Source organism: Setaria viridis, chromosome 5 (assembly GCF_005286985.2).
Source record: "Setaria viridis chromosome 5, Setaria_viridis_v4.0, whole genome shotgun sequence".
NCBI classification, from domain to species: domain Eukaryota; kingdom Viridiplantae; phylum Streptophyta; class Magnoliopsida; order Poales; family Poaceae; genus Setaria; species Setaria viridis.
The window spans coordinates 33,775,277-33,883,384 of NC_048267.2; the positions used below are offsets into that span (position 1 = coordinate 33,775,277).

The 108,108-nt window shown below is 46.3% G+C and overlaps 12 protein-coding genes, 1 long non-coding RNA gene and 2 pseudogenes across 17 annotated transcripts in view; 8 read left to right on the forward strand and 7 right to left on the reverse strand.

Annotated features, from left to right (window-relative positions):
* Positions 1–4,849, forward strand: part of LOC117858736 (PH, RCC1 and FYVE domains-containing protein 1) — a 5,041-nt gene extending 192 nt beyond the window's left edge. Inside the window, exons 2-9 of the mRNA XM_034741862.2 lie at positions 1–14; positions 457–546; positions 761–847; positions 980–1,096; positions 1,548–3,608; positions 3,688–3,834; positions 4,061–4,491; positions 4,585–4,849. The exon at positions 1–14 is cut by the window's left edge and continues 73 nt beyond it. Coding sequence (XP_034597753.1) covers positions 1–14; positions 457–546; positions 761–847; positions 980–1,096; positions 1,548–3,608; positions 3,688–3,834; positions 4,061–4,491; positions 4,585–4,708 — 3,071 coding nt within the window. The 3' untranslated portion in view covers positions 4,709–4,849. The remainder of the gene's footprint in view (positions 15–456; positions 547–760; positions 848–979; positions 1,097–1,547; positions 3,609–3,687; positions 3,835–4,060; positions 4,492–4,584) is intronic.
* Positions 4,850–17,263: 12,414 nt separating this feature from the next.
* On the forward strand, positions 17,264–19,518 carry LOC117854968 (cytochrome P450 711A1). Its single transcript, XM_034737236.2, has 3 exons — positions 17,264–17,727; positions 17,915–18,860; positions 18,945–19,518. The coding sequence occupies exons 1-3, from the start codon at positions 17,507–17,509 to the stop codon at positions 19,377–19,379; spliced, it is 1,602 nt and encodes a 533-aa protein (XP_034593127.1). The 5' UTR covers positions 17,264–17,506; the 3' UTR covers positions 19,380–19,518.
* A 1,734-nt stretch (positions 19,519–21,252) lies between these two features.
* On the forward strand, positions 21,253–22,614 carry LOC117854580 (uncharacterized). The gene is made up of 2 exons (XR_004640331.2): positions 21,253–21,926; positions 22,024–22,614. It is a non-coding gene; the product is annotated as an uncharacterized lncRNA (long non-coding RNA).
* Positions 22,615–24,569: 1,955 nt separating this feature from the next.
* LOC117854579 (cytochrome P450 711A1) lies at positions 24,570–26,729 on the reverse strand. Of its 2 annotated transcripts, none has more exons than XM_034736805.2 (4): positions 26,464–26,729; positions 26,107–26,259; positions 25,167–25,974; positions 24,570–25,077 (listed from the first exon to the last, which is right to left on the reverse strand). In XM_034736805.2, exons 1-4 carry the CDS (start codon positions 26,679–26,681, stop codon positions 24,646–24,648), a joined length of 1,611 nt encoding a protein of 536 aa, XP_034592696.1. In that variant the 5' UTR covers positions 26,682–26,729; the 3' UTR covers positions 24,570–24,645. The 2 variants fall into 2 exon arrangements, with proteins under 2 accessions (XP_034592696.1, XP_072149774.1); XM_072293673.1 differs by having other exon boundaries at positions 26,369–26,506.
* Positions 26,730–35,725: 8,996 nt separating this feature from the next.
* Positions 35,726–38,725, reverse strand: LOC117855402 (probable methyltransferase TCM_000336). Its single transcript, XM_034737743.2, has 4 exons — positions 38,478–38,725; positions 37,303–37,481; positions 36,512–37,201; positions 35,726–36,373 (listed from the first exon to the last, which is right to left on the reverse strand). The coding sequence occupies exons 2-4, from the start codon at positions 37,417–37,419 to the stop codon at positions 36,038–36,040; spliced, it is 1,143 nt and encodes a 380-aa protein (XP_034593634.1). The 5' UTR covers positions 37,420–37,481; positions 38,478–38,725; the 3' UTR covers positions 35,726–36,037.
* Positions 38,726–45,478: 6,753 nt separating this feature from the next.
* Positions 45,479–50,020, reverse strand: LOC117857636 (phosphatidylinositol/phosphatidylcholine transfer protein SFH6). The gene is made up of 14 exons (XM_034740411.2): positions 49,734–50,020; positions 48,904–49,198; positions 48,661–48,757; positions 48,308–48,574; positions 48,141–48,218; positions 47,895–47,996; positions 47,752–47,801; positions 47,578–47,677; positions 47,403–47,501; positions 47,207–47,317; positions 46,881–47,007; positions 46,304–46,662; positions 45,833–45,907; positions 45,479–45,720 (listed from the first exon to the last, which is right to left on the reverse strand). Exons 1-14 carry the CDS (start codon positions 49,765–49,767, stop codon positions 45,700–45,702), a joined length of 1,815 nt encoding a protein of 604 aa, XP_034596302.1. The 5' UTR covers positions 49,768–50,020; the 3' UTR covers positions 45,479–45,699.
* A 558-nt stretch (positions 50,021–50,578) lies between these two features.
* LOC117857637 (bifunctional nuclease) lies at positions 50,579–53,834 on the reverse strand. 2 transcript variants are annotated; one of them, XM_034740413.1, is made up of 10 exons: positions 53,679–53,834; positions 53,151–53,482; positions 52,789–52,959; positions 52,653–52,702; positions 52,482–52,538; positions 52,035–52,100; positions 51,886–51,960; positions 51,385–51,500; positions 51,217–51,308; positions 50,579–51,110 (listed from the first exon to the last, which is right to left on the reverse strand). In XM_034740413.1, the coding sequence occupies exons 2-10, from the start codon at positions 53,473–53,475 to the stop codon at positions 51,055–51,057; spliced, it is 1,008 nt and encodes a 335-aa protein (XP_034596304.1). In that variant the 5' UTR covers positions 53,476–53,482; positions 53,679–53,834; the 3' UTR covers positions 50,579–51,054. The 2 variants fall into 2 exon arrangements, with proteins under 2 accessions (XP_034596304.1, XP_034596305.1); XM_034740414.2 differs by having other exon boundaries at positions 53,151–53,554; positions 53,679–53,830.
* A 2,251-nt stretch (positions 53,835–56,085) lies between these two features.
* On the forward strand, positions 56,086–60,598 carry LOC117855702 (subtilisin-like protease SBT5.3). The gene is made up of 11 exons (XM_034738083.2): positions 56,086–56,261; positions 56,386–56,453; positions 56,548–56,627; positions 56,888–57,052; positions 57,681–57,786; positions 57,889–58,438; positions 58,531–58,628; positions 58,722–58,967; positions 59,071–59,185; positions 59,279–59,492; positions 59,573–60,598. Exons 1-11 carry the CDS (start codon positions 56,166–56,168, stop codon positions 60,256–60,258), a joined length of 2,424 nt encoding a protein of 807 aa, XP_034593974.1. The 5' UTR covers positions 56,086–56,165; the 3' UTR covers positions 60,259–60,598.
* A 1,240-nt stretch (positions 60,599–61,838) lies between these two features.
* Positions 61,839–70,109, forward strand: LOC117856983 (uncharacterized). Of its 3 annotated transcripts, none has more exons than XM_034739445.2 (17): positions 61,839–62,260; positions 63,469–63,631; positions 63,761–63,845; positions 64,302–64,404; positions 64,540–64,624; positions 65,120–65,203; positions 65,303–65,403; positions 65,671–65,776; positions 65,969–66,405; positions 66,876–66,957; positions 67,139–67,315; positions 67,386–67,439; positions 67,852–67,944; positions 68,029–68,094; positions 68,202–68,248; positions 68,373–69,053; positions 69,483–70,109. In XM_034739445.2, exons 2-17 carry the CDS (start codon positions 63,506–63,508, stop codon positions 69,838–69,840), a joined length of 2,685 nt encoding a protein of 894 aa, XP_034595336.1. In that variant the 5' UTR covers positions 61,839–62,260; positions 63,469–63,505; the 3' UTR covers positions 69,841–70,109. The 3 variants fall into 3 exon arrangements, with proteins under 3 accessions (XP_034595336.1, XP_034595334.1, XP_034595335.1); XM_034739443.2 differs by having other exon boundaries at positions 61,840–62,260; positions 65,300–65,403; XM_034739444.2 differs by having other exon boundaries at positions 61,840–62,260; positions 63,494–63,631; positions 65,300–65,403.
* Positions 70,110–70,113: 4 nt separating this feature from the next.
* On the forward strand, positions 70,114–73,945 carry LOC117856984 (chaperone protein dnaJ 10). Its single transcript, XM_034739447.2, has 10 exons — positions 70,114–70,392; positions 70,526–70,649; positions 70,757–70,816; positions 71,186–71,268; positions 71,440–71,602; positions 71,694–71,823; positions 72,137–72,295; positions 72,379–72,551; positions 72,679–72,759; positions 73,635–73,945. Exons 1-10 carry the CDS (start codon positions 70,124–70,126, stop codon positions 73,710–73,712), a joined length of 1,320 nt encoding a protein of 439 aa, XP_034595338.1. The 5' UTR covers positions 70,114–70,123; the 3' UTR covers positions 73,713–73,945.
* Positions 73,705–75,339, forward strand: LOC117856985 (dehydrin Rab25). The gene is made up of 3 exons (XM_034739448.1): positions 73,705–73,846; positions 73,983–74,738; positions 74,844–75,339. Exons 2-3 carry the CDS (start codon positions 74,283–74,285, stop codon positions 75,057–75,059), a joined length of 672 nt encoding a protein of 223 aa, XP_034595339.1. The 5' UTR covers positions 73,705–73,846; positions 73,983–74,282; the 3' UTR covers positions 75,060–75,339.
* Positions 75,340–78,027: 2,688 nt separating this feature from the next.
* LOC140222728 (uncharacterized) lies at positions 78,028–79,618 on the reverse strand (annotated as a pseudogene).
* A 140-nt stretch (positions 79,619–79,758) lies between these two features.
* LOC140222887 (uncharacterized) lies at positions 79,759–82,265 on the reverse strand (annotated as a pseudogene).
* Positions 82,208–83,535, forward strand: LOC117854610 (protein RETICULATA-RELATED 3, chloroplastic). The gene has a single exon (XM_034736839.2). The coding sequence runs from the start codon at positions 82,354–82,356 to the stop codon at positions 83,374–83,376; it is 1,023 nt and encodes a 340-aa protein (XP_034592730.1). The 5' UTR covers positions 82,208–82,353; the 3' UTR covers positions 83,377–83,535.
* A 9,786-nt stretch (positions 83,536–93,321) lies between these two features.
* On the reverse strand, positions 93,322–95,129 carry LOC117854998 (myb-related protein Hv33). Its single transcript, XM_034737267.2, has 2 exons — positions 94,385–95,129; positions 93,322–94,259 (listed from the first exon to the last, which is right to left on the reverse strand). Exons 1-2 carry the CDS (start codon positions 94,657–94,659, stop codon positions 93,605–93,607), a joined length of 930 nt encoding a protein of 309 aa, XP_034593158.1. The 5' UTR covers positions 94,660–95,129; the 3' UTR covers positions 93,322–93,604.
* Positions 95,130–108,108: the final 12,979 nt, after the last annotated feature.

Here is a 108,108-nt window from a genome sequence, read left to right on the forward strand (position 1 = left end):
TCAGACTTGCTAGTGTAAGTTCATAAGCACATTCTTTTGATCTTGAATTCCTTTTGTTGTTCTTGTAAGGCACATAGAACTTATTCTTAGATTGAATTACCTGAGAATTTCCAAAGAGAAACAAGGTCAAGGGAAAATAACAAAAGTAGGAAGTAGCTGAATAAAAGCATCAATGTGCTATATACAAATATGGTTTCTATAAGATTATTTAGGCTGTTTACGGATGAGTAAAGGGCTTATTCTATGATTTTTTATTTAATGTATACATCTCTTGCAACGTGGATATGAATAACCTTCACAAGCAGACCTAGCGTTCACATGTGTGAGTTTTGTACCTGTAAAATCTGATTACCAATATGTTCAAGGGAATATATATACCGAGTCATATGCATATGCTAATTGCCTGAAATAGGGTTGGTTTGTATGATACTCCTTATTTCACATTTCTTATTACAGGACGAAACAACATTAATTTGGTTTTCTCACAAAAGGGAGAAGTTCCTCCGACTGTCTTCTATCTCTAAAGTTATTCCTGGGCAGAGAACTGTATGTTTACTATTATCTGAGTTAAAATCAAGATTTTACTTTTTTTTTTACCGAATCAAGATTGTACTTGCTAGCGTAGCCTTAAAAACTACATATATTGTTAGAGAAGTGTTTATAAATGCAATAGACATTATATCAAAATTTGGCTAACATTTTCGTTAAAACAGGGGCATGAACATTTAAATCTCAGCTAATATGTTTAACTCTTGATCAGGCTGTTTTTAGGAGGTTTTTATGCCCTGAGAAGGACTATCTATCATTTTCACTCATATACAAGAACGGGCAACGTTCCCTTGATCTGGTAAAGATAAGTTTCTAAGATTCTAACCATTGCTTGATGGAAATGCTTTGCATTTGGATTTATTGATAGATTAATGCTATATATACTGATATAAAGATGACAGATGTAGCATGGATTTCTTCTATTATGTAGGTTTGCAAGGATCAAGCTGAAGTTGAAGTGTGGTTTTCAACACTCGAGGGGTTAATAAGTTCATGCCGTAAAAATTCTACGATTGATGAGCACAAGGATAGAGTATCATTATCTGATGTGAGTTTGTATAAAAAATTTGTGTTTCCTTGTAAGCAATTTGACACATAGTTTAATTTTGCAATGCCAATTTTGGATATTCATACGCTAACTGATAATATGTTAAGAAAGCATGATTGAATTTATGCATCACAGATGCACTGTGTCCCCCCTTGTTACACTTGGAGATGATTTTTTTCTGAAAAAAATACTTGCTTGTTTGGAGCACAAAGTTTCAAGATTGATAGCCACCTCTGTTTTTCCCATGCATTTTCCTATGAAGAATGAGCATCCCCTCTATTGATAGTCACCTCCGTTTTTTCCATGCATTTTCCTATGAAGAATGAGCACCCCCTCTCACGTTTCAACCTGTAGCTATCAATCTAACCTTATTCTTGTTACCTAGCAATGTGCAACTCTCTTTGATTATGAAATGTAATACATTGTGGTCTAATATGTTTTCTCTTTGCAGGAAATATCATATTATCAAGATAGTCATTCATATGATACAACACTAGATATCGCTTCAAGTATTTCACGTAGTTTCCAAACTGCTGGTAACAACAGAGCTAATTCTTTTAGCTTTAGAAGATCAGATGCTGGATCTGATCGTGCAAATATGATAAGAACAAGTGGTGCAGATAGTACTCGACTTAGTATTTCCAGTGCTGCCCCTAGTTCTTGCAGTCAAGGTTCTGGAACAGATGACATAGAGTCCCTTGGTGATGTTTATGTATGGGGTGAAGTATGGACTAATGTGGCCCCATCAGATGGACACATAAGCTCATCATGCTCAAAAGTAGATGTTTTGATTCCCAAACCTTTAGAATCAGATGTTGTCTTAGATGTTAATCAGATAGTATGTGGTTCAAGGCATGTTGCTCTTACTACCAGACAAGGAGAGGTGTTCACATGGGGTGAGGAATTTGGTGGGCGCCTAGGTCATGGAACTGATGCAGATATAAGTCGTCCCAAGCTTGTTGAGTCAATATCCGTGACCATAGTTGATTTTATTTCATGCGGAGAGTTCCATACATGTGCTATATCTGCTTCTGGTGATCTGTTCAATTGGGGGGATGGTTCTTACCATGCTGGATTGCTTGGATATGACACTGGAGCTTGCCATTGGCTTCCAAAACATGTCTCAGGGCCCTTAGAGGGGCTTCAAGTACTATCTGTTGCATGTGGCTCATGGCATTCAGCATTGATCACATCAAGTGGAAAAATTTACACATTTGGTGATGGAACATTCGGAGTTCTTGGGCATGGGAACCGTGAAAGTGTTGCATACCCAAAAGAAGTAGAAGCCTTGAATGGATTTAGAACGGTCAAAGTTGCATGTGGAGTCTGGCATTCTGCAGCAATCGTGGAGGCTACTGTTCAGACAGGCATTAATGTGGTGTCTAAGAAGCTGTATACCTGGGGTGATGGAGATAAGAATCGTCTAGGACATGGGAACAAAGAAGCTAGGTTGATTCCTACCTGTGTTCAAGCTCTTCTTGAGCACAATTTTCATCAGTTGGCATGTGGACAAAACATTACTGTTGCCCTTGCTACATCTGGTCATGTGTATACTATGGGTAGTGCTGAAAATGGTCAGCTTGGAAATGCAAAATCTGATGGTAAACAACCTTGTTTAGTCAAAGATAAACTGGCTAATGAGTTGGTTGAGGAGATCTCATGTGGAGCTTCCCATGTTGCAGTTCTAACATCAAGAAGCGAAGTATACACATGGGGAATGGGGGCCAATGGAAGACTTGGTCATGGTGACGTCAATGACAAAAAGGCACCTACTATCGTTGAAGCACTTAAAGATCGGCATGTCAAAAGTATATCATGTGGTTCAAATTTCACAACATGTATTTGCATACATAAGTGGGTATCAGGTGCAGACCAGTCCGTTTGCACAGGTTGTAGGCAAGCATTTGGTTTCACAAGAAAGCGACATAATTGCTACAACTGTGGGCTAGTACATTGTCATGCTTGTAGTTCAAGAAAAGTTCTCAAGGCTGCTCTGGCACCAACTCCTGGCAAGCCGCACCGTGTATGTGATTCATGTTTCCTTAAACTGAAGAATGCAGATACCAATATTAACAATGTCAGCAAAAGAAACGCTCCTACTCGTCGCTCTATTGATGGTAGAGAAAAGCCAGAGAGGCCAGAAATAAGACCATCCAAGCTTGTAGCAACACCATTAGCGGAGCCAGTCAAGTATATGGAGGTAAAAGCAGCTAAGAGTGATATGAAAGCTGCAGACTCATTCATGAAGGCATCTCAGGCTTCAGCTCTATTACAGTTCAAAGACCTTGGCTTTGCTGCTCAATTTGGTGCGCTTCAACCAATGGGAATGTCACCAGCGCTGGCTATCTCGCCTGCAATACCTGCATTCTCTTTAGCACCACCATCTCCATACACAAAGAAAACAAAATCACCTCCTACTGCTGCTATTCCGCAGAGCTCTAAAGTTGATTTTGATAACTTGCAAAAGTCAAATGAGTTGCTGAATCAAGAACTTCTAAAGTTGCAATCTCAGGTAAGTATGGTGCTGCATTTTACTTTCTACTTTGTCATGTTAAGATGCTTTCTTTATGTAAGTATTGTGTGTTCAACAGGTTGATGATTTGAAGCATAAGTGTGAAGCCCAACATGAGCAGCTTCAGAAATCAGATAAAAGAGCTAAATCAGTTGCCTCTATGGCTGCTGAAGAATCCACCAAACGTAATGCTGCCATGGAATTTGTTAAATTTCTAGACAATGAGGTATTGCTAAGACTTCCATTTATTTTTATAAGCTTGTATTTCATATCCTTCATATTATGGGTCTACATTATATGATCTAACCTGAAAGATAGTGTTTCCATTCATGGAATCACCTTTTTTTTTAGTAAGTGGATGTAAAGGTAAATAATCACCAACGTTTGACAAATTAATCTGTCGACAGTTTTATGTTACCATACATACATATTAATCTAATACTCTTCTACAGCTCAAGGGGATTGTGGATAAACTGCCTAGTGATGCTGTCGATAGCATAAAAGCTTTGCAGGTTCAGACTCATTCACTCCTGAAGGAGCAATCAAGTCATCCATCAGAGCTCATGAATACCATGGAACGTGATCATCTTCATCTGTCTAGTGGCGGAAGTGGAAGATATGATTTGGTCGGTCATAAATCAGGTGTAGGTTACTTGACAATGTCTCAGGATGGTAGACCTGCTAGTGGCTCAGCTATTTCCATCACTAGTGAATCCCCATCCCATTGCTTCATGGAAAACAGTGCAAAGGCCCAAGGTGATTTTGCCCCGAAGCATGGTACCCATGGAGAAGTGCAACTAATTGAGCAGTTTGAACCTGGCGTCTACGTGACACTTATCCAGCTGAAAGATGGCACCAAAGTATTCAAGCGGGTCCGATTCAGGTACCCCCCTTTCCTAAGTGGAATAAAAACATTCTAAAATTTTGAATTTACACCTAAAGTTTACTTTGTATTTAAACTTGGCTATTCGCACAGCAAGAGGAGATTTATAGAGAATCAGGCTGAAGAGTGGTGGAGGGAAAACCAAGAACGGGTCTTCAAGAAATACAACCATCCAACTCAAACACATGGAAACACGACATATTCTCATGAGGATTAACATCATTCATGATCTTCAAACTAGGTCCATACGGGTTGTTGAAGATGCACCACATGATTAGACACGGCAAAAGAGTTTTGATAGGAAACATCTGCTCTGGAGATTTGTTTGGAGGGCCTCTTCTAGCCTTCTAGGAGCTTTATTATGTGGAGCAGGATAAAGACAGGACACACTGTTGTTTTGTTCTTTATTCTTTTGTACCTTGTAGATTGGTAATTTTCTCCGTTGTCCTTTTTTTCACCCTGTTAAACTCCCTTCTGACCTAGATATATTCATGTTCAAAATCACCGACATAGTTTGCTCAGCTCTAGTCTACGAGTCCATGGCATATTGGTCCAATTGGTCAAACAGTTTCCAAACTAGAGCTGAAGGTCTCAGTTAAACAACGTCCAGACCAAACCTCTCAGTCAAATTTTGTGTGAAGGTTTCCATATGAACACCGCTAGTGCTCGTTTTTTTTGGTCAAATAAAGAGCTAGCTCTCCTGGCCAACTGTCATACCAACACTGGTAGCACCTTTTGTCTATTTGATGATCTTTGTGAAGTCACTCGCAGAGAGTGATGATATATTGTCGGCAGTGAAACTGAATGGCCCATCCGCCCATATAATGATGCGCGGATTCAGCTTTTTTTTATAGGGGTATTAGATATCCTTGAGAAGTTTTCGTACGAACGACAAGATACCCAACAGGAAACATCTTTCAAGTGCCAGCATCCGCATCTCATGGAACCCAGCGGTAATGCCAAAGGAGCGTGGCTTGGAACACCAGACGTTTGCTCGCTCAAGATTCTTCCTGCTGGGCCGAAAGCCAAACTAATTGGCAGCTATCACGCGCCGTTACATCCAATGCGCCGCCGCCCGTATATTAAGCCGCAGGAGCGAGCACTGCTCGTGCGCCCTGAACTGAACAAGCTAGCAGCCACCACCAGTGCGCGCAGCAACAGCTAATCACGAGCCGATCGATCAATCAGGGGAAATGCTGATCCCGAGGGGTGCCGGAGTGTTCATCGCGACGAGCCGACAGCTGCTGGCAGAGTCTTTTTTCCCGGTGCTGCCGGCAGTCCTCTTCACCGCCGCGGCCTTTGGGCACCGGCGCCGCCTTCGCGGTCTACTTCTATGTGCCATCATGGCGCGTGCGCAGGGTCCCCGGGCCGGTCGCGCTCCCGATTGTCGGGCACCTGCCGTTGTTCGCCAAGCACGGCCTGGGGCTGTTCCGTGTGCTGGCCAAGAGATACGGGCCTATCTACAGGTGAGCCCCTGCGCCGTAGATGCTGTCTCAAGTTCGTACTCCCAATGTGTGTTTCCGCTAATTTGGTTTGGCCCTGTTTGGATACAGTAGCCTAAAGATTAGGACTCCACTTTTAGGACATTTTTAGGACATATGTATCCAAACATGAGTCCTAAAAGTGACAACTAAAGTTTAGGAGGGCCATTTTCATTAGGAGGGTTAAGGGGTACTAATGGATCCTTTTTCTCTTAAAAGTGGTCCCCAAACCCCCCTTTACCCCTGTTGCCCTCCCCTTCTCTCTCTCCACGACCGCACCCTCCCTATCTCTCTCCTTCCTCCCGCGGCTCTTCTCCCGCACGCGTCTCTCTCTTTCCACCTCCCGCGGCTCTTCTACCGCATCTCCACCCTCCGCCGCCACCTCCTCTCTCCACCGCTTACTCCTCTCCCTGCCGCCACCTCCTCCCTCCGCCGTCTCCTACTCCTTTCACCGCTGCCATCTCCTCCGTTGACCGCAGCCATCTCGTCCCTTCGCAGCCTCCTCCTACTCTCACCACCTCCTCCACCTATCGCCGCCGCCATCTCTTCCTGCCGCCGCCACTTCCTTCTGCCGCCTCCTCCTCCATCTATCGCCCATCCGCCCGCAGATCCACGAGGTCAGGTGCTCCCCATGCCGTCCACAAGATCCACAAATTCCTTAGCCCCTCCAGTCCTCCGCCGTGCCCCCAAAGATTCGTCGATTCCTCATGGAGGGCAACGACGATGATGGATTGGAGGATTTGTTCCCCTAAGCGGTCCACAAAATCCTCCCTGCGGAATCAATTTTTTCTCTCAGTCCTAGTCTTCATTTGCTCCCCGTCACGGCTTAAAGAACTTGGACCTCAACTCCCAGGCTGAGGAGTTCCCCGATCTGAGCACGTACTCAGACTTCCTTCCGGGAGATGGTGTTCCCCGGGGCCGCGCTAGCCGTACTCTTGGCATACGCGCAGCTCGCAATGTAGGTCCAAATGCTTGAGGATTCAAAGGAGCCGGTGGCAGCACAGGACCTGGCGGCAGCAGACTGGCCGGTGGCAGCAGAGGGGCCGGCGGCAGTAGAGGGCCTGGCAGTAGCAGAGGGGCTGGCTCCAATCAAGGTGCAGGCGGCAGCAAAGAGCCTGCCAGCAGAGGTGGAGTAGGTAGGGCGTGCAAGGTTATTGTTTGGCGTTGGTGGTTCTGGCAGTGCAGGTCATGGAGGAGGTCGTCCAGGTGGTGCTCGTGGTGGAGGAAATCTAGGCCGTCCAAAGGATGTTTTTGATGTCGATGAACAAAATATCGTTGAGGATGCAGCTGTGGAAGTTGTGTTTCCTGGCTCAAAGGTATAATCTTGATACTTGCTATCGATAATATTCATACTTGCATCAGTGCCTAGATACTGAATTGGTGCCTTGATAGTACTTGAATTGCTGCCTAAAAGCTAGATAGTATGAATATAGAGTGAATTAGTGCCTAGATCATGTATTCTAGTATGAATTTAGGGTGAATTAGTGCCTACATACTAGATGAATTAGTGACTTCTAGTTGCTGAATTTGTGGCTTGATGTATTCTGCAATGGATTTTGATGCTGAGTTTGTGGCTTGATGTATTCTGACTTGAATTAAGTGACTTAATTGTAGGATTAGAGACAACATTTTAGGAACAATATTAGCTAGTTTAATACAATACAGTAATTTTTTTTATTGGTATGCAATAGATTAAAAGTGACAAAGCACAGTGGACAGAAACAAATACAGGGATCTTCTGTGATTTTTCAGTTGAGCAAATTAGATAAGGAAACTGTCACAAAGGCAACATGTCTACTAGAGGGTTCAACATAATAGCTGAAAAGTACTACATGGCTATTGGTTGAAGCATGGCACCACTCAGTTAAGGAATAGAATAGATTAATTGAAAAAGAAATATACATTTTGGAAAAGCCTACAAAAGGAATCAGGGCTAGGTAGAAATGCAGATGGGACAGCGTTTGCTCCTCACTGGTGGTGGGATGTGCACACAAAGGTGAGAGACATATTTATAACTAACCATTTTATTTCCAGGATGTAGTATGTAACTTGGAACAACATTTCACTTGCAGAACAAACCAGATTTGAGGAAGTTGCAGAATGGTACTCCAGAATACTTAGATCTATTAGAAAAAATATTTCATGAAACTGCAGTTGATGGCAGCACATCATACATTCCAGGAGTTGAGGAGGAGGAAGAACAAGATGGTGAAGATGCTGAAATTGGAGACCTTGGATTTGATGGAGAGGATTTTGATGCTGAAGATGACTCTTTCTATGACAGCCCAGAGAGCTTAAACAGCAAGAAGAGGTCCAATGGAAGCACAAGGTCAACTGCTACTAGTCCAGGAAAGAAATCAAGAAGCCCAATGGTCAATGCGGTGACCAATTACTTCAATAGGCAATCTCAGAAGGATGATGTCACCCATAACATTTTTAGGAATGTTGGTGAATCGATTTTTAAATTCACAGAAGAGAAAAGGCAGAAGATGAACAACAATGAAGTGGTAAACGATGTTAAGAAATGCCAGCAGTTAGCACTAGAATGTGGTGCAACCAAGATAGTGCTGAAATGTTTGCATGTTTGGAGATATGCAAGGATCAATATAATAGGAAATTCTTCTTCCAACTGCCTGATGAAGAGGCTAGGATGGCTTTTTTTTGAAAAGATGGTGCAAGACCAAGAATTTAGACTAGAATTTAGACTAGAATTTAGTTCCATAATATGTGGCTGTTTGAACCTTGTATTGTTGGTTTGTAAACATTTCCTTGTGGTTGTTTGAACATTTCCTTGTGGTTGTTTGAACCTGTTATTGTGGCTGTTTGAATAATATTGAACCTGTTATATGTGGCCGTTTGAATAATATTGTGGCTATTATTTGGCTGTTTGAATAATATGTGACTGATTTATTTTGTAATGGTCAATTAGGATGATGGTAAAGAAGGAGATTCTGATGAGGAATTTTTAAATTTGGCGTGCCAGTTTATGGAGATGGAAATGATTTCATCGAAAGAGGGATCGAGAGATTATGGAGTTGTCAGTAATGCTTGGTACGTACTACGATACTTACTTCAACAAAGGGCCATATTGGGTACCCACTGTACCGGGCATACAATGGGTGCAAGAGACACTATCAAATGCAACTTCATGCTACAACATGTTTAGGATGTCTTGCACTTTATTTCATCAACTTCATGACCTGTTGGTTGAGTCTTATGGTTTGAGTGGAACTAGAAGAATGTCAACGATGGAGGCTTTAGCTATGTTCCTATGGATAAATGGTTCATCCCAATCACTAAGACAAGTTGAGGATCAGTTTGTAAGGTCATTGGAAACAATAAGTCGCACATTCGATGTTGTTTTGTCAAGTGTTCTTAAGCTAGCAGTAGGTATAATTAGGCCAAAGGACCCTCAATTTAAGACCATTCACCAGAGGTTGAAAAACCCTAGGTATGCTCCATACTTCAACAATTGCATAGGAGCTATAGATGGTACTCATGTACCAGTTGTGGTGCCAAATGATAAGTTGGTTCAGCATACGGGCAGACATGGATATCCTATGCAGAACGTGCTGGCCATTTGTGACTTCAACATGAGATTCACATTTGTTGTTAGTGGATGGCCTAGATTAGTTCACAATATGCGAGTATTCACTGATGCCATAAATAAATATGCTGACAAGTATCCACACCCTCCTCCAGGTACAACTTTGCTCACAATATGTTGTCAAATTCATTTATATGGCAATATTGCTCACAATATTCTCTGTACATTTGTAGGAAAGTTTTATCTAGTAGACTCTGGATATCCTAACCGTCCGAGGTACCTTGCACCATACAAGGGTACGAAGTACCATCTTCCTGAGTTCCGTAGTGGCCCAATTCCAAAAGGTATGAAAGAGACGTTTAATTACGCGCATTCATCACTTAGGAATGTTTTTGAGAGGTCGTTTAGAGTTTTGAAGATGAAATGGAGGATTTTATTGGTAATTCCAAGTTTTCCAATGGAAAAGCAAAGCAAAATAAGAGTAGCATGTATGGCACTTCACAATTTCATTAGAGAGAATGATAATGCGGATAGGGCCTTTCCTATGTATGATCGTGATGAAAATTTTGTTCCTTTGGCCGAAGAATCAAGCTCTAAAAGATATGAGGGAAATACCGAAGAATCATACGGAGACCAAAATATGAATGATTTCCATGATAATATAGCTAATGCTTTGTTCAATAGATCGTAGAGGTTTTGTATTCTTGAGTTGTAATGACATTGATGATGGACCGTGCTTATTCTGTTATTTAATGTTTATTGGACATTGCAAAAATATTTTATTCAAAAAAGGAAAGAAAAAAGGCGGGCAAAATAAAAAAAATAGCGGGAGCCAGCACTTGCACCACAAAGCAAGCCGTGCGCGCCAGAAGCAGCATAACGTGCGCGCCACAAACAACAACGGTAAGCATTTAATGATGTGAATAGTGCAGGGGCATTTGAGGAGTAATTGGGGGTAAAAAAAGTCATTTTCCCTCTAACATCCTAAAGATTAGAATTCCATCCAAACAGCCCTCTCCTAAATTTTAGGACCACCAATTTATGGATCCTAAACTTTAGGACAATCCTAAACTTTAGGAATTTGTATCCAAACAGGGCCTAACAAGTGGTTGTGTCTCTTAATTAGGTTTCACATGGGTAGGCAGCCGCTGGTGATGGTGGCAAACGCTGAGCTATGCAGGGAGGTGGGCATCAAGAAGTTCAAGAGTATCCCCAACAGAAGCGTGCCTACTCCAATCCGTGGCTCGCCTATTCATAATAAAGTCCTCGTCTGTTGACACCGGATTTTGACCAATCCCATAAGTTCGGAGTACGAGGCGGTCGGAGTCACATGCGACGATGCTAAGTGTGGCGTACAAGACTGCATGGACGCATGTGGAGACCAGTGCAGGTGTTGCGTACAACGTGAAGATTCTTTGCGTGCGTGCATACGTTGGAAAGTAATCAGCATGCAAGGAGATTAAGGAAAGGTCTAGCACGTGTATGCAAAGGTCGCAAAGGTTGGAAGAAGCTTCATCTGTAACACTTATATAATTAGAGTTCATGTATCTTAATATTTCCTTTTCTTAGATATTCATTGTTAGACAAGTCTTGTATGTTTCATTGTTGTAACCAGATAGGAGTCATTAGTCTAGGGTATAAATATGTACCCTTGGTCATTAAATCAATCAATCAACCAATCAATACAACTTTTTGGCGCCACGCCGTCAAAACCCTAGAAGTAGGAGTAGAGTAGATTCGACGAGTTCCTTCTAGCACGCAAGGTTGCATCGGCTTCGATCTCGGGCGAGCTTGTAAGTACCATCATCCGGTCATTACGACCTCTATTAGAACTTTCTAAGTTAAGTCTTATATTCTGATATTATCATGTGGCTAGTTATTGAGTTATTTTAGATTGCAAGTAGAACTTTTTAGGCTTTGTTTAATATTCTACTTGTTTTTGACGTTGCTCAAGTTATCAAACGGCTTGTCGGTGTTTTAGACCGGCAACCCGCCTAGGGAGTATCCAAGGTGGTCTTTTGTGCGATGGGTGTCGTCAAGAATCAAGGAGTCGATGGTGATGCAAGGAACACGATTTAGACAGGTTCGGGCCGCTAGTTCGCATAATACCCTACGTCCTGTGTGTTGATTTATTGAACTTATGTCAAGTTGTCCTTGTTGTTGTTTGGAGGGGTCCCTACCTGCCCTTATATAGTCGGGGGAGTAGGGTTACAGGGCGGATTGTGTATGAGTCCTAGTCGAGTACGTTACAGAGTCCTACTCTAACTTGGTAGAGTAGTTTCCTTTTGACCCGACTAGTCTTCGGGAGTCCATGAAGCCTACGCGCCTTGTAGAGTAGTCTTCATGTTCAAGTAGGTTTTGGGTGCGTTCCCTTGAGTGGGTCCATACAAGTCTTCTGGTCGACCCAGGGGTGCCTAGCCGACAAGCCCCCGAGTACTTTATAGTCAAGAGGAATAGTTCCGAGTACTTGAAGATATCGCTCGAGTTCCTCCTGGTGCTCCTTGAGTACTTCTCGTTGCGGCCAACCTTCGAGTATCAAAGCTGTCGCGTGACTAGAAGGTACTCTTAGCAGCCCCTGATGTTTGCTTTGAGTAGTCTTTTGTCTTGAAACTTTTTTTTATATGGTAGTGCGATGACAATCACACTCCATATGGAGTAGCCCCCGAGCCTTAGGTTGAATCGAAGAATCAAGCTGAGTGTCAAACTTGTAATTTCACTTTGACTTATCTTAGTCTTCAAAAAAAGAAAACTTTATCTAACGGGTATGGTATACGCAGCCCCCAGCACTTGGACGACTACTTGTAGTCGGTGAAGGATCAATCTCTTGATCAGAGTAGCTGCTGGAAATTATGGTGGTAAATCTGAGTCGTATCTGACCGTTGCTTGATTTACGGGTGGAATCCGGATATGTTGCTGATATAATAGGGGGGCCCAGTGCTAATTATTGGCACGCCCATTTCAGCAGATCTGCAATTTGCGCCCTTTTTGCAACCCTAGCGCCGCTGCTCCTGCTTGCACCGCCGCTGCTGTTGTTGCCCTTGCCCAAGAGAAATCGCCGCGTCCTTCTTTATCCTCTTTTTCCCTCAAGATCAATTGATGCGTACCAAGAAGCTGGGCAAGAAACCTAAGAAGATCTAGGGGGAGGCCACGACTACCAGCAAGTTGAGATCTAGATCCAAGAAGGGAAAGAAGCCTGAGTTGCTGGCGCTTAAGTGTGGCCTGACGAGCCAGACTGTGCCGCCACCGTCTGGGGTCACCTGGCAACATTCTATGATGAAGGAACCGACGGTTCAGGCGTTGGTTGATGCGAAGCTGCTCCAACCAAGGGTGGAGCTTGAGTGGAGGCCCGCATATGGGAAAAGAATGCGTGGCAATTCGAGGAACACCCCAAGGAGACGGTGGTGCTGGCTCACTTTGTTGAAAGAGGCCTGGCAGTGCCTACCTCTGACTTCTTTAGATGTATTCTTGAGTACTATAATCTTCAGCTAGTCCATTTGAATCTGAATGGTGTGCTGCATATGGCTATATTTGTACACTTATGTAAAGTGTACTTGGGTGTTTTGCCTAGTCTTGACTTGTTTAGGAAATTGTTTCGGTGTAAACCACAACCCAGCGCGATTAGGACAGAAGTCTTTGGAGGAGTTGGGTTTCAGTTCAGGAACTCGAGTGCATATCTCGAGTATGATCTGCCTGATTCCCACAGCGACTGGAAGAAGAGGTGGTTTTATATTGGCAACCTTGATCCTGTTAGTCACCGGCCATGCTCCAAAACATGCGGACAACTGGGTGACTGAGCCTAGGATACCCTTGAGATCACCAATTTGTAAATGGCGCAGATTACCGAGTTAAGATCTTTAGGGTTAACTGGGATCAATGTGGCCGCCAGTTTCCTCAAGCACAGAGTTAGCCCCTGCGGCAACGTGCTCACTCAGGCTTCAAGTATACGGGTTTTGATGACCCGTCACGTATGTCCTCTGAAAATATATCCGATGATGACGTGGAGGCATTGTTGGGTAAGTTATTCAGGAACTATCAAGGAGTGCCAATACTCCCAGGAGTCCTTTGATAGTTCGACGGTTGGTATGGACTAACAGAGGTATTTTTGCTCCTCTTTGCTCATTTTGTTGCTTGGTTTCTTGCCCACGCCTTCCGAGGGTAAGGAGGTAGCTGAGAGTAATGCTGAAGATGCGCCTTCTGCTCCTCCAGCTAACAGACGCCGAGTAGTGCAGAAAAAACCTGCTACTCAGCATGCTGCAACTTCTTCGGGTTTGAGCCCCGAGGGTCGCAGGGTACCAAGGTGCGTAGTCGCGCGTTGCATTTGTTTGAGTACTTTTGAGTTTCTTGTTGACTTAGTTGTATTACTCGCAGAATATTGATGATATTAGTCCGTTTGTTGAAAAGGCCGCCGACTTGACTTTTGACAATGACGAGGCTACTTCTGCTGAAGTAGTCGCGATTGCCAGAGACGCAGCTACAAGTGTCGTCGTTGAAGAGTCGCCTGTGGAGGAGACGCCGTTAAACTGTAGCCCTCGAGTTGGTAGCCCCTAAGCTGGGAGCCCCCAAGCTGGGAGCCCCCGGGCAGGCTACTGAGCCATTAGGTGATGAGGCCACGACTTCTGAGCTGGCAGATGTTGTGAAGACACCAGGAGCGGCTGCTGATGCCTTGTTGCCTGAGGATTTTACTGGTGGTGAGTATGCGATCTGTTCTGGTAGTCGTGCTTATGAAGTCTCAACCTTGGTTCTTTCAGAACTTCATGAAAGAGTGGAGGACCTTCCTCCCGTGACCCTGTGGTGCCGAGTATCTAGCCGGTGGTAGTCGAGAATAGGCGTGTTCGTCTGCCACCACAATCAGCCCGGTAAGGGTTTGTGTAATCTTACTTTTTGATGATTACAAAGATTTTGTACTCAGATGATAATCTCGTGTCTTGATCAATCCAGGGATGCTAAAGATATTATTCGTGTCGAGATGGGGTTGGAGGCTGGTTCGTCCAGGGATGTAGAGGTTGGAGGCCTGCCCAAGGTAAGGGACATCATCTGCGCTATAGTACTTAGCCCTGTCTTGCATGTTGCAACAAAATCCAGTAGGTGATGTCAAAATAAAAGGAAGATAAAAAATGCATAATTTCCCTTTTGCGTTAAACCGGTCACTAATGACGAGCATCTCACAGGCACCCTCACAGGGCACATGGGTGTGGCTCGCGCCCGGCGTGCTAGCGAAAGATCCCAAGGACTTTCCAGACCCGGACGTGTTCCGGCCGGCGCGCTTCGACCCGGAGAGCGAGGAGTGCAAGCGAAGGCATCCCTACGCGTTCATCCCCTTCGGCATCGGCCCCCAGCCCGGGCGTTCATCGGCCAGAAGTTCGCCATGCAGCAACTGAAGCTCGTCGTCATCCACCTCTACCGCAACCACGTCTTCAGGCACTCGCCCAGGATGGAGTTTCCCCTGCAGTTCCAGTACTCCATTTTGGTCAACTTCAAGTACGGTGTCAAGGTGCAGTCATCGAGAGGAAGAACTGAATGCGCCTCAGAAAGTACTATATATACATATACAGTGGTCAGATCACACATATATTGTATGATCGATTGTATGATTAGTCTTCTGTTAGAAACATAATTAAGGCCTTGTCTTGGAGCCTAAAATATTGGCCCGACCCACGTAGGATAGTGGGCTCCCAAACAGGCCTTAGATGTGTTTAAGGATGTCGTCAGGGCCTATGGAAAGGTCAGAAGTCAGAATAATACATTGGTGCTACGCAGTCAGCGCATAGCAATGGACCGCAATTCTCATGATTGGCATCTATTGAGGATATATGGACAAGGCAGGCAAATGGCATCTAGCTCCGACACCACCATTGGCATCTGCCCAGCTTGATTTGACAGCTACCTTGTGCTATCAGGTCTCCTCCAACATTAAAGTCAACACGTGTGTGTATATATATATCACACTTCATATTAATAATAAATGGTACAAGAGACAACACACCTAATAGTCACATAACTCAAACATAAGTAGATCTGTATAGAGCTACTCCAACAGTTTGAGATAGCTGCTAGCAGGGGCGGAATCAGGATAAACACCTCGGGGGAGGGGGGACTAAATAGTAGAGATTAAGATCTAGAGCTAGAAATTAATGGTGATTTGAGGCTTTGTCTACAGTATTTTAGAGGTAAAATCGGGCTCTCGGGGGGGAGGGGGGGGCTGCAGCCTCCCTAGCCCTAGGCTGCCCCCTGGGATCCGCCCCTGGCTGCTAGCTTAATGAGAAAGAGAGAGAAAAGTAAGTTAGCCCAAGTGAGAGGTGGGCATCGGGAGATATGCGAGCTTAGCTCTTCACACAAGGGCACCGTAACGTGCCGTTAGGCACTCAGAGCCACATCAACATTTGAGGATAAAAAAATGACAGGAGATAGAAACGTGGCTTCACGTAGCGAGTGCCGCTAGCACGCGATTCTACGTCATGTGGGCCCTACCACAACCCCACCCTACACGACCACGCCGAGCGAGAGAACAAGCGACCCAGCGACCAGCAGCGTGTCGCTACCGCGAGGATCCAATCGGGGTGGAGGCTTCGCCGTGGGTGGCACGACAGCCTCTGTCGGGCCGGAGCTTGGCCGCGACATGGCTCGGACGGTGACGATGGCCTGCTCTTCACGCCGATCAACAGTTGCACGGTGATGGTGCCCAGATCAACGCTCCACTTACGATCGACGAAGACCACGAACAGCACGGCTGCGAGCGGGCTGGGCCGGGCCGGGCATGTAGGTGGAGGATCTCGGTGCGGTGAGCCGCGGGCGGGGACGTGCAGCAAGGCAGCGAGCGTGGGGCAGGGCACGAGCAGGAGACGTGACCACCGTCGCGCACTTCAGCGCAGGGCACGGTCTCGGGCCGCCGTCACAAGCCGTGGTCAGAGTGCGGCCACCGGGGCCGTCCCCTCCGTGTCGCTGCCGCACTCGCAACCACCCCCGGCCGCGCAGCTAAGTGCCCCGCCGCCCCGGGCTATTTCCCGGTGGAACTCAAGCTCGCAGGGCACGGCAGCGGCGCAGCTCCGGTGGAGCGCAGGCCACTGGCGCGCGCGGAGATGAGGGCCGGCCCAGGCGGAGAAGTGGTGGCGTGCGGAAATGGTGCTGGGGCGGAACGGGGTTGCCGGCGAAGGGCGGAGAGCACGGGAGATCTGAGATGAGGTGAGAGAGAAGGTGTGATTAAAAATACCTTGTGAGGTACACTAAACTTTGGAATACATCTGTGGGAGGGCAGTGCTGATGTGGACAAGGTTATATAGAGCTGCTCTCTATAATCATTGCGGGTGCCCAAAGAGCTAGCTGTGATGTTTTTCACTGTGCATTGCTGAGACGTCCATATTACACTCACATAATCTAAAAATATGTGCATAAGATTATCTCTTGATCAAGAGATAACTCATCTTTCTCTCCCCCTTCTATCTCCTCCAACTAGATAAAAATATGATGCGGCACTCCAATGAGCTAGCTGGCATGTATTATTGGTGGAGACCTCATTGGCCCTACATTCTTTCAATATCAGCACTCAGCACTGTACTAGAACTATTTATTTACAAGGTAGTACCGTTGGGCCAAAGGCTATTTTAATGCTAGTGCTACTCACCTTTTGATTCCAGTGGGGCTATCAACTACCAGTCCTCCCGAAAAGAAAAGGAAAAAGAAAACTTCCAATCAGCCGGTTGCTGGAACATATTTTTTTATGCACAAGTGCACCATTTTTTTTCCGCTTTGCAATTACCATGTCTCCACTGACAATATGTAATGGGCAGATCCATCGTCATCGATGCCATGATCTAAGAATTGACTTCAGAAACGCCAATGAACGACGAGCATGGCATATATATCATAATACCAATATAGGAACCTGCATCACCTCACCTCATCTTCCAATAATTTACACTCTACTGGGTGAGAGCAAGGGCGTAACTTGGATACGCTGCAGCTGGGAGACAAAACAGGGAGAATCGAGAAGATGGAGATGGTTCTGGGCGCGATGGTGGAGGAGTACACCTTCACCTTCCTGGCCATGGCCGTGGGATTCCTGGTGGTGGTGTACTTGTACGAGCCGTACTGGAAGGTGCGGCACGTGCCGGGGCCCGTGCCGCTGCCGCTCATCGGCCACCTCCACCTGCTCGCGAAGCACGGCCCCGACGTCTTCCCTGTGCTCGCCAAGAAGCACGGCCCGGTCTTCAGGTGATCCACCCCTCCTCTGGTGCATGGGCAGTTCGTCCCTGCATTTCAGAAGTTCAGAGTGCTAATTTTGTGGGATGTAGATGTGATGTTAAAGTCAAACGGTTCTTCCATCGGGATGCTAATTTTGAAAGATTTTGTAGATCAACAATCGGTTATGATGTTAGGTTTTGATTCGATCTGCCTGCAGGTTTCACGTGGGAAGGCAGCCATTGACCATCGTGGCCGATGCAGAGCTTTGCAAGGAGGTGGGCATCAAGAAGTTCAAGAGCATCCCCAATAGAAGCCTTCCTTCGCCCCTCGCTAATTCTCCCATCCATCTGAAAGGCCTCTTCGCTACAAAGGATTCGAGGTGGTCGGCGATGCGGAACATTATCGTCTCCATCTACCAGCCGTCGCACCTCGCGGGGCTGATCCCGGCCATGGAGTCGTGCATCCAGCGCGCGGCGACGAACCTCGACGACGGCGAGGAGGTCGTCTTCTCCGACTTGGCGGTGAGGCTCGCCACCGACGTCATCGGACAGGCGGCGTTCGGCGCGGACTTTGGCCTGTCGGGAAAGCCGCCGGTGCCTGGCGACGAAGATTCGAAGGGTGCCGACGACGGCGGAGCTGCGGCGAAGGCGTCGTCGGAGTTCATAAACATGCACATCCACTCGACCACGTCGCTCAAGATGGACCTGTCGGGGTCTCTCTCCACCATCGTCGGCATGTTCCTGCCCTTCCTGCAGAAGCCGTTGCGGCAGGTGCTCTTGAGGGTCCCCGGCTCCGCCGACCGGGAGATCACCCGCGTGAACGGTGAGCTCCGCAGGATGATGGACGGCATCGTCGCGGCGAGAGAGCGAGCGCCGGCGGCGTCGCGGCAGCGCAAGGACTTCCTGTCCGTGGTGCTCGCGGCGAGGGAGAGCGACGCGTCCACGCGGGAGCTGCTCTCGCCGGACTACTTGAGCGCGCTGATCTACGAGCACCTCCTCGCCGGATCGGCGACGACGGCGTTCACGCTGTCCTCGGTGGTCTACCTCGTCGCCAAGCACCCGGAGGTGGAGGAGAAGCTGCTCAGGGAGATCGACGCGTTCGGCCCCCGCGACAGCGTTCCCACGGCGGACGATCTTCAGACCAAGTTCCCGTACCTCGACCAGGCACGCACGCACACGCCATTGCTTTGGCTTATTGGATCGATCATCTTGAATCCATGGACTCACTCGACACACGTGTGTACGCAGGTGGTGAAGGAGTCGATGAGGTTCTTCATGGTGTCGCCATTGGTGGCGCGAGAGACCTCCGAGCGTGTGGAGATCGGTGGCTATGTCCTTCCAAAGGGTACATGGGTGTGGATGGCGCCAGGAGTCCTTGCCAAGGACCCCATCAACTTCCCAGACCCGGAGCTGTTCCGACCGGAGCGGTTCGACCCTGCCGGGGACGAGCAGAAGAAGCGACACCCGTACGCGTTCATCCCGTTTGGAATCGGCCCCAGGGTTTGCATCGGCCAGAAGTTCGCCATTCAGGAGATCAAGCTCGCGGTGATCCACCTCCATCAGAGATACGTGTTCCGGCACTCTCCCAGCATGGAGTCCCCTCTGGAGTTTCAGTTTGGGATTGTGGTCAACTTCAAGCATGGTGTCAAGCTTCAGGCCATCAAAAGGTACAAGAATTACTAGATCAATTGCTAGTGGCTGTGTGAATTTTGATCTTGGGGTTTTCCTCCGTGCAAAGTTGCAAATGTATATACAGCCACGGATAGAAGATGAACGCGGTACAACCCTCTGATACTTAATGAAAGGTTGATCTCGTTGCAAATCCTCTTTTGATTTAACCTTTGGACTATAAATTCAAATATAGCAAGTGGTTCAATTTCACCTTGAAAACGAGAGCGATAAAACAAAATGCAAGCCAAATGAAGTCTCTTCTACTAATAATAAAACTAATCTTAGCCTTCACCCTCGGTCCGTCGCGTAGCCCTTCGTGCGTCGTGCCGCCATTCGGTTGTCATCTTGCTGATATTAAACGCGATCCATCATAAGTGACAAATCTGACCATCAACTCCTGCACTTAAGAGTAAAATAACAAGCACGAACTTAGACATGGGAGTTTATCTCTGATCATTTCCACGAGTTTTGGTAAATCGCTGTTTACAGAAGACCGTATCTGCATACGGGGAAAAACATACTCAAACACATAAGAAACACAGCTTTGACCTATCGCGAGAGAGCATGAGATAGGGAAGAACCCACATGACACACCAAACCAACTTAACTTTGCCCAAATCACCTTGGACACACATGAGGAGCCCACAAGGAGTGCTACCAAAAATATGGGCCCAAACGGTGTCGGTAGTGGTTCGGGCGGTCCACTACTGAGCCTGATCGAGCCCATCTTTCTCGTGGAGTCTCCTACCGCCTTTCTAAAGGCGGTTGCGTAGGATTGGCGCAAAGCAAATGTATCTGGATATGGGATCTTTCACAAAAGGAGAGAATAGAGGGAATATTTCATGAAATCTTTGGAGCATATCCAAAGCAATGTAGCAATGGAGCATATCCAAAGCACTTTGCAATCCCTCCTACCAAAGCAATGTTTCCTCCTGGAGCCGCCCTTGCCGCATGTCCTTGCGGCCTCCGAGCAGCCCGGCCAATGTAGCATCCCAGCTTGCAACGGCCTCTATGGCTTTGGTTCAGGCGTTGAAAGTGACGAGATGGTGAAGAGAAGAACGATAAGGCTCAAGTTACAGCTGAACTATAAGTGCAGCAATTGCACCTTTTTTTGTCTTTGCCAAATATTTTTAGAGAATTGCTCTTTTCTCCTTTTCTATAAAGTCTCACATATCTCAAACCACCCGTGATTATCTAAATTAGTTTATTAATTATTTTAATGCCACGGCCCAGCCCTGCTCACACTTACCCAGCCCGGCCATGCCCATTATTGGATCCGGAACGCCGTCGTATTGTATCCTTAGTGGCGCCGCAGAAGCAGCGGCGAGCCGCGGACATCTGCTGGCGGCAGCAGGGGCAGGCGGGCAGCGGCCACATCTCCTAGCCGAGCAAGCATCTTGATTCTTGAATTACGGCACCACGAACTGAGATACGGAGTATCATTCTTTTAATATAGTGCTTGCTTTGTCAATCGATTCCTCCCGTGTTAACTTCACCGTATTCACAAGAAGAAACATCAAGTAAACTCAATCCGAAGCACAGCTCTGCCAGCAGGGCTGTGGAACTTGCATCAGATGGAGAGGAATTTCGACGGTCGGAGGGAATCGTCGCCGGCAACTCCGTGCCATTGTTCCCCACAACGAAAGCAGAGGACCGATCCAGGCATGGTATGCGCTGTACAGGACCGGGCCCAGGCAGAACCCAATTATATAATAACTAGCAAATATGCCCGTGCGTTGCAACGGCAAATATGCCCGTGCGTTGCAACGGGAGAAAGAAAATTATGGCATAGCGCTTAAATATGTATCAAACTCAGATGATAAATTATATTTTATACTCCATATGAATTATTTATATTATATAATTTATGGTCCACATATACCATGCAGGTGTATGTTAGAGTCGAGGTGTATGTGGTGACACCAATAGTAGTACATTAGCAATATTGGTTGGTTTATTTTTCTTGCGCTTGTTTTCTTTTGAAATCTGAATTTATATTAAATAAATAAAAGTTTTGAATGACTCATGGACCGCATGGTATTCCATGCATTAACGAGACTGGACTTTTTTTTATAGACCAAACTTCATACGCATGGGCCATAGACCGTTCCAAGGAGAAGCGAGTCCCCTATATCTGTCTATTGCTGCTGCCCCTTCGTCGCATAGCTCACATGCGCTCGGTCCAGCCTTGCTAGTTGCGACACGCACCAGCTCAGAGCTCATTAATGCTGGTGGGCCATCTACCGCGCGGAAGGAATGCGCGGGCTCATGTTGCTAGTCTCAAGGTCCGGAATCAGGCAACCGTCTCTCGCATAGCTCAGCCTTATCCTCCCAGTCCCAGCGCTCGTTCCCTCTGTTGCGTTCATCTCACCCGCCTGCATCTCTCGTCCCCTCTGGCTTGTTGAGCTCGAGCGTGCGTCGTCCTTGCGAGGGAGGCCTCCGGCGAATGCACAAGCTTCTTGACCAAAAGCGTAGCAGCGCGCGAGCCTGCCCATGGCAGCGTACGAGGGAGCCTGTTGCCAGGATGCTCGAGGACGCTGGCGCAGGTTCCATGGACAGGTATGTTCGCCTTAGCTTCAGATCCAGGTCGGTGTTGTGGTCCTTTTTTTTCTTGATTCCGAAGATTTATGGGTTGCTCCGTGGATTCCTCTTGTAGATTTGTTCTCCGATTTTTCTCCGGGCAGCGGCCGCAGCGGGAAAGATCCGGGCGGCTGCGGATGGGGGAGCTCCAGGCGGGCGGGCGGGCGGCTCGGCCTGGTGCAGAGCGGGGGAGCCGTGCAGATGGCGGCGGAGCCAGTCCACTGTCGGGCCCTGAGGGAGCTCTGGCCAGTCCACTGCTGGGCGGCGCCGGCCCCGGAGCCGGACGGCCGGACGGAGTGCGGCGGCTCTCGATCCCCCGAGGGAGGGGGTCTTTTCCCTTTAATCCCTCACTTTCCTCTTTTTTCCAACCGAGCCCCCCTATATTCAGAAGAATTGGACTGCGGGTTGATTCCACGAAATTCTGAGGGGTTTTTTGCAAAACAAGCGCGACGGACGAAAATTATTGGCAGAGATGTTACTCGCTTTAATAATAGGTATAGATTTAAAATTTGACTTAATTATTTCTTATTGCTTGATATTCGTGTAATTTCTTTTAAAAAAGTACCGGAGCTGTTCTCGTATTTTTACACCCTCCATCAATGTTTATAAGCCATGCTAGATCTTAGCACGGTCTTCCAAATAATACTTTTACCATTCATTTATCTTATATTATATTGTTTATGGTTATAACTTATGATCATTGTAAAGTATATTTGATCACGAATCCAACCATATCAAGTTTACATTATAAAAATAAAAAATTAATAGTTAAATTATTGGTTAAAAATTGCTAAGTTTGAATCTTGATATGCGTGTGCGCCTTATAAATAAAAAGGATGGAGTATCATATTATTAGTACTTAGATCTGATCACGGTTATGCATACAAAGATCAAGATCATAATACTTGATCAAGATTTAGGAGGTCTAAACATATAAATTAAATAATTTGCAGATAATTAATAGACAACTTCCTGTATCAACTCTCCATTTGTTGTATGTGTATGTATGATGTGGCGTAGACCATAACCATCTACTGTTGAATGTGCCCTTACATTGATAAAGCATGGAACATATTAAGGGGGAAAATGTACATACGCCAGGTCGACTAAGATACTGTACCAGTGTGCAAGAGTGACGCTTACTAGCGCAACACCGGGACACCAGCCAGCACTAACAGGGGAAGAAAATTCTGTGGAGACCGGATGCAAACCACGCTCCCTGCGTAGCCGACGCCAATGTGCGCCACGTGGGCGTCCGAGGGATCCAAGGGACGCGGCTCCAGGTCACGGACGTGGCTCCAGGTCACGGACTCAGCTCGGCAGTGCGTTGGGCGAGCGTGACGAGCGGACACGAGCCGCTGCCTCCTCCATCTGCACCCGTCGCCTCGCCACCGTGATCCCAGGAGATGGACTTGCCCGTCGCCGCCTTCTCCATCTGCCCCCGCTGCCACCGTGATCTCCTGGCGCCTTCCCGACATCTTCGGCTTCGTCTCGCGCCTCCCCGACTGAATGCACAAGGCATGTTCGACGGTTTGCCTCACACGAACTCCAGCTCGCCGGGCCCATGGAGCTTTGGATGCAGGATGGCGACGATGTCAGGCTCGCATTACCGGTAAGCGCAGAAGATCGTGAGCAAGTATGCTGTACTGATTGCTAAGGGTAAGGCCTTCTCACCCGAAGACATCAAAATTGAAATTGAAATCGGGATATAGCTATGTGTATGCTGTACTTCACTGCTTTTTCATGTGAGCAAGTATGTTTGATACATGCAAATCAGTTTTGCTAGAAATAACTTGGATAATTCTGATATCCTGATAGTTAACTGAAATTTAAAGTACGTATTCTCTGATGTACATATTCTCTGATGCACCAGCTGAGAGGCTGAGATGTTGGCAACCGGTTGGTTCTCATCACCAAGGAAGCAGTACACCACAGCCAACTCCTTCAGTGCCGGCGCCACCACGGTGAGCCGCTGCAGGCCACGCAGTTTCCTCAGCTCCATTTGCAGGAGAGACTCAGATTGGATGGTGAGATCCTCCAGGCCCCAGGCGCAGCGGACGGCGAGCATTTGCAGCAGGCATGGGCACCGCGGCGAGGAAATGGCGTCGCCGAGGCTGCACAGCCCGTGGAACCGGCCGACGCTATCCAGGGTTAGGTTGGTGAGCCGGGCAAAGACGCCGGCGAGTGGCATGGTGATGGCGAGAAGCGGAGAAGGCCTAGGTCGAGGCAAACCGCGGCGGCGCGCTCGAAGCAGGGCAGCTCAAGCGCGCTCCGCTGCGCGGCCACCTCCCCGTCTTTGTCGTTGGAGTCGCTTCCCCCCGTGAGGTTCTGGAAGAAGATCTCAATCGGCCGCAGAGGCGGTGCGTGGCGGCGGGGAGCCAGGCCGCCACAAACTCGGGGGTGGCGTCCATGGCCCCGACGAGGGGGTGACGAGCTGGTCACGCTCGCCAACCGAGCCGCATCCGTGACTTGGAGCCGCGTCCGCGTCTGGAGCCGCGTCCCTTGGATCCCTCGGACGCCCATGTGGCGCATATCAACGTCGGGTACGCAAGGAGCGTGGTTTGCATCCGGTCTCCATAGAATTTTCTTCCCTAACAGGACCCATAGAAACACCAACACAACTAACGGAACCGGGTTTGCTCTTTTATTTTTCATCGGCAGAAGTGTGTGAACATCAAGATCCACAGCACTCGGCAACCTAGTCCCTCTGCCTCCTGATGACCTGAAGCTTGACTCCATACTTGAAGTTGACCACGATCCCATATTGGAACTCGAGTGGGGACTCCATGCTGGGAGAGTGACGGAAAACAAAATGCCGGTAGAGGTGGATCAACGACAGCTTGATCTCTTGAATGGAGAACTTCTGGCCGATGCAGGCTCTTGGGCCGATGCCGAACGGGATGAATGCGTACGGGTGCCTCCTTCTCTCCTCATCACAGGTGGGCTCAAAACGTTCCGGTCGGAACAGCTCTGGGTCTGGGAAATTGTTGGGGTCCTTAGCGAGGACCCCAAGTGCTAGCCACACCCATGTACCCTTTGGAAGGACATAGGCACCGATCTCCACCCGCTCGGAGGTCTCTCGCGCCACCAATGGCGACACCATGTAGAACCTCATCGATTCCTTCAGGACCTGCATGCACAAATGGCACATCAACAGTGATTCCAATTAGGAGTGCCAACAGATTCATTATCAAAGGCTAATGACATTCTCATGCGTGCCTGATCCAGGTAGGGGAACTTGGTCTGCAGATCGTCAGCCGTGGGTACGCGGTCGTGTGCGCCGAACGCGTCGATCTCCCTGAGCAGTTTCTCTTCCACCTCAGGGTGCTTGGCGATAAGGTATACCGTACATGACAGAGTGAAGGACGTTGTCGCCGATCCAGCGAGGAGGTGCTCGTAGGTAAGCCCGCTCAGGTAGTCCGGCGTCAGCAGCTCTTGCGCCGATGCACCGCGCTCCTTCGCGGCGAGCACCACGGACAGGAAGTCCTTGTGCTGCTCCGACGCCGGCGAGTGCTCCCTCGCTGCAATCCGGTCGGCGACCATGCCGTCCATCTGCCTACTGAGCTCGTTGTTGACGCGGTCAATCTCCCGGTCGGCGGAGCCAGGTATCCTCGTGAGCACTTGCCGGAATGGCTGATGCAGGAACGGCATGAGCTGGCCGACAATGATGGAGAGCGACCCCGATAGGTCCATCTTGAGTGACGTTGTCGCTTGCAGGTGCATCTTGATGAACTCCGATGACGCATTCGCCTGCGTGCTGCCAGCGTCATCCCTGGCGTGGCTCTTCCCATCCTCCCCGGGCGGCGTCGGCTTTCTGGACAGGCCGAAGTCCGCGCCGAATGCCGCCTGCCCGATGACGTCGGTGAAGAGGCTCAGCGCAAGCTTGGAGAAGTCAACCTCCTCACCGTGCTGGAGGTTCGTCGCCGCGCGCTCGATGTACGACTCCATGGTTGGAATCAATCCGGCAAGGTGGGACGGCTGGTAGATGGAGACAATGATGTTTCGCATAGACGACCACCTCGAATCCCTGATCCAAATGCGTTCATACATGATATTTGCTTTCACTTTCATGTGAATTCGATCTTAATTGAATTGACTTACAATCAGAAGCTTTTCTCTTAAAAAAGTTACATCGCCAGAAGAAGCTTGAATTCAAAACCTTGTAAAGAAGAGTCCTTTCTGATGGATCGTAGAATTAGCGATGGGCGAAGGCATGCTCCGGTTAGGGATGCTCTTGAACTTCTTGATGCCTACGTCCTTGCAAATCTCTGCGTTAGCCACCATGATCATTGGCTGCCTTCCCATGTGAAACCTACAGAGATCGAATCAAATACCATTGGACTTCACGCTAGAATTGGTCGCGGTACTACATAATATAAATATTTTCAGATATTGAGGGAGTTTACAACAAAGTTGCATACCACAGATTTTAGTACTCTATATAGTACTTTGGTGGTTCGGACATCATAAGATGGAGGAGACATGCAAGTAAAGTAGGACGAGCGGGGCTCATCACCTGAAGATAGGGCCGTGTTTTTTGGCGAGCACCGAGAAGACGTCCGGGCCGTGCTTGGCGAGCAGGTGGAGGTGGCCGATGAGCGGCAGCGGCACGGGTCCTGGCACGTGCCGCACCTTCCAGTATGGCTCATACATGTACACGATAAGAAGGAAGCCCACGACCATGGCCACGAAGGTGAAGGTGTACTCCTCCATCGCACCCAGGACAGTGCCCATCTCTCCCCCTCCCTCTTCTTTCAATAGGATTCGATCTCTCCCTCTCCCTCCCCCCTCTCTTTTTAAGAATTTATAGAAACATGAGTTAACGACCAGGTATTGCTCGCAGTCACATGGATGTAAAAGCTGCCGGCGGACTTAAACTAAAGATTAGGGCTTTGATGAAGCTAATCCCAATGTTTTTTTATCCATATCAAAGGAGCGCCACTTAAAAACTACAGAGTTAAATAAACAGAAAGAAAATAAAGTTGTACTATCACTAGAAGATATACAATCATTTCCAACAATTTTTAATGAGTGGCCAAATTTTGATGCTTCCTACTATTTTTTCTCGAATGGCGCACAATTTTTCTAGTGTAACTTGTCTCTTTCTCAATAATTTTATCAAGTCACCCACAAACTCATTTCCTACAGTTATGGTAGGTAGTTATTCATATGAACTCTTTTACGGTACACAATACTAGGCTATACTAGTGTTTAAAAAGGACTAATATAAAAATATAAGACGGTCAAGATTAATTGTATACTGCCAAAACCTTCACCTATGGTATGGGTAGTATACGAGTTAGTAGTATAGGTACGCTTTGTTTTTGAATTAGTGTTCCCGGGTTTCATTATTAGATCTTGTCTTATTGGATTTGTTGTATAAGGGTATCATAGTAAAAGAACACAAATGACATCACTATAATTTTATTTTTAACACTAGCATAAAGTTTAAAAGACCATTGCATTTGAAAAAACACATTTATAATGTAAAAATTACTAAATTATTAGTAATAATGAATAGTTAGATCTTATATATACTACATACAATTAAAGTAGTAGTACTGTGTACCGTAAAAGAGCTCTATTCAAATATACTAGAAATCGTTGGCCATTTGTAAAGAAACTGTTGGGAAAAATAATATTGTTGTAGTGTATAATGGAGACACATCTTGGAAAAATGTGCTAATATTTTGGATCAGTCCCGTAGATACAAGCACCTAACGGTTAGAATAACATAATTTTTCTAATTGTATTAATTATGGCATGCGTCAATTTAGGACCAAAATCAGAGGCGCTTGGAAACGACAAATGAAAAGTGCTAGACCCCCCTTAAAAAAAGTCTTAAGGGAAAGTAATTGATTCTCCTAGGTATTGTGAGTCAACTTTAAAGATACGATTATAAAGATACGATTATAGAGGTTATCTGTTAAATAATTTTAAAATTATGTATCAATACATTAAACCGTTCGTAATGCAACACCAATATACTCAGGTCAGTCTTAGTGCACAGTTTTACTGCACTGTTATTAAGATTAGAATAAAACTCCTCTCACATATGATGAAACTCTCATTTCTCTCTCCTCATAAAGATCTTATCAAATCAGCAAAATTACTTATGTAGCATGTAATGGAATATAATTTAATGCACATGATACCCCGTGCTAAAGTTTAGCACCTGTCACATTGGATGTTTGGATGCTAATTAGGAGTATTAAACATAGGCTAATTACAAAACTAATTGCACAGATGGAGTCTAATTCGCGAGATGAATCTATTAAGCCTAATTAGTCCATGATTTGACAATGTGGTGCTACAGTAACCATTTGCTAATGATGGATTAATTAGGCTTAATAGATTCGTCTCGCGAATTAGCATAGGGGTTCTGCAATTAGTTTTATAAGTAGCTCATGTTTAGTCCTCCTAATTAGCATCCGAACATATGATGTAACACTACTAAAGTTTAGCACCTAGTATCCAAACACCCCCTAAGTTGAGAACCAGTTTTTTACGGAGGTACTTGCTGACGGCTAGATCTAACTCAGCCAAGACGACAAGACATTACATGAGTGACCGGGAGGAATCAAACAGCTGGCTGCATATCATTTCTCTATCTGGTCTCGGTACTCCGTTTGGGCCCGACAGTTTTTTGTATTCATGGGAAGACAGCCAGCTGCAAGCAAGCGGCACATGCACCGAAGTTCACATATTTTTCAATTATGGGCACATCATTTGCACTACCGACCCAGGACTCGAATATAGACGCGGCTGATGCCTTGTGTCCTCGGTGCCGCTCGGTTTGTCGTGTATCTACGGGACTTGTCTGGCGTTCGAACGAGACTCCTGTAGTTTTTTCTAAAAATATATTTTTCATCCTTAAGTATTGCAAAAAAGAGATATTCATCCCTTACGTTGTTTTATTTGATGAAAATTTACCCTTTAACTAACTAAATCGGTGCATTAATCGTCCCATCTTAGTTTAAAAATAATTTAGTGTTGTCGAATGACAATTTATGCTATGTAATCATTTGATGAATCCGTAAAGTACGAGGTAATATGCTGACTTGAGGATATAGAGTCCAGAAAATTTAGTAAATCATCTAAATTAGCTACCCATAAAAATTTTATGGGAAAAAATTAACGGAACCAATCCATATCGAAATATTATAACGACCGACTCAACATTAGATGTGTCCAACCAATCCATAAAAATTAAGAAGAAAATTAGACAAAACCAAATTAGCTAAGTGTCAAAAGCAAAAACACTTCAAATTCATCTAAGGCTTGAAAACACCCTAAAAGGCACTCACATGGGTAAGAAATAAAAACAGATTTTTATATAAGAACTTAACTTTTGGCCAATATAAATGTTGTAGAACTTTTCAAATTGAGCAACTTTCATAATTTGCACTATTTCTGATTTTAAGTGGAAGGCATTCAAAAACTAGGTCAAAGTTGGGTCAAATTCAAGTCATTTTCAAATCAACTTTACCCGGCGTTCCACTAAAGTTTACACCATTTTATCTCCAAATCTGCAAAGTTTTTCACCTGTCAGCTTTTGTAGAAATTGTAGTCCATAGTTCAAGCTCAAACATTTATATTTGAAGTTTTCAAAGTTCAGTTAGAATTTTGGAAGCAAATATAGCCCAAAGAACCTGCCTACGCGCACCACGTGCGAACCCACGTGCGCTCGGATCGCAGTGATCATGCACGGTGTGGACGCCGATGCCACGTCATGCCGCCCAGCTGGCCGCTCCCTTCAGCCATCCGCCGCTGGTGACAAGACCGCATGAGCACGACCTTCACCCAACCGTGCGCCGCGCGATCTTCCCCTTCCCACGCCAAATCGCTGCCGGCCAACCTCGGGGCGCGGGCCACGTGCATGCGAGCTCCGCACGCCACCGGCGGCCACTCGCACGTCGCCTCCGCCTGCCACCTCTGCCCCGCCAACGCCGGCCTGCCCAACTGCGCCACGAGCCCACCCGACGTCGTCAGCTCGCCCATGCCTGTCCTGCCGCTACAAAAGGGGCTAAGCCCGGCTCGCCGGCACCACACCCTCCACTTTTCCCCCTCTATCGTGCGCCATTGGAGCCCCACCGCAGAGCATCACCTCCCGAGCTCCACCAGCGCCGCCTAAGCTCTCTTGTGCACCACCCAAGCCTCACTGCACCTGAGCCGCACCCGGAGCTACGCCATCGAGCACCGCCGCCGAACCTCCTCTGCCCTCAACCCCTACAACGAAAACATCACCAGTGAGCCCCTCGTCACTTTCCCACCCCTAGCTCACACCCCCGCGGCCGGACCTCGCCGGATTATGCCGCCCTCGCCGCCGGCCGCCCCCAAGGGCCACATTGCAAGGCCAAGTTTTGTTCCAGGGTCTTGTTGTGAGATTTTGAAAACCGTGAGGGCCTTTCTGTAAAAGAGGAAATCCAAGTTTTATTTTAAAATGCACAGAAATGGCTGAAACTTGGAAAATGCATAGAAAATTGTGGAGAATTGCTAGAAATGTGAAATAAATTTTTCTAGTTTCCTGATGCTCATTACTACCGAGTAAAAATACTTGCTCGAGTGAAACATATGTTTTTGTTGCTTATAAAAATGCATGATTGTTTAAATTCATTGCTGTCGAATGAATAGTTTTAATGCTCATAAAATTTTGAAAAAATCACCATAGCACATGTTAGTGTTTCAACTTAACTGATGATGTTACCCTAGTTAAAAATCATTCTTCAAATTCTGCAGAATAATCATATTTGATTTTTTAGTAAATTCTGTGGTTGTCAAATCCATCTCAAATTTCTATAGTAGATTTCTTGTATAGAGGGAAAGCTCCTATAAAAGTTTCATTCTCATATATTAACAGATGCTTTCTAAACATTTATTCATGTTAAAAGCTAATTTATTTAATAAAGAAAATTGTTACTAGAACTTGTAGGCTCACAAGTAATTAATTGTGCTTCTCATCAGTCTTAAAAAGGATGCTAAACAGTACCAACATGACACCACCTTTTATCTTGTGAATAATAAGTTTTTAAGCAGTTTATATGTGTACACAATCACCATCAAAGTGAAAACTAGGTTTTCTTTCGAACCAACCTTGTTTTGCGAAGAAAAGAATTATTACAAACTTTTTTAGGTGAATGTGACCGAAAATGCACCCTATGTTTCTGCAATGCTAATGAAATGCAACCAACATCATGAACGGTTATACATGAAATCTTATGCGTATGCATCTCATGTAGAAGCTAACCTCGCGGATGGAACCTACGAGCTAGTCCCGGGAGCTGAAGAAGAACACCCTACTGCTACGTTGAACCTGATCGAGACAACTCAAGAACCGAACCAAGCTTCAGAAGAGCCTAGGCTAACTTAGGACAAGGAGGCAAGTCCCGGAGCATAACTCTGGTTTCTAAAATTATGCAATATCATGTTACTCATGTTTGTGCATTAAGTTCATAGGAGTTGCTTGAAACCCTAGTTGCATGCTCCTAGTACCCATGTTTTGAATACTAGCATGATAAGTCGTTTAGTTGCTATGCTAAATAGGGACACAGTAAAAGTCGAGTGATTTCCTGTCACTCGCGAGCTATAACAGTTGCTTGTTTACTTATGTTGGAATCATAAGGTTGATGGACAGGGCTTGGTATTATGTTCTAAATGGTAGATGCCCCGTCTGTTTAGGAAAACTGCTAAGGTCAAAATGTGTTAGAGTTGTGGTCAAGTGTTTGAACGTACTAAACTCATACCTAGTATAAAAAAGGATGGGGAAGCATAGTACCTGATTGAACCGGGGTGTTGACATACTCCCCACTCTCTTTGGAACCGAGTTCCCCTGGTGCACCATGTGGGTACAAGTGCAGTCACGGTACGGCGTCATCCGGGACCGTGGGGCATTATATCCAAGGGAAGTGGGACCTGGTCACATGCCTGGGGATCAATGGGGACGACTGATATATGAGAACCAGTCGTGGTACACATATATCTTGGGTTTAGGTCCACCTTGCAAGGTTAAGAAATTGAATTCGAATTGTCTGCTTCTCACAGTTTGGGACTGCTTGACCGCGTTTCTGCACTGATTAAGTAGAGAAACAATGATGATGATTAATATTGATGTTTGATTAAATTGCTTGTTCACCATGCTTTCTTAGAATAGGTGCTTACCTAGAATGGTTAATCAACTAGAACTTGATGCTAAAACTTGAAAGCAAGGACCTACTTTAGAAGTTTTTGACAAAACAAACCCCTCAGCCAAAAAGCCTTGCATGTCTAGGAGTCGGTGGATTAGATACCACCTGACGGGTAAGTCTTGCGGAATATTAGTATACTCAGCTTTGCTTTGTGGCTATGTTTTCAAGTAATGTTGATGTGGATGATATGATTGCCAGTGTGACTTGGCCGTACTAGATCCCTCCGGGATGGACGGTTGAGTGGGACCCGTCCTCAGTGGGCAAGGATCGCAGTGAGTGATATCATGGACGACTTCACCATGGTATCGTGAATCGAAGTTAGACCTATCATTATTTTCCGCTGCATTTGAACTTTGAACTACTTTATATTTTGAACTCGGTTTGTAATAAGTAAATTAGAACCTTTGTAATGTTGCACTTGGATTGTTGTAATCTCTGGACTCGTCTTCGTACAAGTATGCTTGTTTCGATCGGAAATACGTGGTTGTATTGGGTTAAATTCGACAGACTACCATTTTAATCCGATTAAAGTGTTTGTTCGCATTTGAGGCGATGTTTAGCACACTTTAGTCGGGTTAATTTAGGTGGTTCTGCCACACACATGACCTAAACGGATATTATATGACACTAGATCATTGTTAAACAATGCGGTGATGATAAATGCATCGATTTAGTTGGTTAAGGGGTTGATTTGCACCAAATAAAATATTAAGGATGAATATCACACTTCTGCAATACTTGAAGGATGAAAATACACTTTTTCCTTTTTATATGATAGTCCCAATAAGTCATGTCATGAGTATTAGTCCCATGCGTAGTTTTTCTATGGCGTGGCAAAAATAAATTAAATAAGAGAGAAAAGCAACTCAAATTAAGGGTGCGCTAGGTATGGCTCTCACTCTGCTTCCTCTGGTAAAGCGACTTTTCTAATTTGTCTCGTGGAAAATCATTGGGTAGAAGGATTTCTCTTAATTTTTTTTGAAAGGATGGAAGAGATCAAATATCTATAATATCTTTATTTTTTCATCTCTTCAGGTATTACAAAAGTGTGATATTCATTCAACATGTTTCACTTGGTGAAATCAATCTCTTAACAAGCTAAATCGGTGTATTTATCATCCTCACCTTAGTTTAACAATAGTTACGGCGCTGCTCCTCAACCAAACACAAGTAAACCTTAATATAGGATTTAAATTGACTCATCATGCAACTAATGGTCTAACTATAGTAAATTAAAATAAAGTAGATGTTGGGATATGATAAAAACACTTGCGTTAGCTTGGGATCTATCAACCACATGAAGCCTCTTCTGGAACTCCACATACTGATCGTCTTCTGTTGCACGAAGCACCACAAAAGAGAAGAAACATACATTAAGAAAATAATACACCAAACATTATAAAACCATGCAGTGTACTACTCGTCGCTACAAATTCGTGAGCGCAAAGAACCATCTAAATTGGAGCTCCAGATAAAAAAGTTGTAAGCTTTTTAAAAAGTTTTGGCGGCTAAAATGCAAATGTTACATTAAATAAAATTAATTCTATAGAAAAGGGAGTTATGTCGCCATCATGAACTTTTATGACGTCATCACTGGTTTTTGGGAAACCAAAATGTAAAAATCCAAATTTTGATAAAAAATTGTATGTCTAAATTGACAGCTAAACAATTAAAGGTTGGCAATTTTGCTTTTAAAAAACGAAAATCCTTCATTTTGTTATTGTTATCGGCTGCTCTCCTCTTCTTTTGGCGGTTTAGCATATTGACAATCCAAAATGGAAATTTTGAGATGTGATACAAAACCAACTAAATAAATTGATTAAGGACAGGTACGTCCTTACTATTTTATCTGAAATTTACGTCATATGACTATATGAGGCAGGCTGTGCTATGGTGGCGTGATCTTTAATTTACCGGATGCTGACAGTGATGGCAAAAGTGGCATTGTATGGCACGAGATGGCTCTGTCCGTATACGCGGACATTACGGAAATGCAATTAAGGATTCTTAATTACCGAAAGAAGAAGGAATCATGAGCACAGCATACCTGTATACCACCAGTATTCCGAGCATGTCTCTGCCGTGAGCAGATGAGATGCGGCCGTTTGCATGGGGAAATATGCTTCCTGCCAGGTCCTTGGCGTTTGTGACAATTGACAGGGGTTGAATCATTGATGGCATCTTTAAAATATCATTGATCCATGGCCAATAATTTCGTAACTAAATTTGTCAGCATTTCGAATAGTTTCATAAATAGTGTTTGGTTTAGCAAATGTAAAAACAGATCATGGTCGTTTGGTTCAACTTCCCTCGTAATTAGATACCATCATGTAATCGGATACCGGTTTATTCAAAATTGTTTCCTCCCCTCGACGACTGTAATCAGATCCCGATGCCGGCATGCCGCAGAGGCGCGGACTCGCTGCTCACCCCCGGACTCGCATCGCCGCCCGCCTCCAGACTCGCATCGCCGTCGTATTCGCTCCCCTACGACTCCATGCGCGATGGAGTTTGGGTGGGCCAGCACACCTCCATGCTCGAGAGCTCCGCTGGCCGGACTGCCTGTTCATCGCTGGTATGGTCTCGTCAATGCTTCCGCCCATCTCTGTGTGTCAAATAGTGCTGCAAAGTGAGGAACTCAGGATCTGCATGAAGAAGAGGAGATCGCTACCATCCTCTGTCCGCCGCCTTCCCTCGTCCTCGCTGACTGATCCAATTGATTAGAATGAATTTGCCCTGCTCACAGTAATCCCCTTTCTTTCTTGCTTCATTTCGTTACCGTTACCTTTGTGTTACCAAACAAAACAGAGCATGTAAACGATGATCCCACCATCAAAATCCCTGTAATCGGTTTTCAATACCGTTACCGTTACCTGTGTGCAAACCAAACACCATCTAAATGTGATATCAGTGCATTTTGAAGATAAAAAGACTTATCCATGATTTTAATGTGCCACTATGCATGAAGATCCAGTCAAGACGAACTCTTCCTCTACACAAGCAGAATCAAAGTTCTTGTCTAAGTTTGAGCCACTCTGATTGGATTTCTATTGTTTATATCATCATTCCTACTGTTGATCAACATAATAAGCAGGTCGGAATTGCTACCAAACATGATTTCATCATCAGATATGATTTTATTGTTCGTGTTTGTCTTCTTCCTCCATGTCTTGATTTTGTCACGTGCAACCAACCCACGGCAGCGCGTGCTGAACTACTGACTTGATTTTGTGGCCATGGGAACTTGGGCTGCCAAGCTGACTAGATTTTGTCTCTGAATTGCATATGGGCTGGACGTCCATGACCTTTTACACTATTGGGCTGTAGCTGCTCCGTGGGAGTGAGTTGTCTTTCTGAAACACACATCACAAACTCCTTTTTTTAAAAAAGTGCGAGAACTCAGCAGGAAGCTTTTTCTTTTTCTAAGAGCGAGTAGGCAGTAGCCTTGTGAGAATTTGCCCATTTAATTTGAAATCTGAACGCTATTAGGTTGAATTTAGGCATGGTATCAGTTTTCCGAGGGAGTAACAGTTTTTTTTAAAAAAAACTTTACGTGGTTTTTGAACAACTAGCAGTGCGGAGCACAAATAGAAAGATACATACTCCTATCTACCATTGGCATTTAAATACACTTGCTATTTGTTACTTGAATTTCCATCCTCCCACAAATAGAAAGATATACACTCCTATCTACCATTGGCATTTAAATACACTTGCTATTTGTTAATTGAATTTCCATCCTCCCAAATCCCAATCCTACCAGTTAGCTAGATACACATGAAATTTGTTACATCCAGTTACTCGTCACTAAACACACAACACCACACCACAACAGAACAGGGTCATGCAAATGCAGTAGGCTACCATGCAATCAACCGACTGTCAGCAGGTCCTGGGGGCTCTGTGTCACAACCTTGTGAGGACGACCCCGATCTGGACGCTCTTGACCTCCTCCCTCTCCATGGACGCGGTGACGAGCTCCGTGTACCTGTGGAAGAGCGCGTCGACGATGTCCGGGCCGAAGTGGTGGCTGAGCATGGACTCCTGGATGGCCCTGATCGCCATGGACACCGTCCGGCCATCCTCCTTGGCGTCGCCGCTGCTGCTCAGGTTGATCTCATACGTCTGCACGTAGTCCAGCCGGAACGACCCCTCCCGCCGCACCTCCTCCTCCACCTCCTGGATCGACGGCGCGTAGAACGGCACGTTGTACGCGTCCACTTTTTCCTGCTCCACCAGCCCCTGCACACATTTTTTTTTCAGATCGTGTGTTCAGTAATCAGGTTCAGTCTGTTCGTTCTGCGCAGCAGTTTCGTTTCGCATGAACTGTCTGATCGATCGATCGAGCAGTGTGTGTTCACGAACGGCGAGCTCACCCACCTGTGACACGAGCGAGGCGAACGACTCGGAGAGGAGCTCCCAGAGGAAGGTGGTCCGCCTGTCGATGTAGCCCTCGGTCTGCCTGCCGAGCATGGCGAGGACCATCCGGCCGCCGGCGACGACCTCGGCGGCGCGCGACTTGAGAAACAGGCCGAAGTCCCTCTGGAACTGCCTCAGGTAGGCCGTCGGCACGGCGAGCGGGCTCGAGCTCGAGATGTACATCTTCCCCTTGTTGATCGGCCTGCCCGTCACCTCGTCGAAAAGCCCCGGAGGGACCTGGGAGAGCCAGTGCAGGCTAGAGCAGGAGCAGATGAAGTGCACGCTCTTCCTGGGGAAGAGCCTCCCGTAGAAGGAACCCGGGACCCCGGACAGGAACACCATCGGCCGGCCCCACTCGTCGGTCTCGGCGGCGGCCTTGAGCCGGTCGGTGAACTCCGGCAGGCTGAAGAAGATGGTGTTGAAGTCGTTGGTCGGGAGGTCGTTGAGGAGCACCGAGAACTCGGGCGGCGGCTGCGACGACCGGCCGCACACCCGGCCGATGCTCCCGACGATGTCCTCGACGAGGCACAGCGCGTTCGGGCCGGACGAGCAGCCGAGGTCGGCCACCGTGAACCTCTCCGGCATCTGCGAGATGTACACGTCAGTCGCCGAGTTGGTGATGAGGCTCTTCAGCGTGTCCATGCCCCGCTTCTGCAAAAACAGATAATACATGGTGGTCGCCCGCGCGTGTTCAGACTTCAGACTTCAGAGTGGTGAATCTGATGGAGGGAAAAAAATGGCGAATTGCTTACCTGAAGCGAGGAGTTCTGCGCGTAGCTGGTCTCGCCGAGCCCCTCTTTCATGTGGAGGATGGCCTCCACATCCATGAACGGGAGCTTGTCGGAGCAGTGGAGCAGCGAGGACGCCATTGCCTTGCCTCTCGGTCACTGCTGCTACCAACCAAGGCTTCAAGAACCAGTGTGCCTTCTCCCTGTGGTCATGTAATGCAGTACGTATAGTTTCAGGACTCTTTTTCGGTACATCACTTGGCGCAAAACAAAAATGAAATAGAATACTACTGTCTGTCTAGACCCGTTAGTTCTTTCGCATTTCTTTTTGGCAGCAAAAGAGCTAGGGCATATCTAGCTACTGGACAGCAACTTGTTGCACGCTAGGCGTAAAAAAGGGGGTTCTTGGCTCGTGAAAAAAAAAGGGGAGAGTTCTTGAGAATAGTCTGATGGGCATCTATTCAGGCCGCTTTATGCAAAACAATGTGTGACATGTCTAACTGAGATGTGTCCCCTTTTCGGCTCAGTTAGTTTGGTGTGTGAGTGACTGAGAATCCGGTCTCAGATAAAGTACAATATCGTAAGGCCCGGATTCGCTAATATCATGTCACGTACGGCGGCAGATTTGGTTGACTCGCACAGCAGGAGAGAAGACAGGGTGAACAGGACATGAGAGGTGCATGCGAAGACTAGACCATCGGTGCAAATCTGTCCGTGAGTGGAGTGCCAATGGTTGCCTTTCGGAAAGGGAGGGAGCTTTACCTGCAGGCTTAACAACCAGCGGCTGAAATCCTGAGTCAACTGTTAGTAGTAGGAGGACAGGACGGCGCCTTTGTGGTCTGCCGCTGTACCTCGCCTACTGATACTCCTAATAAGCATGTGGGTGGCAAGTTGCAACACGCTCTGCAACTTGTTAAGAGGCATTCCCATGTTTAAGCAGGCAAGACGGATGAAGCTCTTGAAAGCGTACGCCCCTTTTCGCGTCTCTCCGGTGCTGCCTTCCATTTTGCATGCATGTTCTCAGAAATGGAAGGTTCTTGGTGCAAGAGCTATCCGGGAGGTATGGAATGGAGGTGTGAAAGGGGGAAAGAAACAAATTCTCCTAATGAACGCTGCAACAATGCTATTTGCATCGCCGAGATGGCATGGCATGTGAGAATGGACAGATGAATTCACCAGGCTTGTGAGGAACTTATTACCTTGAGTTGAGAGAGTAGCCGGTAGTCTGTCTCTCCTCCTAGCAAGCTGTACCTGGTCTCGCTCAGCTGGCAGAGGAGAAGGTAGCTAGTCCTGCCTTGCCCTGGCGTCTGCAGTGCTCGGTGGCCGGGGTATTTATAGGCAGGCAAATGGAATCCGAACAGTGTCAGTTGAGACTCGAGCGCAGTGGCCGGGGGCCGGCGCCGGCGCCCCCACTTGGGCCAAGGGGACTGTGCGCATCGCACGACGACCGTCGACTGCCATGCCCGCTTGCTCCCACTCCCCCGCCGTTGGCTCTGGCTGTCCCTTGGAGCCACGAAAAAATATCAGAAAGCTTAGAGATACTAATTTCATATATCAAAAAATATGATAGAGATACTGATTTTTATCACAAAAAAGGTAGAGATATTAATTGTTTTATGCGTGCACGATGGAGATGAGAGGGGGGGTGGTGGTACGATACGATACGGTACGCCGACACGCGCGGCGAGCCGCTTTCACGGCGGCGTGTTCGTTCTCGAGCATTCGATGCAATGCTTTGCTTGTGGACTCTGGGAGGTCTCTGTCCGGTGGTTTAGTTAACTCGCGAAAGGATCGGAGCCGGTGCGAGGAAAGGGAAAGGAAAAAAATATTCGGTGCCCATGCGCGATCGAGTTCGTGGCGTATCGCGGCGGGACAGGTAGGCGCGCGGGGCGCGGTAGGAAGTAGGAAAGGAACGCAGCGAGCGGCTGTGGAGTGGTCGAGTGGAGCGAGCGAGCTCTGGGCCGACGCCGACGCCAGCCGCCTTTTGTTTTTTCTTTCTCTCTCTCTCTCTCTCTCTCGGCTTTTCTTTTCTTTGCTTCTCTGATGAATGAGAATGAATCGGTGCTGCCTGTGCGGTGGAGGGGGCCGGAGACGCCGAGAGGGTCCGGACGTCCGGTGCTCCGGTCCCTCCCCCCTCCGACTCCGCGTCCCGCCGGCCGGTGCTTTTTCGTCCATGGGGCATATGGGCTGGCCCCGGTACGTCGATCGCGCGAGAGAACCCAAAGGACGAGGGATTTTCACCGGAGCGCAGGTGCGTCGTCTCGTCGAAGGGACGTATGTGACGTCCCGCGGGTACATTCCCCGGCCCCCGGCCGGGTGCCTAACTTGCGTGTCAAGCGCGGCCGGAATGTGCGCTGGTGAGAGTCTGTGAGAGCGGCTTGGTTTTGCTTCTCAAATATCAGGTGGTAGGTGCAGAGCCCGCACAAAAAAAGGAGTGTGCTAGCTGGCTGGAGAAGAAACTTCACCCCGTTTCCATATCTTTGGCATCTTTTTTTCTTCCAAGTCCATAGCTAGTGGTAAGTGATACCGATGATGGTTGTGGTCTTGTGGAGTGGACGACTGGAGCGTCTTCGTTAACAGAGAGGTTATTTGATTAAGCGAGATTACAATGTTCTTTTTTGACTTTCCAGCACGGGGAGTAGATGGTCTAGCGAAGCCGGTTCAATTCAAGTGTGATGGATGGATAAATAGAAAAGAAAACGAATAACATGAAGAGTAGCATCGTCAGAAATCTATTTTTAATACACTCCCTACAATTAAACAACCACAGATAGTGTGCATGGTGTTGACCTTCCACACTGCCGAGTGTGCTGCAGGCCTGCAGCTAACTGCAACCGACCCTCTGGTTCATCCAATCATCCATCGAGTTTATGATGCTGCCGACAAATGTGCTCTTAGAACTTGGAGTGATCGTGTTGTAAATGTTTCCATAATAAAGCCTGTTGCGGTTCAGGTCGCAAATCCTGTATGCCAAACTTGCATATCAGGATCAAGAAAAATAGTGCATGGTAGTGTTACATATATAGGCCTTAAGATTACTTAGATTTTTAGAACTTCTAATCACACACTTTTATTGTACAAAAAACAAAGTTATATATGAATCATACACTTGTTTGTTGTTTTCCTTCAAAAAAAAACATACACTTGTGCAACGGAAGGAGGCTGCAATTCCGAAATTCCTGGCCCACAGAATGTGAATTTATGTCCACACAGTGAAGCAAAGCAGTGTATACAGGAAAGCCTGGAGCCTTTATATCACTCACACAGTAATAATCTATGGACTAGCATCATATCAGTAAATCAAATTCTATAACCAACAAGAATATATATTTGTCTGCGCTTGTGCTTGTGGAAAAGTGGAGACACAAAGAATGCAGAAAAACTTTTTCTTAGTGAAGTTTATGCAACGCATTTGCACACGTAATGATGCAGACAAGACATGCTGTAACGAACATATATAGGGCCATAGGCTAGCTAATATAACTAATATAGCGAGGCATCTTTCTTTTTTGCATTAGAGGCAAGGAGAATAAATCGAAATGTGAATTTTGGCCTAGCAAATGGCTTACAATGACCACATCTGTTACTGTAAATGTCTAATGCCCTTTGACAACACATTTTTTATTCTAGATATGGTCCTGATATATTCCACATTTCTATTTCTAGATACAATATTTAAGGTATCTATGCACACAATGCCTTGTCGATCCGTTGGTACTGTGTACGATCTTTCAAAGTAGAAAAACAGCTGGTTAAGAAGGCATTGACGCATTGTGCTACTAAATAATGATGTAATTGCAGCGTCACAACACTGCCATGATAACCAGATTTAGTTATCTCAAGACATTGCACTGAAGATTTATTGTATTGGAGAGAAAAAAGAGAAATATTGAGTATCTGGCTGGAATAAACGGCTGATCAACTCAACAATAAATAAAAAAAATCACAATTGTTCTTTTTGAAAGGAACAATATCATAATTGTTCTTGCTAAAAAAATTAGCAAAGTCGGATATTAATAATCTGGTGTGAAGCAAACCACAAATTTTCCTGGTTGGAACAAACTCAGATGCCTTACAGACCATAATATTACTATTACAGAGAGCCAGAGAGGGACTGTAATAGGAGGTTTCGCGGTCGACTACTCCAGATTTTTCTTTAGATCCTAATATAGCTGCAGGTTCTATTCCTGTAACATTCATACCAACTTGGCACAATGGAGTAGTAGCAGATACTAAAATGGTAGGAGGTATATGAAAAAAGCCATATGCTTTTCGTTGGTGCAAGTTAGAGCTGTGTTTCTTTTAGGATTCCCTGGAGCCTTTTCCCCTCTAGTGCTGCATGGTAGGGCTTGATTAATTGGAGATTGTTTATAGACGAAAGTGTTCACCAGGTCCAAAGCTTCTGTCTAGTTGCATGCGCACTATAGGCGCGTACTCTGTGTTACACGATCATTTCCATTTGAAAAGTGTGTATAGATATCATGCATATAGAATTCATATAGGCTCCGTTCCAACTCCCCTTTTGACCCCCCGTGGTATAGCGGCCCTTCGAGCTAGCCGTTCTTGAATGAATCCGACTACTCATTGGAGGCCCTAGTTCCCGCACAATTTGTTGGCTCACAGTTGCAGAGAATATTGTGACTTTATGCTTATGTACAGTTTAACATATCTGTAGGTCGTTCTAAAAATGTTTATTATATTTGTAGTTGTAGGTTATAGGGCAATGGATCTCCTTTTTTATAGTTTTAATATGTAATGTAATGGCCGAATGCATCATGTTATTATAAGGTGCGTGTGGAGAAGATTCCGGGAATAAAGTCTCATCTCATTTGCGAATGCTATTGAAAGCTATATAATGACTTAATTGTATTTGAGGGAGAAGAAATGATGAGCTCGAGAACTAATAAAAAATACTGCAAGTAATATATGTAGTCACATAGAACAAGATATGTTTCCTCCCCTATTTCTTGTTTGGGCCTATTTTGAGTGCAATAGTTCATAAAAATCAATTCATGTGCAAACAAACGTTAACGATGAGAGTCCTCTGAAAAATGTTGATGATGGGTGTATACATTGCACATGTATAGCACCGAATAAAGCACACCTTCAGAATGCTAAATGAGCATCCAGTTCCGGTCCCAAGAAAAGAGTGAGGTATGTAAGCAGGGTACCTCGCTAGAGCTTGATATCAGCTGCTGTACACATTGTGGTACCTAGACCCAGTTCTTTTCACAATTGATGTACGGAACTATTCCAATAAGATGGCTACACGGACTTATGCTTATACCATCCCAGGCAGGTAGAGGTACGACCAATAATTAGGGAGTGCAAAACTTTAGTACCTATGTATAAGATTTAGTGGAAAATATTTAGTGGAGTACTAGGTATAATTCTGTGGTATGCTCCCAAGAACCTTAAAAAACCATACTTCCTCAGTTCCAAATTATAAGTTGTTTTGGCTTTTTTTAATTCATAAACTTTGTTGTGCACTTAAATATATCATATGTCTAAATGCATAATAATATCTATGCATCTAAAACGACCTATAATTTGGGACGGAGGGAGTACTATAAACCCCTCTCTACCTGCCTTCTTTTTTAATTTACATTCATCTTTATTTTGTGTTTCTAACTAAAATTGTTGTGCTCTAAGAACATGCCCAATATGTCTTGTCATGACATTATTACTTCCCCCTTTAGTTATATTTGGTTCTTCCATATTTTTCAGCACACTTTTGCAGACTAGCAGCTATTTCAAAGTACAATTCAAAAAACTAAACCTCTTTTAATTTTTTTAATTTATGACCTCAAGAAACCTATCGATGTTCCTTTGCATCCTATGGCCTTTGCCACTTGAGAAGCATATCAGAATATATGTAGCCCCCATTCTTTGCATTTGCTTCAGTTGGACCACCAACAGAACCTGACATTACAACCACCGAATTTAGGACGTCACGATGCAAGGTCCATCAAATTGACATACACTATGAGATCGATCTGTGAATAAGACATGCATCAACTCCTATGCCAATACCGGAGTCAGAATCTGAATCTAGGGGGCCGACATCCATGATTCAGTCTAGACAGCTCGGCAGCATATTGAACCTCCGCTGTATTCCATCAACCTGGGGTCTTGCCGCCTTGGCAAGTCTCTTCACTTCACTTCAGTGTTTTAGAACGAGCAGTGTCCGTGGCTACAGGAGTCTGCACTACAAATGGATGGTTTTTAGCACGCTTTCCTTTTCCTTTGTGTGTCATGTCCATCTACAAGTTGAGGAAAAACATGCAACAAGCACCCACAGCCGTAGAAACCTATAGTGGAAAAGACTCGAAGATTTTGCACACAAGATCAAAGTTGTGCAGGGACAGTGTCGGCGTTGCGCGGGGGATGTACCTCCTCATTGTATGTTTTTAGCCCGGTTTTCCTTATAAGCTAGGCTAATTTCCTTCTAATATTATCACGGCAAAGTACAAGCTTTCACAAAAACAAATATATGAATATTGCACAGAAGTTTGTGGAGTTGAACAGAAATTTATGGTTTGATCTGATCTGCAAGACCATCGCAACGGTTTGTTCCAAACAATGGAGTTTTAAAATGTTAGTATCAATTTGTCAGAGTTGTAATGTTTCAGCTCAAGAAAAACCATTCCAAACAGAAAGATTAATAGTCCACATAGAGAAATCAAATGTTTTTCTTTTCATTTCATCCACTTTTCCGTTGGTTTTCATCTAGTAGTCAGAAAGGTGAATGGTTTGGAGATTGCAAAACCTGTAAAATAATGCTATTTCTAGATAACGGCTCATACGGAAATCTTCCGGGGTATTTTCTGAATTCTAAGTGCTACAAAACCAATGTTTCTAGAAGAAGAAAAAAGTACAGTTTGCTAATTCTGCTCATAGTATGTAGTTTGTGTGCCACCTTAGCCGTAAGCTCAGCATCGCTTGACAATTTGACATAGAAGATGCATATGGTTTGTGCTCCGGTCCACTAGCTGCCGGCGCTCCTAGTTTTCCGACGTCCCAAGCGGAAAATGGAAGCCAAAACAGCGAAAAGGCCACGGCGAGCTCGATTTGGAAGCGTCAAATGTGGGAGCAGCATTACCCTACCTGACGCAACAACTCGAGGGGGCCGAGTAGAGTAATCATCGGGCGGTCAAATCCCACGAGACAGAGGAGCACGATGGCTGCTGGCTGGTTGGACGTGGCCCGTGCGCGCCCGCTTTGTTCGGCTGACCTGACAGGCCGCACGACGGTGCGTCTTGCTGTCTCCGTCTCGTGAGGTCAGAAGCAGATCCCCACAGGGAGCTACCAGCTACGATCGTTTCCGCCGTCGGCTGGCTGGCATGCAAAAGCTGGAACGGCAGTGGACCATCGATCTCTGGGTCAAAGTGTTAGTTGCTCATCATGCATCTGGTATTCTGGTTTAATTTCTTCGTGGTTTGGATTCAGAACTTGTCTCAGATCAGTGTCGTCTCTGCGACTCGCACCTTTTAAAAGTTGTTTAGACGTGCACCCTGACGTCTGTGTTAGGACTAGAGATGAACTCCGAACCATTTTCGCGGCCACAGAAGATGGAAGAAACCCCTCCAAAAGTCTACGAAAACAAAACTTGCAACTTTCAACCACGCGAACGAACTGGTACGACACAGCTCGTGGTTTGACGTACGAGACGTCTCGAAAAAAGTCCACTGGATACGGATGCAAAACGATGCTCTGTGCTTGCGTGAAATGCAAGAAGCTTTGCCGACTTTTTCCACGAACAGAACCGGTACCACCCGGCTGCTGTACGAGGACGACACTGGGAGCCACGGCGTCCGGCTGCAATACGACTAGCGTCAGTGGAACAGGATCGCACACGCTGTCCTGCCAATGTTGAGTTGCTTTGCTCTCAAGATTCAGCAGATCAGCGGTGCTTTGAGACTAGTAATATTCTATTTTTCTTCTTCACTGTACCAGTTCAACGTGCATCAGTAAAGCTGGATGGACCAAAAAGAAGAGAAGACTGCACAGGAGTACCGAGTACAGGACACGGAAGGTAACTAGGTAAGGGTCAAGGAAACAAGCTTCAGATCCAACTAACCAGACTCCTGTACTTCCTGCCCCATGGCGATAATCATATGTACAGACAGCTCAGAGCTAGTAACCGTCCTACAGCAAAGGCAGGGAAACATTAAGCCTGCATCTCGGTCGAACTTGAACGTGCAAACAAGATCTCAAACTTTCTTTTCCTTTCCTGCTGAAACAAGATCTCACAAGAAGTTGTGGCTGGCCCAGTTACTCAATGTCTCATTCCTATCTATTTCTAATAATTACAATATTTTACAAGGAAAAATGAAAACATTTGTAAGTATTCTGGATCAACAGTAGCAGCACGCCATCTCGGAAGAGAAGGGGAAAAGGTGGCGGCAGGTGCTCCAGTACTTAGAAGCACAACTTCTTTCTCTGCAAATGGATGGACAAAAATTAAATTGCGTACATAGACTGGAAGATATGCATAACGAAAATGTACTCTCTCGAAAGGAAAGAGCGAACTATAGGAACACTCATAACTTACGCAAAACTTGACTTGCTGCTGCCGGTCAATATAGGCAAGCAGCTCATCCTGCCGAATCAAAGCCTCATAAAGGGCCTGCTTATGAGAGAAACTAGTGTTAATAAAGAAAACAGAAGCATTTTCTATCATTTCTTAATATCCATTGATCGATCTAGAATGTCAATTCTGGTGCAACAAGGAAATCAAGACGGTGATTATACGGCCAAATTCTTGGATGCACTTAAACGACTAAAAAGATATTAACTCGTAATTAAAGTTTTAAACTTATGAAATTTAGGATACCTAACTAGAGTCAACCTGATGTCTCTGCGCGAGAACTACTAATTTTGTTCGTTTTTAGTAGAGAGTATTAGGATTCAAAAGAGTCTTTAGACGTACACTTTGACCACCAATTTTTATCTTACAATATATCGTCAACTGCTACAGGAAACGAATGGGTTGAGTTTTTTGTCTTTAAGGAAGCAAGGGTACCTTTTTCATAGAAATTAGCTCAGCTTCTAATGCATCCACACGGCGGATGGCTGCGTTTAGCAATTCCTCCTCAAATGGCACTTGGTGTGGCTTTATTTCAAGTGTCTGTACCTTCTCCTCCAATTCACCTAGCCGTCTTAAAACAGATGTAAGGGTACCATTTCCTGTATTTCCTTGAGGAGGGTACTCGGCACTATAGTGATCACAGGTAATGACCTGATTTGTGAGCCTTTTAGTCATTATGGTCGGGACAGAACGAAGGAATGCCAAAAGGCTCACGATTAAGACTGTCAACCACGCAACAATTTGAGTTTTAAGTCCTCCCAGTGTTGCAGGTGTATTTCTCAAGGAGAAAGAACCTGCGTGAAACATGCATCAAAATCAATCAGCATGATTCCGAAAGTTTGCTTATCAGCATATATCCTACTAATCTTAAAAACAATTGCAATTTGCCCAATATCATCAAAGTTAGATTGCTCAGATGGGTAATAGTATTTGTAGTTAGTCTCTACACAGTTGGTCAAATTCACAGTAACTTCTCAATAACAGTCTCTGAATGACAGGATTAGATAAAGACCTGAGGTGGAAGCCATGGAGCTGTTTCTTGGATCAGAGCATGCATCCACAACCTTGTCGACAACAGGGATGTTATCCTCTACAATGGGAGGAGCATCAGATGTGGAAGCATGTCCTGGAAATTTTGACTGCAAACAGTGAAACATCTATTAGTCATCATATGGACCAACTAAAAGGATTAGAAGGGGAAAAAAAGAGGTCACAAACTAAGAAGTAGCCCAAAAAAGCATTTATCTCATGCAATTGAAAATCAACACTCATAAAAACTGTAAGATAGCATACTCATCATTGATTGTGTGGATGCTCAAAGAGGAAAAATAAACTTGCCTCGTGAACATGGGTCAAATTAGGGATTATGATGGGGTTCACTGAAGCAGTAGGAGAAGAAACGTCTTCCACCTCAGAACTAGATTCGGCAGACTCAACATTGCCCTTTCCCTGCTCCCAAGGGAAAATGGCTTAAGGTATATAATGGAAATTTCAAAAGGGTTTTGAAAGTAACATCCATGAAAAGCAGGCTTACAGTTGTGTGTTGAGGCTCAGTACAGCCAACTTCCTTCTGATTGATGCTTGATACAGCAAGAACTCGCCGACCATAATTTGCTTCACCATTGAGGACCCTCTGGAACATGGAAGCTTTTATTTCAGCATCAAACAGGGCACCAGTCAAAACGATGAGGGCATTTCTATGAAAATACCTTGATAATTTCAGGGTCCTTCCAAGGGCCTTTATCTGATTTCGAACAACCTCCGTGTTCTTCACACCTGCACTTGCCACCAAGAAAATCTGGGAGTTCGCTGAAAATATGGAATAAGAAAATATTAGATGAAATCCAAGTGAAAGATCAATTAACAGGAGTCGTGACCCTAACCTGCTATCAACTATTTCAAGTAATTTAGCTTGGTACTTGCTTCCAAGGACCTTGATGTGAAAAGATCAGTGAGACAATCAGTGTATAAACCAAAAACTACACATGAATGGTAAGATCAGAGCAATAAATAGTTGCAACCATACATGGATTTTTGAAGCAGTCTCTGGATCAAGAAATGATTTTATTGTACCCCATAACATCTTGAAACCTTGGCCAGCATTTATGATGTACAGTTGGTATAAGGTCTGCAAGAGCATTCAGAGCAGAGCGCATTAGAAAGTTATTTCCCTGCATAACCCCAGACAAAAATAGTGAACTAAGGAGCAAATAAGGGAGACGGCTTGACCAGGAAATAGTGAAAATTAGCAATGAAGTTAGGAATAGCATACCTCTGGATAGTTGTCATTGTTAATCTTCTGTAATCGCATTATTAGCTCCCTTGCATCTTTTGAGAAGTTCTTTAGGCCCTTGACTTACAAAAACAAGTTAATTGGTACCCTAACACCCATAAAATAAAAGTTTGTTGAGGGCAATGTTGGCCATAGAAATCACATACCACTCCTTGCACATCCAAGATAGTAGTGGACGAGTCTATATGCTTTTTCGCAGCAATAGAGCAAGCTGGAAACCTCATCTGAAGACATCTCTCAAACTCCTTGACATGATATTTTACATATCGGTCAATAGTTGTGATTTGTACCAGTTTGTTGGTATCAACTTTTCCAATTAGTTCTATGTAAACAGGCCTTCCCTCTTTGTCCACACCATGATAAAATTGTGGATAGTATTTCACAACTTCATGTAATTCACTGTAATCAAATTCCTAAAGGACCAGATAAGATTTTAGAAGTAAACACACAGAAAGAATTACACTACATATATCTTGGGGTGTTTCGGTATTAACTTTACCTCTATATTGTCGGCCCCAAATTCCTCCCTCCATCTAAGCATTTCTGACCACATATGCTTTGCTTTCTCAATATTAAATTTCCTTGCTTTCAGGAACCTACATATGAAAGGAACACAGAGAAATTTTAAACTGGATAAGGAGTTGATTTTCTGTTGATTACAAATTTTAATAACTAAAATATGCTGCAGGAAGATAAAAAACCAAAAAAAACTCGGAGATGAGCAAATGTGATGCAGCAATACCTCAACATCGTATGATAATCATCATGACGTTCTGGCAACAAGCCCTCATCAAGTAAACACCGGCGGAACCTTTCAACAGTCTCCAGCTCTTGAACATCTCTGATGTCTTCAATGGAGACTACATGGTTGCCACTCTTCGTTCTACTCTTCCTCCTTAAGGAATGCCTAAATTTATACCCTGCAGTAATAGCTCTCTTCTTGAAAGAGCCCCTTTTGACCCTCCTTTCTCCTTCTGAGTTTTCTTCATCAGAATTGCACTCTCTCTTTTCATCGCTGCATGCATGACCTTCATCTCCTGCACCCAAGTATTGTCAATGTTCCCTCTCTAAACCAAATAGAAATCAGTACAACAATCATACTAATCAGTTGGAAAATTAGAAAATTACCGTGCTACACAACGAACAAAAACCTGCGCAGTCACTGGCATGTCGAAGAAAACTAAAAGGTGCGGTCATAACTTATACCCACTAGACTACCAGAGTTAAAATCACAACTCTCACACCCTGGGCATCAATTTAGAAGACATAATCGCAGTTTCTTTAATCGAAGCATACAATTCTGAGAACGCGTATGTTGTTTTGAGTTCTTTATTGAGTTCTTGACTGTCAATAACTCAATATTGAACCCAAATAAACAGTCTTTTTTAAGGCAAAAGAAAGCAATCTCAGAATACAATAAACGCAGTTACAACTTACAACTGAACCGACGAACCAAAGTAGCCAGGCCCGCACTTTGCCAACCCCCCGCGACACCGAAGAAACAAGAAAGCACAGCGGCATAAAGGGATCACCAAGAACATGTAGTAGAAGCAAGAAACATTTGGCACTCACTTGTCGTCGCGAACCGATCGATGGGCGCCGACATTCCCTTCCTCCCAAGCCCCAAACCTTCCTCCGAGTCCGATTCCTCCGGGGGAAATTCCAACTCCAAAGCCCTCACTATGGCATTAACCCAACTGTCGATCGAGGAGTGCGCGAATGGCGGATTGCTCCGAATCTAATTCCTTTTTTTCCCTCAAAGAGGGAATTTTTTTTTTAGCGGAGAATTTTGATGCTTTTTCCCGAGGGAGGGGAAAAGAAGCTTCTTGCTTTCCCTTCATCGGTGGAAGGAGGGGAGAGGCGGAGGGGGTTACGCGGTTCCCGGCTGGACCAGGTCCATGTGCTCCGCGGTGCGAGGAGGCGGGGATGTGCCACGTGTCTGGTGATGTGGGCTTTGGGGTCCATCGACCTGGCGCACGCCGGGATTCGCGCAGGCGGGTACATGGCGCGGAGCGAAGGCGGCGGACCATTGGACTAGTAGCGTGAGCGGTGGGGGACTCGTGTCGCCGTGCACGTGGTGGACCGGCTCCGTATCCGGTTCTGGTCGGTGGTGATCTGGATTCGCCGCAGGCGGGCAATTGACGGATCTGATTGGATCATGTCTGCAGACGACGTCCACGGAAGTGTGGGCCTCATTTAAACGCGAGGAGGAGAGGATTTTGGGCCTCACGGCCTCTCACCGGGCGGACTTTGTGTTGGGCTAAATTTCTTTCGCTGCTACTAAAATTGAGACCTTGCCCTCCTCTTCATTCCTCGCAAAAAAAAAGAAAATAAATGAGCTTGTCTGATTTCCCTTGTTTTTTTTTCAATTTTGGGCGAAGAGCACCATTTCCTGTCAGATGTAGCTCAATCTTCACTAAAATAAAATTGTATCTCAATTTTCACTAAAATAAAAAAGTAGCTCAATTGCCAACCAAAGCTTGACCAGATCATTACATCAGCAACGAATTTCACAAGATTACTGGACGATAACTATAATTGGAACCATAGCTTTGCTTTTTCTTTTGAAGCCTCACGCCGTAGCGGCTCCAAGTCGTGAAAGTCTCGTCAAAGCAACTGCTCCATGCGGCACAGCACTGTGCACTGAGATCAATTGTGACACTGCACCCATTGGCACTTTGAGTACAGCCATTGCAACTGAGCTAAAGTATCCGGAATTATGCTCCGTTTATATGTATAGACATAAGTTCTGTAACTATTTACATGGTGCTTCTTGATCTTTGCCTAAGCTTCACGTGTTTCAGCCAAAAGCCTCCTAATATGTACGTCCCCCATGAAGAGGCCAGACAAGGTGAAATGTTGATGATGCGGTGGACTCATAAGCCATGGCCTGCTAAATTGCGTTCTTTTTCTTCGAACGCAACATGAAAAGCTGGTCTCTGTACTGAGCTGGAAAAAAAGAAAACACCAGGGAAAATATCAGTTCGTTTGAAGGATTAGTCAGAATCCCACGCGACATGCCTGCAATGCATGGCTGTTTATTTAGTGAGCTCACCAGCATCTTTGTAGCGTTCTTCTACGGCAGCGATGAGCATATTGCGTACCAAATCAAACTCTTGGGCCTCACCGCAAGGCTGGTCATCAGGCCTGCAAAATGGTATGGCTTCAGTTGCAATGCTTGTCTTTGCAGAAACCCATAAAAAAAACAGCTGTGTTGACCTACCTGTCAAGCCTTGTGATTTGGATGTCGTCCGAGCCCACATAACTCTCAGCCACCTTTGGTTGTACAACTTTCAATCCATTGTTGTATGCAATATGCCTATTAACTTGTATAGGAACCTAAGGTTGAAGATAGAGCAAATTCGGATTAAGTACCATAGCATCCAATATCAATAGTATAAATTTCTGGAATTTCTTTGTTCATGTTCTACTCCTCCAAAAAAAAGGAAAGGAGTTTCGATGTTAGTATAATAATTTTATTGAGATCGTATCATACAGCAGTAGCAAGGTTTAGCATCAAGATTAGAATCAAAGATATGGTTGCCTTGCTGACAAATCAAAGAAATCACGTTGTTGTTTCGATTCTCCAGCAGAGTGGTTAACATTCATATGGTTAACACGTGGCCAAAAGGGATAAAAGCAACACTCTCAATATCAGCAATATTTATCCTTCAAACAAATATTGTCAACAGATACTGAGAAAGGAGAGGAAACAAATGCATACCTTGCAACGGAAAGCAATGTTAATAGCATCTGATGGCTTGAGGTCAAAGCTAATGGTGTCTTCTTCATCTCCAGCCTGGCATCGTATGACCATACTTCAGACATATATAAGCATTGTTTATCTGATAGTCTACTTTGTACTACAGTTACCTTAGAAAGATAAAGTCGAGAATAGTATGCGTCATGGACCATCTCTGTAATCCGCACCAAACGTACCTGAAAATTAGAGTGATACCCCCAAGTGATTGATGAGGTAACAAATTATTAGTACCAAGGTCCAAGGAAGCCCAAATCTAGTCTGTCCAATGGGACATGTTTGAGAGAAGCTGTGTATTTTTATGGTGCATGATTTAAAAATAGTAAATATGAAAGTAGTAATGCACATCCCAAATCTAGTCTGTCCAATGGGACATGTTTGAGAGAAGCTGTGTATTTTTATGGTGCATGATTTAAAAATAGTAAATATGAAAGTAGTAATGCACATCGAAAGTCATTAAACTCCTTTTCTTCAAGAACATAAACATGTAACTTAAGTTGAACTCGCATGGAAATGGGAAAGAAACTAAATCAGCTCACAAGATTTGAACTTAAACACACCTCATATCCCATCCTTTTCGTCATCTCCAATAACACATTGTAAATAGTTGGCCTTGGCTGGAAAAACGTAATGTCGGTGCAGTTCAGGTACAGCAAACCATTTAAAACAAGAAGCCTGTGGATGCTAATCAGCATCTAAAAAATAATTTTGCAAGTTAATCCAGCTCTTACAATTCGAATGTTCCGAAGTGCAGCCAGCAACATAATGCTTGGTGTTTCCACTGGAGGAAGTAACATGGACATACGAGAAAATCAGAAAAGTATCTGCAACGATGTGAGATGCATCCAAGCAAGAATTGATACATACTGACAATAATCGGGAGCAGGAGGTCGCTTCCATCTTCCATCTTCAGCACAATAGCGTGGTGCGGTGCAGAGTCCCGCAGTCTCAATACTCGAGGATTGTTCTGAACACATCTCAGGTTTTTGCCATCACGCATTTTTATCTCAAAACCATCCGATACACTCCTGAGCTCAACTGCAAGGACAGATTAAAGCACTCATTTAATTACTCGACAGCATTAGCTCGGTATTACGTGGCATATACTCCGTAGCTAACGCATATGAAGCTGCTCCAGCAATCAGGCTCCGCATCTCAGGAGGAAAGGGGGGGGGGGGGGGGGGGGGGGGGGGGGGGGGGGGGGGGGGGGGGGGGGCATAAACAGTTACCAGCCTCGATGACGGTGGAGTCGACGAACTCCTCCCCGCTGGCGTCGAAGTTCGCGGCCGCGGCGCCGTCGCCGTCGGAGGACGAGCCGTAGCTGCAGCGAACAGGCCAGTCTCCCCAGTCGCTTCTCCCGTGCCGCCGCGGGGACGGGGGACCGAAGAACCTGCGTGGCATGTTGTCGCAGTCCGCCTGTAGCCCGCACGCCCTTCCCCTCAGGCGCACGCGCCGGAGCAACTGGAGATGGCCGCTGATCCTCGCGTCGGAGGTCAGGGCGCCCGCCGCGGGGGCGGCGTACCGCGGGAGGACCGACCCGTTGATGATCTCCATCCTTGAACTGCAGTTCTCACGGCGAAAACGTCAGGAACAGCGCGAGAGCATCACAAACACACCGGAATCGAGCACAAAGCTGCGAATCGATGTGATCAGCGACGCAAGTTAGCAATCCACTCAGCGCAGCGAGCATGTCGAATTGGAAAACACACAGATAGCGAAGAAAATTGCTCCGGGAAATGGCCGGGAGATCAGCTTACCACCGATTTTTCGAGAGGATGATGGCTGATTATCCGAGTCGACAGATGCAAGAATATTGGGTGGAATTTTTCGGCCGCAAAATTTTTTGGACCAAATGTTAGTAAAACCCCTTATCGCTAAACCCGACCCAAAGGCCTTTATGGCCGAAGCGGTTGGACGAGGCAAAGTTCCAGTACTAACCCTGGATATTTGGGGTATCTATGGTGGCATTCTACCCAATTTTCGTCGTGATCCGGAAAAGCGCGCGAGGGTATTTCTGGGAAATGCTGACGGATCAGCCATTTCGGCGTTTGACTGTAGCACAGGGAAGCCATGTCACAGGATATTTTCCATGGATAGAAAGCGTAAGCGTGACGTGGAAAAGGCGACAGATCTGGGATATTTCTTTAGCTGGCAGATACTCCTCCTACTGCTATCTCTGTCAGGTTCAAACGGCAGCTCTGCGATATTCGACGCATTTGGTTACTTTTGCTTATTTTTAATACATCGAATGTTTAGAATCTAATTAGGAATATTAAACGTAGACTATTTACAAAACTCATTACATAAGTGGAGGCTAAACGGCGAGACGAATCTATTAAGCCTAATAAGCCTAATTAATCCATCATTAGTAAATATTTACTGTAGCAACATATTGTCAAATCATGGACTAATTAGGCTTAATAGATTCGTCTCGCCGTTTAGCCTCCACTTATGTAATGGGTTTTGTAAATAGCCTACGTTTAATACTTCTAATTAGTATCTAAACTCATGTGCTAAAAATAAGCAAAGAAACCAAACCAAGCCATTGTCATTCTAAGCTCCCAGGACTTTTTGATTCCACGCTCCAGCTTGCTGGATCGTGACACAAATTAAGGCTCGGGCGAGTGAATTGGAGGTCTTCCTTACTCGAAACGTTAGCTGTTGGATCAGTATTCAATGAATCTCCTTTATTTTCTACCTCACCACTCCATCTCCTACCTCCTGAAGTTGATTCGCTCTGTTCGCTTCAGCTTATCAGCCAACAAATCAGCCGTTTCAGCTTTTCAGCCGGTTTATAAGTCCACCCGAACAGCCTCAGATGTTGTTTTCTTCTCCAGACCTCCCATACCTCTGCCCCCTTCCTCATGCCTCCACCCTGCCGCGGCAGGCTAAGACCTCGTTGGAGCTCCGCGCCCCGCGGCAGCCACCGTCCTACCCATCCTGCCACCGCCTCCCACCATCACCGTCGTTGTCGTCGTCGCCCCCACCCCAACACCGCCTAATTAGCCTCATCCACTGCCTGACCGGCGGCGCCATCGCCGCCGCACCTCACCGCCCCCACACCCACCACCTCCGCCAGGTAGGCCTACCGCCGCCGGCCATCCCTCTGAGGCCGCCGGTGAACTTCCAACCCCGAAAACCCCAAACCCTTAGTCCCGGAACCCCTAATCTCGTCGAAGTTTGACCGGAGCCAGAACGTGAAATCCCATGTAGATGGGGAGGAAGAAAAATTGAGTGAGAGATTGCCCCAAATCACTCAAGTAAGTGATAGCTTTCCCTCAAATTAAAGCAACCGCCAATCTCAAGTTTTCGAAGAATTTTAGTGGGTTAGTTCTTGACTTCTTGTATGTTTGCACTAGCACAAAAGGCACAACGTGTAAGCTCAAATCTGCTCGTAGACATGTACCAAACGTGCTATAGATTTAGTCTTCACAGGTTAAATTAAGTTAAGCCAAGAAGAGGGTTAATGATAAGCCAATCAAAAAATGCTGAACCTTGGTTGCTCACAAGTTCAGAATGTTGGACTTGGACTTCATGTATTACAGTATGCTTCTTGCTTAACTTGAGGAATACAATTACCCGGATTACATGTGACAAGGAAGATCGATGCATAGTTTAACTCGAGAACTGAAATTTATATATGGTCTCCTGGAAGGCTGCAGGCTGTTGAGTGTCATGTAACGGAGTCGTCGTCAACGCGGTGAGGCAGGTAGTACACCACTAGCAACAGCTATCTGGGATAGATCAACAGGAACGCATGCGTAAAGAACTAAAGATTAACTAGTAGTGCTACTATATCCAATCTGTATGTATTGGGCTATTGGTCACTCGAATTATGCTGGAAAACATAACATTTGACACACGCCCACATTCATCTGATGATTTGAACAGATCCGATAGTCCTCAAACATTAATTCTAGGAACCTAGACCCGCTCATAATTCATAAACAGAGAGAGATTTTTCCTCTTCCGATAGAACTCTTTTACGCCTGCGCACGGGGATCCTGGGAGATCGAAAGCACGATGCGCGCGCATGTGGAGCTCATCGCTTTGCAAGGTTGAAGCTGCTTCGATGCCAGGCTATCTGATAACGTGGGGTCGTGCTCCACGCCGGGAGCATAGAAAACACCGAGCCATTTGACCTTGGGGGGCTGGGGGCTATAAATCGGCCGTGCCAGCAGGTCCGAGCTAGCCGCGGAACGACAGGTAGGTATCAACTGCAACCAGAGTTGCATTGGAGCGCAATGAGGATACGGAGAGGGGCCGGCAGCGGCGGCGTCCTCCTCCTCGCGTTGGTGGTGTTGCTCGCCCTGCAGACCCCGGCGTCGGCTGACAAGAAGGCACCGGCATTTCCTTTCTTTTCGCCACTCTGCCTTTCTCAATCGTCATGTTCTTGGATATATGTGCAGCTTGTTGAGCCGATCTCTGACTTGCATTGCTACTTTTGTGCACTCCTGCCTGCAGCTCTATGTGATCTTCTTCCAGAACTTTCCGAACAACCCTTCCGCTCTGCTCGGAACAATCACCACTGAGTAAGATCACTCCTCAGTACACTAGCATCCATTTTGATTTCGCAGAGAAACCAGTAAGCGCGTGCTCACTGTTCCTCCTCGCGACTGAATGCAGCTTCAGCATCCTGTACGATTACAGCCCCATCCGCGGCCTCGCGCTGCAGATCGACGAGGGCGTGCTAACGCTCCTCGAAAGTAAGTATACTAGCTCCCTCCGTTCCAAATTATAGATCGTTTTAGTATTTTTAGATTTATAGAGTTTGTTATGCACTTAGATATACCCTATATCTAGATGCATAGATTGCCAAAACGATCTAAATTTTAGAACGGAGGGAATATTAAGTCTGTTTCAGCGATTAATTGGTTCATTGGTTGAGCTATGACTGAAGACGAGTAGACGACGTACGGATGCATCGGGCTGATGCGTTTTTTTCTTCATTTTTTTTTTGGTTCAGAGCTCCCCGGAGTGTTGAAGGTGATCCCAGGCAGGCTGCTGCAATTCCGAACCACGCACTCGTGGGACTTCCTCGGCCTCGCGGAAAACGGCCAGGGAACCCCCGCGTCCGCATGGTCGTCTGCCAAGTTTGGTGCGGACACAATCATCGGCAACATCGACACTGGTAATTTTACAGCGTCGTCACTCTATACATCATAAAAGCGTCCGAGATACTCCAGAGTACAGGTTTATAGAATCATTAAAATCATAAAATGTCTAAAATTGTGTACATGTTGACAAACATTACTAGATTAGTTTAAAAATAGTATATGATATATAGAACATACTTTTTTTGTTAAGAAAAATATATTTTTCATAGGTATGGACAAACAACATTAAAATTTAAAATATGTGGCTCAGGATAAACCTAGATAAATTCATATTACGATGATGGGGAAAGTAGCTATAATATAATCCTACTTATACTTTGAAGCACTCCGACGAGATGGTTCCGGGGTTTTGTAAATGAAGAATAATCCTGATGAAAGATGCTATGCACTACAATGTTGACTTCTACATGGATCTTAATGCGTGATTAGGCCTTGAGATGCACGACATGTTTTTTTAACTCCCTTGAAGATTGTTCAAATCCGAACTAATTAAGCAGAGTCAGATTCCAGCAAACAATCAGGTCCAGCCTGACAAAACGGTAGCTAGTCCTCGCGTCAGGGGCCTTTCTTTCTTTCGGGAACTAGGAGTTGCCGATGCTCATTGTGATATTTGCCTGCTGCATCCATGTACCAACTGCAAAGGCGTATGGCCGCAATCCCAGAGCTTCCAAGACGATGGCCTTGGCGCCCCCAAGGATTGGCGTGGCATCTGCGACAAAGGCTGCGACACGACCTTCCAGTGCAACAAGTAACAACCTTTTACGCGCACGGAGCACTTGGCACTTAGCACGTATGGCAGGCAGGCCCGCGGGCAACATCTCACGTGCAACTCCTATCATGCACACTGCAGCAAGCTGATCGGCGCAAGGTTCTTCAGCGCGGGTCTCCAGGCGGAGCTCTCGCGACCCGGCGACCAAGGCAAGCTGCCGAGCAAGGAGGACCTGTCCTCGCCGCGGGACTACCTGGGGCACGGCGCGCACACGCTGTCCACCGCGGGCGGCTCCTTCGCCCGGGGCGCCGGCGTCTTCGGCCACGGGGAGGGCACGGCCGCGGGCGGCGCCCCGCGGGCGCGCGTGGCCGCGTACAAGGCGTGCTTCGCGCCCGGATGCTCCGACATCGACGTCCTCGCGGCCGTGCTCGCCGCGGTGGCGGACGGCGTGCACGTGCTCTCCCTCTCCCTCGGGCCGGAGGTTGCCTCGGACTACGTCTCGGACCTGATCGCCGTCGGCACCTTCTTCGCGGTCCAGAGCGGGGTCACAGTCGTGTGCGCCGCCGGCAACTCCGGCCCGCAGCCGGGCACGGTGACCAACGTGGCCCCGTGGATGTTCACGGTTGGTGCCAGCACCATGGACAGGGACTTCCCGGCTTACGTCAGATTCGGCGACAACCTCGCCATTAAGGTAATTAATTTGCACGATACTACTAAATCAGAATCCCTCCGTGCACCGGTAGTAGATTTTTTTGCCCTTCTTGATGCAAAATGTATTTGCAGGGGCAAAGTCTTGGGGCCAGTACTCTGCCCCTCGGCCAGGCGTATCCAATAATCAGCGGGGAGACTGCCAACGCCGCATACCAGCCTACCAGCAACTCGTAACTACTGGATCCACAATTCCGTGTGTCCTGGAGGATCGACGTGCCATCTGAGCGTACTGACCGATGAGACTCCTTTGTGCCTGCCTGCAGGTCGCTGTGCTTGGCTGGCTCCCTGGACCCTGCCAAAGTGACGGGCAAGATCGTCGTCTGCGTCAGAGGAGTGAACGGCAGGGTCGAGAAGGGGCTCGTTGTCAAGCAGGCGGGCGGCCTCGGCATGGTCCTCTGCAACGACGCCGGCTCCGGGGATTCCGTGCTCGCGGACCCGCACCTCGTCGCGGCGGCTCACTGCTCCTACTCGCAGTGCGTCCAGCTCTTCAAGTACCTCCACTCTACCAAGTAAGCAAAAATGTTACCCCCGTGCAGTAACTTTCTTTCTGGTTCACTGATGATCTTACGCGTTGGACCGACTGACTGATCAGCATTTCCATTTCAATTTTAGCAATCCGTCGGGCTACATCAATGCAACTGACGCGAGTTTTGGTGTCAAGCCGGCGCCGGCGGTGGCAGACTTCTCATCGCGAGGGCCAAACCCCATCACTCCTCAGATCCTCAAGGTTGGCGCGCATTTCTCAGCTCCCAAGCCAAGATTCACTTCCATCTGTTTACTTGATTGAGTAGTGTTACACTGACTTGCCGGTGGCATGCAGCCCGACATCACGGCACCAGGCGTCAGCGTGATCGCCGCGTACAGCGGCGCCGTCTCGCCGACGGAGCTGCCGTTCGACGACCGCCGCGTCGACTACAACATCATGTCCGGCACATCCATGGCGTGCCCCCACGTCTCCGGCATCGTCGGCCTGCTCAAGACCAAGCACCCCTCGTGGAGCCCCGCCATGATCAAGTCGGCGATCATGACCACCGGTGAGCTATAGAGCATCGAAGCTATACAACTCTCTCGAGCTTCGTTCGTTTGGCTCACATTTTTGTATGTTCCGTTGCAGCGACCACCGTGGCCAACGATGGCAACCCGATCCCGGACGAGACCGGCGCGGAAGCCACGCCGTTCAGCTACGGCTCCGGCCACGTGAACCCTGTCAGCGCCCTGGACCCCGGCCTGGTTTACGATACCACCCTGGCCGACTACACCAACTTCCTCTGCTCGCTGAAGCTCACCCAGAACCCGCTCCAGGACCTCCAGGGCAACCTTCCGGTCGGCCTCCCGAACCTCCCCGTCAACGTCTCGGTCCCCGTCGACCTCCTCCTCCCACTGTTCGACGCCGCCGGCGAGCCGTGCGTGTGCAGCAAGAGCCAGGGCCCGTACGGCCGCCCCGAGGACCTGAACTACCCGTCCATCGCCGTGCCCTGCCTGTCCGGCTCCGGCAGCACCACGGTGAGGCGCCGGGTGAAGAACGTCGGCGACGCGCGCAGCGTGTACAGGGTCACGGTGACGGAGCCGGCGGGGGTCAAGGTCACGGTGGTGCCGGGCGAACTCGAATTCTTCGGGACCGGAGAGGAGAAGGAGTTCACGGTGACGCTGGACGTCGTCGACGCCGCGGCGGCTAGCGACTACGTGTTCGGCAGTATCGTGTGGTCGGACGCGAACGGGTTCGACGCGTACGGCAGGCCGGACGCGAACAGGGGGCATCGCGTCCGGAGCCCCATCGTGGTTAAGACGAAGTGCGGGTAGCATGTACCAGTAGCAGAGCAAGAGAAGCATATTTGAAAGGAGATGCAGGTCACGTAGTCTCCCCGCAAAGGAAAAAAAAAGGTCGTGTAGTCACCAACAAATGCTGAAGCAGTTGGTAAGCTGTTAAACAGGTTACAAGTGTTAATGGAAAACGAAGTTTTCTGAATGATTGAATAAGTTCCAGTGGTTTGATTGAGAACCATCTTCGAGTGAGGTTTGTAGAGTTGAGGACAAATGTTTGGTTTTGTATGTAGTTAAAGTTGAAAAACTATGATGCAACCTTTACTCAGACCTTGTTACTGAAAAAAAAGAGAAGTCAGAACTTTCTTTTCGCTCTCCACCACGAGCCGCTATGGATGCGTCTAGCTATCACTAGAGACGACAAATCCCCGACTGTCACCTCAAAAAGATGCGACGGCCCAACAACGGTCCACGACGACGTCATCTTCCTCCTAAACTCCCATTGCCGGCAGGTCATTTTCCTCCCCCGCACAGCGTTCTTCTTCAAATTGAGGCATCGTTTGCCCCACGCCACCCCCCAGCCCCATCTTCGCCACTCCTGTCGTCGGATTCGCCGCCACCGCCCTCCGCCACGTTAACCAGGGGAGCTTTCCAATTCAAATCGAACCGCAGTTCATCCCATGCCGTGCTCCGCCACCTCAGGAACTCACCGTGACTTCCCCGCCGCCTTCATTGGCCACCAGTTGTCTTCCACGGCCCGCGGCCCGCGACGTCCTGCCGCCTCGCCGCCCCGATCTCCTCTATAGCTGATCACACCGGAGACAGCCTCGCCCCCGGCAACCCAGAACCCGAAGCCCTGAACCCTAACCCTGTGGCGGCGGCGGCACGCGGCAGCGGGCGGAGGAAGAAGAAAGGGGGCACAGAAGGCGCGCACGGCTATTTTATCGTATATGTGACATATAGTCGTGGCGGGCCGCCACTCCCTCTCCCTGTCCCGCCGCTCGCTGCCACGCCGCCTCCCCTCCGAGCGAGGTGCCACCTCTCAATCCCTCACAAATCGCGCAGGCATGCAAGAGGCCACCTAGCTCGCCTGCGCAACCGCCCACCATCCCATCGCCCCTCTAGGGCCTCTATTTTGCTATTCCTTTTCTGGGATGGGGAAGTTGGACCTTGGTAAGGAAAGGTCTCGGGGCCTCACAGGCCGTCCAGGAACTCCGCGAGGTCACGTGAGCCGCAATTTTCACATCCCATCCCTGTTCGCTCTCCGAGTCTTGATGGCAGTCCGCATAGGCGCTCCGGTTCCAAACTCGTGGAAGCACTATATCGTGCCACGACGGGGGGCCAAACCCTAGGCGGCGGGCGGCGCAGCGTTGCGAGCGCCGAGCCGATGAGGGAATCAGGTCAGAATACAAGCCGGCCACCACAAGCTCGACATGAGCCCAGGACGGTAGGGCGGTCCCACCTGTATTCAAGGGTTGGGTTGAATACCCATTATTTTTACCATAAAACTTTGTATATGTAATGTATCCTATGTATATATATATATAAAACAAAAATAGACAGACTATAGTTCAAAAAGCCACCTTGATCGGTGCTAGCCAAATTGGCCCATTCTGCCGGTCCCTCCTCTCCGAGCATAGAGGAGGACGCTGCCTCGTTCGGTCGTTCGACGGTTCGAGTCCTCCTCTTCAACTCTTCCTCAATCGATTTACGCACGCTCGCCCCCCAGGCCCCAAACCCTAACGGCAGCGGCGGCGCGGCCCCGCGGGGAGGCCGGAGGGCGAGCAGGCGGCGTTGGGCGAGGCAAAGGCGGAGCCGCGGCGGCGCACTTGACGCAGGCGTACGGCGACCTGCGCGCGCAGCGCCACAGCGACGGGTCCCGGCCCGCGTCGGCCGGCAGCGGGCCGGTGCTGGAGCAGGGAGCGCTCCATTCCTTCGCCTTCTCCCTTCTCTGTTCCGTGCTCCGGCCTCCGGCAAAGGCAGGCATCAAGATTCAAGCCCCATCGACACAGAAACTGCAGGACTGCAGCAAGATATTGAGGTGTGCATTTGCAATTGTCTGTAAAATTGGGATTGCATAGCAATTTGCTAAAATTGGTCGATTTGTTATTGCATTTGCCCTGTTGGTGCTTGTTCTCCTCCCTGTTGCAATTGTGGGTGTTGAGAGGGTCTTCTCTGTAATGAATTTGATAAAAAAACAAGCGAAGAAGCAATATGGGGTAGAAATATTTGAATGGTTGCTTGGTCACGTTGATTGAAAGGGAATTCTTCTTGCAAGCTAAGAATCAGGACATCATCACTCATTTTCAAAGCATTTATTTCACATGTTGCCCCTTTGATATGTTACCATTTAGTACATCTATGTGTTGGACAATTTCAAGTTATGCTCAATTTTATTAATCAATGATGCTGGCACTTAATGAGGCTGTCAAATATTTTTTTAGCATTTGGATTTTGAATACCCATGGTCCAAATCCTGGGCCCGCCTCTGGGCAGGACCAGATTAGACTGTGCTCCCTTCCTTAGCTTGCTTCAGTCGTTCCTCTCTGCTGGTTTGGTCTTTGGGTGGGGATTTTTTCTTTTTTTTGTCAATAGATTAAGTGAAAGAACAGTATGGTTTGTGAATGCAGTTCAATTTGAATATGGGATCAAGTAGACAGCCTGGGAAGCCTTAGGCAGTTTTAACAACTTGATGTTCAGTCAAAAGTATATAGTATGGTTCAGATAAGATATAATAGTTATTTTTGTGCTCTGTTCAGTTCGTCTGTGATACCCTTATTAAGTGCAATGTGCAATATTAGTCTTGGATCGGGGATGATGAATTTTTCTCGTTCGATGCAACTAAAATATTATTAATATACAATGCAAAAATTTTAAACCAGTGAAGGATCACATCACGTAACCACCACACCAGAACAAAATGCAAATTGATGGAGACAGTTTTTACAATCTACAGAACCATGACCGTTGGTGGTATTGAAGCATTTAGTTGCTGTCTTGTTGTGTGATTATGAATGAAACTCTCTTTTGTAATTTCTTCATCCGCCTGTTGTTTTGATGTCTCCAATGGCATGTTCTGACTCTAGCTTGTTGTTTGGTGTCCATAGCAGTAATTATTTTTTCTACTAATTATTAATATGTTGATGTTGCCATGCTTGCCAATAAGTGCAGTGCTAACATTACATGCTTATGATCCTATTTACATCTGAATAAGCAAACATACGACAAGTTTTCTTTTCTTTGTGGCAGAGCTATAGCTTAATTTTGTTGCCAGATATGCTTGGGCATGAGTGCCATGGCTCCGCACTACCAAGCTGCAACGCTGATTGCTTCTCCATCTTATCCAAATGCTATTGCTTGGTCAAGTGACAATTTGGTGGCTGTCGCATCTGGTCACATTGTCACTATTCTGGTAAGTGCAATCCCATCACGCTAAGATGTTCTCATTCATGTTATACACTCATGTTTCATGATAGTTCATATGTGGAATCTGGATCTACCTGACCTTGTGGTCATCATGTTTCATTTGTTCCTATTCAAGAACCCAGCTGCGCTTGAGGGGCCTCGTGGACTGGTTGGACTTCGTCGCAGTGATCCTTTTCCTATAGGAGTGGTTAACAGAGAAGGTATATTTTGGCCTTTGCTTTGGTGATCTCCTGTAGGACATATTAAACTTGCTGATTTTGTTAATTATTTGGGACATCGAAGACTCAATTTAACTATAACATATTCAGAAATTTGTTTCCTTGACATCAATTTTGCAATCTGGATGTGGTGTTCTGTTAAAAACAAAATGGAACTTTCGGAATTGTAATGAGTGAACTGTCTTCCTAGTTGGCCCTTTCAGTTTTACTAGTCATATTCTACTCTGTAAAATTCAAACTACTATTACAACTGCATTTTCCATCACAACCTACGTAATCGCTTCTTAAACGAATGTCAGGCCATTTTTCATAGTTTAGTACATAGCTTTCAATTACTGTCTTTCCATCAAAGAACGGAAAAAAAGGAAGTCCAATTTGGCCATATAGGTGTATCAATTTTGTTTGATCTGAAATTCTCAATTTGTCAATATTTTGCAGATCTCTTTGAGCCATGTTTGGTGCCTACATGCTTAGCGCGTGATACTGAACCATGTGCCCGGTCAATTTCATGGTCTCAGCAAGGATTTGCACCTAATTATGGGTATATATATCTTTGACATTCAATTTTAAATGGTATTCAATTATACATGATCTTCTCTAGATGTATTTTTTTGTGCACAGGTTCATCTGCTCATCCTACTGCACTTACATATTTTTATATGGATGACAAATCTAGGTGTTTGCTGGCTGTTTGCACTGTGGATGGTCGTGTGAAGCTTTACCGGTCACCAATTTGGGAATTTTGTGATGAGTGGGTTGAGGTAAGCAATTTCTGTGCTATGTGAACAATGTTGAATTTGTCAATGTAATATATGAGGAATATAGGAAGTTCATCTGGATTACCAACTGAATTTCTGCGCTGCACTGATTTTTCTTGTGCCGGGTTTGGCTTAGGGCCATTGTTTCAATGATCCATGCATAATGCGTATGAGGAGTCAGATATTTTTTGGATGACAAGGGGAATCCGCTCACCATTAACTGCATAACCTAGTTTCCATTCAAAATTTCATTCTGCAGCACTTTCGTAGTACTGTTCCACTTTATAATCAGAATAAAACTTGCAATTTGCAGTTTTGGGGTTTGTTCTTGACTCTTTTGTTCAAGGAGTAGCTTTTGTATGGTCTTTATTGCCTGCTAATACAAATTTGTTCTGGCCTGGCTAAGTTTTTTTGTCTTCCATCGTTTGTATTCATGTATAGTGGTCACTTGTTCTATGTCACAGTTATTGGTGCTTATCAACCTTTCACTTGTTCTAGGTTGCAGATATATCGCAATTGCTTTTTAACCACTACAAAGTTATAAACTTTGAAGAGGATAATGGTCCTCATTTGACTTCTCCGGTATGATACCTTTCACTCTAGCACTGAGAGCTCTATTTATTTGATTGTCGCCTATTTCTGTCTGAATGTGTGGTTAAAATATGCTTTTGTGATCAGAAGAATACAAATACTGAAGAAACAGAGGTTTTAGGTTCTACTTGTGAATTGCAAGATCCCCTTTCTCGCAGGGGTCCTGGACAGAGAAAAAGAAAACCGCCAAGGTGAGTAATATTTTTCTGGTTCCGCATCATAATTTTGCAAATAGAGAAACAATCACCATATTTGAAATAACAAGATGGTCTAAAGAAGCATCATCTAGCTATTATTTGGGCTGTCAAATGTGGATATGGAAGCATTGTCTACCCATTCATCTGTGTATGTCACAGATCTTCCCTCAAAATTTATTTTGTTGCAAGAAGTCAACATTCTTGGCAAGATTTCATATAGTGTACCTGAATTTGTTTCGAATAACTTTTTACTGATTGTAGAGTTGATGGTTATGTTTATGATGGCAATGAGGATTTAGATGCTTCGAAGGATGCAGACTTCTCACTGAAACCATGCTCTAAGTCAAAGAAGAAATCTTCGAAAAAGGTACAAATTTTACACGTTAACATTAGGCTGGAGTTTCAATTTATTCTTTCAATCGTAAAAGGAGAACCATGTTGTTTCTTAACAAAAAGAGAAATTAATTATCATGCTAAGTGAAGGTATTTCATAGCATATTGTACATGACTGTAATTTGAATTTATTGTTTATTTAACACTGCTGTATTTGTGACTTCAGACCGCAAAACCTGGGCATGAATTTGTTGCTGTAAATAGACAAGGCAGCACTGTAAATGTTAAAGCATCATTGCCCTCCAATGGAGAAAACAAATCTCTTCCTCTTATCACGGCAAAACAGTATGCTCGTCGTGATGCACATCTGTCTTCCCTCGTCGTTGCATGGTCTCCACTTGTGTCATCAAGTGATGGAACTTCTTGTTTATCGAGGCATTGGTGCATTCTTGCTGTTGGCTCCAAATCTGGAAATGTGTCTTTTTGGAAACTGCATAAGCCAGAATACTTCACGATAGATGCTGGCGTGGTTACCAGTGATCCAATTCTCATTGGGGTTCTGCAAGCTCATAAATCATGGGTCAGTGCCATAACCTGGGAAGTTTCCTCCGCGGGCTCTTCAAAATCCTCGCTTCTTTTAGCAACTGGATGCTCAGACGGAAGGTGAGCATGATTGATGTGTATTATTTGTAAATGATTATGTGCTTTCTTTGGCTGTATTATGTATTGGTTGTTTACATGGCTTTTTATGAGCTCTCAATGATTCATGACATGGCAATAGGGATATATGTGATGTTCATATTTTTTTTTAAAAAAACTCTGAGCTGTTATGTGCCTTGGAACAAGGTCAAAGTGTCTGCATAAGCAGCAGGAGGACCTGCATAGGCATGCGATGTTGTGCCTAATGCTTCATGCTTGTGCAGGTGATGTGATCAATGTTTAAAGATGATGCACAGCATTCTCTGCACTAGATATCTGGGCTGTGGTGAAAATGCTTTTCTCCATGCCTTAAAGATTCTCATTGTTCATTTCCGTCCAATTTATAAAATTTTGTATTCTGATGGTTATTTGTTGCCTTTCGTTTTGTATAAATGTTTCATATCTCATGTTGAAGATTTTATTTATTTTCTCAGTGTGAAGATATGGTTGGCGAATATTGAAGGATTAAATCAATGTACAAATGCAGAAGAAGTGCCCTTTGCATTAGTTGCCGAGGTACATAATAAGCATCGACCTACAGTTCATATTTGACATGAGCGATTTATGCGATATACTTTTTTTTTTCCTTTTGTGAGTGTACAACATTAATTTGATGTAGCATGCTAATTGTACTATAAGTTAATTTTTTTTTATCTTCTGTAACTAAAGTTTTCATTCCAAATGTTCCTTTTGTCAGGTCACCACTGATTTGTCAGCTCCAGTATCATCAATTTCATTAGCTGTACCTATCCGGTCCCAGTATGAGGTTAATTTGGCAATTGGACGAGTATCTGGGTCACTGGAAACATGGATATGGAATACACATAGCTGCAAAATTGAGAATACCAATGCATGCCATGCACATGATCAAGTGGTAAAACTTCACATTAGTTGAGTATCTTTCTCTTTAACAAAAGAAAAAAAAATATCTAACATTACCATAGGTGACAGGTTTATCATGGGGTATGGATGGCTATTGTTTATACAGCTGCAGTCAGGTCCGTTAACTTTTTTATAGCACTATTTGATTGCTACCTCTTTCGTAATTCTGTTTTACCAAGAAAACTGGTCCTACAGTATGGACTGATGTAAGGATTTGGGCCTGTGGGGTCAATTGAAGCCTATTGATTTGTTAGAAGTCTGATGGCTTAAGTAAAACAGCAACAGCAACCAGAGATGTGGGATGTGTTTAGTATGAGTTGACTACTTGAGTCAGCTATTGAAAGTTCAAGGCTGTCTTGATTGTTGATTATATTAGTGTTGCCACTGAATATACTATACTTTGCACTCTGTTATCTTTCTCGAGAATTTATATCCTCCAGATTTTGGGAACCGTAACTTTTTGTTTTTCATAATTTTTCTTGAGCTTTTAAGTACTTGCAGATGCTTTACATTTTGCTTCTTTTTCAGGATAATTCTGCACGCTGTTGGATCTATCACGAAAACCACCTTGAAGAAATTCCTGTGCATACAAATTTTCCAGAGCCAAAAGAGTCAACAGATGTAAAAATAGATAACTGTTTCTCTTCTTCCTTGATGTCCAAGTATTTTTATCTCCTTATTATTGACTTTCAAATGTGCATGCAGCTATCTGAAGTCTCCAATCGATGCTTTGGTCTTACACTAGCACCTGGAGAACAAATGATTGCTGTGGTATGCTTTAGGCTTTTATATCAGGCATCATTTTGCTCAACTGAACAGTTTCTGTAGGGAAACCATATGCATAAGCTGTAAGAATTGATGAACTTTGTCCTTTTCAGGTCCGTGGTTTGGATCTGAATCTTTTAGACCAGATGTATCAAGCCAGGTAACTACATTTACAATTCATTATGAAATGTATTGGGATCATTGTGCTACAAATCTTTATTGCTTTAATATAACATTCAGAAGATGCATTAACGCGGTCATTATTTTGTTAATCAAAACAATAGGACACAAAAGGCAGTGGTTGAGTTCATTTGGATTGGTGGTCAATTTGTTGGTATTCCACTAGACAGGAGGATTGATGTTTGCAATCCACAGTCTGCAATCTTATCCTCGAGTAACTTGTGGTGGGGATCCAATATTTTGTGGTCGTTGAAGAAATATGAAAATGTTGAAAAGAGTATTGTCTTGTGGGATGTTGTAACTGCACTACAAGGGTTCAAGAAATACGCACCGGCCTTTCTGGAGACTTTAATGGACATTTGGATCTCAGCTTTATTTTCAGATGACCGACAGTGTGTTTCTATCAATTCCCCATCATATTCAAGGCATGACATTCTGCCCAGTGTCAGTTTGCGGAAGCTACACTTACTGAACATCATTTGTAGAAAAGTGATGCTCAGCGATCATGCACAGCATGGTCCTGGTGCTGAAAATGGTAATGACTCGGCAACTGATTTCTGGAACACTCTTCTGATAAGGAGTGAAAGAGAGCTGCGTGAGAGACTGGTGGGTTTCACCTTTGCTGCAGTCCTGAAAAGGACAGCATTTTTATTGAAGGGTACATCTACTGAAAACAGCTGGTTTCCTGTCGGCGTTGCCCAGATGGATTCTTGGGTATCTATGAATGATGAAGTGCATAACCAGCTCAGTTATCTCAGATCTAGGATCAAAGATCTAGGAAACAGGTATGTTTTACTAAGGGGGTGTTTGTTTCTTTAGTTCCTCCTAAAATTCCTATCACATCGAATGTTTAGATACTAATTAGGAGTATTAAATATAGACTAATTACAAAACCAATTGCACAGATGGAGACTAATTTGCGAAACAAATCTATTAATCCTAATTAGTCCATGATTTGACAATGTGATGCTACAGTAAACATGTGCTAATGATGGATTAATTAGGCTTAATAGATTCGTCTCGTGAATTAGCCTCCATCTGTGTAATTAGTTTTATAATTAGCTCATGTTTAATTCTCCTAATTAGCCTCCGAATATTCGATGTGACATGAATTTTAGTCGGGGCTAAAGATCGAAACACCCCCTAACTCAATCGATCATCTGTCAGCCAATTTCATATGTGAAATGTCAAACTTAATTGATTTCCTCCTGCAGGATTGACTCAGCATGCGAATACTCTGTCGAAGAAACCTGCCTCTACTGCTCTGCACCAGTCCCCTTCGAGTCGACTGATGTAGCCATCTGCAGAGAAAGGCACACGTTGACAAGGTGCAAGGCGTCTATGCTCTTGTGCTCCGTTCTGCAGCCGGCGTGGCACTGCGTATGCTGTGGAGGCATGGTCGACAAGCTGCTGCCGGAGTCATTCTTCACCATGCAGGCATCCCCTTTGGACGCCAACAATGACGAAGGATCGCTCAATTTGTCAGGAGCCGCTGTCCCGCTTTGCCCCTTCTGCGGCATTCTGCTGCAGAGGCAGATGCCGGTGTTCCTGCTGTCCACCTCGCCGGTGTAGTGTTTAGTGATTAGTTGGCAGCCTCTGTAACCTTAGAACATTAGGTCTTAGTCCTAGTACTAGTTGCTAGTTGAGGCTGCTCGTGTTAGCGATGGAAATGTAACCTTTGCCGAAATAAGCACGCCATTCGTGGCCTGGCTTGGCTTGGTCCATCAATGTAACTTTTGGTAACATTCTTTTGACAGCTAATGTAAACTCTGCGTAAGCGGAGCAGTGATGCATGGCCATAATATGCCAATAATATATCCTACTAGAAATAATTGTGATTCCTTAACGCCTAATCATGTACACAGCCGCCTACTCACCGGCTAGCCTGGCTTCGCTGGAGTCCGGAAAGGGTGGCGAAGGCCAGGCGGCCGCGGAAGCTTCCCATTTGCTGTTGCAGGCGGCGGGAGCGGAGCGGAGCCTCGCACTCGCCACTGCAGTTTTGTCCTGGCGCGAGGACGGGACAAGGTGCCAGGCGCGGGTGGGTCCGGCGCAGGAGCCCTTTTCTCCCACGTTGACCGCACCATCGCATCAACTGACTCCCTCCATCCCTGGGCTCCCGGCCAGGTTCTCCTCGTCTCTTTTCCGGCTCTTCCTTTCTCCGTTCTCTCGCCTCCAGCCAGGATCCGATCTCGGAGCCATCCCCGTTGCGGCGTCGTTGTTTTCCTTGGAGTTCAGTTGCAGTTTGATTTTGATCCAGGAGGAAGAAGGGGGAAGGTCGGACGGGGAGCGCTGAAATGGTGAAGGACAGCGCGTACTACGACGTCCTGGAGGTCAGCACTGACGCCTCCGTGGCCCAGATCAAGAAGGCCTACTACCTCAAGGTGCGTGGACCGTAAAATCTCCCCCGATCAACGATGATGGTGTTCTTCATGCGTTCTGTTCCTGTTTCGTGATTTTGAATCTGTTGGCCCTGTTTGGATTTTTGAAGGCCAAGCTGGTGCACCCCGACAAGAATCCCGACAACCCTGACGCCGCCTGGAGGTTTCAGGTACATGTTCATATTCTGCTCTACTCTTTTGATATGTCCTGTGAACTTTGTTAGTTGCATTCTGAATGCAGAAGGGGACAAAATATGAATGCCATGTCTGTAGTAGGATTACATGCTGCTAGGAGGTACATATAACGGTGGACTAAAAAACCCAAAACCCATAAGATGGCCACTGTGTAATTGTGCGTTGTTTCTGACCGTTTAACTGTAGAATTCGCGTGGACGTTGCAGTAGTGCAAAAGCTGAACACTCATTTGAGTACAGTTGTGTTTGTTTCTTGTATCTGCATTACTAAACTTGATTCAGTTATCTTGTAGATGGTTTGCTTGCTACGAACACTGACGTGAACTGGTTGTTTACCTTTACCAGGAATTAGGTGAAGCCTATCAAGTCTTAAGTGATCCGGTGAAAAAGGAGGCTTACGATAAGTATGGAAAGGAAGGTCTTCCCCAGTAAGTCCTAAATTCATCTAATTCTATCTTAGCTACACATGATTAGAAAAAGTTTAGAATCAGGTCGCAACAGATGCTGTGAAATTTATTTTGATGTTACTCTTACAGAATGGTAGTTACCATATGACTCGTAATGACAGTGTCACAAAATTTCTTGCAATTGTATTTCAGAGATAACATGATCGATCCAACTGCTGTCTTTGGGATGCTTTTTGGGAGTGACTATTTTGAAGATTATGTTGGTCAACTTGCGCTAGCATCTGTTGCTTCAGTAGAGATTGAGGAAGAATCAACTACCCCTGAGGCAAGGACAAGAGTTCAAGAGAAGATAAAGGTATGCTGCTTCTGTAATGTTTATTGTGTTCACGCCTCCTCAGGGTCAGGAATTGATTCTCTAAACCTTCATAACCCTCATTGATCTGCAGAACTTGCAAACTGAAAGAGAGCAAACACTTATTCAGAGTCTAAAGGACCGGCTGCAGCCATATGTTGATGGGAGGCAAGAAGAGTTTGGTGATTGGGCAAATGCAGAAGCTCGGCGCTTGTCTCAAGCTGGTAACGTCAAAGATGCTCAGTTTTCATCTCCATCCTCCGTCATTTACTCATTAGAAGTCTAGGCACTTCACTAAACTTTGTTGTGATACGCATGCATGTGTTAATGTTATTTTCACGGCGTGTTATTTTCTTTCGTTCCTTCATTTCTCTGTTGTACCGAAAATGCTTCTAGGACTCCAAATTACCCCCAACTTTCATAGTTTGGCATCCAGAAGGTTCATTTGCATACTTATGTTTGAGCAATGAGCATTACAAAAATTTGAGTTACTAATGTCTTTTATGCGGTTTATACTTGTATAAAATGTCTTTTCAGCTTTTGGTGAGGCTATGCTTCACACTATTGGGTACATTTATGTTCGACAAGCAGCAAGAGAACTTGGAAAAAACAAACTGTATATTGGTGTACCATTCATAGCAGAGTGGGTAAGGGATAAGGGCCACCATGTAAAATCACAGGTTAATGCTGCTGCAGGTAAATCCGAGGATATCGAGCTACTCCTTTTTTTTTTTTAAAGATGAGCTGATTCTTCAGTGACTCCTATACTCCTACTATAGGTGCAATTTCTCTGATACAGCTACAAGAAGGGATAAAAAAGATTGAGGAGGGCGATAACAAGGAAGAGCAGCTTATTAAGAATATTGAAGAGAAAAAGGATGCGATGCTCAATTCTTTATGGAAAATTAATGTGGTTGATATTGAGTCAACGCTTTCACGTGTCTGCCAAGCAGTAAGTACTGTATTAAGACATTCCTATTTATCATGCATGTATTTATATTTCCTTTTGTATGAATATTCAAGTAGAAAAATGAACAATCTTTGGCATTCCACAGTTAGTGATTTCCCCCTTTCTCCAGGTTTTGAAAGAAACTAATATTCCCAGAGATGTACTGAAGTTGCGAGCAAGAGGATTGAAAAAGCTGGGGACAATCTTTCAAGTAAGTTTTCTTTTAGTTGAGTTTTCCAGCTAGTTTGGCAGGGCGGAGAATAATTGATGAAGGCCTAAGGAATAATAAGCTTAGAATTGCATTAATCTTTCATCTCTTATTTGCGTATCATTTTATTACCTTCTCTCATCAGGACTGAAGTATGCTGCATCATTTTGTTTGAGTAGATTGCATTATAAATGCCAGACATTGAATCCAGTGTTAATTTAGTGTCATTACTACATATCTATTAGTCTGATACAAAATCTTTTTTCACTGAAGTTATTCTATGGCGCTACTTTCAGCGTTCTTTGGAAATTTGTTGAAATTAAGCATCATTTGTTTTCCCAGAACTTAGTCATCCTACAAATTAATGTTGGAAGCATGCTCTAATATGAATAAATTTGCACCATGTTCATTGTTTGCTGCTACGAAAATGATTTTCAATGGACAATCTTTCAGCAGTTTCATATATCCCAGAACAAACATAGACACAGTTTTTCTCCATCGTTTGCTATAAATTCATAAGACAGTGAATAGTTACCCTGGAAAACACATCCTATCACTCTTGAATGGTCTTTTGGTTTTTTCTCGCTTGGGCATCTGCCTACTGATGCTTTTCCTTTTTGAAATTAACTTGCATTGTTCAAGGTTTTAGTTTGCTTTGATGCATCCTTGCCTGAATCCTATGTGGAAACTAACTTGCACGCCTTGTTTATCAAAAATAAAAATTGAAAAAACGTGCAGGTTCTATGTTTTATCAGTTCTCAGCTATTCATTCAGCTCTTAGCTTGAGTGCTCCTGCCATTACGAGTAATTTCATGCCGCTCCCGTTTAACCAGGTAGCAAAATTGTAAAATGTAATTTGGAATCCGTTGTGAAACCAGGGTGCGAAATCACACTACCGACGCGAAAACAGCCTGCGGGTTGAAGATGGGACGACGGAGGCGACACCGTCGAACTGATGAGGACGGTTGTGGATAACTCTCTCATCGCTTCCGGAGACAACACCCCCAACGCCGACCACTAGCTGCCTTAGAAGAGCCAGGCATTGTTCTCTGCGTGAAGAGTGAAGATTGGTATACTGTATGAACGCAAGGTATTCCAACCTTTTTTGTCTCGCTATATATACAGTATTCGTTGCCTGCAAACAGTCGATATCTACGTGAATAATTCATGAAACCAGTGTTTTGTCCAATACTGATTTACATGACCACCGGCCTTGGATTGTTCAGAGTCTGGTTCGAACGAGAGCGGTGCGGTGCGAACGCCGTTGCACAATTCAGTGACCCCGAACGTTCGAGAGCAAGGCAATTCAACGTGGCACACCAGTGGACACGCGCACTTCTGCCGTCGTTCCACGCAAACCTACGAGGCTGCACGCTTCGGCGCGTGTCCTCCCGCACGTGCCGACCTGTCGCCCTGTTCCTCGTACATATATACGGGCACGTTGATTTGGCCTCCATTCCCATCCGGGGACAACCACAGTAACCGTCTGTCTCGAGAGGAGGAAGAAAGGGTAGCAAGGGGGGCAAATGGCGGAGTACCATGGGGAGTATGGGCACCCGTACCCGCGCGTGGACCAGTACGGGAACCCCGTGCCGCCGGTGGACCAGTACGGCAACCCCGTCCCGAGGGAGCCGGCGTCCGCCGGTCTGGGCGGCACCGCTCCCCTCTACGGCGCCGCCGGCGACACCACGGGCGCGGGGTACGTGGCGGCGCCGCCGGGCGACTACGGCACGGCCGGTGGTGCGGCGTACCCCAGCGGTGGCGTCGCGCCCGGCGAAACGGCGCTCGCGTACGAGGGCATGGTCGGCGGCGGCGGCGGGATCGGCGCGGCGACCGCGGGCATGGGAGGGCAGCTCCAGCCGACCAGGGAGGAGGAGCACACGTTCGGCAGCTCCCAGCTGGAGCCGGCCAGCAGGGAGGAGCACACGACGCTCGGCGAGAAGCTGACGCGTTCCGGCAGCTCCAGCTCCAGCTCCAGCTCGGTAGTAACTAACCCCTGTTGCGTTAGCCACTGATCCTTTGTGTTCGGTCATAGCCCCTCCTATTTGTTACTGATGCGGGTGCATGGATTCCGCGTGGGCGTGCAGTTCTCCGAGGACGACGGGCAGGGCGGGCGGCGGAAGAAGAAGAGCATCAAGGAGAAGATCAAGGAGAAGCTCCCGGGCACCCACAAGCACGAGGAGCGCAAGGCCGGGCACGCGGCACCGGCGACGACGACGACGGGGACGACGCATGCAGCGGGGGCGCACGAGAAGAAGGGCTTCATGGACAAGATCAAGGAGAGGCTCCCGGGACACCACTGATGAGCGTACGTCGATCGTGCACGTCGCGCTGTGTGTATATCGTGTACGTGTTCGGTAGCGTCGTTCGTTCGTCGGTCGGTTTGCCGTGTGTCGTGTGGAAGTGTGTTGCTTGTGTTATGGAAGTCGCATCAGCTGCTGTGTGCTGCGTAGTTGGATTTGGGTACGTGCGTACCTCCTTTTCGTTTAGGTTTGGCTCGAGTTTATGTCTGGGCTGTGTCGTGTATCTGTCTGTAGTTGTGGAGATGTTGGATTTCCGTATGAGACTGTCAGTTAGGCCTGTGATTTGGTTGCAGCCTTGTACTGTGGTGCTGCCACTCGCTCCAAGGCACCAAAGCGCGCGGTAGTGAAGTGAGGCCGCGCGGCTTACAACAGGTTCAGCTTCGCGCTTATAATACTGCCGGCTACTAACAAACCAAGTCCTGAATAACAGGCCAACTAGTGCTAACCTCCTGCCGCCTATCTAAACCAACCGAGCGCCTCATTTGCCGGAGCTGTACGCGCCGCCTGTAGGTGCGCCCAACAAGAGCGTCCACAACATGGGCCAATTTCATACTGTAAACTATGTTCAAGAAATCCAATAAAACATACACGTGTCTTGTACATTGGCGACTTCCATTATGCAGCATCAGATGCTTTAAAACAAGATCAATTTAACTGATGCTATATTTGATATATTTGATGATAGGCTGTATTTCAGGAAATCAAAGTCCTCTTAACTGGTTGAAAAGTTTGTTTTTTATGATGATAAACCTAGCGGCACATGAAGATTCATGTATCTTTGCCACTCTATTTGTTCCTTGAGATATGAGAGTAGTAAATTTGTAGTCCATAAACTTAAATTGTGATCAGCTCTCTAGTTTAACCAATTGGTCATTAAAACAAACAATAATGGGTCCACCAATTCAGGACTTCAAGTGTGCCTATATACCTATGTCATCAAGTATGTTAATGTATCTTTCCATGATGTGATTTATGTTCTCATTTGTGGCATACTGTCATGAGAGATTTTATGAAGGAAAAGGAATCGTAGCTTGGAATACAGAGGGCTCATCTTCAGTACAATGAGCAATAATTTTTCTTCCCAAGAAGGGTGACCGGGAGTATTATCTAAATCAAATTAAATTATAAGCAACTATTAGAGGGCTCATCTTCAGTACAATGAGCAATAATTTTTCTTCCCAAGAAGGGTGACCGGGAGTATTATCTAAATCAAATTAAATTATAAGCAACTATTAGAATCGTCCAGATAATTCACCACCTCAACCAGTTATGTTTTAGCATCAACAAGTATGGTTTCAGGCTGCAGCTGCTAGATGGGCTTTAATCCTTCGAGAGCTTTACCCGAGCAACTCCAAGAATTGGCCCTACTTCAAGCACCCCTGCTTTTCTAAGTAGGGGCTCCTCCTACTTCTTCTGCCATCAACTTCATCAATAGTCCCTACATTACAGCCCCTACTTTACTATGGCATATAGGACCCACCTGTTAGGGTCTCATATTTTCCCTTTTCTTTTTTTTTCTTTGGGTAAAGTGCGCTGGCAGTCCCTAAACTTGTTGCGCTATGTCAAACCGGTCCCCAAACTCGCAAAACGGCCCATCAGACCCCTAAACACCGTTCGGGTCTCATTAACGTCCAACAACGGGTCTAGACCCATGAGATGGCTATGATGTTGCTATCTACGTGGCTCCGAGGTCCACAAAACAGCTGAGGTGTTGACTAAATCCCTAGCGTCGCAAAATTCCCCTTTCATCGCAGCCGCAGCTCCTGATTCCCCACCGTCAGATCTCCCAATTCGCCGCCGCAACAGCCGGATTTCCCCATCGTTCCATGACGCGTCTTCAAGCTCCTCCGCAGTACAGAGACAACGCAAAAGGCCACATCTACCCCTCGTCACCCGCAACGAATGCGGCCGCCACACAGTGTTGGAGCTAGAGGTGAAGGCCGATGAGAATGGGAATCAGGGCCGCATATTCTACAAGTGCCCTACTCGCAAGGTTTGTATTTCTCTGAAATTCTTCACATTTTCAACTAATTTTGTTGCGTTGTCGGTTGAATTTGAGTGCCTTTGATGTTTCTGTATGTAGCAGCGGGATGGTAGTGGCTACCCTTTCTGGTATTGGGAAGAAGAGTATGTGACTGTGTTGCAAAAGATTACTACAGAGGAAAAGATGGCTGAGGAGGAGAGGATTTGTAGGAATGAGGTTCAGAACATGCATGTCAAAGAAGAACAGAGGTAGATGTGCAAGGAAGAAGAATGGCTGCTTAGATAGGAGTTTTAGTAGGAATTGGGAGTGAAATTCTAGTGGCCTTGAAGTATTTATTGTTCGTCTGTTGGTGTGGCCTATTGTTGAATGTGTATGTTACTATGTTCAGATGAAGCAGTGAATGAAATGCTAGTGACCTCCTTGATGTAATGATGATCCATGATCAGAAATGAAAATAGTAGTTGAGCCATGCTCAAGTTATGATGTACTAAAATACCAATATCCATAAAAAAAATATGACGTTAAACAAGATGCCATTGTACTGATGTTTGCATGACCTTCACAAAAGATGGATTGTTTTGCACACACAGTGTATGATGCACCAATATTATACATAAAAGGTTATGGTCATCCTGTTTCAGCATTTAGCCTAATCTTTCACTATTATACACAAAAGAGCAAGATAGCTTGAAGACACTAGTCTTGCACAAAAGGTTGTAACTTCATCAGTCAAACATGTCACTTCTCCACATGCCCTTCTCCCTGCACTTCTCCCATGTTGATGGTTATACCCCTCTTTGCTGGTGCAGACTTGCTCTTCTTTGCTGTTGTGGACTTTTTCTTCTTTTCACCAGCATCCTTGCTTGTGGATGCCTTCCTTTTTTTTTGAAGTAGCTGCCCTGCCTGCCTTGGTGCTTGTTGTGAGGGGGAAAGGCCTTGCCACTGGTTGGTTGCTCATGATGAAATCATTGTCTGGCAATGGCCCATGAGGTTGACTTTGTATTGTAGATACAATTTCCTACAAAAACAAATATGTTAGGTAACAATGTTAGTTAACATCTGAAACTTGTTCACAAGAATTGTACCTATGACTGTCGGATTTATAAGCCCAGCAGTCCACCAGGAGGTTACCCAAGTGGTTGATTTGTAGGTGGAGGCGATTGTAAAACCAAGAACATGATCGCGAGAACACAAGGGACACGAGGGTTTTAGACAAGTTTGAGCCTCCAGAGAGTAATACCCTACGTCCTGTATGCTGCTGGTTTGTATTGCTCGAGAGTTGATACGCGATCTTCGGTTTGCATACCCTCGGGGGGTGCCCTTGGCCACCTTATATAGGCTGACGATTTAGGGTTACAAGTCGGTTTAGATCTAATCTACTCGGTTGTTACATGGAAGGTGTTCTGAGTCCGAGTCAATACGCGTCCCGCAACATCCGGGCTGATTTGAACCGCCCGGCCTCCTTGACGTGTGCTCCAAGGATCTTCATGTCCTTAGCCCACATGCCCTGGTCGGGCGAGCCCACTTGTTAGGTCTGGCCAGTATCCTGGTCGATGGGGACCCATGGAGTTCCCATATCCCTTAGTGACAACATTTGAGATAACAGTGTGGTACTTGCTCGTGTCATGGGCACCTCTTCATTGATAATGTCCTGATTGATAGGTTCATTGGAAGTTGCAACAGTAGGTGGTTCTAACTGAAGTGCAGCAGATGCAATAGCAGCTTGCTCAGCCTCATATTGTAACTGAGCTTGTGTGTTTGCAACAAGCTTCTTGGCTTCTTCAGAACTAAACCCCATCTTCTTTAGGTTGCAACTAGCACTATTGTGACCTGCATCAGAACAGTGTCTGCAATGAATTGTCATACCATGCTTAGATAATTTAGGGCCATATTTTTCTTGCATCTCCTGAGGTTATTTCTTCCTAGACTTTGGTGGTCTGCCTACCTTTTTCTCATACACTGGTGGCAGTACTTCTAGTCCATCAACCTTTTCCCAGTTGCTTTGTCTTTGCAAGGCCATATGTTGTAGCCATATGCTTTGTTGAATGACTCCACTCAATAGCAAGTAGGAAGCACACTTTCTGGTCTAATCCTCTGATGCCTCAAACATGCAATTGCATGGCAGCAAGGCACACCAGTTAGTTGCCACCTTCTACAGTCACAAATCTTTACATTTATGTCCACCATGTGCTAGTAATGTCTAACTTGCACCTGAAACACACCCTGACAAGAAGGCAAAGCAAAACATAAATTTGCAAACTTTGTATTTTTTGCCACCTTCTTCCTGATCTTTGGGCAAAAGGCTCCTTGTATCTCTTTTCCTAGCTCTTGTTGGTTGTTGCAGTGCATTATCATGAGCTGGCACTTGATCCTTTCAAACATGCTTAAAATAGGAAGCTCTCTGGCATCTAGAATGTATTTGTTGAACACTTCACAATTGTTATTCAACAAGATGTCACATTTTGGGAACTCTGAGAAAAAAGTCCTCACCCATGTGTTAGGAGCCATCTTTTCCAATCATTTGAAATGCATCCTCATTCAAAGTTTTCATATAGTCCATATTTCTGTTGAATGACTGAACTAAAGATGACTTTGCACAGGCCCACAACTGATTCTTGAGGATCTCACCCTTAAACTTTTCTTGAAAATTGGGGTACAGGTGCCTTACACAGAACCTGTGCTTAGACTCAATAAACACCTGTTGTACAACTAGGATTAAATCCTACACATATATAGACAACACATGGAAAACAATCAGGCATAAAATACATAGAATTGTAAGTCATGAACACATAGAAAAGGTAGGCATGAAGGCAGACCTTTTGCTTATAAGTCATAATGGTCCAAGGGTACGTGTTGTCTATTTTAAGGTCATCCTTTAAAGTTTCCAAAAACCATTTCCATGAAGCTAGGGACTCAACCTCAACAACAGCCATAGCAATTGGGTAAATGCAATCATTTGGATCCATTCCTACTGTAGTCAACAGCTGACCTCCATATTTAGTTTTGATGTGACACCCATCTAAGCATACGATGGGCCTCGATCCAGCCGAAAAACCCCTCTTGCAAGAATCTAAAGACATATAGCATGTACTGAACAAGTTGCCTTTGGTGAGGTTCAGGTAGAATGTGCTCCCAGGATTGCTTCTCCTCAACTCCAGTCCATAGTCCCACAAGGAATTGTACTGCTGGACTTCATCTCTATGAATGGCTGCAAGGATTTGTCTTCTTGCTCTTGCAAGCTTACTCCTAGATGCTATCAAGTTCCAATCTTTTTTAACAGTCCTGCCTAAGCTGCTTATATATATCTTATCATTTGCTCTGAATAAGTTAATGTACTTATCTACCATCCACCTAGAAGTACATTTCCTCAATACCAACTCCTTTTGACAGTTATGAACACCATAATATGTTTTCACTACAAATGAATTAATTCTGCTATCCTTTGAAGCATATAAGTTTCAGGGCACCCAACACAGTGAGCCTTTAACCTTCTATTGTCATTCCTAGGTAGCTTGATTTCAACCCTGTTCTTCACACCGTACTCTGCAATAGCCTTTCTCAACTCCACAACAGATGGAAAAACCTATCCAACAAAGAATTGTGGATTGTTTATATCCTGTTCAGTCCATGACTTGAACCTCAGCCTGGCTTCTCCTTCCCCATCTGAATCTGGAAGCTCCAAGCCCTCATCTTCAGTGTCTTCATCATCATTAACTATTGTTGATCTGGTTGTCTCATATGTCTTGAGCTTGCTTCCTTTGCCTTTTTGTTGCCTTTCACCCCTTCCACATCCATGTCAACAACATCCTCAAATAAGTCTTTATCTCCACCATCTATCTCACTATCACTATCAAAAAAATCCTCATCTTCAAACTGTCCACTGCCATCTTCTTCGGGTTCAAAACTACGACCACCTTGCTCAACTCTTCCTCTATTCAAATTAGTGTAAAACACTGGCAACTTCTCACCAACTATATTGTTCACATACACAACCTTATGAAGACTCAAAACCTTTAGCAAATCCAACTACATCATCCCATGGACAATCCCCCATACTAGCTTCATGATCAACATACACTACTAAAGTCTTGCACTTTTGAATCACTAATGCCATAACATTAGTGTCATGGTTTGATGCAATGATTCTCAGCCCATCAGCAAGTGTTCTCCCTGGTAACAACCAATAAAACTTGATTCTTAGATCATTCTGATATCCTAGTTGCTGCAGAAAGTCCTCAAACCAAAGCGGGGACCATGTATCGATCTCTATCGAATCAAACCAGTCCAGTTTTTCACCACCATATAACCTCAGATGTCCAAACCCAACAAAGAACCCACCATGGTGAATCTCAATTATGAACTTCTCTCTACCAGAACCTACATTGCAGTGAAATAGCCACAACATCAAACACATCAAAAAAGCCAAAACCCTAGAAATTTTTCCCCAAATCTGCAATCTCATGTCCAAAATTGAAGTATTCCTACAACAAACGAGATGGTACCCCTAACCCTAGGATCCTAAAGGCGGAGGCAAAGATCAACTCACCATACTCGGGTAATGGTTCCCCTTTCCCTCGTAATCACGCCATCATCCTTACACATCGCGGCGGCGAACTCCAGCTTCGGTCTCTTCCTTCCGCACTCCACGAATCCTTACGCCGCCTCCCTATGATCCTCCTCGATCGCTGCCGCCACTCCCACCTCGTCGACCTCGTCGACGAACAACCAAGAGGCGGCAAGGGATTGCAGGGTACAAATGAGAGAAGGAAAGCATTTGACGGGCTTCTCTGCAAAACAACGATACCCTCACTACTCCTGAGCCACGTTGGTGAGACGGTGGCAAAGCCACGTCAGCTAATCCCGCGCTTTTCCCACCCAATTGGATGTTAATGAGATCTGAACGGTGTTTAGAAGCTTGATTGGCCGTTTTACGAGTTTGGGACTGGCTTAACACAGCGCAATAAGTTTAGGACTGCCAGCGCTCTTTACTCTCTTTCTTTTTTTCTTTACTCTCTTTCTTTTTTTCACCTTCGATCCTACTTTTTGAGTAGGGATTTAAGCAGTGATATTGCTGAAGTTGCTATACCTCATGTAACTATAGAATTCTCCGAATACGAAGGGCGAAATGATATGACATCATCGGTACTCGGCAGCTCCACCCTCTCACCAAACATCCGCCTCACTACTTCACTACACCAACCCCCAAAACCCTCCCCCATCTGAGGCCTCGTCCCACCCTAGCCACCTCCCGCACCGCCGCCGTCTCGCACGCGCGCGATCCCCTCTCCTCGCCCACCAGATCGCGCCATGGCCTCCACGGCGTTCGCCGCCGCCAAGTTCCTCCCGGCCCACCTCGACTCCTCGCCGCGCATCGCGCCGTACCGCGCGGTCCCCACCGCGAATCTCTCCTTCACCCCGCTCTCCTCCTCGGCGTCGCTCCTCCGCCTCCGATCCCCGTCGCCGTCCGGCCCGGGAGGCAGGCTGCCACCGCCTCCGCCCCCGCGCTCCTACGGCGGCGGCGGATCTGGCGACGCCGCGGACTCCGGCGGCGGCGACGGCGATGGCCGCCGCGGGGGCATCCTCGGCGTCTTCCTGGCCGGGTGGGCCGCCCGCGTCGCCGCGGACCCGCAGTTCCCGTTCAAGCTGCTCATGGAGGAGCTCGTCGGAGTCACCGCCTGCGTGCTCGGCGACATGGCCTCCCGCCCCAACTTCGGCCTCAACGAGCTCGACTTCGTCTTCTCCACCCTCGTCGTCGGATCCATCCTCAACTTCGTCCTCATGTACCTCCTCGCGCCCACCGCCGCCGCCTCGTCCGCAGCCTCCGCGCTCCCCAGCCACATGTTCGAGGCCGGCGCCTACACGCTCGGCTCCCGCGTCGCCACGCTCATGTCCAAGGGCGCGACCTTCGCGATGGTCGGGTTCGCGGCCGGGCTCGCCGGCACCGCGATCTCCAACGGGCTCATCGCGATGCGGAAGCGCATGGACCCGGCGTTCGAGACTCCCAACAAGGCGCCGCCCACGCTGCTCAACGCGGCCACCTGGGCGCTCCACATGGGCGTCAGCAGCAATCTGCGTTACCAGACTCTGAATGGGATCGAGTACCTCCTCGGCAAGGTCGCGCCAGTTCCCGTGTTCAAGGTGTCTGTTCTTGCTCTCCGGTGCATGAACAACGTGCTTGGTGGCATGTCCTTCGTGTTGCTTGCCAGGTTGACTGGAGCGCAAAGATCAGATAAGCCAGCGACGGTTGCAGAAGAGAAGGAAACGTTGATAGCTGTGAGCAATGCCGCCGCAGATGCCATCAGTGAGGCGAAGGAAGGAGAGGGTAAGTAAGTGGGTAGAGGAGGGATTAGAGAGCAAATCGAAGGAAGCTGTGTGGGCCGAGTGCCATTCGGCAACCCACCTGTAATAAAGTACTGATGTTAGTCATCGCCACAGGACTTGTGCTGCTACTAGCATTAGCATTAGCATTGCTTGAATTTGTTGCTGCCATATACTTGTGGAGATCAGGAAGTGGATCGGAAAAATAGAACAAACAAAACGTCAAGAACTGTCAATCGAGAAAGGGAAGGGAAGGGGCGACCGGCCAACAACCAAGCTGAAGGAGAGTCACGGAGCTTCTTCAGTTCTGTTTTTCTTGAGCCCGTCAGAGATGCAGGTCGTCACGGCCGGTGCCCGGCGGCCTCGCGGGTGGTGACGCAGGTCGTCATGGCCGGCGCCCGGAGGCCTCGCGGTGTGGCCATGCGCGGCGGTCTGCGCGGAGGTACGTCGCCGGCAAGAGACGGCGCTCGTGTTGGCAGCTTGGGGTCGTGCGGGCGGACGGCGGCGCACGAGCGGCGAGTCAGCGGCGGCTCGATGCGTCTGGAGCGGGTCGAGGTTGGGGAGGGGGCGCACCGCGCACGGGCAGAACGCAAAGGGATAAGGGGAGGGTGCGACGTTGGGCTGGGCCGTATCTCAAAATCACCACAATACGTACTGACGAACTTATCAGGTTTTTATTTATTTTTTTCCTCCGATACTTCCTGAGATGTATTTTTCACGTATCCGCATCCGTATTGGATACAGATCCGATCTCTAAAGACCGAAACTTGAAACACGATCTCGAGCAGATATTGGGCCACGTCGCCCTAAATCCTCTATCATTGGATCCTGAGCAGACTTCCCTCTGGCCGTTGATCCCGAGGCTCGTGGCTCTAGCGTTCCTGAGTTCTCCCGGCCCGTCTCTTAACGACGAGCCTCGCACTCCCTCCACACGCCTGTCGACACGGTGACGCCGTCCAAGGTTGTGGCACGCAACTTGCCGAATGCCGATGAACGCCAACGAGCGACGGCTCTTTTCTCCTCGTCTCCTGGGCTCCTGGCCGGCTGGCCCCCAGCAGCAGGCCACTAGCGCCCACACCGCCTCACGCTAGCTTTCTGTCCAGTTCGATTTTTCGAGTACGAGTCTGTTCACCGCCTTTTCTAAACTGAGACGTACAGTTAAAAACATGAACCATACTCTCGCGATCCTCAGATCCCTTTAGACAAGAGCATCTGTCCAGCCCCTCACAATTCGACCTGCACTCTCAATCCTTGGATCCCCTTTGACCAAACTATCTGACCAGCACATTTTCCTGAGAAGATCCATAGTGCAGCGTTGCCTGCCGGCTGATTGTGAAACAAAGCCACTAGCACCCATTCCATCTGGAATAAAGTTATCTGAATTATATATTTTCTTCCTCTGATTTTGCACTACTATAAATCCTCCCGTTCTAGAGTATGCAGGATTATTTTTCGCAAATACAACATTTGGTATGCATAGATAATATTGATAGCTATATCTGGAAGTGCAAGAAGATAAAATCTTGCTTGACCACACAACAATGATAAGGAAGCTGTTTTCAATATTTACGGTATGAAAACAAAGGTTGTGTTGACCACGCTTTAGTTCTTGATTTTCAGTAATGACAAATAAGCCACTGTTCACGTCTACACATTTTTTTAGAAAACGGAAATGTTCCGACCTCTGCGGTCGCACATATCCAAATTTACAGTATTTTTAAGCTCACAAGCTAATCACAAATAATGGTAAATAGTACGCAAGTGAAGGAAGAAATCAAAAGCAAAGTCGGTTACTGCATCTTTATCCATTCTTGGCAAATATATCCAAAGCAACCACCTCCAGTGCCTTGCATGCTAAGAAGACAATCTCCCTGGCATCCTCACGTTGTAACAGGGATCAAAATCGCAGCCAATATGATCCCTTGAAGATAACCTGCATAAAAAATTAAATCAATTTTTTTTCAAAAGTCAAATCATTACGCGTACACCAAATTGCCCATGTAAGAGCTACCACACCCACAAAAATCAAACTTTGATCTTTTTTGCTTATGCCTATTAACCAATTGCTAAGCATATGCATTTGATTTTGGTGGGGTTAACCCAATAGCTATATTAACAACTCTCTAAATGGTCTCAGCAAGTTAGCATGTTGACACTCAAAAAAGATATGCTTAATTATTTCATTATTATCACGAAAGCAATATTTTTTTTCCCAGACCAATTTCTTTTAGCCAAATTATCCTTTGTTAAAATAACACCTCGTTTGAGTCGCTAAAAAAACACCTTGTTTGAGGTACCAAAGAAATATCTTTATTTTTCAGAGGTATTTTCAGCTTCCATATAAATTTCTTGGTGAAGGGGATGTCCCGATTTATAAGATATTGGTACATAGACCGTATGGTGAAACTACCATATCTATGTACATCCCTGTTAAATTTGTCCCTTCCATCTAGTCAACTTATCTTCAATTAAGTCTCTTTTAAAAGAAATTTGCAATGCATTTGATTCATGACATTTGCTATAACATGAGGATAGTAGACTATATTATACAGGTTAGGGAATTGCTCTTTTCTTGGTTTAGAGCCTACCCAAGTATATTCCCAAAATCTTACAACCCGTCCTTTATTTTGAAAGTCCCACAACTCAGGGAATCTTCCTGACCATTAAGAGACGTTTCTAGAAATGCGAGTCTCTAAACTTAGATACTTATTTATATTAAGGTTTGCCATGTGCCATCTTCATTCAGCAGTTTAAATAACCACTTGCTTTATGTCTGCACATAATCGATGCATATGTCTGGCACACGCATAAGATTTCGTTTCAATTTGTCTAACAAGCTCTGCTGATTTGGCTGGCCGCTCCACGGGACGCAGCAAAGGCCGCTTCCCATACATATCCGATACACGATACGGCAGTTTCCCAGCGTATCCGTGTAACGTAGCCTGGAACGGGAGGTTGTCGAGATAGACGATGAGGCATGAATTGTCGTTCCTGGTGAGTTCGGATGGCTTCATGCTAAGCTAGTAGATGAATCTGTCCTGTGAAGTTGACGTGATTACCAAGCCCTGTTGCGGACCTGATAGGGGCATCTCTTCATCCATATCCAAGTAGTAATCGAGGTCCTCGATATCATCCGAGTTGGATTGAAATCTAGACATAGCCTCCTTGTAGAAAGTGGCTGCATTGCGGAGTCCGAATGGGAGTCCAAATGGGAAACGAGGTTGGATGTAGACTGACTTGTACGATGGTTGTTCCACCAGCTCGCACGAATCAATCCGATCAGGGGTAGAAGTCAAGTTTGGCTCAGACTCGTCCCCAAGCCTCTGAATAGGTTAGAAATTAAAAATTCATCGAAATTCTCGACGAGATCTTCCAGAGCTTGCGCTGGAGCTTCACGGTCAAAAACTTCTTCTTCGAGGCGGGCGTGATGTGGCGGTGGAAATTTCATGCGCCCTCTGCGGCGCAAACCCAAGAGCCAAAGAGGAACGTTGCATGATTTGCGCCTTCTTTGAATGCGACGGTGGGTTGATGATGACTTGTGCCATCAAGTTCGCCAACGGATCTTCGACAAGATCCCCTACCTGGCGCGCCAGCTGTCGATGTTTAGACCCGGAAACCTACCGAGGGGTATCCCGAGGTAGTGGATTGGTTGGTGGGGCTCGCCGAGATCAGGAACTCGAAGGTAAACGCTGATACAAAATTTAGAGAGGTTCAGGCCACTGAATAGCGTAATACACTGCATACTGCTTGTTGTATTGCATTGGTTGTATTGGATTGCTTTGGAGGGGGTCCCTAACTCACCTTATATACACGGGGGTAGGGTTACAGGAAGGTTTGTTACATATTACAATGAGTACTTTCCTAATTCTCGACTACTTCCTTCTATTCCATGTAGACTACGCCGCCTTGCGCTACAGTCTCCATGTCAGATATGTCTCATTGTTTAGCCCCATATCTAGAAGGACCACGCTATCCCGCGACGAGTCGCCTTGTTGCGCAGCGCGCGACCCCAGCTTCTGCCACTCTACTGGCGCGTTGGGTCCGATGATGCCAATGATATGTCAGTTAGGGGGAATGCTAGTACATTTTCTTTAAATGAGCATAACTCACTCATCAAGTATCCATTTTTAATTCCGTTTGCGCCATTGTGTTTCTAGTGATGAGATCTACAAAATAAGATCCATATCTGATATATTTTGATGTTGTTTTACACGACTGGCAACTTATGGACAAACCGTGTAGCAACTTATAAATAAAATAGAGGTAGTGGTATTATCAGTCAACTTATATGGAGTAACTTGTATAAAGAACATGTGATAACTTATCTATACCTATTATTAAAGCAAGCAACGTCTCTGCCAGCAATTTTCGTCCGTCGTGCTCGTTTTGCAAAAAAACCCTCAGACTTTCGTGAAATCAACCCGCAGTCCAATTGTGAATATAGGGGGGGCTCGGGTGGAAAAAAGAGGAAAGCAAGGGATTAAAGGGAAAAGAGCTTAGCTCCCTCGTCCCCCTCCCTCGGGGGATCGAGATCTGCCGTACTCCGTCCGCCCGTCCGGCTCCGGGCCCGGCGCCGCCCGGCAGTGGACTGGCAGGAGGCGGCCGGAGCAGGGCGCCCCGACGCTCCCCCGCTCTGCCCCTGCGCGCGGCCTCAGCCGGAGCTCGTCGGCGTCTAGGAAGGCGCCGTCAAGGGAGCACGGCTGCGGGCACCGGAGGCACGCCGGATCCAATTGGAGCTACGACTTTGACCACGAGAGGAGGGGCGGGCACGGCGCCGACGAATGTAATTGTGGCAGGGAGGGGGCCGCGGTGTCCACGTCCTCCCCGCGCCGTCGGACGCCGGAGCGGAAGCGGTATCTCTAGAAGTTGGAGGTGGAACACGGGAGCAGCAATTGAGAGAGAGAGAGTTCTTGGACGAATCCATCCAAGAAGTCCAGAGGGGACAAGGAAGCAGGGGAGGGAGCAACCATCGTTTGAAGCTAGGAGTGGGGTAGGGGATCGATGGAGATGGAGAGCCTGCGGAGCCCCGAGGCCGGGTGGAGGACCTATGGGAGGTGGCGGAGTCGCAGCTCTCACCGTCCGAGAAGCTCAACTCCTGCTTCGAGGACATCCCCGTCGCGTTCTTCCCGAGCACGCACCTGTCGCAAGGTATTGCCTACTATCTTCCTCATCAGTTTCACCTCCGCTCCGTTCCCTGCCTTGGTTCAGAGGTCAATTCCAGCTCCATGCGAATTCGACAAATTTTTTTAAAAAAAACTTTGATGCAGCGAAATTCACCCACCCAATTTATCTTGCTTTATCATCTTTGATCCGCTCCCATTCCGGTCCTGGTTACAGACCGTTAGTTTGCTCTTAGTGCAGCGGAACGCAGAATACTAAAAGTAGCACTGCGTGTGAGCTTGGATGCAACTGGATGCAGACGAACAGTTCTCTCGGTGCCAATTGCATTTACCTCTGTCTTATTGTTCCTATTATCTTGGTGGTGTTAAGAGCCCCTTGCTCCATCTGTTGCCGACACTGCGGTTCTGATAGCTCCAACAGATAAAAGAATCAGTCCACTTCTTGAGTTCTGTCGACGCTGAGGTCAAACTCGCCTGCGAGGGCGGCCGCCGCAGGGAATGAGAACACCCTGGTGCAGCCGACGCACGCGCCGTCTTGCCTGCAACTTTCCAAATTATGCATGCACAATGGTATGGATGAATGATGCTGCTGCTCTAAAGTCTTGATGGGATGAGCTTGAGGTACACTATTCTTTCTTCATATGATTGCCACCATGTTTTCTCTTGGGTGTACTTGGTGTTGCCATCATGTGTTGCCTAGACACTAAAGGCTTCCGAAGGACACACTGTGTTTTGTGCAAAGGCTCATTTGGTTTGCTAACCGGTTGCTTATGTACAAGATTGTTCAATTTTCAGTTCGATAGCTTGTGCTACTGCCGCCTTTGTGAAACCTCTTTGCCGTGCACTTGATTGCAACTATGATCCATCTTCGGGCCCAACAAGCTGGAGGAGAAGCAGGTGAGTGAGTGAATCCACGGCCTTTGCCTCATGCCTTTCTGTTCCTGTTACTCGGTCTGTTACTCGATCTGGCAGATGGTGTGATGTGAAGTTACATGATGGATTTGTGTGCGTGTGCCTGTGGAGGAGAGCAAGGTGCTCAAGTTCCTGGGCTTCATGTGGAACCCGATGTCCTGGGTCATGGAGGCAGCCACCATCATGGCCATCGCGCTCGCCAACGGAGGAGTAAGTGATGATTCTCACAGCGGGTGTCTTGTTGGAGCCGTGGGTTCAGAGGGTTTGATGTGTTTTGCTGATTTTTCATGGCAAGCCACCGGACTGGTCGGACTTCGTAGGGATCATCACTCTACTCATCATCAACTCCACTATCAGTTTCATCGAGGAGAACAATGCTGGCAATGCCGCTGCCGCTCTCATGGCCCGGCTCGCCCCAAAGGCCAAGGAGTGTTTTCTAGAGAGAATTGTTTTGTTAGTATTGACCTCGGAACTGATTTTTATTTTTCTTTTCATGAATATGGCAGGACTAGAAGGGCTTCTTTTTTACTATATTGATATTTCACCTCTTTTCTATATCTCTATTTAATGTTAAAGCATTTTGCCACCAATTTTCGTCCATCACATAGAATTGGTAAAAAAAACGAAGAAAAATCGACTCCCACCACGTGAACCAGATCACGGAGTGCAAGACCGGAGAAAAACAGCCTCTGTAATCCGGAATCGAAAGAATAACCGCATCCCCTAGCCGTACTACCCCTGAACCAGAGGAAAACCGCGACCCCACCTGTGAACCGCCCTCGGGAAAAAAGTGAGTAAAAATCCTCACCCGCCGAAAGGAAAAAAAAAAGCGAGTACAAATCTAAAAAAAGAGGAGCCCGGGTGGATTTCCAACTCAGTCTTTCAACTACCCAGGAAGGAGGTCTTGAACTGTATTAGATTATCTTACGTGGTGCAATACAGTCATATCTATTTTTTTTTTGCCTATAGCAACTTCTTGGTTAAATGAATAATTATAGAAACATAATGAGTATTCAAATAGAAGGAAACATGTTAATTCAAATTTTTATTAGAAAAAGAGTAGAGAATTCATTGAGTGTAACAAAAACTAGGGTATAGAATAAAAAATAATAAAAGTAAATACAAATACAATTTGACCGTAGCAACGCACGGGCATCTTGCTAGTATGTTATAATAATTATAACTCACGTAGGCTCAATGTAATAGCTTCTTCGATAATGTATCCATATATATAGAGACAAATGAGATAGTTTAAATAGATACCTCAAATATGTAACTATAACTCACGTAGGGTCAATGTAACAGCTTCTTCAGAGCTAATGTATCCATATGTATAGAGACAAATAAGATAGTTTAAATAGATACCTCAAATACATAACTGTGAAAAAAATGTAGCAATTTATGTATATAATGTGTTGATAGATTTATACATAAGTTGCTAAACACTTCATATATAACTAGCTATTATGCATTTAACACAAGTTGCTAGAATATAAAAATTATATTAAAATATATTCCTAGTTTTATAGACGTTATCAAAACGAACGAAGATACTTGAGAAAAATGTTATCACGTTTTAAAAGGGAAAGGAAAATAAAAAGACCACGCGGGTCGTGCACTCCGGCGCGAGCGCGACCGCGCGCAAATCTGTGCGCGTGGGGAGCGAGGGAGTGAGGGAGAAGGACGCCGCGCATGGACGGACTTCCAAGCCTTCGGCCCAACTGATGTGCAGCACATTGCGGCAGCCCATCTGGCTGGGCAGCGATAGCGTCACGCGCGTCTGCTTCGCGCTCTGCTGTTGCCCGCCGTACGCTACCGGTGCATGGCTCGATCGGTGGGCGCAGACAGCAGCGCCGTCCTGTGTGGCGCAGACCCGGTTACACTTGCACCAACACGGCCTGGTCGGCCCCCACCCTGGGCCCTTGAGAACCATGCATTTGCTTGCGGATTTGCCTCCATGTCGCGCCAACGCGCCGTACGGCGGCAGAGAACAGCGCGCGGCCGGGGTGCGTGGGCGTGGCTTGAATGCGCGACAGGGCCTGCTGTCCCGCGCGTCCAGATCGATCAATCATCGCGAGCAGAACACACAGCCGCCGAGCGCCCGAGCCTGCTCTGCTGCTCCTCTAGTCCTCTCGCTCGCGCCCTGCGTGCGGTCGGTCCTCGCCGGCCGGCTCGCCGCCGCACCACTGTTTCGGGGCCCTCCCGGCACTGCACGGCGCGGCCCAACTGTGCCCGCCCCAATCATTGATTCCTCGTCTTCTCTCGCTCGCCATCATGCTCTGCCCCGTCTGGCTGGCTGGCTGGCTGGCCCCTCGATTGATTGTTAATGACCCGATGGCCAGTGCAAGACAGATCACCCGCGATGCTTTGCCTGCTTATCTTATCTACATGCCGGTCTCTCAATGATATGCCCGCCAAAGTTAACCTTCCATGTTTAGCGCCACACGCCGTGCTGAACAGATCATAACGTTCCGTGTGTCCCGTGGTAGACGGAGTCGCTGCTGTTCGTGTTCCTCCACGGCTCCACGCCGCCGGCTCTACGCGCAGCGGCTAGCTCTGTTGTGTCCCCGAAGGCGGCCGCGTCGGCGTGGGGCTGGCGATGACTGTCTGTGCCACCTTTGGCGCGCGCCGTAAAACCCGTCGTGTCGTCCCTCAAGATCTTATTCGCCGGCCGGCCCCTCCGTTTTGGCGGGCTTTGATGGCCGTACCGTACCGTTCCGACTCGAGGCACGAAGTTCACGACGATGGGTTCCAGCCGTCGTCGTTGCACCACATTCAGTGCTCCTGTCGCCACCTGCCGGTCACACGTTCTCGACGTCAGGCAAGCGGCGCCATCAGCATGGCTCCATCCATCCGTCCGGCAAAGCTTGACGGACTCGCACCGCATCGCGTCGTGTGCGCTGCCATGCCCTCACTCACGGCCCGGCCGTCGATCGCTACCGGTTTTAAATAAGACGCGACTCCGGCGGCTTCTTCGCCGTCCGTCGTCTGGTTTGGTTTGGTAACGCAGCCACCGCAGGAGAGAGGACGCCGCGCGAGGGTCAGCAGAGGTGGTTCGCGTCTTTCTTTAATTGCACCCGTCCTCTGTTTCTCTCCCAACACGGCACTTCGTCCAGGGTCATGGCAGTGGCGCATGTGCATGTACTACCGGGACCTTTCAGCAGAAGTGGCCTTTGGAGTGGAAAATTTAGATGAGACGCTAGCAGCAGCGTTAACAGCGACACGAAACTGTTGTTTAGGTTTAAGGAAGCATTGTTAAGAAAAATAGAGAAGCATTATTACACGTAGACAGGTAATAGCGATTGTGGGACTCCGTTAGCTTGCAGTCCGTCTGGTAGAACAATCGAGGTGGCCGCTGGTATTGATATTTTCCATTTACAACAAAAATTTTAAGGAAAAAATACTCGTTTTGCTTTAAAAAATGTGACAGCCGTGACCACGGGGAACCCCTACCGCTAAACTATGTCAGCCGTCGCATTCACATCATGGACTAAAAATGTCGTATGTTTTCTTAGCTACCAAAGTCTAGGAGGTGTGCTGAATTGTAGTATTATTCAGTGCCATGGCAGTGCTGCATGTCCTAGTACCTTTTAGCAAAAGTGACATCTGGAGGGGAAAATTAGATTACAAGCTAACAGCAGCATTAACGAAGCCACGAAATTGTTGTTTTGAAAAAAGGAAGCATCAGTACACGTAAATAAATAGTTGAAATTGACTAGCATGGCTGATTCCAGCGGTGTAGCTTTCTTCCTCATTTGCTTTCGCAAGACTCAAATCAAGGAAAGCTGAAAACATGATGGCGACCTGCCTAAGCAATTAGTGAGAACCTTCTGATTTCTTCGTCGGAAGAGGACTACAATTCAGAAGCCAAAAATATAGAGTGTCCTTTTTAGTGGTAGACAAGAGTCACCGAAGTGAGTACAGCTGAAAGTAAGAAACTTATTCTTAACAAAACCTTAATATGTAGCAACTACACTGTGTTTACATTTGTACTATATATGTATATGCCTTTATTTTACTCATACTGAAAACATAAGTAAGAAGAAAGAAAGGCAAAACATTGTTAAGGAGGAGTGAGGACGACTAGAGGAAATTAACAAAGTACAGTCTCTAAGCTCCCAATTGGTCTGTGTGAAATGCCTTTTAATAAGAACAGTATATACGGTAATTTATACTATATATGTGGTGAAATTCACAAATTGAAAACCTCAGAAGAACTCGAGGTTGAACTCGCCGACCACCGCGCCCCGGCTGATGTCGAAGTCGAAATGCGGCAGGCTCTGCTCCTGCTGGCCGTGGCAGGGCAGCATGAACTTGTGCTCGAGCGACTGCTCCTCGCCGCCGCCGTAGCCGGCGAAGGGCTCGACGGCCTTGCTCTCTGAGGCCCAGTGCAGCGGGGCGTCGCCGCCGTCGAGCGCATTGCTCGCCTCCGGCGCGCAGTTCCAGTTGCTGCTGTTGCTGGAGCTCTCGCCGTAGCCCAGGTTCTCCGACACGTCCAGCACGCTGCTGTAGTCCACGAACCCGCCCGCGTCCTGCTTGCCGCCGCCCAGGTGGCCGTACAATGCGGCGCCGGCCGCGTCGAAGCCGCCGCCGAAGCTGTCGGTCAGCGGGAACGGGTCGAACACCTGCTGGTGCTGCCGCTTCAGGGCGAAGCCGCTGTCGGCGTCTGCCGGCGGCTTCTGTTCTTGCGACGCCGGCTGCTGGTCCAATGCCGCCGCCGTCGCAGCCGCGTTGGCGGAGATGGGCTTGTGGGTGCTGGGGTCGATGCCGCGCTGTCGCAGCTTCTTCTTGAGGCAGCTGTTCCAGAAGTTCTTGATCTCGTTGTCCGTTCGGCCCGGCAAGTGCGACGCGATCTGCGACCACCTGCATGCACCCATCGAATTTCATCATTATTTGTGGCGTTATAGCGGTGTCGCTGGCTGAATTCACAGCCGCATTGCAGGAAGCGAAATTAACCCCGAGCGCACGCATTGCAGTTGCAGTAGTACCTGTTCCCCAGGATCTCGTGCAGGCCAACGATGGCGTCCTCCTCCTGCTGCGAGAAGCTGCCCCGCTTGAGGTCGGGGCGGAGGTAGTTGATCCACCGCAGGCGGCAGCTCTTGCCGCACCTCTGGAGGCCCGCGAGCTTGGGGACGGAGCTCCAGCAGCCGACGCCGTAGCGGATGATGTGGTTGTAGAGCTTCTCGTCCTCCTCGGGCGACCAGAGGCCCTTGCGCAGCTTGTGCTGCACGCCGGCGGCGGCGGAGCCCGCGTGGCGTCCCATTCCCGCCGCCTCCTCGATCGCGCGTCTGCCTCCGCCCGACACGGGCGGCCGAGGCGATCTTGATAGCTGATGAGCAGCTACCTAGTCCGTCGGGATGCGTGCGTGTCACTGCCTGTGCATCTCTATCCGCCGAGAGCGGCCGGGGGGTATATATGGGGAAGCGTGCCCAGAACTGCGCACGTACGGGGGGGAGCTGGAAGGGAGGAGGCCCGGGCGGCGACGCAGCGATCAAGTGGGTTCTAAGCAAGCCGGCCGAGGAGAGAGAAAGAGATGGCGGGAGCTGCTTGCACAGCAGTGGATTGGAGCTTAAGATACCTCCGGTCTGTGGGAGAAGGTGGGATTAAAAATGGCGCGCTTGCGCTCCGGAAGGAGAGAGAGTCGGAGAGGAAGCCAGTAGTGTAACAGAAAGCAGAATGCAGGGAGGAGGAAGAGAGGGAGAGAGCTCGGCTGTGGTGTCGCGCGTCGCGGGCCACGCCGACAGGGGACGGGAAAAGACAGAGGGAAAAGCCGGGTTAGTTGGAGATATGGCCAAGATTTTTGCCGTCACGGCACACGGTTTATGTGACACACCGTACCACCACCATTAAACCCGGGCGCGAAGGAAAAACTCAGCACCTGTACTACGCGCCCGTTCCATCGATCTCGCCACTACTACTCGCCAGTAACCACCAGCGATCGAGTACTAACAACTAATCCGGCTGCCACGTCCGTCGACTCGAGCCGCGCTTACGATGCCTGCGGTGAGGTCATGCTCGATGCTCCCGACCTTATTAATCGTGCTCGGTCGTTTAGTCGCCGGTGATCGTACCAAGCAGGGCCACCACCTCAGCTGGGTGTTGTGCTGCCGACTGTCGCGTCCCATCCTGGTCGATTGGAGTCGAACTGGCCGGCCGGGGTCGTCCTCGGCCGTGTAAAAGCAGCGCTGTTTATCGTTTTCCCCGGTGGAAGGGGTTAACGGAGATCACTGTCTCCACGATCCGATCCGGATGCCGATAATGTGCGGTGCAGCCGCCGACAGGTCCACAGCCCTGCCTTCGGGTGTCCAGCGTCGGTCCGCGGACGCCCGGGCGTGGGAAACGGGCCAGCGAGATGGAGGAAGCCGCAGGAAAATGGTGTCGGTTTGTACAGTGTCTGGTAGTGTTGGATTTCTTAGCGTTTTGTTTAAGACTGGCTACCGTGTTTGGTCGAAATCTGTCTGGACTGGAAGCTCAGTAAAAAAAAAAGAAAGAAAATGCCACGAGGTCAATGAGTTGACATGTTATAATTAATTGTCCTATTTACTTCTTAGTTTGTCCAAAAAGTGGTACCTGATGTGGATTTGATAATTAAAAAAATATCATACTGAGCTTGCTCAAGAATTTTTTTTTAAAAAAAGTCTCGGCATAATAGGCTGTACCATGCCTTGGTTAGTTTTTTCTTTTCAAAATGAAATTGATCAAATGCCATATGTTAGACATGGCACCTAATTAAGGTTCAACAAAAACTAGAGCTAGGTGTACATAGGAAACAAGATGATGCAATGATTTTGTGGCCTCGTCACAAAAACCTTGTACACAACCAATGTAATAGACATGGTGAACTAAACGGAGTAAAAGAGACAATTATGCTATGACGACTCATCAAAAGGGTGCCCAACGATGACTTGGCAAGAGCACATGACATGCCACGTCAGCCTACTAGCTAGGGACCAATTTGATCCATAAGAAACTCAAGAGGTGGCTTATTTGATACTTTAGGGACCGAAGTGACCTCCGGAGCGCATATTTGGCTACTATGCACAAAATTTACTACTATACAAGAATATTATCTCATTGATGTAAAGTGATGGACTTGGAAGAGTAAATACCAAAAGGGAATTGTTCAAAACTACTACAAGAAAATCAAATGAAGACACAGGATGTTACGGACAAGAAACCATTGAAACATCTTGGCCTTCTGCATTTGCTTGATCCTTTTACCTAGAGGTTTGATCCTACTTATGTAGTCTCTAAACGCACGGAGAGCTTCTAGAAGCCTATATTCTGCCCGAGTGTCTGTTGCCAACATCGTCGGGAATTCAAAAAAAAAATCTATCATGAATTTTCCAATGTTCCTGATGAATGTCTATCAATTCATATTTGCTAATGCAGTTCGTGGACCTGTCATGAATATCATGTGATTAATTTGGTTTATACATCATACTATTATTAATTGGAGGCTCACAAGACACACTAGAAAAAAAGATAAATCTTAAATTTTTCATAAAAAATCTGAAACATGTGGTAATCAAATCGGTAAACTATAACCATTGTATGCATGGATCTCTTATGTTTTCTAAAAAAAACTAGCCAGATCCATCATTATGAAAATAGTTTAAGTAGTCCTCTAAATTAATTTATACTAGTCCATCAACCCGTGCTCCCGCACGGGCTAATGTTTTTAGAAACTATTGTATTTGAAAATTATTTAGAAATTAAACTCTTAGCTAGTAATCAAAATTGTTTACCTATTACTCTCTTATTTTCCCAATACTTCAACATAATACTTATATAAATATGTACCTATCTTTGTCCAGTTGTGATTGATCTTTAATTAATAATTGCTCTATGCACTTTTTCATTCATATTCATACTTTTTCCATTTTGTATCACACCTCCAATCTTCCATAGATTATGTTTAGAATACAAATCAATATTTTTCATCTTCCCCACATACATGTATAAATGGTCTAAATGGTGGCATATTTTTATATTAACAATGACATAAATAGGTAATTTAGAATCATATATTAGTTTACTTTTTGACATTTATGTATGATGCACATGAAGATAATTAGATTAAGATTTAATAGGTTATTTTTAATAATGACATACGTGGGTAACATAGATAAAAATTACTTTAGATTATGTTTAATAATAGCTGAGCTCGGTAATTTAGATATAGGTTTAGATCTTATTTTTGAATATTTTCACAATGACAATGGTGGGTAACTTTTTAGAAAATATAATAGATCAATGGCTATGATTATTAGAGTTTACAGGATTGGTGTTTGATGTTTTTAATTTTTATGAGAATTTCTCTTTTTTTTCTAGCTTGTCTTGTGGGAACTAATGCGGAGTCTCCAATGGAAAAAAAATAATAAGACTGCATTGCTACAAAACTATTACCATAAGCTACCTCTCGTTTGTTAAATATTCGAACACAATACTTATGTAGATATATACTTAATATCTTCATCCAATTGTGATAGATTTTAGTTAGTAATTACTCTATAATATTTTCATCCACATTTATAATCTTTAACTTTTCACTTTGGATCGCAGGTATGCGCTTGAATTTGTTTAATGAACCCTAAGTTTGAAATACAGTTTTAGCATAGAAATTTATAATCCCATCACTTTATATCCTTATAAATGGTGACACACATCATGCGTATAGAGCTTAATTATTATATCATATACCAATAGTACAATATATAGACGATTTAGAATCATATATTATTGTATATTTTTAATTAAGGTTATTTGCTTCAAACGTAGGGTTACCTTATGTTATTTTTAATAATAGTATGTGTGGCTAATACATGCCTTGTAGTACATTATCATCATATTCTTGTACTTCATGTCAATAGTGATTATATACGAGCCGTAGAAAATTTGTCTGAATCAACGACTGCTGCTTCTACTCCTGGTTTCTCATTTCTAGGCAAGGACGACGGATAGGTAGTGGTAGGCGATTTAAGGGGTTAATTTAAGTATTTTTAAGTAATAGTGGTAGGCGATTCAGTTGCAAATTAGGAGGTTATTTTAAATATTGTTTATAATGGCATAAGTGTGTAATTTTGATGAAGATTAGGGGTTACTTTAGTTTATTTTATATAATGGTAGAGGTGGGTAATTTATATATAGATTTAGGGGATTACTTTATGCTATTTTCATAATGGTATAGGTGGGTAATTTTTTAGAAAACATAATAGATCCAATGGCTATGATGATTTGAATCTATCGATTGATGGTCGGATGTTTTGCTTTTTTGTGAGAATTTATAGGATTTCTCTCTTTTTATAGAGTGTCCACCTAGGAATTCTAGGTGGCTTCACCTTGAGGCTTCAAAAGGAGCCTCTCAGATTTAAAATACCACCTCTGTCATTATGGAAAATAACCTAAAAATAACCATCTTCATCTAAACTACCCACTTGTACCATTAAAAAGTAACTCTCTAAATTTGTATCTAAATCACCCACATATGCCACTATTAAAAGTAGCATAAAGTAACCCTAGGTCTAAATCTAAGAGCCTGTTTGTTTGAACTTCCTGGCAGCTTCTCAGTGTGAAAAGTTAGAAGCTCAAATAAACAATGAACTTCTCGTGCAGCTTTCGAGAAGCTAGAAGCCCAGAAAAACTGAGTTTATATGGAAAGGTGGAAACCTCAATTTTTTGAGCTTTGCGTAGCTTTTTGCACTCACAAAACTAAACACATCTTCTAAAAACTAGTGTTGGCTTTTCAGAACCAAAAAGCCAGCAACAGCTTTTCAGAACAGCTCAAGCTGCAGCTCAAACAAACATGCCCTAAATTACTAACATAATGTTATTAAAAAATTCCCAAGAACACTAATATATAATTCTAGATTAGCTTTTTCTACTATTCCTAATATAGAAAATACTAACTTAAGGTGTATATACATGATGTGTCACCATGTGGACCATGCATATATTTATGGAGGAAGCGATGGGAGATTGAGAGTGCTGATTTTAGTGATTTACATGCTAAACAAATAGCTGAAACTAAGGGTCCAATTAAATATATATCAAACATAATATCAATTAAATTTATATCAATGTGCGGTGCAAAGTGAAAAAAATGGATAAAAAGATGCAGAGAGCCGTTACTAACTAAAGGGTACGAAGACTAGTTGCGATGAGTATTATGTTCGAATGTTTAACAAATGAGAGAAAGTACAAGGTAAACAATTTTGATTATTAGTTGTGACCTTAATTGTTTCATGAATTTCTAGTACTCGTGACTGTCAAAATTATTAGTCTATGTGGGAGCACAGTTTGATATACTGGTGTGTGTGTGTGTTAGGAAATCCTCATAAATGTTCCTAATGTAAAAAACAATCAAAATATACTAAAATTCTTTCCATTTAACATAAACCAATATTTCCATACAAGAAACTACTAATCCATTTTAATGTTAAAAGCAATGTAAAAAAGGAATCATCGCAGACATTTTAAGACGTCAAGGAAAGAGGATGGAAGCAGCAGGGGAATTTTGAGTGATCACTGTACAGAATAGGTATATTTTTTTTTGTAAATGTACGTAGCAGCATCAACAACATGGTGTAACCTACGTACCCGATCTAGAAACATTGTCAAAAGTCTGAAAGTTACCTCTGAAATCTAGGTGGGAAATCACATAATAACCGCTTCGGTCTCATCAGCTGCCAGCAAAGCTTAAAGGGATCGATCGATGCTGGCGACAGAATCAAATAATCAACCGGAGGGTCCCAGCAAGATACTCCACATCACTGCAAAACAAGCAGCTAGCAGTTCATACGCACGCACCTGACAATAATCGTACGACGACTATAGCTAGAAAGGAAAAGTGCGTTACAGATGTTCAGTTCTACGAATCGATATTGTTGCCTTGAGGACGCCGGCGATTGACCAATTGCGCAATCATTCAGCGTTCAGCACACTAAAAGCGAGGGCCCTGGTCGATCATACAGCAACAAAGCCGCATGATCATGCAGGAGAGAATCCGCACTTGGCTCGCACGCCAGAAAAACAAAGCGCCAGATTAAAGGTAGCAGCATGCATGATGGAGCTCGTGTATGCCAACTTTTTTGGTTCTGGTGGTTTTCCTGTTCTTTAATCAGTGAGTGCAAGAAACTCAACTCGTGTCGTGCAGGGTAGAGTTCTTTTCTTTTCCCTTATGAGCATGCGACACTATTATTGTTTCTTGTTCTTGGCAAAATAGTGTATTGTCACGAGGGGAAACACACGACGACCGAACTGTAGCTACTTGTTTAAGCTGTTGAGTACCGGGATTAGTACTAGTACCCCTCGTTAGTGTAACTTGAAGACTAGTGCCACATGATGGCAACCACCAGTATAGTATTGTATGCCAAGAGAGAGAGGGAGAGGAGAGAGAGAGTGTGTGTGAGTTGCCGAGGAGGCCTGCAACCGCAAGGGATCGTCGACAATGATGTGGCGAGGGGAAGGCTAGCGTGCGTTGGAGAAAGCATGCAGGTTAGCGTAGCACGGAGACCACCCGAGCTAGGAAGCACGGCCGTGTGTGGGCGTTTGGTGGCCTATCAGGGTCGCGCTTAGCGTCTCCAGCCTGCTGCTGTACTTCTCCACATTGTTAGATTTCAGTTGGGGGACCTAGCTAGGTACTGGTACAGTGGTACTCCCCACTCCCCTAGCTAGAGGCCCTAACGGTTCTGCACTTGCATTGTGCTCTGTCTCAGCTCTGCTGCAACTGAATGCATGGACAATGAAGTACCCATGCATTCACTCACTTAGACAGGTGACCTGTTTCTTAGGAGATTTGAGCAAAACACATGCTGGAGTTGGCAAAGGATATACAATACAACCATGGATCTTATGCTTGTCCCCCCTCAATTCAGAGGGGGTGGTTTGGATGAATGAGATTAATGGTACAATGGTACTTGTCAGGTCGATGATTATTAGTGACAATTTCTTCCATGGGTTCCGTTGAGAATTTGACTTTAGTATAGAGATGCGCGCGGAAGTGCCAAAGCATTCACCAATAATTGATATTTTGCCAGGTAAACAAACCTGCTGCATGAGTGAAACTCAAGGCATATCATATCAGTAAACATGTTGCCGAATTGGGGGCTTGTCCGCATGTACCGTTTGAAAGAATGCTTTCTCTCCAATTCTTCCGCCAAAGAAGTTACCTCTGACCATGGCAGGCAGCTAAGTTTTCCCTTTCACTCGAGGTAGCCGCTCGCAACAGTGGTTAAAAGACAAGCCGGCCACTTTCACCCACAAGGAAAAAAAGCACAGGGGAAAAAAAGGCGACAAGAACATGTATAATAATGCGTTCGATACAGTGCAACTTGTGTATGGGCTCGTGTCCCCCTCTCCCTTTTTGTGTATCAGTTTATTTCTTCAAGGGAACTCCAGTTTTAGTACCGAGCTGGTAGCTAGCCGGCCGGACACAACTGCTACGTCCAGCATGCCGTAATGGTACGTCTGGTATCTGACGTTGATTCTCCTTCGGACTTCAGACACGTAGTCGACAGAGAAAGGAAAGAAACGAACACCATGGGATCAGTGGCAACTTCAGAGCTACTATCACGTCTGCAACTTGCACCACTACGAGCACGTACGTGGTAGGGGGTGAATCATATCGTGCGTGAGTGCATGCATGACATGAGAGAATCCCCCCTCCCCCCCCCCCCCCCCCCCCCCCCCCCCCCCCCGCCAGACACACACACAAAAAATAACGAAGCAATGATTTACCATGACGAGTGCGTGTCTCTGTTGTGGGCAAAGTAAAAAGGATCCTGATTCTCTCATTGCTTGATTCTTGATCCTGACATGCCTCCTCTAGTCCTCTAGAAATTAAAGTAAGAGCAGCGCAGAATTACTTCCATTTTCTAAAATAAAAGAAGAGAACTATAGAGAAAAGGGGACATATCTACAGGCCTGGGAGTAGTAAGAAGCTAGGGAGCGAGGGCCCGGCCGGTTAGCATCATTGTGGCTCCTCTTTGAAGTTATGCAAGCCCAAAGCGACGCAGCTCAGTGGTCGCATTACACATCAGATTACGCACGCACGCACGGGCCGTCGCAGCCACACGTTACGTTACGTTGCTAGCTAGTTTATTCATCGCGACGGGATCGCCACCGGCCGGCCGGCCTCCTCGATCGATCGATCTCCCGCGCGGCGCAGGAGGGCGCGAGGAGCCCATAGATAGGGAGGGGTTGGTGGGCGAGGTGCTCTATTGAGGTGATAATGCAACCGGTAATAAGATCGAGAGAATGCTCGTATTTCCAGTAGTAGCTTCCGCTGCAACTGCGGCGACGAGGAGGGGGTGTTAGAGGCCGTCGCCGTCAACAAAAGATGGCGTGACGTGCACTTGCCTTGCATGAGTAACCTGCATGATTGAGCCGTTTGCTCGCCCACGCCACAACGGAAAAGCGCCCGCCTCCTCAAGCCATGCAAAGTTGCCAACCAAACCGTGCACTAATTAATTCCCCCCACCCCACCTAATTCAGGCGCTGCCTTTTCGCATTAGGGACCCTTTCTCTTTTTTTTTAAAAAAAAAGAGGGAATTGGCCTATAGTGGTAGTAGTAAAATGTTCATCTTCCTTCGTCTCTTTCTTGCTCTCAATATGCACGGCACGATGTTGATGAGAGATATGGGCTAATGCGCTAGCTAATGGTGGCTATTATTCGTCTAGCATTCTAGCAGCAGCAAGCTCCTACAGCCATGGAGGTTAATGAACAGGACCGAGCAATATAACCAATGTCCAATGCTGCAAGAAGAGTGTGGTGTTTGGTTTGGACTTAGGAGTACAGAAAATCTTTTTTAATTTTTAGGACACTTTGGAGTACAGAAAATCAACTGTGATGTGATGCTGCTATTTCGATTCAGGCTCCTGTACATACGTGCAGTTTGTTGGGTTTTCGTTTTCCTCAGAGGAAGTTTGTTAGATCGCCCCCGCGTTCTTATCCATGCTAGGATTGAAATCAGCAACCATTCGGCCAAGCAACGGGGTCGATGAACATCGGGTGCTCAACTGCCGATGCAGCATTGCTTTCTGATCTTACTGACCTATCGTTCTAGTGACTGATCATGCGGTCTGATAGAGTTGTGAGATTTACTAGTCTTTGAATTCGCTGACACAATAATCATCGTACCACCAACTACATTGTGTGCCTTTCAGTATACTAGTTAGTACTGCATCGCGGACGCATGCATCTTAGAAAATCTTGCGGCGAAAGCAAGTTGGACGGCCGTACATCGGCATGCGTGGCACAAAATGCTTAAGAAACGGCCATAATTTGGTCAATCAGAGTTTGTTTCCCGTGTGGGAATAAGAAATAACGCACCTGGGCTGGGAAGCAGCTTTGTATTTGTCTGTGAAGCTTGAAGGGCGGGGCGAATATCTGATGTATCTGACCATGTGTAAGATCATTGGGGAATAAGTGAAGCGAGCTCTCTTTGCCACAGCCAATAATACTGTAGTATCATTGAGCCCAGCGTTGGCAACAGGAAGCAGCTACCACGCAACACACGAGAAAAGGCGACATGATGTGCATGAGTTCCCTTGTCTGCTGCACATTCGTCATCCGCCTTGCGGCGTACTGTTTTGCAGCAGACCGACAACGCCAGAGGCACTACTATACCACACATTGCTCTGCTCCTCTGTCATGATCCTTGCTAGCTACATTTCTTTATTGCATGGGTCAGCCCCTCCAGTGCCTGGGTCCCCTTGCTTCCTTTGGCTCCTCCTCCTGATTTTACAACTGACACGACTTTCTTTTTGTGTATGATCAAAAGTTGCCTTGCCATCCCCAGTTACAAGATCCAGTCATGTCAACCGAGGCATTATTACGTCGCTGAAATCTGCAAAGTACAATGACTAGGGAACCAACAGCACCGCATGGTGGCAGTAGAATCTCTGCATGCCACCTGCTTCGATGATCAAGGCAAGATCGGTACGCGCAGAGCCCCCTTTTGTTCCGTAGCCCACTTTTGCCGCACCTAAGGGGGTGTTTGGATACACCCCCATAAATTTTAGTACCCGTCACATCGGATGTTTGGATACTAATTAGGAGTATTAAATATAGTCTAATTACAAAACTAATTACACAGATAGAGTCTAATTCGTGAGACGAATCTATTAAGCCTAATTAGTCCATGATTTGATAATGTGGTGCTACAGTAACCATTTGCTAATGATAGATTAATTAGGCTTAATAGATTCATCTCGCGAATTAGTATAGGGGTTCTGCAGTTAGTTTTATAATTAGCTCATGTTTAGTCCTGCTAATTAGCATCTGAACATCCGATGTGACCCCTCCTAAAGTTTAGTACCCCCATCCAAACACCCCCTAATTTGGCCAGGATAAACTAGAATAGCAGAGTCTCTTTTTAACCAAAGAGTAAACACCGGAGCTCGGAAGGAGGAGCTTCTTTTAAGTTAGCGGACCGGAGGATATTCTGCAACTGAAGCTAGAACAATTTCCGTTCATATTTCTTCCTTTCTGTCACGCTGAAATGGATCGTTTTTCCTGTCAGAAACAGAAATTGGGCCGTGTTCCGATCCAATTTGGATTATATTCAAGGCGAAACAGTCCAGGTGACACTTGCGTCCAACAACTCTCTGCCACTATACTGCTAGTGTTCCACATGACACTCTCGGAGTGGTACAGCCGGACGTACGGGTGCAGACGTCAACGCGTCAGTGGCGTCACGGAGCATCCAGCATCGGTTGATCGCACCCGCGCGTACAGGTGCGGGAAGGATGGAAGCGCGAATGATCGAAGCATATGGAAGAAGAAAAAATTAGCGCGAAAAACAACAGCGCACCATCACGCGGTATTCTAGTTGTTGCTTAGAACGAACACCAGCCAGCCGAAAGCACAAACTGCCGCCGACGATGGATCCCCTGCCTGGCGGGATCCCGGATTCCCAGCTCGTGCGGTTCCGGCAATCCGCTTCCTGTGCTACCGGCTCTACTCGCTCTCGGGGGCAGCACCTGCTCTGGTCACTTCAGTCTTCACACCGAGAACCATCGCTCGCGCGCGACGTTGCCTGCGGTCGGGATCCAACGACCAACAGCTCGCCGAGCGCGACGCCTGAAGGTCCAGACGGAACCGCATAGCGCCCCTGCTGCTGGCACGGCCCACGCACCTGCGGCTTCCGGCTTCCGCCCTTCAATGCCAGCCCGCGATCACACGAATTCGGCTCGTTACCTCGTTCTCGATCGTGTCTTCCTGTCCCCCGCCGGGCGCCGGCCCAAAGCCGACGAGGTTGACCTCCGGGGTCGTAACGGGAGTGTCGGCACGAGGCTCCAAAGCCGTACTGCACGGGTGGCGGGTTTCGCGAATCAGGCTTGTGCGATCACACTACTCTACTACAGGCTCGACGCGCAATAAGCTTTGTTACAGTGACGAAATAAACATACACTCACAGTGATGAGCTACACAACCTTTGCGACATCGAAGAACGGAACAAGGGAGTCTCCGTACGATTGGTACGTACGAGCCGAGTCTCCAACTCTCCATGCGAGGTCACCTTACTGTTTGGAAGAACAGGAGCGTTCGCCTTGGACGGATTATCAGCCGACAGCGTTCGCCTTGGACGGATCGATCGGCGTCGGATGGGATCCGAATCCAAGAAAAATGGGGGAGCTATCTATACACACGGCCCTAATCAATTAATCCTCTGATAATCGCATTGGTTTGCAGATCGTAATCAGGGCCATGTGTGCATCATTGACTTGGGTGTCACGCTAATTAAGTGCGGTTTCGGAAATAACCTGTCGACGATGATCTGGCACGGGGCGGGCAAACGCGGACCGGAACTCGGAAGTAGCCATGCACATACATGCAAAAGGTGCTGTACGTGGTGGCTACCGGCTAGTGGCCACTTGGATTTCTTTGGACCCCCTCGATCGTGTTAGTGTCCGTCTCGTCGTGGTCTCCATCGATCGGCCAATCGCCGTTGAAAGATGAGACATGCCTAGCTTTTTCTAGAATATATATTTTTGCGGCACAGCTTAGTTACAGCGCCGTAGCGGTGATAGCTGACATGGTGATATCTCAACTGTTAGCACTGCACTAGCACACTAGTCCCTTTTTCTACGTGGTCATAATTGAGACCCAGTAAAATTAACAATATATGCTAATATTGTTCCTGGCATAAAAAAAACTAGTACTATATAATCACCTGTATTATGAAACAGAGCACGTTTCTGATGAGCCTCAATTGATTAAATCTATGATTTGGGTGGGAATTATTACCACACCGTTCGTTGTTTAGTACATGCTATAGCCAATAGTCCACGTGGATAAGTCTCGAAGCAAAAGTAAATATATTCTCAAGCACGATCTGGCCCTTGTCAGCTATACTGAAAGCTGGAAAGGCTATCGCCAAGCGTCCACGCTACTGACGATCCCAGCTCCTCTTTTACAAGATGCATCCAGCAAAATCTCTCCCTTTTTTTTTTCCCTCTCTCCATGCAGTTGCATTTGCAGCGCATGTCAACCTGTTCGTGCGGGGTCGTTTTCCCCCCGCCTAGAGTATGTTCCCCTGTCCATGAGAGTAGGCTGTGCCGCTTTTGAGTTTTGCCCTCCCTTCTTCCCTCTGCTGCCTCGCTGAACAATCAACGTCGCTGGGATCATCCTGGCTCGGCATTTCAACAGGTGGAGATTTGCGGCCATGCCATCTCGCTGTCAGGCTAGGCTTTCGTGGCTGCACATCTGTAAATCTGACACGACCCGTCGAGTGGGAATGCCAGTGGGCACGGATGCAGACGAGTTCATGTGCGTTATAAAATAGTATGAGGTTATCAGAGTAAAAATGGAAAATGGGCGTTTAAAAAAAAGGAAAATTGGCCGCGAAAAAATAAAAAAGAACAAAGACGAAAAGACACTGGGATGATAAGCAGTGGGAGAGAAAGGAGAAGCAGCAGCACGATGGCCCATTTAGACCCGCTGCCAAAGAAAGATGGTTGAGCTGGGCTAGACGTTTTGCCTGACAAACCACTTTCGGTGTGGGCGCAACTCCAGAAATGGGTTGGGCCTAAGGTTGAGCCGGAAAACATACTCTATCCGGGCCATATCATACCACCAGAAAAACGCCAAGATTTTATGGGCTGGACCATTGGATCACGGTGATTGTTTTTTTCTTGGTGGATCGGTTGGGCTCTGACCCATCGCAGCTGGTGTTACCAGACATAATAGGCCTTGCCTTAGCGTAAAAGTTGACTTTCAGATCAACCCTCTCACGCACGACAGGACTGGACTGCCCGTCGTGCCGCACGGCGAAAACAGAGCAGATCACCAAACGGAATGCCTGCACAAGTACGCAGGGCAGGTGTGCAGATACAGATATCACCGTCCATATACACGTAGATGTTGCACAAGCATTTGGCGTCCTTAAGATTGTCCTGAAACCTGACGATTCTTCTGTTGAAAATTCCAGAAAGGCTAGGAAACTAGTGTCGTGTTAGAGGCAGACTTTCACAACCAAAAGGAACAGACCAGAGTAATGAGGCCGTGGTAGTTGAGTACCGCATCTACAGAGACGTGCAACCTATATACAAGAGCTCTGGCTCCCCACTGACGATAGCTCCATGGATCCATTCTCGTGGCGGGTGCCATATGCTCTTTGTCAGTTCCATGGTGAGACTTTACCATCTCTGATGACCCCTGCCACCATCCTTCAGTCACACCGATTGCCTGACAGGCTGACACAATATC

What these genes read in the sequence shown, in the direction of transcription:
- LOC117854968 (XM_034737236.2), top strand. Translation starts at nt 17,507, where the DNA reads ATGGAGATGGTTCTGGGCGCGATGGTGGAGGAGTACACCTTCACCTTC. An exon ending in AAGCACGGCCCGGTCTTCAG is followed by an intron (nt 17,728 to 17,914) that starts GTGATCCACCCC and finishes ATCTGCCTGCAG; the next exon opens with GTTTCACGTGGGAAGGCAGC. An exon ending in AGTTCCCGTACCTCGACCAG is followed by an intron (nt 18,861 to 18,944) that starts GCACGCACGCAC and finishes GTGTGTACGCAG; the next exon opens with GTGGTGAAGGAGTCGATGAG.
- LOC117854579 (XM_034736805.2), bottom strand. Translation starts at nt 26,681, where the DNA reads ATGGGCACTGTCCTGGGTGCGATGGAGGAGTACACCTTCACCTTCGTG. An exon ending in AAACACGGCCCTATCTTCAG is followed by an intron (nt 26,260 to 26,463) that starts GTGATGAGCCCC and finishes CGATCTCTGTAG; the next exon opens with GTTTCACATGGGAAGGCAGC. An exon ending in AGTTCCCCTACCTGGATCAG is followed by an intron (nt 25,078 to 25,166) that starts GCACGCATGAGA and finishes TTGTGCATGCAG; the next exon opens with GTCCTGAAGGAATCGATGAG.
- LOC117855402 (XM_034737743.2), bottom strand. Translation starts at nt 37,419, where the DNA reads ATGGCGTCCTCGCTGCTCCACTGCTCCGACAAGCTCCCGTTCATGGAT. An exon ending in CGCAGAACTCCTCGCTTCAG is followed by an intron (nt 37,202 to 37,302) that starts GTAAGCAATTCG and finishes CTGTTTTTGCAG; the next exon opens with AAGCGGGGCATGGACACGCT. An exon ending in TCGCCTCGCTCGTGTCACAG is followed by an intron (nt 36,374 to 36,511) that starts GTGGGTGAGCTC and finishes AAATGTGTGCAG; the next exon opens with GGGCTGGTGGAGCAGGAAAA.
- LOC117857636 (XM_034740411.2), bottom strand. Translation starts at nt 49,767, where the DNA reads ATGTCGGCGCCCATCGATCGGTTCGCGACGACAA. An exon ending in TCTTGGATGTGCAAGGAGTG is followed by an intron (nt 48,219 to 48,307) that starts GTATGTGATTTC and finishes TTGTAAGTCAAG; the next exon opens with GGCCTAAAGAACTTCTCAAA. An exon ending in CTCCATGGCTTCCACCTCAG is followed by an intron (nt 46,663 to 46,880) that starts GTCTTTATCTAA and finishes TGTTTCACGCAG; the next exon opens with GTTCTTTCTCCTTGAGAAAT.
- LOC117857637 (XM_034740413.1), bottom strand. Translation starts at nt 53,475, where the DNA reads ATGGAGATCATCAACGGGTCGGTCCTCCCGCGGTACGCCGCCCCCGCG. An exon ending in CTCCACCGTCATCGAGGCTG is followed by an intron (nt 52,960 to 53,150) that starts GTAACTGTTTAT and finishes CTGTCCTTGCAG; the next exon opens with TTGAGCTCAGGAGTGTATCG. An exon ending in CCTGCTCCCGATTATTGTCA is followed by an intron (nt 52,703 to 52,788) that starts GTATGTATCAAT and finishes TACTTCCTCCAG; the next exon opens with TGGAAACACCAAGCATTATG.
- LOC117855702 (XM_034738083.2), top strand. Translation starts at nt 56,166, where the DNA reads ATGAGGATACGGAGAGGGGCCGGCAGCGGCGGCGTCCTCCTCCTCGCG. An exon ending in CGGCGTCGGCTGACAAGAAG is followed by an intron (nt 56,262 to 56,385) that starts GCACCGGCATTT and finishes TCCTGCCTGCAG; the next exon opens with CTCTATGTGATCTTCTTCCA. An exon ending in AAGTACCTCCACTCTACCAA is followed by an intron (nt 58,968 to 59,070) that starts GTAAGCAAAAAT and finishes TTTCAATTTTAG; the next exon opens with CAATCCGTCGGGCTACATCA.
- LOC117856983 (XM_034739443.2), top strand. Translation starts at nt 63,506, where the DNA reads ATGAGTGCCATGGCTCCGCACTACCAAGCTGCAACGCTGATTGCTTCT. An exon ending in GTCCTCATTTGACTTCTCCG is followed by an intron (nt 65,204 to 65,299) that starts GTATGATACCTT and finishes TTTTGTGATCAG; the next exon opens with AAGAATACAAATACTGAAGA. An exon ending in AGCCAAAAGAGTCAACAGAT is followed by an intron (nt 67,945 to 68,028) that starts GTAAAAATAGAT and finishes ATGTGCATGCAG; the next exon opens with CTATCTGAAGTCTCCAATCG.
- LOC117856984 (XM_034739447.2), top strand. Translation starts at nt 70,124, where the DNA reads ATGTACACAGCCGCCTACTCACCGGCTAGCCTGGCTTCGCTGGAGTCC. An exon ending in AGAAGGCCTACTACCTCAAG is followed by an intron (nt 70,650 to 70,756) that starts GTGCGTGGACCG and finishes GGATTTTTGAAG; the next exon opens with GCCAAGCTGGTGCACCCCGA. An exon ending in TCGGCGCTTGTCTCAAGCTG is followed by an intron (nt 71,824 to 72,136) that starts GTAACGTCAAAG and finishes ATGTCTTTTCAG; the next exon opens with CTTTTGGTGAGGCTATGCTT.
- LOC117856985 (XM_034739448.1), top strand. Translation starts at nt 74,283, where the DNA reads ATGGCGGAGTACCATGGGGAGTATGGGCACCCGTACCCGCGCGTGGAC. An exon ending in CCAGCTCCAGCTCCAGCTCG is followed by an intron (nt 74,739 to 74,843) that starts GTAGTAACTAAC and finishes GTGGGCGTGCAG; the next exon opens with TTCTCCGAGGACGACGGGCA.
- LOC117854610 (XM_034736839.2), top strand. Translation starts at nt 82,354, where the DNA reads ATGGCCTCCACGGCGTTCGCCGCCGCCAAGTTCCTCCCGGCCCACCTC.
- LOC117854998 (XM_034737267.2), bottom strand. Translation starts at nt 94,659, where the DNA reads ATGGGACGCCACGCGGGCTCCGCCGCCGCCGGCGTGCAGCACAAGCTG. An exon ending in CACGAGATCCTGGGGAACAG is followed by an intron (nt 94,260 to 94,384) that starts GTACTACTGCAA and finishes GGGTGCATGCAG; the next exon opens with GTGGTCGCAGATCGCGTCGC.